Source organism: Salmo salar, chromosome 11 (genome assembly GCF_965601325.2).
Source record: "Salmo salar chromosome 11, fSalSal1, whole genome shotgun sequence".
In the NCBI taxonomy this organism is placed as follows: Eukaryota; Metazoa; Chordata; class Actinopteri; order Salmoniformes; family Salmonidae; genus Salmo; species Salmo salar.
The window spans coordinates 11,397,476-11,529,774 of NC_138301.1; the positions used below are offsets into that span (position 1 = coordinate 11,397,476).

Here is a 132,299-nt window from a genome sequence, read left to right on the forward strand (position 1 = left end):
TTACTTTTGCAAATCCAATCAGTTTTCCACTTGGGTAGCTACGACCCTGTGTGCCATAAACTCTCAGGAACATGGTGTCTGATTCCCGTAGGTTCAACATACTGTTTTTCATGTTAGTTATTGTTCGTAAAGGTGACAGAGGGCCCAAAGGTCACTCTCAATATTACTTTTCCATTTTAAGTTTCCTGACATATGGCATCTTTGTTCTATTTGCCTTCTATCTGTTAATGGGCGCAATATTACGCGTGAGGTTTAATGAAATTCTACAACTTGCTCCTTTTTGTGCGTACAGTTCACCCGAGAGATTACACCGTTTTTCATGTACAGTAGGTCTTGTCTTATCATTTGTATCGTTGAAAGACAGGGAACAGGCAAATATTAATAAGGACATTTTGAAACAGAAAACGGCATAGTATTCCATTTTGTTCTCAAGACAGGAAACATGAAGAGTTTGTCTTATTGCCCAGGAGTGGATTTTGTTTTGATGGACTGAGGGGAATGGTCTTTGCAAGTGTAAATCAAAGAAAAAAGGAATAGGAAAGGAGGAATAGAATGTGTTTGTGTTCTTTCAGCTGCAATTTTATATGGAAATTGTTTAGCAACCACAAGGGAAAGATTAACTTCGGGCACTTTAACTTCAGGCACTTGTAATAGCCTACTAGGCTAGAAAACAGTCTTTGACCAACCACTACTGAACCACATATTACAAGCCAGATATTACATGTGTGGTTTAATAACACATTAAGGACTTTCTGGATCCCACCTTACAAAACAAAAGAGAGTGAGACTTGTTTTTCTGTCTCACCTAAGAGTGGACTGAACCAGTCTTTAACTTGATCACTCTCATTGGACAGGAGCCATCAGCAATCAGAGATTAGCTCACATCACATCAATGAGGAGGGTCTGTCCTCTCATCTCTATGGTGTGGAATGCAGTCAAACAAGTATTAAAGAAATGCAGTCATCAGATTAACATGCTAATGAATAGGGAGAGGTGTGGTAGCAGGGTTAAATATTTTCTTACTGCATAAAGATGTAGAATCTAAATTTGGGCCAGTCTCCTACAGCAGGAAAATAAATCCTGCAGCAACAGGAAATGTGAATTATTATCTGGACTATAATTAAAGGACATTTTTGTAGCGGTTGATACATTTTTCATAAGGGAAAATCAAGTCTGAAATTTGTAAGTGGAAATAACAAACTTTAGAAGCCTTTTAAAACCTCAAATACAGTAGAAGTTTTAAATGTCCTAGGGTGAATTTACAGAGTGATCAAATTAAGATCTTACATCTGCATGATTACCAAGCTTCTTGCCATCCGGGATCTCTGTACCAGGCGGTGTCAGAGGAAGGCCCCAAAAAATTCAGAGGACTCCAGCCACCCTAGTCATAAACTGTTCTCTCTGCCTACCGCACGGCAAGCGGTACCGGAGAGCCAAGTCTAGGTCAAAAAGGCTTCTTAACAGCTTCTACCCCCAAGCCATAAGACTCCTGAACAATTAATCAAATGGCTATCCTGACCCTGACTCTGTTTATTATCAATGCATAATCACTTTACCTCTACCTACATGTAAATATTACCTCGACTGACCGGTGCCCCTGCACATGGACTCTGTACCGGAACCCCATGTATATAGCCTCGCCACTGTTATTTTATTGTTGCTCCTTAATTATTTGTTATATATATAGAGAGATATTTTTTAAACTGCATTGTTGGTTAAGGGCTTGTAAGTAGGCATTTCACTGTAAGGTCTACACCTGTTGTATTCAACACATGTGCAAATAAAATTTGATTTGATTGGCACTTAAAAGAGAATTAACTTAAATTTACGTCATTTAGCAGACGCTCTTATCCAGAGCGACTTACAGTAGCGAATGCATACATTTCCTTTTTGTACTGGCTCCCCGTGGGAATCGAACCCACAACCCTGGCGTTGCACACACCATGCTGGCATTGCAAACACCATGCTCTACCAACTGAGCCACAGGGAAGACTGAATGTTTTCCAAGACCTGAAAACATTCATTTCCATTCAATTATGTAGTCAGTAAACTCAACTGTCACAAGCTCATCCGATTCTGTTAATGTGCCTTGGGGAATAAGCAACCTATTTGGCAACCTTACTATACCAAAGTTCTTTCCCATGCAGGCAGAGTCTTATGAGGCATGACTCATGAGAAAATGTTTAATTTATACCAGTCTATCACGTTTTCATTTCACCCCTATCAGTCGACTGTTCATTTGTAAGATTGACTTTGGCTGAGGGTAAGGTTATAGACTTCCCATACCCTTCAAGTAGAACGTTTTATGGTTTGTGTGCTCAGTTCCACTTACTCGGCTCTTCAAACAAATCATATGCAATCAATCATAAGGGCTTTGCAGAACCAAGTTCTGGAAGGGAATTTTACTAGGAGAACAGTGTCACCTTCTGTCTCTACTATGGAATTACATCAACTGTTTAATATGAGAGTATATTTTATGGACAATAAGCAATATGTATGTTAATGTGAACTCATAGCTTGCTGTTTGGTAGTAAGCATTTATTAGTTTAAAGGACACACTATCCAATCTGTGTTTTTTGTTTGGAATGCTAGGCCTTGTATCAGAGACTGATGCAGGATTTATGAGGGGTGCCCACACCCTCTCAGGAATTGCAGAGAAGGTAGCCTAATTGTGTGTGCTCATGAAAAAAATATAAGCACACTTAGCTTGCTGGAATGACAAGTTCAATGAATAAAATGAATGCAGTATATTGTATTGCAGTGTAGCAAAATCTGTGTCATTGAGCAGAAAAGCAGAACAGGGGCTTGCTTCCCTCAAGCCTTTGACAAAAACAAAACCTGTTTTATTAGATTTTCCTGGCAGCAGGAGTAGGCCTCTCCACACCATGAATGGGAGTAAGAGTAGAAAGGACAAGTATCACATGACTCACAGTTCTGGCATGCACTTCAGCCAATATCCCCAATCTACCCTGGATCTATAGATGGGGAAACCCAAAGCCATATGGGGAGTCCTAAGTGAATTCCCTACAGCAATAATGTAGATGCCTCAGTTCAACTGCCTGCCCTGCCTTCCTGTCTCAAAGGTCTATGGTGGAGCAGGTGGGACTCCTGAGTCCCTTGGTAATCTCAAAATGAATTACCAGCACAGCTCTATTCAAGTCTGGGTAACTTTTTTCACACAGTGATTGATTCAGGTTTACGGGATTGCTCTTTTGGGGCCCAGATTTAATTATTGATTGGCGTCATTCTGGGTTGAACTAGTGTAAAGTAAGTTTCGGTCATTATGTTGTTTACATGGTTTTTCTTGTAAAGGCTGATTATTATCTAACGATTGTGTGTGTTGGCGTTTACATTAACAATTTAATGTGTAACTGAGAGGCACTGACTAAGGACATTGAAACCCTTTACATTTAGTGGAAAATATGTCCAACATTTTTTGAGGAACCCATTAACAATGCAATTGGTAAAATCATATGACTTCCTCCAAATCGTTAACACTTTACAGCTTTTACTTTGAAAACAGTTAGCATACGTATGAAAATGTATGCACTCACTACTGTAAATCGCTCTGGGTAAGAGCGTCTGCTTAAATGTAATCGTATCACACCTCTTGCAGCCCCCCCTCTCTACGCACACACGGTCTCTGTTCATTAATAACATCTCGCGGAAGACCTAAGAAAAATGAATCCAAGCAGTCGAAATGATTACACGTCTTAGTTTAAATTCTGATATTGATTGACACGGATCGGATCGTCTAGACCCACACCTGTTTGCTAACTTTAGTCTTTAGCTCGATGCTTCGTGGCTTTTAATATAAGCTCCCTGTCAGTAAAGCCATTGACACCAAGCATTTAAGGCAGCTAGCAAATTAGCCAGCTAACTAACTAACGCTACATTTCACTACACCCGTAATAACATCTGCTAAATATGTGTATGTGAGCGAGAATTATTATATTTGTTTTTTTAAGTATACCATTGAATACTGTAACAGCGTGTCTTTTCTTATGACAGTTTACATGTTTCCACCAATTTGTAAGTCGCTCTGGATTAGAGCGTCTGCTAAATGACTTAAATGTTAAATGTTAATGATGTTCCTGTACTGCCCGCGTCTGAGTGATGTATTTAGCCTTTCGTTTATAGACTGGCCAGTAGCTTCTATCCCAGACCGTTAGGTTGCTGAATAGCCACCCAATCAGCTACCTGCCAATCACCTACGGTTGGAGCTCGGAGTTGAAGACTTTCACTGGACCCTGCATTTACATCTGCAACCATGTGCATGTGACTAATACACTCTAAATCTAAATATATATGTTGCCTTATGATTCCACTAGGTGGCATCACTTTACTTGTCGGCAATACGGTCTACGCGTCTGCTCTGCTGCTCCAGTTAATTTTCTTTGGTCTTGCAACTGATGTGCAGTCAGCTCTTTCCACCCCAAACTTACCCAAATGTATTATGGCCTAGCTGCACAACTGGTCCTGGACCAGTTGTTAAGTGTACAATGCCCAAAATTAAAAAGAAGTCAGTCAGCCTTGCAGGATGACATCATGCAAGCCAACGCGTACTGAGCGCGCTGTTATTATGCCTGATCACAATAACCCTACACAGCACTTTCATGGTAACTTGTTGTTTTTCTTTGTCTTATTTTGCCCCCCTTTCATGATTACAGTAAATCATTGAGTAAATCATTATGATATAATCAGATGTAGTTTTTGGAAGGAGGCTACTGAGTAGTGTAGGTGCACTGGGTTTAGTATGCGCAAAATATTGTACATTAGCCCACTTCAGATATTTTGATTGGGCCACAGAAAAATAGTGAGGTATTGAGTATTATCACCATAAGTTATCATCAGCTTTGACCCTTTGTCTGTATCTGGTGCTTGGTTGATAGCAAGATATGGTAGGTATCCTATTTCTCTGTGTTGTTTAACTATAGATTTTGAACCATCACTGATGAGCCGCATTCCGGGATTTGTTGCGGTGTAAATCGGGTGCACACAGTTTTAACAAGGTCCTAGGGCGCCCAAGTCGCGCCTCTCTCTTTGTGGCTGTAGAAAGAAGATGGCTCCCGTTCTGGAGAAGAAGTACCTGGGCGCAGCCGGGACAGGCGACACTATGGAAAATAGCAACGAAGACGAGGAAGGACAAAACCTATGGCAAGTTCAAGTACTCGTGATTTACAATGTGCTATTTTTCTGTAACGAAAAAGCTTTTTACTAACTTGTTTAATGTGCTTTGTCACTGCCGGGTGCTCTCATCAAAACGGTCCCGGATGCCTTCAAAACAGTTATTGCTAACGCGTACTGTAGTTACGATAGCAAACGTTCAGCTACAAAACTTAGCTTTAGTTAGTGTGGCTACATAACTAACCAGTTACAATAACAAACGAACCAACCTTATAGCTAACTAGGCAAGCTAACCAATATACACTCCAAATCAATACTAATAACAGGCGCGTTAACTAGCCAAGTTATTGTCGTCTGATTGTGCAGGACCAAAGAATGTAACGTTAACTAGCTTGCTTTCCAGCTAGCCACAATCATTTTTGTTCCTTGATAGTTACAGCTACATAACTAGCTATGCTACAATATTTCCAAGCCAGTCAAACTTATTTTATAAAATATTCCAAATTTAAAAAATATAGTTAGCTAGCTAAAATATAGCTGACACTAGCTGACACTCAAGCTCATTTGACAAGGTAGGCTAATTAGCGTAACAAGTGATGGCTAGCTAACGGACTTGGCCAGACAGACATGCAAACAGACACCTACCAGTAGGCTGTGTGTTAGGCCTAGGCTACTTAATTGCATCATGTGATAGCAAGCTAGCAAACTAATTGCATTGTTATTCCCTTCAGGACTTCAATTCTCAGTGAGGTTTCAACACGTTCAAGTTCTAAGCTGCCATCCGGGAAGAACATATTGGTGTTTGGTAAGTGTAGATCCATAGCCTTCAGTAACTTGTAATCACATCAAAAGGGAGAGGTTGCATATAACATTATACAGATAATAAATGTTGTCTTCAGTCAAATAAACCAAATCATAACAATAACATGACATTAACCCATTTGTGCGGAAATGTTTCAGGTGAGGATGGGTCAGGAAAAACAACGATTATGTCAAAACTCCAAGGAGCAGAGCACAATAAGAAAGGAAGAGGCCTAGAGTATCTGTATCTGAATGTCCACGATGAGGACATAGATGGTAAGTTCCCTGTTCCAGTGGCAAAAAATACAACAGTACATGGGTTAGGCTACATGTTATTTTTTGCGTGACTGTAAATCTCTGAATATTGGCAGACCTTACACGCTGTAACGTGTGGATCCTGGATGGGGACTTGTATCACAAAGGCCTGCTAAAGTTTGCAGTGACAGCAGAGTCACTGAACGACAGCTTGGCAGTATTTGTGGCAGACATGTCAAGACCCTGGACCATCATGGAGTCGCTCCAGAAGTGGGCCAGCGTGCTGCGTGATCATGTGGACAAGCTCAAGATCCCGCCGGAGGAGATGAGAGAGATGGAGCAGAGGAGTAAGTAGTGCTGAATCATCTACTTCACCTTGGCCGCTGCGACAGTGTCTGTGGGGACGATTGTCCAAGCAAAGGCCAGTCCCAACATTTAGCTGTGCTTGTTTGGCAATCAGACAGTAGAGGTGGGGATAATTGCTTCCCTTTATGTTGCGAGATGCACGTGGAGCTGATGATATGGGTTTTGTTTGGCAAGTGTCTGAAGCATAGTGAACATCCCCAGACAGAGCCAACGAAGATGTATGCTTACATGACACATTTAGGCTACAGTTTGGATGCTGGCTGGTTTTTCATTTAAACTAAAGGGAATGGCAGACACAGAAGGATAAAATTACACATGGTCATGGTAGTTTGTAGGTCATCAGAAAGGCCCATGATTATCAGCTGTGTTCAGTCATGACGACCAAAAGCCTAGATCACTGTGTCTTATGTACTGAATGCTCCCTCCTGATAATTTTAGAAATGATCATGAAGTGCTCTTTTGTGCTCTGAAGTTGCATGCTCTTACAAGAGCCGGGGGTTATCTGAGGTTCTCTTGAGCAGGCTGTCTGAAGGTTACTCTGCTTGGAGATGCTTTAGAGATTGGTTAGATTTTTTTGCATTCCAAAATTAAACCAATGCCATGTTTAATGTGCTCAAATAATTCTAGTGGATAGGTTCACTATTGATGACAAAAACAATCAACTGTAGGCCTATGACTACTCTGGACTTAAGTGTCATGTTTATGATTGGAGAACCACTAGGCCTAACTGTTTACAAACTGAAATGTGTGAAAGGGGAAGTGGCAGAAGGATGATGTTTCTGTAGGCAAAAAAGCTTTGAGGTAAGGTAGCACATTACTGCATTCTACACAAATATTGAATATTTTGCGTAATCTGAATGCTTCTACTGGACCAATAAATAAGTGATTTACTGAATCTATACTGTAGGCTAAATTACATAATTTTGACAGATGAAGACTTGGTTTGACTTTTCTTTCTCAGTATAGGGAGGAAAGCCTTTGCGTAGTTGTCAAGCCTTGTTTTTCATTGTGGATTGTGTTGTACTAGTAAATACGTTTTACTTTGTTCAATAGTGGAGGCCTGATTTTTGGCAAATGGTGTTTGCTGATATCTAACACAGGTAGCCAGGCTGGCATATGCTCCCTGCTAAACTCTCTTGTTGAATACACGCCCACCCACAAACAGTTACAGCTTTCCAATCTAGCAGAGTAGCATATCATCCAGGCAGTGTTCATCTTTCAGGATGTCGGTAATGATGTCATCACTGCACATGTCAGACTAGTGCGACATATCTAAAGGGAGGGGTGTCCAGGTCCAGGCGCCCTTGCAGCAGTGTTGCATCATGGTTTCTTCTGACACCAGATTGAGTCTAAGCATGGAAGGGATATCGAGTGGGCAGGATATTCTGGCTCAGTTGAAACTGGAGCAGCTTGATGGTGTTCTGTAGCGGAACCATTCCTTGCTGTATCATGCACTGAAATAACACAGATCAACAGTTTTCTATTAACAACTGTCATTATCAGGATTCAGGAATATGTCTCTGCGTTATAGGCCACAAAGCTGAAGGGTCGTGCAGGGAAAAAATGGAAATTACGCTTGAAATTGGTCATTATCATATCTAGGCTAATGCTTATATTGTGAAGCTATTTGGCCCCACCCATGTTTGTACTGGAACGGTTAAGTGGGCAAAGTCGAACGATGGACGATTCAAGCTCTTTCACTGCACCTTTCTTTCTGTTATTACCTTACGAAAGACGTTTTGCTGCTCAGCCGGGTTATGTAAGAAATGTAGGCCCAAGCTATGTATGTCACTCCCACCAAGGCAGTCTACCAAAAATATCCAAGGAGAAAAAACAAAGCTCAATGGCTGAGAAGTGCCTGCCTAAGAATGTTTTCCTTGAAGAACACAATGTGAGCCAGGCATTTTTTGTTGTTGTACACCCAGTTATTTGAGTTCTTTGGAGACAATTGTTTGTCCAAGAGAGTAAATGCCGTAGTGTTACACTAGGGAAATTGCACATTTGCATCTTTTGGTTTGTTTTTGTTAGTTGAGACTGTTGCGTCTAGGCTCTGCTGGCCCCCTGTAGCTTTAGCTGGCACAGATCAGAGCCTGAACAGGGAGTCTGATCCCATCCCTGTTCCCAATAAGCTGGAGTTTACATCACAGGGCCCAGGCCAGGCAGCCCAGCACCCTAAGGGTTGTTCTCTTCCTGGTGGAGGGAAGTGCTATAGCAACATTGGCTCTCTGGGTTAGCTGTAACCACATTCCTAAGGTTCCTGAGGAAGGGGAAGTGGCTTCCCAGACCACTGCTCACAGCTGCTGTTCTGGGATGCATACAGGGGACAGACTGCCAACACAGATGCCTGCAGCAGTGCCCTATTGGGAGTTATGCTTCTCCTTTATACCGAAATAGACAAATAGACCTAGACTTTGTTTTGTTTTGCTGTAGCAATATATGGATCCATCATGTTACTTAAGCTCTTTGGAGTGTAAATATATTAGCAAGTCGTACTAAAAGCTTAGCGAGTCATTCTGAAAGCTTTTGCACTTGTTTACTTATCTATCAACTGCAGTCTCTAGGGTTGAGTCCTGTAGAAAGTCCAGGAGAAGCTAATTGTCATTGATATTCTGTTTAGTTGGCGTTAACAGCACATAGTGGCATGAATAGCTAGACGATGGATGGGCTGTTGTCTCCTTGACTAAGGCAGACGGTTAGTTATGTGTGTAAAACACAGTGGGAGTTATTCTCCAGTCTGGGTAGTGGAGCAGGCAGGAGAGGAGCTGCTGTCAGATCAGCTAATGTCTCTACAGACATGGTGCGGCGAGTTCTGGAGCTCAGTGAGAATGGCTGGGTCTGGGGGAACAGGGACTACATTTATTCCATGTCAGATCACTTGGTCTTTAAAAACTCAGGGCCCTAGTTATGGAGTACCCATTTGTGATGCTGTCCTGCATGCTTTATTTCAATAAGAACAAAATATATGCTCTCTATACAACCTGTGTTAATAAATCTTGTAAAGATTATTGATCCTCCAAATGAAAAAGGTGCATTGCGACTGGCCTAACCAATTCGGCCGTCCCCTGTCTGCCCCACAGTGGTGAAGGCTTTCCAGGAATACACAGAGCCGGAGGGAGCCGACCCAGCCTCTCCCCAGAGACGGGCTCCCCCAGCAGGGGGGGATGACGAGGGTGTGGTGCTACCGCTCGGGGAAAATGTACTCACACACAACCTGGGCATTCCAGTGCTAATAGTTTGCACAAAGGTAAGTTGAGGCTGTCTGTTTGAAATATACAGTACCAGTTAAAAGTTTGGACACACCTACGCATTCAAGGGTTTTTCTTTATTTGTACTATTTTCTACATTGTAGAATAGTAGTGAAGACATCAAAACTAAGAAATAACACATGGAATCCATGTAGTAACCAAAAAAGTGTTTAACAAATCAAATTATATTTGAGATTCTTCAAATGGCTACCATTTGCTTTGATGACAGCTTTGCACAGTCTTGGCATTCTCTCAACCAGCTTCATGAGGTAGTCACCTGGAATGCATTTTAATTAACAGGTGTGCCTTGTTATAATTTAATTTGTGGAATTTCTTTCCTTAATGCAGTTGAGCCAATCAGTTGTGTTGTGACAATGTAGGGGTGGTATACAGAAGATAGCCCTATTTGGTAGAAGACCAAGTCCATATTATGGCAAGAACAGCTCAAATAAGCAAAGAGAAACGACAGTCCATTACTTTAAGACATGGTCGGTCAGTCTGGAAAATTAAGAACTTTGCAAGTTTCTTCCAAGTGCAGTCGAAAAAACCTCCATGAGGACCGCCACAGGAAAGGAAGACCCAGAGTTGCCTCTGCTGCAGAGGATAAGTTCATTAGAGTTAACTGCACCTCAGATTGCAGCCCAAATAAATGCTTCACAGAGTTCAAGTAACCGACACATCTCAACATCAACTGTTCAGAGGAGACTGCGTGAATCAGGCCTTCATGGTTCTTTGCAGCAATCCTTTGGTCTGATAAATCCAAATTAGATTTTTGGTTCCAACCGCTGTGTCTTTGTGAGACGCAGAGTAGGTGAACGGATGATCTCTGCATGTGTCGTTCCCACCGTGAAGCATCGATGACGAGTTCTGATGGGGTGGCGGTGCTTTGCTGGTGATGCTGTCAGTGATTTATTTAGAATTCAGGGCACACTTAACCAGCATCGCTACCACAGCATTCTGCAGCGATACATCTGGCTTGGTTCGCCATCACATCTGGTTTGCGCTTAGTGGGACTGTCATTTTGTTTTTCAACAGGACAATGACCCAAAACACATCTCCAGGCTGTGTAAGGGCTATTTGACCAAGAAGGAGAGTGATGGAGTGCTGCTTCAGATGACCTGGGCTCCACAATCACCTGATCTCAACCCAATTGAGATGGTTTGGGATGAGTTGGACCACAGAGGTGAAGAAAAAGCAGCCAAGTACTCAGCATATGTGGGAACTCCTTCAACACTGTTGGAAAAGCATTCCAGGTGAAGCTGGTTGAGAGAATGCCAAGAGTGTGCAAAGCTGTCAAGGCAAAGGGTGGCTACTTTGAACAATCTCAATTATATTTAGATTTGTTTAAAACTTTTTGGGGGTTACCAAATGATTCCATATGTGTTATTTAATAGTTAATAATAGTAGATGTCTTCACTATTATTTTACAATGTAGAAAATAGTCAAAATAAAAACCCTTGAATGAGTTTGTGCCCAAACTTTTGACTGGTACTGTAGGTACCTGAAAGAAGTAGCCTGCCATTTTTAGGCACCAGTTTTTGTACTGAAAGATTTTAAATAACACTGATCCTCAGATTCTTCATGGGCCCACAACTAACTAGTACACCATTGACGCCCCACTCTGGCAGTCCATTTCACGGTTGGTGCCTGATCATCCCCCGTCTTGAGTTGCTGGTTTTTAGTGTTGCCCGTGAGGCAGCATCTTCAGCCCATGAAAGCACCACATTATTCCATGTCCATGAGCTTCTGGCAAATGGCTGCTTTAAAAGAACACAATGTTGTCAGTCATCAGTACTTCACATGCTAGTCATGACGAGGACGAGTGAATGTATTCTTTTCACTGCTCACTGTTTTTCTATTTCTCTTCTGCCTTTAGGGAAGAAAGGCTTATTTCACTCCTGGGGAATTCATCTTGGTCTTTAGTAAAGTTTGTTGAATATACTCTCAGAGCATTAGTGAAGTGTCCTCTCTTCAGGCACTATTCATATTCATTTTTGTGGATTTGAAGTGTGGTATGTCTTAGTCTGCTTTCATTAAGCGTTCCATATTTTCAGACTATTTGCTGTATTTTATTTAATTTGTTTTGTTTTTGCAATTTTACCCCCTTTTTCTCGCCAATTTAGTGATATTACTATCTTGTCTCCGCTGCAACTCCTCAACGGGCTCAGGAGAGGTGAAGGTCGAGTCATGCGTCCTCCGGGAACATGACCCGCAAAACCGCCCTTAATAACATCCGCTCGCTTAACCCAAAAGCCAGCCGCACCAGTGTGTTGGAGGAAACACCGTTCAACTGTCGACTGAGGTCAGCCTGCAGGTGCCCGGCCCGTCACAAAGAGTCGCTAGAGCGCGATGAGCCAAGTAAAGCCCCTCTGGCCAAACCCTCTCCTAACCCGGATGACGCTGGGCCAATTGTGCGCCACCCTATGGGACTCCTGTTCACGGCAGGTTGTGACACAGCCGGTCGAACCCCAGGCTGTAGTGACACCACAACACTGCCATGCAGTGCCTTAGACCGCTGCGCCACTCGGAAGGCCATTTGCTGTATTTTCTAAATTCATTATGTCATTGAGTTTGATAATTGAGTGAGAACTACATTGCACCACCTGCTGCCGTTTACAGAGCTATAAGGAATGTGAATGCCAGTTTACTCGCTGACACAGATACACAGGTTAAATTACATTTACATTTTAGTCATTTAGCAGACGCTCTTATCCAGAGCGACTTACAAATTGGTGCATTCACCTTATAATATCCAGTGGAACAACCACTTTACAATAGTGCATCTAAATATTTTAAGGGGGGGGTTAGAAGGATTACTTTATCCTATCCCAGGTATTCCTTGAAGAGGTGGGGTTTCAGGTGTCTCCGGAAGGTGGTGATTGACTCCGCTGTCCTGGCGTCGTGAGGGAGCTTGTTCCACCATTGGGGTGCCAGAGCAGCGAACAGTTTTGACTGGGCTGAGCGGGAACTGTGCTTCCTCAGAGGTAGGGAGGCGAGCAGGCCAGAGGTGGATGAACGGAGTGCCCTCGTTTGGGTGTAGGGCCTGATCAGAGCCTGAAGGTACGGAGGTGCCGTTCCCCTCACAGCTCCGTAGGCAAGCACCATGGTCTTGTAGCGGATGCGAGCTTCGACTGGAAGCCAGTGGAGAGAGCGGAGGAGCGGGGTGACGTGAGAGAACTTGGGAAGGTTGAACACCAGACGGGCTGCGGCGTTCTGGATGAGTTGTAGGGGTTTAATGGCACAGGCAGGGAGCCCAGCCAACAGCGAGTTGCAATAATCCAGACGGGAGATGACAAGTGCCTGGATTAGGACCTTAAATGATTAAGCATGTTAGCAGATACCATATACTTCCAGTCATTGTACAAACGCTAGTTTGCATTGGCTCTCAAAGCTACCTCTAACTTCCTTCATACTGGACACAGAGACATAAAAATGGTATCCACAAATTCATCTGACTCTGGGGAAGTAGATAAAGAACCTCTGCTCAAATTGCAAAATATACCTTTAAGTCCCACTGAGTGTGGCACTTGGGTATGTATATTTAATGATGGGCTCCTGCATATTTAACCAGGCCTGCTGTCTTTGCTACTACCATTTTTTTATTTCAGGAAGTAGCTCGTCTGGCATTCCCTGAGTCATGCTCAGCCAGTCAGCCTTGTTGTCAAGGTTACCATCTTGTGGTCACTGTGGGGAAGTGTATATGTGTGTGAGAGACAGGGTGGGGCCTGCCTGCAGGGTCTTACTGCTCCTTCCCGGAGGGAGTGAGGAGGGGAACTTGCAAGCGAGGGGAGGAGAGCGGAAGTGAGGGAGGGTCAGGGCTGAGACTGAAAGGGAGGCATGGCGAAGTGAGCTAAGCTTGAGCTAATGCGAGCCATTTTTATATCCCTCAGGATGGTATGGTTTACTTGCTCCAGTTGTAGCCTAATTGCCGTCTACTTTGCTGTCTCGCTCTCTCTGTCAGTTAAATTCAAAGGGCTTAATTGGCATGGGTAACATGTTTACATTGCCAAAGCAAGTGAAATAGATAAACAAAAGTGAAATAAACTAACAGTAAACGTTACTCACAAGTTTAAAAGGAATAGAGACACTTCAAATGTCATTATGGCTATGTACAGTGTTATAATGATGTCTTTCTCTCCACAGTGTGATGCAGTCAGTGTTTTAGAGAAGGAACACGACTTCAGAGAGGAGCACTTCGACTTCATCCAGTCCCACATCCGACAATTCTGCTTACAGTGTATCCTTTCCACTCAAACACAACTCTCCTTTCTTAGAATGACAGGCCCCACCATAGATATAATATTATACAGTTGAAGTCGGAAATGTACATACACCTTAGCCAAATACATTTAAACTCGATTTTTCACAATTCCTGACATTTTAATCCTAGTAAACATTCCCTGTCTTAGGTCAGTTAGGATCACCACTTTATTTTAAGAATGTGAAATGTCAGAATAATAGTAGAGAACGATTTATTTCAGCTTTTATTTATTTCATCACATTTCCATTGGGTCAGAAGTTTACATACACTCAATTAGTATTTGGTAGCATTGCCTTTAAATTGTTTAACTTGGGTCAAATGTTTCGGGTAGCCTTCCACAAGCTTCCCACAATAAGTTGGATGAATTTTGGCCCATTCCTCCTGACAGATTTGGTATAACTGAGTAGGCCTCCTTGCTCGCACACGCTTTTTCAAATTGTCCATAGGATTGAGGTCAGGGCTTTGTGATGGCCACTCCAATACCTTGAATTTGTTGTCCTTAAGCCATTTTGGCACAACTTTGGAAGTATGCTTGGGGTCATTGTCCATTTGGAAGACCCATTTGCGACAAAGCTTTAACTTCCTGACTGATGTCTTGAGATGTTTCTTCAATATATCCACATAATCTTCCTTCCTCATGATGCCATCTATTTTGTGAAGTGCACCAGTCCCTCCTGCAGCAGAGCACCCCCACAACATGATGCTGCCACCCCTGTGCTTCACGGTTGGGATGGTGTTCTTCGGCTTGCAAGCCTCCCCCTTTTTCCTCCAAACATAACAATGGTCATTATGGCCAAACAGTTGTATTTTTGTTTCATCAGACCAGAGGACATTTCTCCAAAAAGTGCGATCTTTGTCCCCATGTGCAGTTGCAAACCGTAGTCTGGCTTTTTTATGGCGGTTTTGGAGCAGTGGCTTCTTCTGTGCTGAGCGGCCTTTCAGGTTATTTCGATATAGCACTCGTTTTACTGTGGATATAGATACTTTTGTACCCGTTTCCTCCAGCATCTTCACAAGGTCTTTTGCTGCTCTGCGATTGATTAGCACTTTTCGCACCAAAGTACGTTCATCTCTAGGAGACAGAACGCGTCTCCTTCCTGAGCGATATGACAGCTGCGTGGTCCCATGGTGTTTATACTTGCATATTATTGTTTGTACAGATGAACGTGGTACCTTCAGGCGTTTAGAAATTGCTCCCAAGGATGAACCACAATTGTGGAGGTCTACAATTTTTTTTCTGAGGTCTTGGCTGATTTCTTTTGATTTTCCAATAATGTCAAGCAAAGAGGGACTGAGTTTGAAGGTAGGCCTTGAAATACATCCACAGGTACACCTCCAATTGACTCAAATGATGTCAATTAGCTTATCAGAAGCTTCTAAAGTCATGATCATTTTCTGGAATTTTCCAAGCTGTTTAAAGGCACAGTCAACTTAGTATATGTAAACCTCTGACCCACTGGAATTGTGATACAGGGAATTATAAGTTAAATAATCTGTCTAAACAATTGTTGGGAAAATGACGTGTCTTGCACAAAGTAGATGTCCTAACCGATTTGCCAAAACTATTGTTTGTTAACAAGAAATTTGTGGAGTGGTTGAAAAACGAGTTTTAATGACTCCAACCTAAGTGTATGTAAACTTCTGACTTCAACTGTAAGTGTTTTATTTAATTTTGTGCCCTATCATGTCTGCATGTTCCTTAACCCCACCTGACAGATGGAGCTGCATTGATTTACACCTCTGTCAAAGAGGAGAAGAACTTGGACCTCCTATATAAATACATAGTGCACAAAATATACGACTTCCAGTTCACCACGCCTGCCTTAGTGGTGGAGAAGGATGCTATTTTGATGTAAGTGAATGCTCAGTTATGCTCTGTTAGGTGCCCACGTATTGAGGAAATTATTTTTCATCTTGTGATTTGGCCTTTTGGTTGCCTCAAACAAAAGAAACGGAACATTTCAATGTACAAAGGGGCAACACAATGCCAGAGACTGCAAGAATCCATTCAAATGTAATGTACTAACGCCCCCTTCCTGCATTGGGGAACATCCCACGCTCTCCCTGTGCGCGCCCCACGTCTATTTCTATGGGCACAATTACTGTTCTTGACACAGACTTTTCTACTGTTCTACACATTTTGTTATGTGGTGCAAAGAACATTTTGCTGTTTTAAATTGAAAAAAAAATGCAATTCTATATGTTTTGCCATGTCTAATGTATTTGAGTGACTAAAAAATTACAATATCTATGGGCTAAAAGAAACTAAGTTAAAGAATGTTAGCTGACATGGGCTAGTTGATCTGGACATTTCTGACAAGTTATAAATAGCTCTCTAAGGTATGAAATGACTAACATGACAAGAGGAACTGATAATGCACTTCCCAATTGTGAAATTGCACCTTGTGCATTCTACTATTACAACTTTCAAGAGTAAGCTTTGAGCTGGACTGAGTTTCACATTTTTTTGAACATTTTATAAATGTAAACATTTTTTGGGGGGGGAACCCCTGTGTGTGTCCCCCTGCCGACCTCCTCGCACCCTCCACAGTTTCGGAACCACTGATTTAGCACACATGCTTATCCAGAGTGACTAACAGGAGCAATTGGGATTAAGTGCCTTGCTCAAGGGCACATCGATTTTTCACCTAGTTGGCTCTGGGATTAAAACCAGCTAACTTTCGGTTACTGGCCCAACGCTCTTAAACATTAGGATACTTGCCCTCACAAGATATGACTGGTGGAGAGTTCTGAAGTTATATGAACATGTACTGTATTGTCATTGATGGTTATTGTAACAAACTATTGGTCAGTGCTCGAGTACCAAACAAAACGGTTTTCTTTTCCTAGTCCATCTGGATGGGACAATGAGAAGAAGATTGCAATTCTGCATGAAAATTTCACAACAGTGAGACCTGAAGACCCCTTTGAAGACTTCATCATGAAGCCTCCAGTACGGAAGGTAGGATCATGAGACTTCTACGGATAAGAGACATGACTTGGACATTTGGCATTTGACAAATTTTCCTTATGCATCTCCCTTGTTTGGACATTCATGCCTTCTCTCTCCAGCTGGTTCATGATAAGGAGGTCAACGCGGAGGACGAGCAGGTGTTCCTTATGAAGCAACAGGTATGTTTGTTTACATTCTAGAACACACAGTTCTGGGTTGCCTTTCATGGTTGCAATTCCATGTTATCTCCTCTTCTAAAGATGCACACTAGATGGTAGTGAGCTGAGAAAAAAATGATTGAAGAAAACCAAAGCTATGATTGTGGATAGTGGAGCCAGTTTCATTTTATTAGCCTTTCGCGGACTTCAAAGACTGAGGTTCCTATTCTGTACTTCCTCACGGGCCAATCAGGAGCCTGAGAACTCCCAGGGCTTTAGCCTAATTGGTTGAAAGGGTCTTGTTTCTGAGAGATCACGTGGTTGCCTTAGGGCGAAGAGCGCTTCCTCTTTGTACTGGGCTTCAGTCAGTCCCTGTTAGATCAAGCTAACAGTATCCATCCATGCAATGTCTTTCTACTATGCCCATAATCTGTGGTGGAAGAAAGTGTTTCTGGGAATGTTACAAGGGTTGGAAAATAAAATATAAAAATGCAGAATTTTATGGGCCCAATTATTTCAGTGAAAATAGAACTGTCACACCATTTTTCTTTTTGTCTGTTCTGAAGTCTTTGCTGGCCAAGCAGCCGGCCACACCAACAAGAGGATCGACAGTAAGTGTGATAACATCAACCACACTTTTTTTTTTTTTTTTCATTTTTTTTTTTCATTACCACTTTTTCTTGACAAATGAGTGTTGGATGACAATCATTTCATCAATTGGAGCCATGATTAATTTGAATTGCCTCAACTGTACTCCGCTCTCTGTCTTCTGTCTGTGTTTCAGGAATCTCCTGGACGGACTGCTTCTGGCTCGCCTCGACCCACTGGCCGTACAGGCCCTACCAATGTGGCCAGCGTCTCGCCAATGACCGCGGTCAAGAAACCTGACCCCAACATGAAGGGTAAGTTGGACCACTGGAACTTACTGCCCACCCTTTCTTTGTATTTTTACAGAGCATCATGGAAACTGTTGTATGAGAACTGGCAGTCATTTGGGCAACACTTCTTTTGGGTGTTGGAAGTGTGTGACTGCTGTGTAACCACTGCCCCCCTGAGGTAGCTATTGAAATAATTCCATAAACAATGGATTCCTGCAGTCCTCCCTCCGCTGGCCTTGCTTGGGGAGAAATATTGACATTTTCTCCATTAAGCTCAGTGGTGGAGCTGTGCATACCACTGTGAATAGATCCGCTTAAATTAAACCAAATTTAATTGAGACCTGTAACCCCTACCCTGTAGTTGGTTGCTGTTGGCAAGGACATGAATTGGATACGCTATATGAAAACGGACAGTTAATCCTCTAAGAATGCATCTGCATTGAATTGAATTATGTAAATCGTGTTCCAGTTATAAAGTATGATCCTGTGTGCACTGATGTTTTTTTAATAATGAAATTATGAATACCATGATCATACAGTAATAACTGTTGCGTGCCTGAATTGTATGGAAGAAATGGATCTTTTAAATCTCATGGTTCTGATCCTAAGGGATGCTCGTCTCATGTGTTTGTGTCTCAGGAGCAGCAGCAAACGAGGGAGTGCTGGCCAACTTCTTTAACAGCCTTTTGAGTAAAAAGACTGGGTCCCCTGGGAGTCCAGGCACCGGAGCTGCAGGAGCAGGATCTCCAGGATCTGTCAAGAAAACAGGTACGGTCTCCTCTGGCCTGGCCCTCCAGGGTGTCACTGGCTTCTCTGTGGTTTAACTGCCTCATGTTGTTGCCTTTGGACCATGCTGTTGTCTGGAAGTTTACCCCTAGAACCTGAGAGAAAGAGAGGGTGAAAAGGGAGTTCTTGGCAAGTCCTAGAGGAGGGGAAGTGTTCCACTCGACTCCTCTTCCACTGGAGGAACTGGTGAAAGGCCTGTATGCATGGGACAACAGTTGTTAATGTGTCATTCTCTGGCTGCAAAATGGCACAAAACCACCCTAAATGACACCAAGCACGTACCATGGCTCACTGCTTATCTCTCATTTTTGTTCGTCCATTCCGTATGAAGTTGTAATTAGCCCATTGTCCCAGCATACTTGCGTAGCCTTGTGTCCTACTGGCCTCGTTCAGCCAATGACGTAAAACTGAAAGAATATGCATGGAATGTTTTTTTTTAGTGTCTTATGATTGTTTTTTGCATGTGTGCACCTGTCACGTGATGCAACTGAAGTAATGTAACATGGGGCCACATCTCATCAGTTTCCATCTGCTTGCTGGCCTGGCCATAACAGTCAATGTCGTATTTCTAGTACAGGCACAGAAGCTACAGGATATTACTTTCTCTTCTCTCTTTTATTTTCCAAGGGCAGAAGCCGGTTTTGACTGACGTCCAGGCAGAGTTGGATAGAATGACTCGCAAACCGGACTCCATGGTTACAGCTAACAACACACCGACAGAGAACGAAGCGTGAACGCAACAACAGCATTGTCCACTGCAAATACTCTGGAAAACAAACACACACACAAGCATAAATGAAATATGACCAAATTCCCAATGTGTATATCAGTCAGCAGACAGTAGTTTTGCCAAATGAATTTGAGATGCTACCAGATATATTGGTTATTTTGGTAAGATGGGGGAAAGAACGAAAGGTGGAGGTTTGGAGGAGAAGGAGGAAGTTGAGGACTTGGCTGTATCTATCCTTATTACTTCAATTGTAATGTGTATTTTTTATTTTTTTTTGCAAGGGATGTCCGGTTAAGTAATGTGTGCACACTCCTTGGGGGGCAGCCAAATCCCCTGGTCAGCGAGCCCTCCGTTAGCTAGGGGATACACCCTCCCTCACAAGCTTAAAGAGTGGAAAAGTGCTGCGGCCTCTTGTTCAGCTAATCTTATAGAAGGAAAGCGGTTGTGATAAGAACAATTAAACCCTAAATATATTCATTTAAAAAAATGAAATACTTGCAAGCGTATGTAGTATGTACAAAAAAAAGGAAAAGGTTAGAGATATGATACTGGTGTATTTATATATTTTAAAAAAATCTTTATTTTCTATTTTTTTCTGCACTGTTTGCGATTTAAAAAAGGGTTTAGATAGCTAATCTCATAACATGTTAAACTCCACTGATGTCATGACACTAATGTGACAAATACAGATAGCTGATAGCAAACAGTGGCCTGCCCATAAAATGGCAGGTCCAACTAGTCATCTAAGGATTCTGTAAATATCAACGAAATTGCAATTCAAGCTTTTGGTCTTATTTTGTACAAAAATGCAATTCTTTCACAAGATTATGAAGAAATGTCTGGGATAAAATGAGCAATGTTGGGATTGGCAAGTGTAGAGTTAGCAAGGAACACTCTTTTGGCTAGAGGTGTTTTGGGGGCAGCATCTTTCCTACTATAACTCCCAAGTGCCTGGCACAGTAACTGTTTGTCATAGTGGAGCTGCTTGTCTACTTAAAGAGGAGATGCACTGTACCACCAACGGCAAAAAGTTGTTGTCCATTTGGTCATTTCAAGTAATTTATTTTGTTCAATTTTTTTGTATAACAAGTCTGTGGTCTTTGCATAAGATTTCATAAATGTAGCTTACTTCCGTGGCCTAGATGACATTGTTCGCTTGAGCAATAATGAGAATGCCTTTCATTTTATAAACTGTAAAGGTATCTAGATGCAGATTTTTAGAAGCAACCACAAGTTTCGAGTATTTGTGTCCCCCAGGTGAACACTTGCATGGTTTAAACCACTCACTTGTGTGGCCAAATCATATGGAAATCAAATACTACGGTTTTAATGAAATGGGTTATCCTTAAAAAGGAAGTTTAGCTCTGTTCTTTTTCAGTTTCAAATGTTTTTATACAAGCTGTATGGCAGGTCAGGTTAAACATTCCCGATTTCTACGATGTAGGTGTAAAAAATCGTGGCCCAGTAGGAAATTGCAATGTCCACAGATCTTTTGTGTGATCGTCAGTGCCCATTTGCAATGTTGACTTTTTGCCTTCAGTGTACATAGAGTTCACAATTTGTCCATCTGTGCACCCTGCCTTCACTCAGGGTAGATCTTAGTCAATATTATCAGCCTTTGCGTGTGTCCTTACTAGGTTTTTTAATTGTCCTAGTTCTGCCAATGTTTTTGTTAATTACATCCACTCTACTGTACCATATCAAATAATTTGTAAAAATCGTAAGATTATTTGATTAATCACAAATAACTAGATCACCCTCAAATCTACCTACAGTCTAGCTATGGTTAATTTGCAGATCAGCAATTGTAACATTTGGTTTAATAAACTGTAAGAGAAGCTACTTGGCTTTTGAAACCACCTATAACAACAATGGAAACTACATAGAATTGGAACCTGGTACCAAAGATGCAGCAATCAGTGTGTTCTGTTTGTGTAGAATAGTCTGATTTGATTCCCAGGTGACCATCTCCCCTGGCCCTGCGTGGAACGCCTATCATTCCAAAGTACATTCTAAGGTGGTCCGTATACTTAACCCCTACTTGAGTTGCCAGGCTAACTTTTTTTTTTGCTCTGTAAGGGAAAAAACCGCAAGACCTAGAGGTGTGCAGTCTACTTTATTTTGCGTTAACTAATCTGTTGTAAGAATAAGAACCGGCTGGATTTTGATTCCATTTTTCTTTTTATCTTCATTGGGCAGAAATTTGCATCTAAGATCTGTTGCTGAAATTCAAGCACAATATTGTGACAGCCAGGAGTATTAATCTTATGTTGAAATAATCACTTTCATTGGGAGAGTTGTACTGAACCCCCGGATGTTATTGTTTGAAGTAGAGAATGCATACTCTTCTACCTGCCTGCTTAGAATGTGTATTGATGAATTACAAGTATGATGTACTTAATATTGCATTCATATTTTTGGGATTAGTGGTATAACGAACATGTCCCTGGCAGTCAAATCTGCTCCAGACTTTTAAAGCTAGACCTTTTTGGAGAAAATATCCAAATAAACTAAAATGCATGTCAATGTTGCTTAGTTTTTCATGTGCATTTCTGGTACACCTGTCCATTGCAGCGCATCTCCTTAGAAATTCATGAACTAGTTCACTCCTCTGATGTTTGTCTCCACATAGTTAGTTACTATACATCTGCATTAGCTGAACAGAAATTAATATGTTTGGCTAGTACATCACGCTGCTTGATTTCCAAATTGCAAGTTTTTGATGATTGGATATCATTATTTGTCAAGGTTAAGTTAAAAGCCACTGCTCTATACATCATCTTAGTGCTATGCCTTCAGCCCTTGAAAATATACACCTATAGGAGATTTAAAAGCTTTTGCTTCCAATCCTTTTTATTCAGGATATAAACACCTTTTAACCACATGGAGTACTGTGTTTGTGCCCTGGACATATTCAGTGTGATCGTATGGCTTTAACGTGATGCGGCCATGTGGTATCTCGCTTTTTGTGCCGACAAAGATAAGGAAAAGTGTGTCAGCCCTGGCTTCAATAAAACAAAAAATCCAGACTTTTGTTACCTTTTTGTATCCCTTTGTCTCAAATCATGATAACGTGTGTCTAGAAGGCAAGTCAAATCCATGGTGAATATTGCTCTGTTTCGCTGTTGTAATTTACTGGTATTCAGTGTGAATTCTAGAAGTGACACCATTGGGTACATATTGGTTAGTCATTTTATCAAACCCCTCAACCTACTGGTTGTGAATGGACTGTAAGTGGAAGTGCAATAAGAGTGTAACCCTGCTAAATTGTCCCACAAGTGATTTTCAGGGTCAGTACTCTTTAGTACTTAGGTTTTCAAATTGCCCTTGACCATGAGATGGCAGTGCGGTGTTTTTCCAGACACAAGGACAGTAGGACACTTAAGTGGAATTCATTTGTTCTTGCCCTATATCCAAACCCACACAAAGTAAACGTTGGAGCTGAACAGATGATAGTGATCAGTCTTTATTTGTTTTATTTTTAAATGTCTGTCATCACTTTTGGTAGACATGACTTACTCTGATGGTCAGAGTAACTAATGTAGCCAATGGTTATTTTCGGACTTATTCCTTTTTAAAAAGTCGGAGCATATTTTTTTTGCCTGTTCTGTTTCATGTATGTTGATTGGCCTGTTTGGAGATTTGTAGCCTAGTGGTATATGTTGTCCACTCCAAACGACCACTGCATAGTGGATGAACAGAATACTGTAATATGTTACAGTAATCGGGCTACTATTGCAAACACTATACAGTAGGCCAAGCCATAGAGATGATGGGGCCTACCTGCCAAAGCATCATCAGTGTACACCTGTGTACACGTCACGATCATAGACCACCACTCTCCGCGCCCTGCTGGGCAAACCTACGCAGTATCTATCAACGAACGATGATACACACATCGGGAAAGCTCTTCACTATTTACAATTCGATCAACGGGGATAGTAAAGACTGCCCCCGGGCCCAAAACTACCATAAGTTACTATATCCGATGGGCGTCTTCAAGCATTTAAATACGTTTTAAAGCGTGTGCATACAGGAATGTGCTGTTTTTTGGGGGCGAAGACTTTACATTTACAGCAACCGTAACATAATTTGTATTTCAGCTCAGAACTTTTGGCTACACACGCCATGGTGTAAAAACGACATGTCTCGTTTCTTCTGGCCATGATGGATTTTGATATTTACATAAAAGTATCACAAAGGAGCGGAATGTAGCTCGCCTGTTTCTCCAACTCCATGAATAGGTGTTTTCGGTGCGTGCAGAACAAACCAGAATCGTCCCTTACACTAGTGCGCAACTGTAAGGCAATTTGTATCACATTCTTTATGGAAGCAGCATTTGATCAACGAGGAATATTCGCGGAATAAGCATTGTTACCCGGTAAAAAAAAATGTTCGCCACAACAAAGTAGCTTGTGCGATCGTCGCATCAAAAGTGAGTTTTTATTTTTTCCCTTTCGCGTATTGCATAAAGTGTTTTTTTTTGTTTTCAAAGCCAAACGGTGAGGAATCCACTGGGCTACTGTACTAAAAGTTCCGGTGCGTGTAGGAGCGTACAGTGAAATCATGAGGAACAGTGAGGAGGCGGAGGGGTTTCATGGCGAGGCCTCCAACACTTCCATGATCTCCGGAGCAAGTAGCCCATACCAGCCCACCACCGAGCCCGTACACTCAAGGAATGTTTTGGGTGGCATTAGGTGTGACTTTGAGTACCTGAAGTCACACTTTGGCATATTAAAGGCCGTTGAAGTGGTAAGTTAAATAATTAAGTCAAATCATTCAACAGACTGCATGACTAGGCGACTGACGTGTTAAAGATGTGCATATAAAAACTTAAATGATGTGCGATGTAACCTACACTGTTTGCGTTTGTACGCGTGTAGCCTGTGCTTGTCTGTTTTTGAGAGATGGCCTGGTTCTTTAGCCACAGTGACATAATAGTAACCCAGTTTGCATGTGGCTCACCCACAGTCCACTATGCTACACTTTCAAATGTTTTCAAATCAAATGTTGTCTCACGTGCCGAATACAACTGGTTTAAGACTTTACCGTGAAATGCTTGCTGCCGAGATCTTCCCAACAATGCAGAGTTTAAAAATAAAATACACAAGGGCGCTATATACAGGGAGTAACAGTACCATATCAGTTAACGAGGTATGAGGTTGATATGTACATGAAGGCAGTACATAATATTGCAATGGAAGTAGCCCAAATAATGACAAATTCCTCTACTAGAAAGAATTCCATATCAACACCAGTTATAACAATTGTATGACTATAGTTTCTTTTCAAGAAATCAGCAACATTTCTCTAAGCAGTTTACAGGAAGGGGAAACGGCATAGTTCAATGTGGGGTTTGAGCCAGTACACCTAAAACCAGATGTCTAGGAGGGAGAAAACAACAACAACAACAACAACAAAGGAAGATGATGGCTCCCAAAGCTATGATAATTCAGCTGCAAGAGGAAACGTCTCAGCCAGAGTTTTGTCCCATCTATTGGTGCGAAACTGCTCAGTCAGAGATGGTGCTCTCACATAGCCTACAGATGAAGCACTGTATGCACAGTGGGGTTCGCACTTGGTTCCACTGTCTGCACAAACCAGTGGAACCAAGGAAGTAATTAAGTGCATACAGTGAGAAGGGAAACAACTTAAGCCCCCTACTCAGAAGATGCCATGTTTGAATATTGCTTCATTAGCGCTTATAGAACGTAATTTGGCTTCTGTTGTGCTGTACAGCGGTCAACACACACACACAGACTCTTTAAGTGAACTCATTGTACGAAGAGTTTTGATGTTCAGAGGATTCAAAGCCAGAAAAGGCACAGTACCAGTCTGACAAGGAGAACGGTGGGAGAGGTGTACCTAGAGAATCACACACACCGGGGCGATATGTCTTTGAGAAAGACATCTGTAGCCTGCGTGTAAAAGTCTGTGCTGAGAGCAACTCTCTATGCTCAGGTGGATGTTTACTTCTCAGTCAGATGATACTGACAAAAATAAGCCTGTAATTACAATGTCATAGTTGGAGGAAGCTGACCAACTAGAGGTTACATAAAAACAAACAAAACACTGAGGTCAAACAGGAAGTCATGTCTTTCACCACCATTACCCAGGGCAAATGTAAATGTGCAGTGGAGACGGCACAACTCCCAGTGACATTATGGCAGGTAGCCTAGTGGTTAGAGCATTGTAGTAACCGAAAGGTTGCTAGATTGAATCCCCGAGATGACAAGGTAAAAATCTGTCGTTCTGCCCCTGAACAAGGCAGTTAACCCACTGTTCCTAGGCCGTCATTGTAAATGACAATTTGTTCTTAAAAAATTACATGTGTGAATGCGACAGGTCTTTCCAATCTTTCCTATTCATGCCAGTCTACCTGCACTGGGCAGGACGTCTGAATGTTATTATCTCACCTTATCTCACCTTCATCATGTCTGCCAACCAAGCCCTGTTGGCTTCATGGACCTAGCCACTGTATAACTTTATTAGTCTAGCTTTCACAGCCGAGAGATGCCTTCCAGATGAGCTAAATAACTTCTATGCTCGTTTCGAGGCAAGTAATACTGAAACATGCGTGAGAGTACCAGCTGTTCCGGACGAATGTGTGATCACGCTTTCCACAGCCGATGTGAGTAAGACCTTTAAACAGGTCAACATTCACAAGGCCGCTGGGCCAGACGGATTACCAGGACGTGTACACCGAGCATGCGCTGACCAACTGGCAAGTGTCTTCACTGACATTTTCAACCTCTCCCTGACTGAGTCTCTAATACCAACATGTTTCAAGCAGACCACCATAGTCCCTGTGCCCAAGAACACTAAGGTAACCTGCCTAAATGACTACCGACCCGTAGCACTCACGTCTGTAGCCATGAAATGCTTTGAAAGGCTGGTCATGGCTCACATCAACACCATTATCCCAGAAACCCTAGATCCACTCCAATTTGCATACTGCACCAACAGATCCACAGATGACGCAATCTCAATCGCACTCCACACTGCTCTTTCCCACCTGGACAAAAGGAACACCTATGTGAGAATGCTATTCATTGACTACAACTCAGTATTCAACACCATAGTGCCCTCAAAGCTCATCACTAAGCTAAGGACCCTGGGACTAAACACCTCCCTCTGCAACTGGATCCTGGACTTCCTGATGGGCCGCCCCCAGGTGGTATGAGTAGGTAACAACACATCCGCCCCGCTGATCCTCAACATGGGGGCCCCTCAGGGTTGCGTGCTCAGTCCCTGTTCACTCATGACTGCACGGCCAGGCACGACTCCAACACCATCATTAAGTTTGCTGATGACACAGCAGTGGTAGGGCTGATCACCGACAACGATGAGACAGCCTATAGGGAGGAGGTCAGAGACTGACCGTGTGGTACAAGGACAACAACCTCTCCCTCAACGTGATCAAGACAAAGGAGATGATTGTGGACTACAGGAAAAGGAGGACTGAGCACGCCCCCATTCTCATCGACGGGGCTGTAGTGGAGCAGGTTGAGAGCTTCAAGTAGGGCGGGGCGATATATCAAGTGTTTTTTTTCTCGATATATTCGACTTTATGTTTTAGCGCGATATGGAAAATGTCTATCGCAAAGAAGCAAGGTTCTGTTATAATGTTGTAACGTTATACAAATGCAGCATCTCACTGTCTCTTCTCTGTCAGCCCATTGTCGAATCATGTCCCAATTACGTGACAACACGTGCACAGAGGTTATCCACCAATCACAACCCTAGACAGCCTGTCACAAATTGTAACCACGCCGGAGAAATGTAGCGGCGGTAAGAGTTCCACCAAAATGGAAAGTGAGGAAGCCAGCTCAGCCTCTCATGAGGATGAAATCATACCCAAAAAGGGCAGCAATGTTTTTTCAGTAATATGGAAGTGGTTCGGGTTTAAGAGGTCTTATGTTTCACGGAAGAAGCCCTGCCGCGATTATACACTGCTACCCGCGAAAGAGTAGCAGAGAAGCTGGCTAGTGTTTCATATTTTTCCACCACAGCCAATCTATGGTCAAGCAGAACATCAGCGCTATACCTAAGTTTGACAATCCACTACATAAATGAAGACTGGACATTGCTAAATGTCTGCCTCCAGAAGTCTTACTTCCCCGATGATCATACGGGTGAAGTAATAGCCCAGGGTCTCAAAGACTCTCTGGCATCGTGGAAGATGAGCGAAGACCGACAGGTGTGCGTGACAACTGACAGCAGGAGTAACATGATAAAAGCATTGCTCTTGAACAACTGGACCCGCCTGCAGTGCTTTGGGCACAGGCTTCACCTCGCCATCGGTAAGTGTGACATTGGATAATCCAAGTGCATTCAAAAAGTTATGTTCAGGCCAGCTGTAGGCTGTGTTAGTAGTTGTGTCATTCTGCCAATCCAATAGCAAATATCCACAGGCTGTTTTAATTATAACAAATTAACTAAATTAATACATTTTCAATCAAAATGATGATATAAATTACATATTCAAACAGCTATTGGTCAGACATTCCTAAACAATAGAATAGATGTGTGGGTGTGTGTTGTTCATTTGTGTTGTTCATTTGTTTTGCACAAATAGCCCTTGAGGCCTTGTATATTCTTTTATTTTAATAAAAGGTCTTGGGCTTTTTTTATTTGTTTAGAGAAAAACAAGAAATCAAGATATATATCGTGAATCGTCCAAACCTCTGAAAAAATGTAGATATTACTTTTAGGCCATATCACACAGCCCTAGCTTTAAGTTCCTTGGCGTCCACATCACCAACAAACTAACATGGTCCAAGCACACCAAGACAGTCGTGAAGAGGGCACGACAAATCCTATTCCCCCTCAGGAGACTGAAAAGATTTGGCATGGGTCCTTAGATCCTCAAAAGGTTTTTACAGCTGCACCATCGAGAGCATCCTGATGGGTTGCATCACCGCCTGGTATGGAAACTGCTCGGCCTCCGACCGCAAGGCACTACAGAGGGTAGTGCGTACAGCCCAGAACATCACTGGGGCCAAGCTTCCTGCCATCCAGGACCTCTATACCAGGCGGTGTCAGAGGAAGGCCCTACAAATTGACAAAGACTCCAGCCACCCTAGTCATAGACTGTTCTCTCTGCTACCGCACAGCAAACGGTACCGGAGCGCCAAGTCTAGGTCCAAGAGGCTTCTAAACAGCTTCTACCCTCAAGCCGTAAGACTCCTGAAAAGCTAATCAAATGGCTACCCACAAATGGTTACCCTACGCTGCTGCTACCGACATGTACATAATTACCTCAATTACCTCGACACCGGTGCCCCCCGCACATTGACTCTGTACCAGTACCCACTGTATATAGCCCCGCTATTGTTATTTACTGCTGCTCTTTAATTATTTGTTATTCTTATCTCTTACTTTTTTTAGGGATTTTTTTGAAACTGCATTGTTGGTTAAGGGCTTGTAAGTAAGCATTTCACTGTAAGGTCTACACCTGTTGTATTCGGTGCATGTGACATACGATTTGATTTGCTATGCTATGCTTCCTATGTAAGGGGGTTTCATTTGAACGATAGTACAGAGGAGTTGATAACACATTCCTTACATTTACTCACGGCAGCTCAATGAGGAAATATGCTCAAGGTTGACCATGATAGTTTTACAATAGCAGAGCTCACATGTTTAGGCTCGGTTTGACTGTCAGTTGACCTTGGAGTGTATTTATGCCACAGCCTTTTCCACTGCCGCTGGACAATGATTGACTGACTTGAAGGGCCTCAAAACACCGCTCATTGTAACTCATCTGCAAATGTGCCCAGTTTTTCCCTGAACAAAAGCACTCTCAATGTTAATGGATCATCCCAGTTCAATCCGCATTAGTGCAGAGTTGATGATTGATATTGTTGAATTAAATTAAACTAGTGATAATGGACTTAAGCCTAGTTTAAAGGGAAGTTTGATGATGAAAAGTTATCCTTCCCTAATTGGCTATTCAGTTACATAAAATCACATCCGATTTCAGCTATAAATCAAAAAGCATACTTTGTGGGCTAGTAAAGAGGAATGTTCGGGTGCTAACCTTGCTGGTCAAATCAGGAGGGTTGTGTGTAATAGTATATGTCACATTAGTTAAGTTGAGGTGAAACCCTCCTCCCGTCAGCATGTTTACCTCAACCTGAGGACTTTACTATGGGAACTGTTCCTACAGCCACACCCTCTTGGTCTCTGGTCCCGTAGAGGATGTTGTAACATAAACACTCTGAAGGTTGACTTGGTGTTACTGGGAGAAGCAGTAGTCCCAGGATACTGGTGCTATCACTTTCAGAGAACCTTTCTTTGTGTCAGTCTATGATGAAACTTTACACGGGTGTGAAAAGTCTCGTGACAACAGGCTTTTTGTGGATCTCATCTCCTCTAAGCATTTCCACAGAGCTGAAGTCATCTAACCCAATCAGCTCTTACCCAGTCAGCTCTAACCCAATCAGCTCTTACCAATCAGATTTTGACAGTTCATAATGTAATTTACACTGTGGCCTTTATAATACCAAAATAAAACTCCCTTTTCATCTCTTTTGTAGAGTGTTGCCGTTTGGATTAAGTTGTTACATAGCTATTCACTTGTGTCAATGGACCTTGTAATGTAGATATCTTTTTGTGGTGCTTTAACAAGGGAAAGTTAAATATTATTGAAGGCCCTTTTTTGTAGGCTGTGTATGGAGCTAAATGAATTTACCAGATGCTGCGCCGTGTCAGCTTGAACTTCCCCATTCTGGAGAGACTGTGTGTTCTGTTCTAGTGTTTCTCTCAGACTGGTCTTTAACAAACACACATGACAGGCGGAGTTTCTGGCTCTGCAGACATCTCTGGCGTCAAGAAACAGTAGAAAAACGGTTATTTTTGCACTCCTCTGTTTCTCTCCATTCATTTTCTGGCCACAACAGATGGTGAACAAGACTGGAATCTGACTCCCAAGTGGCCATTGCAAGCAACTCTCAATGTACCTAATCCCCGAGATGAAGAATGGGAGAATTTGGAGAAGGGTGGGGGGAGGTTGACATATAATCATTAGTTACACGCTTACCCAGCATGCATAGTAACCCCATCCCCTCCCCCCTCCCTGTCTGACACCTGCTCCACACTGAGCCCGGGAAGGGCTGCTTTTATCACGACTCAGCGATGACTTCATCCACCCCCAGTCTGGACACGTCCATGTTGTAATGTCACGCTGTGTGTACCCAGACAAACACAGCTCTAATGCGGTTTCAATTGGCTGCCACAGAGAAAGACACAGGCCCGAATGAATTCCTCGCAGAGGTACCTACTGTAAGTGTGACCTTGACAAAGATTTGCCGCTCTGAAATAATAATACGTTTGCATGCACGTGACTGTGTGCATGCTTGTGTGTCCGCGTGAGATTGAGTGCAGTGTTTGGCCTTCGCAAGGCTGTAATTGCAGCAGATGTGTAACGTGTGAAGGGTGGTTAGCCAGAGAACCTGTCAGGAGTGTAGCCGAAGTGCTCTCCTGCCTCAACAACTCTATGTGTCAGAAACAGAGGAGTGTTGTGATGAGAAGCCCTGTTACCGTCCCCTGTTCTGTTCATTCACCGGGCTGGCAGGTTTAAGACACAGCCCGGGGCTGGGGAGGAGAGGTGAGGAAAGGAGGGGAGCTGGTCAGAAGAAACACGACCAGATGGCTCCCTGCTGCTCCCATCAGCATCTGGTCCAATATACTGGTTGGTTTATTTACTCCCTTCACTTCTCATGTCCGTTGTCTCCTATCTCAGGCAACTAAGATGCCAGTTTTGCAGCAAATTCGGACGTGGACAGAATCGGAAACGGTTTCTATTCTGTAGAAAACTGTCATTGTCAGATGGATAACTAACTCATCCTTAAGGTATCACAAACTTGTTCTTCAGGATAATATATGACTTGGATGGAGAGGGAAAAGAGTGGCTTCTGATCAGCAGTGTGTTTGACCCAGAAAAAGACAGGATGGATTGGGCCTTGACACTGCCCCATTAACATTTTTAATATTACAGACGGATTGGTCTTTTGTCCAACTTCATAATTATGGTAATTTTTTACACATAAATCATAGGATTCATATTGTCTCCAACGCCATTACAGATAATTGTACAGAGGTGAGATGTTTTGCTCTGTCTAAAGATAATATCACGGCTAAAAAGGGAGGCGAATCTGCATATTCAAGTCCCACTGTTGCCATGGAAATCGTTGTCTGTCAATCACCCTTTCCATTTAACCAGTACAAAACAGGAGCTGGCTCTTCACAGAGAGGCCTGGCTCAATCTGCATTTCAAAAGAGCATGGAAAACAGACAAGAAATCTGAGCAGGACATTATAGAAACAGCATGAAGTGTACGCGTGTGCAAATCTGTGTGTCTCATGGCTTCTTGATAAGGTTCGTTAGGGATGGATTCTTTAGGTTAAATCCCAGACTTGGTGCTTTCAGAGTTCTGGCCTGTAAGCAGATCCTCAGACGTTTGGCTGTCCCAAGTCCCATGTGGGGAGCCGTAGACTGTCGTGAAGTCATGTGACTTCCCTGTCAAAGCTGTGAAACCAAGCATCTGCATAAGACACCTGAAGGCTCCCCTTAGGAACGGGCCTTTTGAAAAGTGGTGGGAGGAGAGAGAGAAAGAAAGGAAAGAGATTCCGTGTGTATGTGTGTGTGTGTGTGTGATGTCACTTTTGATGATGATACCAAAATAGTTGTATCTCTCTCTCTTCCTCAGGCACTGAGTGATGTGACTAGGGAATGGTCCATTACCCACCTGTTAGCTTTCTCAAGGTGGTGTGAATGTATACATGTCAAGGGTGCTAAGTGTGTGCATTAGCATGCCTGTAATTCTCAGACTTCCTGTCACAGAGCTCATACATTTTTTGATGATACAAGCTGGACTGGGCCCATTATCCCAGAAGGAACAGATTCTTTATTTAGATCTGTCAGGCAACTAGATCCGGTCTGAGCCCGGCCCAGATGGGACAAAGCCTGGAATGTGTATGCGTGGTGATGGCGGTGGTTCTATTTCCCCCCAGGCTCACGCGGACCAACCTGCAATCTGCTGGTCTGAGGTTTGTGGAGAGTCGGGCTGATTGCAACGGAGACCCTAAATAACACATTAACCTCCGAGTTCTCCCCCATCACTGTGGTGGAGTGATGAATGGGAGGGTAAATATATCAGTTAACTGTTCGCAGTGAGGTTGTGGGCTCCTCTCACTCACTTCCCAAGGCAATGCCACTCCATCAGCACCAGTCACCTCAGTCTCATCAAAGTTCTGGAAACGTTGGTGTACGGTGAAGGAAACGTGGTTAGTGTCACTAGTTGATCTATAGTTATCGTGACTAAATGGCTAACCCCTGGCATGCCTCAAATGACGAATTGACAATATAGAAACGCAAGCGGTCCTGTGTCAATTGTGGTTTTCACGAACGTTGGCTATACTCCTTCTGACTGAATGGATTTGTATGGGTTGATGTGGGTAGTATCATAACGACACACACTCTACCCACTCTACAGTAGGACTGTATGTTTATAGTTTTATTTTAAGGCTGTTCTTGACCTGTCCCTCTTCCTCCTCCCTCTCTGCAGGCCTTGGCCCTCATAGCCTTCATCTGCATAGAGACCATCATGCTGTGCCTACCCTGCGGAGGGGTCTACTTCTTTGAGTTTGTGAGCTGCAGTGCCTTTGTAGTCACCGGCGTCCTCCTCCTCGTCTTCAGCCTGAGTCTGCACACCAAAGTGCCCCACGTCAACTGGAGCCTGACGGTGTGTATACCACCAACGCACACCGACCAATCACATCCTCTTACTGGAGGCAAGAGTCTGGTTTAGATGTCGATAAGGGTTGGTCTCTTTGTTTTGAGACTAAAGTTTTGTGACTAGTTTAAATACAGTGCTATTATATAGGTACAAGAGCAACTTGACATGACGTTTGATCAAATAAAAGTTGATCAGTTGAACTGAGGGTAAACTGAATTTGCTTAAAGTGCACTTGCCTATAAAATGTGGGTGACAAATGAGTCCAAAAAAATGCGGTCATAGCAAATGTCAGTGGTGGGTATGCAGGACCCTCGAAAAAGATGGGAACGCTGCACCATGTCAACACAACATCTTTGTATCTCCATAATTCAATATGTCCATATCTCATTCTAACGATGTGCTATTTGACCCTGTCATCTCAAACCTGTGTTCGGTGGTATGTTTGGTAATGCTCTAAATAAAGCTCTCTGAGGTAACCTTTACGAAAGAGTTGGTGAGTGAAGGCTCCTGGAAATGTCACATTTGGTTAGAGGTCATTTGATTATTCCGATACATTGTTGGCTCTAGCTGAGGGGAGTGAGTTCAGTATTATTAGTGTTCTTTTTCTCTCCCTGCCCCCTCGGTGATCTGTGTGACGCCGTGTCTCTGGATTGGGTGGCGTTGGTCTGTCTTGTGCTAGGCAGAGACTGGCTCTCTTTTTGTGGCGTTGCCACAACGGCCATGCATTGTCTCAGCTGGCTTGCTCTGTTGTCTCTCCACACAAAGACTTTCAAATGACCAACTGTCATGCCAGGGAGAGACAGCACAGAGAAGGGTGACCACACACACTGCCAGTTTTCAATGTGGGTGAGTGCTGGCCCAATGAATGCTGGGAAAGTTTTTGCTCAGAAATGAGGAGGCTGGGAACAGAAATCTCAGTACATGCACGAGTGGAATAGCAGCCTGTGGAAGAACCTGAAGTGGCCTCTTGACTGGATCTTTGACCATGTGCCAAGTAGAGTCTCCCTTTGAGTGTGAGAGCATACTGTATGCTGATCTGGTTTGCAGGTTATCCCTTTCTCACTTTACTGCAGATCCTGCTGCGCCAGCTCTTTATGGAAATCAGGCAGTGTGTTGGCTTGTGTGGAGCGAAGGTTTCTGTTTTGATGGATGAACCTGTGGCAAATCACAAACAATGTATTATTTATTTACTTTGCTTGACTACTGATTAAACCGTGCATTCCTCTTGAATATGTAGCTGTATGGTTTATTTTCCTTGAATCTTGGCATCTGTTGAAATAGTGTGCAATGCCGTCCTGTCTGTGTGTGCATTAGTAGTTTCTGCTGTCTGTGCCAAGGCACGTCTCTGTCAGGCCCCGTGCTGTTTTACCTAGCAGGGTCCAGTCATTGCTATTGTGATTAACCTCCTCTCTTACATTCAAATTATTTTCACTCAGTTATCTCAGAGGGTGTTCCATGAAAAGTTTTTCACTGCAGTTGTTTTAGCCCTGTATTTTGCCACCCAAGCAGAAGACGTGCAATAATTATGCTTCTCTTTTTATCGATTTTACACCCCCCCCCCGAAAAGAGTGTTGAACTGAATGTATTCTGCAATGTGTTTTTGGTAACTCTTCTTCCATGAAGTCTACCCCCACTTCAGAGAGTTTGTCTGGATATGCGTGCTTCCTGTTGCCTTAATCCTTGTCTAAATCAGCATAAACACGCAGCTGAAAACATTTGGTAGAGCCATTTGAAGGGGATATAGCTACTAGAGCCTCGACAGCCCTCCTCATCGAAAGACCACTCCTAACACACTCACACTTTCTGGCTTCCAGAGAGTCCCGGCCTGCTCTGCCAAATGCTGAGCTTGCTGACATCTCCCCGTCTCCCAGAGAAGCCAGTAAGTCTAAGCGGCCTGCCTGCCTGCCTCTCTGCCTCGGGGCTGAGGTTGAAGGAGGGGTTGGAGAAGTGTGTCACTCTGCAGAGAGAGAGAGAGAGAGAGAGAGAGAGAGAGAGAGAGAAAGCGAGAGGCAGCGGTTTGACTGGGGTATTTAAAGGCAGGCGCTCCATCTTTTGCTACTGCTTTACAAACCGCTGCTGTGCATGTGGAATGTGGGAATGGTTTCTCCCAGAGAGTATTGTGCTGGGGTGAGCTGGATCTAGGGTGAGCTGGATCTAGGGTGAGCTGGATCTAGGGTGAGCTGGATCTAGGGTGAGCTGGATCTAGGCTGAGCTGGATCTGGGGTGAGCTGGATCTAGGGTGAGCTGGATCTAGGGTGAGCTGGATCTGGGGTGAGCTGGATCTGGGGTGGGCTGGATCTGGGTGAGCTGGATCTAGGGTGAGCTGGATCTAGGGTGAGCTGGATCTGGGGTGAGCTGGATCTGGGGTGAGCTGGATCTAGGGTGAGCTGGATCTAGGGTGAGCTGGATCTAGGGTGAGCTGGATCTGGGGTGAGCTGGATCTGGGGTGAGCTGGATCTGGGGTGAGCTGGATCTAGGGTGAGATGGATCTAGGGTGAGCTGGATCTGGGTGAGATGGATCTAGGGTGAGATGGATCTAGGGTGAGATGGATCTGGGTGAGATGGATCTAGGGTGAGCTGGATCTGGGGTGAGATGGATCTAGGGTGAGCTGGATCTGGTGTGTGTAGTAGAGGGAGCATGGCAGTATTGACGCTGATAAATCAGTCCAGTAACTCCAGTTGGACCAGTGTATGCTGTGCTGTTACTATTGTGTTGGTGATGGCGGTGTGTCCAGTGGGAGATAGCCTAGCGCCGCTGTAGAAACACATCAGACAGATTAAACCCCAGGAAAAACAGCACTTTTCACAGTTTTACATCCCACTGAGCACCGTTTGCTTTCTCTTCACACATCTTGCCGAACAGATCACACTCAGACACACTCTCTATACCTGCCACACATACAGGGAGTGAGGCATTAGAACGGATTTGCCCTACATCTGAAGCCAAGTGTGAGACTCAGGCTTGATTTGTCTCTGATTGATTCCAGTATATGTGTGGTTTGGTGGTCTGAGCTGTACATGTGTGTTGGTGCAAAAAATGGAGACTTGAGTCTGGTTTGGCCAGTGTTCTGGTTTTGAGGGTCTCGCTTGGCTAGTGTTCAGTCTTGAGTCTGGTTCTCCAGTGAGTCTGTGGGAGAGAGTTGGTGTCATGTGAGACGATGTGGGTTATGACTCCCATCACAACAATTCACATGGGAGGCCTTGCCCCAGTCATGCTGAAACATTTATTAAGCATACACTGAAGGACTGGTCAGCCAGCCAGAACAACACATCTTGAAAGCTCACGGAGACACAGTGTCCTATGTTCATGTGAATAATAAGTTCCTTGTACAAGGACCTTCAGTGATTGGCTTCAGCGCCAATTACTATCAACAGAGAACAGCACAAACAATTCCAAAAATGTAGATAGCTGATGGATTGACAAGTATGACAATGATGTGGGTTACAGAGACTCTAAATATGCAACTTTGATATGACAGAAACTCAAAAAATTATATCTTTATATGTTACTTAAATATTACAATTCTGAAATACAGCATGAGCATACCGTACCAGTGAAAAGTGTGAACACACCTACTCATTCCAGGGTTTTTCTTTATTTTTACTATTTTCTACATTGTAGAATAACAGTGAAGACATCAAAACTATGAAATAGCACACATGGAATCATGTAGTAACCAAGAAAGTGTTAAACAAATAAAAATATATTTTATATTTGAGATTCTTCAAAATAGCCACCCTTTGCCTTGATGAGAGCTTTGCACACTCTTGGTATTTTCTCAACCAGCTACATGAGGTAGTCACCTGGAATGCATTTTAATTAATGTGTGCCTTGTTAATTTGTGGAATTTCTTTCCTTCTTAATGCATTTGAGCCAATCAGTTGTGTTGTGACAAGGCAGGGGTGGTATACCGAAGCCATTTTACGCATTGACATTCATTGTAAATAATTGCTGGATGAGTGATCTGAGGTTCCTTTGAGAAATAGTGCTGTTTTTTGTTTTCTTTTAGGGTGGGGATGGTTTTTAAAGTTGTTAAATCATATGACCCTAAAACATTACTCAACGTTGTCTCTGCACAACATGGTGAGATAAACTAGTACTAACTCCTTGCTACATACAATATGTACAGTAACTATCAGTCTAAACATGACCTGTTAATTAATATGCGTGGTCTGTCTGTCTGTCGCCACAGGACCTGGTCAACACAGCAGCCAGCACCTTCTTCTTCTTCCTGGCTTCTGTGGTCCTGGCTGCTCTCAACCACAAGTCCGGAGCCGAGATCGCAGCAGTGGTGGGTTCCCCGTCCCGCCCCACTGCATCCTCATCCTGGTCACTCCCTGTGACCCCTGACCTGGGCCTTCTCAGGAGTGACCACCCTGTTCATTAGTCTGTCTCAGATGTATACCACTGAAACATAGGCTGAGGTCTGGTCTTTCTCCTTTCACCCCCTCATCCTCCCTTCCCTACTCCCGTCTCTGTGAAAGAGTTCTTTGATCCATTATTGTGCTACGCAAAGAACAGTGGCTGGTGTTACATGACCCACTGGATTTCTGTTGTTTGAAGAGTTGCCTATATGTATCTAAAATATACATCAGAGACCTTTACTATAAAATGTAATGTTCAGAGATATGTTCAATAATCAAATCGAATGCAAGACATTTAGCTATTAGCTACAAGCCTCCCTGAAGTTTTTCTGTTGATTTTCTTTTCTTTGTCTGTTCACGTTATACTGCATTTCCTGTTAACTGCTGCCTCCCTGTGGAAGGTAGCCTGAACTGCATTACACCAAGTCCATATGGCATTTCCTCCCCACCTACGGTATAATAAATCCAAAATAGAATTGCTGCTACATCAAGCTGCTTGACAGTGTGAGAGGTTTGAGGATCAGTTGGCCAGGCAGTAATTGGCCAGCCCAGGTGCAAAGTGTTCATGTTTAGGGAAGTGCTGGGAGCTTGATGTGTGAGCAGAGCCACAGTGAATGTTCATGGCTCCATTGGCCACCCTGCTGCTGCCACATCCACACTATTTACTGTCTCAGTCCCTCCCTGGAGGTTATGAGCTGATTTCTGATTCCTGTCTTGTCAGCTCTGAGCTGTGACATGGATGTTTACCCTGGAGTTCAGCCCCAATCCCCTCATTGGAGAGAGGAGAGAGAGAGAGGTCACACCTCATTGGTTTCTCTCTCGTTTCGCTCTCTGTTTAATTCTTTTTTTCGCTCTACCGTTCTCTTTCTCTCGGTCTCTTTCTCTTTTGACTATTAACCCTCTTTGTAACCCTCAACCCATTTTTGACGTCTCTCCCTTTCATTCTCTGCACCGCTCGCTCCATGATCTCTTTCAGATTATGTGAATTGTCTAGCAAGGCTTGCTCGTTTCCTTACACATAAGAAAGCATGCACGCCCTCGCACGTACTGCTGGTCCCTTGATTCCTGTGGTTGTGCATGAGGCTGGATCAGCAGAACTGTGTACTACGGGCGCCCGGCCGGTGGCCTGGGGATTTGTGCTGAGTCGTATATGGTACAGATGTTCTCAGCAGGAAGTTTCTATTTAATATCCTGGGCTTTTTCAGGCCTGGAAGGGGCCAGTTAAATCCCTGGGCTCTCCTGCTGGGGAGGGATGGAGGGAGTCGTGGGAGGTGTGTATTTGTTAAATTCCACTCTTGTCTATTTCTTTAGGCGCGTAGACTGTATAAAGGGCTGCGATTTGGAGAGGGATTAGACACTTTGTGTGTTACTGTTTAATCAGCTAAATATCTTGCTGTAATTATACAGTAGTCCCTATTTGAGATGCATTTACTAGTGAGAGTATTAGGAAGGACTGGAGGGAGGTGTCATTTCCTCCTGTACCACTTGGAAACCTACATTTATTTTAAGGTTATAGTAACAGAAATTCTGTTGTGTTGAATCATGTTTCTGTCACTTCCTGTGCAGGTCTTTGGCTTCCTGGTGACGTGTGTGTACGCTGTGAACACCTTCCTGGCGGTGAAGAGATGGCGTATGGGTGACGGGCGCTCAGTGGCGGTCCAGACCAGTGAGTACATGCGAGCCCGCACTGCCTCCCGGGGAGAGATGGAGGCACGGCCTGACCTGGCCTGATGGAGGTGACATTCTGAGACCAAGACTGACATTTAGGGCTTCTATCTTACCATACCCTCTCTCCGACTACCCCCTAGTGACATAACCAATCACTGTACCCACTCCACGGATGAGCACTGCAGCCTCTTTACTTGTGGGTCTCCCTTGGCGAGAGTCCCTCAAGGCCTGGACCCAGAGCCCTATCCCCCTGAGTGTACCAATACACAGACTGGCTCAGAGATCTACCTCTGTCGACAGTCATCAAGAGCATTGATTTGATATTAATGAAGTGTTTTTCTGGTTTTGAATTCAGCGTGGTTTGAAATCTTGCACCCGTGTTTGGTAAATGCTCTTGACTGTGTGACTTGGTATCTGTGGCCACCAGCACATACTGTACAGGGTTTGGTGGGTGTTTTATTTGCAATACGTACAGGTAGCACTGTCTGTTTAGATATGGATTTTTTTTTTTTTAACACTACAGATCTGACACACAAAGAGAACAACAATTTAATAAATTCAATTGATTGATCTTTTTTTTAACATGAACTTGAAAGAAAAAGGACCAAAAGCTTAGGCTTATTCGTTACTGCAGGTCAACCGGTTATTACGTTTATGAACTCAGATACTCCTGAAACACATTCCCAACACAGTTCAGTTCCACAATGTCATTAAAGTTCAGTTGTCTCTCTCGCCCGTAGAATATGTAAAGTAACCATCCTCAGTGTATCTCACTAATACACAACACCGAACCACATGGACTTTTGAATGAAGATTGAAGGTATTTGTTTTTTACTATTTTTTTTTTTAATCGAAGGACTTTTGATTTACAGTTTCTTCAGAAAATATTCATACCTCTTGACAAATTCCACATTTTGTTGTTACAGTCTGAATTCAAAATGGATTAAATAGATTATGTCTCACCCATCTACACACAATACCCCATAATAACAAAGTGAAAACGTGTTTTTACATTTTTCTTTGCTAATTTATTGAAATTCAGGCTGTAACACAACTAAATGTGGAAAAGGTCAAGAGGTGTGAATACTTTCTGAAGGCAATGTAGTTGGTGTGGGTGCTATTTGTGAACGGTTAAAGAGTATGAATGCGACGTTTATAGGTGTTGTACTTCTAGTATATCTGGCCTTGTGAGTGACAGACAAATTGCACAGTGGTACGTTACTAACATGGTGGTACGTTTTGATAATTGAACGAAATACTGAAAAACGGGTGCTGGTCGAGGTCAGCGTCCATAGCACATCTCAGGTATTGGCTGACTCATCATTTATGTTCTATTGTCTGTTTGAAACTTAAATGTGGCAACACATTTGTCAAAAGATGTTGCCGCCTTAATAATTGGGTCCACTGCACACTCATTCACAGAATGGCGCACCAATGTATCTCAGTTGAATGTGTGATCTTGTTCATCTTATCTAGCATACGCTATCATATATCTTATTTCATAAAACACCCTCGCAGTCAATTTAACTTCCTGTATTTTTTTGTTCTGGTACAGACGAACAGAGCAAGGAACATTGAGATCACATTTATGGAGATGTAGCCTGTTCATATGTGCAAGTTTGTACTGAATGTGTCTAGGATGAAGGACTTTTAGAAATGTTGACATGTGTTCTGGTCTTTGTATTTTTTTGTTCTAAATAGTATTGCGTGTTTTACATCTACACAACATTGTGATTCCGGGTGTTCTGTATCCCACTGACCCTGCTGGTAATACTGTATGTATATGTGGATTAGGGTAAGGATACCCCCAGAGGAACTGCTCACGGTGGATGCTTTATATGTACTGAAGTGCACCCACTCCTGGTTGTGGGACATCTTACAAATGTTTTAAAAGATGCCATCTTTGTCAAAGTGATCATATTTTGTGTTTTTAAGAGTTGATGAACCAATATTCTTTGTGAGGACAGTGGGAACAATCTTAAGGCCTAACTAAATTAATGACTTTGTAGGTGAGGGCAGGGACATTGCAAATCTCAAATTGCAGATTTAATTTGAATGAATTGACCGTAATAACTGTTGATTGTGATTGAAACTGTGTGAAGAATAGACAATCAAATGTGTGTATTTATGTCTCTCTATTCAGGACTGGGTTGATTGTTTTAAGTCGTATATTATGCCTTGACTTCACAGTAGTCGATCCATCTCCTTTATCTAGCAATACATTATGCTCTAACATACAGTAATAGGCCATGTGAGTGCATATGTAATCCTTGCTTTAACTAGTAGTGAAATGATGTGACTATAGTGGAACAATACAAGTTAATGCTTCGTGAAGTCCTTAACAATCTAGAGCACTCTGTAAATATAACCTAATATTTTGAGCTGGGTGTATTTATATTACAGTTTCTTGTAAAGTCCTTAAAACAACTTTACCAACAGTGCTTCGTGCAGAGGTTATGGCTTGTGTCAAGGTTTTGAACCACTCCGCTCTTATCTTTTTAAAGTTTGACCTTGATTTTCTTAAATGCTCTGTAACTGATACAAGTATTTATTGTACTCTAGGAAGCAGTATTAAAATCTGTATTGTTGTATGTAAAGAATTTTCTGTAGATTTAACAAAACTATAGTTTATGGTGACAACCTTGTCTCAAAATAAATGGGTTTGGAAATACTGTTGAACATGTCTTAATTTTTTATTAAACAAATTAAAGCTTACAAATGGCTGAAAATCAACTCATTTCTTTCTTCTTTTCTTTACATGACCTGTAAATTGACAAATGTTTGATGTACAAACCTGGTAAGAAAACCCTTCTAAATAGGAAAACATTTTGGTGTACCATTTTCGGTAATTGAATGCAGTCCTACCACATTTGCAGTTTACATTTCAAACACAATCACAAAAGTCTCCTAGTGCTTTTCCATGATTAAAAGTTTTCGGAATTGGAAGAAAAGAGACAAACATTATGCTGACAAATCAAATTCAAACAGGAAGTGGCCATTTAGGCGGTAGCTAAGTGCCATGCACAGTCAGTCTTCTCAGCTCAGTGAACATGGATCTGTCACAAAATGATTTTAATGCTAGGATATCACATCGGATACAGCAACATTTTCAATAAAGGACACCAGAAAATGAAAAATCAAGCAAAGCAAGTATGATGATTGGACAGATGGTGTAACCAGCCAACCAGCTGCCAATCTTTTCAATAATGTAAAAATGTAGTGCCATCTGCCTTTGTTCCCCATGCTCCTCTTGGTATTATGGAGGCTGAGCAACTGTAAACCAATAGCCATCACTAAAAATACCACAGTCCATTCACAGCTTCAGAAATGTATTTCAGAGTTTGGGCAATTTTAGAACATTTGGAAAATAATACTGTAACCGTAAATGATCATTGTATGTGCCAACATTACAAAACGCTAAAGACTGAGATTGGAAACCTGTTTTCACGTCAGTTAAAAATGAAATGTGAATCCTTCAGGATGCCGTTGACGTCTGCAGAATGGATGTCTTCCTGCCAGGCATGGTGGACGACACACACGTACATGGTCCCTGGGCTAGAACCTCTTCAGTCTGAGTCAGAGTCTGAGTCATTGTACTCTATAACACAGAAAAAAAACTTTTACAGTGAGGGTATAAGCAATGCATGTCTTTGTCTGTCTGTGAATGACACGTCCCCTCTGCCTATCCCTTTCAAAGAGGGAAGTGAAGGCCTGTGGTCTCTGACATCCTCATGCAATGATTAGGAATTAAAGTTAGAGATGAATATAAAGTCTATATAATCGTGGAAGCTAATCACGATCGGTAAAAACACATACAACATTGATGATTGAAGAGTTAATATAAATGTTATTAACATAGTAACAACTAGGTTGTGCTCAGATTCAGTTTCATGGCAAATGAGAAATCAGAATTCAGATGTCACCATGTTTTGTTTATTGAATAGACTAGCTACTCAGCATGGTCAGAACGAAGCCAACGATCTGCACAGGTTTTCACAGACGACGTGCTGACTCCACAAACACACTCCATGAGTATTCACTCCCACTGACCTATGGGACCCTTGGCTGAGTAAACTTGAGCCATGTGGTCCACAACGTGGCTTATGATTTGTATCAGAAAACTGCAAGTTTATTTGTTTTCCTAAACTGTCCAAACAGATGTCCTTAGAACTGACAAAAACAAAAAACCCTGAATGGAGGGTCAGCACTATTTTTTCATTTTTTATATTTCCTGTATCCATTTTCTGGGAAGAACAGGAAAGGACTGAATGTTTCTGAGGGGTACTGTGGCAGCTACAGTGTGTAGCATTGGGGACAAAATGTAGATTCACATCATACTATATACTAGACATTATTTGAAAGAACGCTTTACCTGAGGTTCTTGGTGGCTCGTCACCTGAGTCCCCTCCTTGTTTGAGGAAATTAGCCAGGTCATTAAAGATGAAGTAAAAATCTAGAGCAAAAACAATGGTGGCAATGAACCCAAACACCTAGAGGGGGTGGAAGAAAAGAGAACCTTTGATATCAACGTGAAACAGCTAGTAAATCCAGAAGGGGGTGAATTGTCTGACAGAAGCTAGCTGTAATATGATATCCAGACACAATGAAGTAATGCAGCGAAGTAACCAGACACAACTTCTGAGTTCAATGTGTATACTGTACATCAGGGGTGTCAAAGTCATTCCATGGGAAGCCTAGTGTCTGCAGGTTTTTGTTTTTTTCCTTTCAATTAAGACAACCAGGTGTGGGGAGTTCGTTATTAATTAGTGACCTAAATTCATCAATCAAGGACAAGGGAGGAGCGAAAACCTGCAAACGCTCAGCCCTCGGTGGAATGAGTTTGACACCTGTGCTGTAAATGCTGAGGAGATACAACTCTGATCATGGCATAGGCTTGATGAGAGATGTGTGGATAGTGTCAAAGAGCTTTTCTTACCCCTGCTGCTTTAGAGGCCCCGTCTGTGAACTTTGAAACTGATATTATGGAGATGATAAAAAAGATGATGGACGCACTGACACAGCGCAGAAAATCCTAAAAGAGAGATAATACAAATGAAAAAGTAGTTTCACATTTGTTTTAAATTTGTCAGCAGTGGCTACCATCCCTACTGTACCCAAGTGGACTATAAATATACTGAGTGTACAAAACATTATGAACACCTGCTCTTTCCATGACATAGACTGACCAGGTGAAAGCTATGATCCCTTATTGATGTCACTCATTAAATCCACTTCAATCACTTCAATCAATCCACTCTTGCTCCCGAGTGGCGCAGCGGTCTAAGGCACTGCATCTCAGTGTAAGAGGGGTCACTACAGTCCCTGGTTTGAATCCAGGCTGTATCACATCCGGCCGTGATTGGGAGTCCCATAGGGCGGCACACAATTGGCCCAGGGTCGTCCAGGTTTGGTCGGGGTAGATGTCATTGTAAATAAGAATTTGTTCTTAACTGACTTGCCTAGTTAAATTAAGGTAAAAAAAAATGTTTAAATGAAGGGGAGGAGACAGGTAAAAATATTTTTAAGCCTTATTAAGCCAAAATGTATTGAGACATGGATTGTGTATGTGTGTCATTCAGAGGGTGAATGGGTAAGACAATATTTAAGTGCCTTTGAATGGTGTATGGTGGTAGAAATGTTTTTTTTTTCACGCTCAACAGTTTCCTGCATGTGTCAAGAATGGTCCACCACCCAAAGGATATCCAGCCAACATGACACAACTGTGGGAAGCGGCAGAGTCAACATGGGCCAGCAACCCTGTGGAACGCTTTCGACACCTTGTAGAGTCCATGCCCCAACGAATTGAGGCAGTTCTGAGGGAAAAGGGGGGTGCAAATCAATATTAGTAAGGTGTTCTTCATGTTTTGTACACTCAGTGTATACTCACCATGAGGGGGAAGTGGAATCCCTTAAATCGCTCATTGAATTTGGTGGAATAGGCAAAAAGGAGGAAGAGGGCAGCCAGGAACTCAATGAGGGGTGCTGTGACAAAGGCTGCTGCCGTGGACGCCACAAAACAGATGAACGCGATGAGGGACAGAACCTGACGGAGAAGACAGAGGGAGGGAGAGATAGAGAAAGTGACTAATAGAATGCAAGGCGTACTATAGTTACTTTGGTCCAAAATCTCCCTTTCAAGAAATGTTGCAGTCACCCGAAGCCATTACATTTCCCGTCACAAGCTGTAAGGAGATGCAGCTGTTGAATGACAAATAATATACACAGGCCTACACAGACATTCACAGACACACTTTAAGCCTACACTGTACGTGAGTTCAAACGTTTTTGCTTGTTTATACACAAATATGTTAACGTAATTGTTCACTTTTGCTAATCATGAAACATGTTTGTCTGGTTGAGCACAAACCCTGAAAGATGCAACTGTCTGTGTCATTTCAAAGATCCCCATAAGTCTTTAATATCAGCATGCGGTCTCTCGACGAATCACAAGTTTGTGTTTTCTTTGTAAAGCATTTCTGGTGATCGTGCTTGTTTCCTACATCCCCTTGTCCTGAGTTTCCCCGGCCAACATCATCGGACAAGACAAGCCCAGGCACTGTTATCTACACAGAGCCATCTTGTATTTGTTACACTGGGTCATCAAAACCATAGACAAGGCTCACCTTGGGGTGGGAACTCCCCGAAATGCAACACAGACTGCTACTTTCATAGATACAACCCTGAGCACACTGTTCATCTATCTTACACTGAGAATGTGTTTCGTCGCCGAATAACGTTGAATATCTTCATAACGCGCAGCAGAACTGCTTATCAGACCTTTTGTCTGACCTTGACATGGCTAACGTTTCTCATCTCAGACACCCACTGCTATGTTTCTGCATAGCAGGAACAGTTCTTACCAAATATGTCCTTGGATAGTAAAGCAACAAGGTAAATTCTCTAGGAATCTTGGAATCTAAAACTGGCTTCTGAGAATTCTGACACAACACATTCCTTGTAAATTGGATGCTACGAGCGACAAACTAAATGACTTAAGCAGCATTATTGCCATTCCAGCTATTAACGATCATGAAAAACTCCATGCATATGTTTTCCAGCTGTCTTGAGCCACTACTAAAATCAGGATATTTCATATTTTATTGTGAGTTTTCCCATTGTTTTCCAATGGTTAAAGTCATAGTAGCACCCAATGTGGTTTCTAGCACAAACAAGGGAGAGGACCATATTCCAAGTGTGTGTAAAGAGGCTGCATTGTTCTTGGAGACTGATTCCTTTACCTTATAGGGCCAGTCAGCCAGAGCCCTCTAATAAAGCCCTCTATTCTATACAGTATAGCTTTTGGGCTACATGCCCTCCAGCAGAGTCAGTTAAGTAGAGACTGAGTGGGTTGATCATTGTTTTACGCAGCACATCCAGGAACTGAATCTCACATGACAGACACAGGAGAGTCCATGATAATAACATATGTGTTCAATCTGTTCAAATCCTTGGCGATGACCCCTTTCACAGTGTAGATGTCTAAGCAGACACACTCTCTTGTTTCACTTCCTGGTATCTGATGTTTGAACTAATCAATAATCATTGACGAATGAATGGAGTTCATTTGTTTCTAATTTTAGCAAACTATCTCTTTTAAAATTTTATTTTTACCATGACCATTTTGGTTTAATTGCATGTGTCCTACAATAGGCTACTGCACATCATGTCAAAACCTATTAGTAGTTATCCAGTATTACAGTAATACACAGCAGAGCTGCGACAGTAGACTGACCACATGAAGTATAGAACACATTACTGTTGTATGTAAGGTCTATTGCTTTCTTGTGTAAACATTAATTAGCCTACACTAGGCTATGGTAGTTGAATGATAGTTTACAGGCTACATGTCTCCAAAATTATCCATGTGCATTATGTCTTTCGTTTAACTGGCATAAATCAAAGTTCTCACCTGAATTAAAAGGTAGTCGGTCGTAAACTTAAAACCTTCTTCCAAAGTAAAAAAAAAAATATGTGGCTAACTAATTCATAAATCATTTTTTAGCGCCTTTGACGAAAACAAAATTCTCCCTAGCCTAAATGAGAACCGTGTGATGGACACATTGACTTCAATAGATGTGGGCAGAATTCAATGGATGTGTTTTCCATATAGTTTACCTAAACAGCTGTTTGAAGACTTGGTTAGGATAGGATAAATTAATCCTAACAAAAACCTACTTTTGAGCGTTTAACAAACCCGTTAAATCGAGTGTACCCCGCCCCCGCCAACTAAACTTCTACGCATCTGTTTGTCTTGGCAGCTTCGAAGAAAAGTATTCGGAAGAAACAATGGAAATAAAGACACTCATATCTTCTTTGAAATGCTACGTTACCACTTCTGCAATAAGAAGTTGTCCTTTCCGTGAAGATGCGAATTCTTTTGCGATTGGGAAAATCGTTTGAAGGACGCTTTGGCGCGGTCCAGTCGTACCGGGAGCTTCGATGTCCCCCATTTCAAAGATAACGTTTGACTTCAGTAATGGTTACAAATCCAGCGGCCTGGAAGAGTTGAGAGTGGAAAATGCAAAGCCCCGAAAAAGAGTGTTGCTTCTTGAAGTGGAAACGGAAATAATGACAGTGCGAAAACGTAGTTCACAAAGGCGCAACATCTGCATTCCAGAGATGTTAGTTGAGTGGGCTATGTGCATGCATCAAAACTAAAATACTGTAATGTATTTGTTAAAATTGTTGTGATGTATCCCTCGAGTTTTATAAATAATCTGTTTTAACCTTATAGGCCTATGGTCCAACTTTATGGGAACGTCATAACAGCTCAAAATGCAATAGAAACATTACTTAAGAATAAGGTAGAAATGGACTCGCCCTACATGTAATCTGACATTGTTTCAAAAATTATACAGGCCTAGGTTTCAAAGGTGTATTTATTTTTATACATGATAATTGTGTTGTTGCATTGATTAGGCTATACAAACAAATGGGCAATCTGCAGTTGATACATCAATTTCGGGGATTTAGAAATGAATGATATATGTACTCATATATGAATGCCTCATGAGCTTAGTTCTACTGCCGTACCCCATCAGAACCCAAAATATAAGCTTGTTTTACTCCAATAATTGTAAACAAATTAAGTGTAAACAAACACTATATAGCCTCGAAACATGGTTAAAACTGCAATGTTGATATCATTGATGGTCAGTCCTTGCATACATAGCTCTGTCTATGAATTTCAGAGTGGTTACATTTCTCCAGCCCCATATCCTTCAGGTTTTTACCAAAATGGGCCAGGGCCAAGCTTTGTTATTGTTTCAAATGCTGATTGCCCCTTTAAACCTACACATACACTACAGTTCAGAAGTTTGGGGTCACTTAAAAATGTCCTTGTTTTTGAAAGAAAAGCACATTTTTTGTCCATTAAAATAACATCAAATTGATCAGAAATACAGTGTAGACATTGTTAATGTTGTAAATGACTATTGTAGCTGGAAACAGCTGATTTTTAATGGAATATCTACATAGACATACAGAGGCCCATTATCAGCAACCATCACTCCTGTGTTCCAATGGCACGTTGTGTTAGTTTATCATTTGAAAAGGCTAATTGCTCATTAGAAAACCCTTTTGCAATTATGTTAGCACAGCTGAAAACTGTTGTCCTGATTAAAGAATAATAAAACTGGCCTTCTTTAGACTAGTTGAGTATCTGGAGCATCAGCATTTGTGGGTTCGATTACAGGCTCAAAATGGCCAGAAACAAATAACTTTCTTCTGAAACTCGTCAGTCTATTCTTGTTCTGAGAAATGAAGGCTATTCCATGCGAGAAATTTCCAAGAAACTGAAGATGTGTACTACTTCCTTCACAGAACAGTGCAAACAGGCTCTAACCAGAGTAGAAAGAGGAGTGGGAGGCCCCGGTGCACAAAAAAAGATTAAGATGGGTGAAAGAACACAGACACTGGACAGAGGAACTCTGAGAGTGAGCATGTGAAGAGACAATTGTGGTGTCTTCACTTCACAGTGCCAGTTGCTGCTGTTCTTGGTTGATTGAATGTGACCCTCTTGAAAAGCATGCAACCATCCACACACCACAGGCCTGTTGCTACGAAACCCACTATCTGGATAGGGAAAATATACAAGACTTAGTGTTAATATCAGATATAGGCTACAAGATAGAATTATAGCTGACATTTTTGTAATAGTTCATTCATTCGTTGTACTGGGTGCCAAATGTGAGATTACAGTATATATTCATGTTAGTGGAAATGTTCATAAGGATTGTAATGCCTTCGGGCAGTTCCTTATTGACAGGATGGTGTGTAAGATGAGGCTTCACCCAGAAACCCAGTTCTATAAGGCCCCCAAATTAGAAGGTCAACAAGGAATACATGTGTTTTTATCTCACCCCTCCAGCCAGGGTCCCTGTCACCGTGTAAGTCGACACTGCTATCAGACTCAGGATAAGTATGAAGACTGCTGCGAACAATGAGTTGAACAAATCCTGAAGAAGAAAAGACAATGGAAGTTAGTCAGAAAGCTTGACTGCCTGTCATTTTCACAGCAGTTAATCAATGTAAAAGACCTACAACAATGTACTGTAATTGAATAGGTTCCTTACAACGAGAGGCCAGAAGAACAGAGTCAGCTTCTTGTTCAACTTCAGTGTGTACAGCAGAAGCAGGGAGAATGTGATCACAAACTCCATGCATGTAGCTGCAATGTATTTGGGCCTGGATGCTACAGCAAAACACACAAATGCTACAAACATAGTCCCCTGAAACAGAGAGCATTGGCAATTAGGAAATTATAGGAAATGCTAATTGATTGTTTCCATTCAAAGATATTTAAGAATAGTCTAATCCTACAAATTGAAATGGTTGTTTCACACCAAAAGCTGTGAACATGATGGTCGTTTTCATTGATTAAAATGTAATGTCCACTAGAGGGCATGCAATATCTTGTTTAACGTCACCATCAACTACAAGGTTTAACATTTGTACAGTTCACAGGAACTACAGCTCTGGCATTCACTTCTACTTCTGCTTTCTCATAGACAACATATTTAGGAAATAATGTAAATCAATATAATCTCTCTGTAAGAGTAAGCAATTGTAATATCCTGTAACAATACTGTGCAATACATTGTTGCTGTTTTTTTTTAAAATCAAGTTTACGCCAGATATATGGCTTTATCTGTGGTGATAAGTCTTTCCAAAACCCAGTGGTTTATCAAAGTATGAAAAATGTCTCACCATTTCTGCTAATTTAAGAACACCCCTCAAGGATCTGAGAAAAGCAGTATCAACCTCCATGGGTAATGAAGGGATGTTACTGGTTGTTTTGGAACAGTCGCCTGTCCTGTTAAGTTTCAAAAGAACCAGCTCAGAGTCTGTGTTTCCTGAACAAGCAATTTCCTTTCAGTTGCAGGAAATGACAGTCCGTTGCAGTGTTTTAACACCCATCACTGCTAAACACACTAGGCCTTATCATACTGCTTGCATGCCACTAAACAAACTAACCATTATCTAAAAATGTCAATCAATCTCTATAGAATATTACAATCAGAAAATATTTGATTGACTTTCTCATATAGGCCTACAGACATAGAGGGGTAAAAACGTTATGAGCAGCCCTATATATTTTAATGATCCTCATCTTTGCTGTACTGACAGTCAGGCATAAATAACGGTAACAGTAGTTACCTATACACGAGTCCCTCACTGAAAGAGGATCAGTTTCTATCTTTTTTTGCCCTCAATGGTGATGGCAGTTGGTGGAGGGAATGCAGGTCTCAGAACAAATAAAGCGCTTCAACCAATAGAAAAAAAACTACATCTCCATATCATGAACCAGGAAGAGGTTATTTGACACACGGAACTGGAGTGCCAATTCACGGTCGAGCGCTGTGTGTTTACGATAAGTATGCGAGATTTCCTTTACATCTATTTGTATTAACAATTTGTGGAGATCTGCTACACGGCTATATTCTCACACTGCTGTGATGTCAGCGCGATTTGTGGCTATTCCCTGCAAAGTCTTTGGTGATACGCGCGGTGAGCTCTGCCAGACGAGAGGCCATAGCAACAATACACAGCACGTCTCAAGTAGGTGCCCTTGCACAAGGTTGATTTATTCGCTGGTCTGAAACATTGTTTCGGGCACAGAGTGAAACAATGAAACACCCTGTAGACTAATGTTACAATGTCATGTTACAAATGATGTGAGTTACAATGTTGCATCAGAACAACAGAATATATCAACAACATAGGCCTGCTCATACTGTTACAATTTGAATGGCCAATTTTCTAATATAATGTGACAGACAATGTTTAGAAACAATACACTTTTATATTTTGAGCTCACTATAGCTACCACCAATAAATTCTGTAAAGAATTTAAATTTGATGCAAATGTAAAATAAATGCTAATTAGACATGGCCATTCCTGTCAGACTCATCCATGAGCACTGCTATTATCTACCACTACTCTCAGTGAGGCTACTTGCTCATCAATTTTCTCTAACCAAACCAGGGCAGAAATCTATCGCCCTGCTTACATCACCCATATTAACATCCTTATCTGTTTGGCTTAACCATAGGTACTGACTTAAGCTGAAACCAAGAAGTCAGGATATCTCACAATGCAGTCTTACTCCTCCCAAGGAAAGCTGGTGCGGAATGGGGAGAAGAATAAGTTAGTGGTATGTACTTGGTACACTGTCATTTTTAAATCCTTGAAACTAAGACATTTGAAGCCTATATACCTGAGGGTGAAGTCAACACGTATCTTTTTATTTTTCTTTAGATCTGTATAGAGGGGAATATTGCTAGTGGGAAGACAACATGCCTAGAGTATTTCAGCAAAACCAGTAACATTGAGGTAAAAAAACAAACATTCAACAAGCCTGTTCAACATTTTGCATTCCTTCATTTTCCTTTCATCCTTGTGCTGCACTGTGTGTAAAATGAAATCACAATTTTAGTTATGAATTCTCAGGTGCTGACTGAGCCAGTTTCCAAATGGAGGAATGTTCGAGGTCACAACCCCCTGGTACGTGACCATTCTATACAAGATGGTTCATTTTGATAATGACATATTGTATGCTGATGTTAGATCTACTCCCATCCTGCAGGGGTTAATGTACCAGGACCCTACTCGATGGGGCATCACTCTACAGACCTATATTCAGCTAACCATGCTGGACCAACACCTCTCAACAACAGTAGGTACTCTAAAACATTGCACAGAACAGTTTGCACTGATATCCTACTGGTTCACTACAGTTGCATGTGTTCTATCAATAGTACAGATTTCTCTTTCACCAAGTACAACGACTTGTATTTTACATTGCATAATTAACATGGTCTGTTTTGTGTTTTGTTGATTCCAGTCAGCCCCAATTAGAATGATGGAAAGGTCCATCTACGGTGCCAAGTACATCTTTGTGGAAAATCTTTACAGAAGGTAATACACATGGTATATTTCACACCACTTTATAGCTGGTTTTCATTTGTGCCCAATCTAGTTCATTTTATGTACTTCACAATATTTTGCTCTCTGCAGTGGGAAGATGCCCGAGGTGGACTTTGCTGTTCTTAGTGAGTGGTTTGAGTGGATCACACAGAACATTGCCATTCCTGTGGATCTTATCGGTAAGCTGTGCAGAAACACAAGCTTTCAACTTCATTCTGATGATGTTGGGTCCTTGGTAGAACCTTGTTCACTTAGTTCCTCCTCTGTTTCAGTTTACCTCCAGTCCTCTCCACAGATCTGCCATGAGAGGCTGAAAGAGAGGTGCAGGGAGGAGGAGAAGATCATTCCTTTGGTGAGGGGTAGAAGAATGACAAACTCTCAATGCTGTTCTTGGTCTCACTTCAGAGGAGTTGTAAGACTCGTCTCTTGCCCTACTCTCTCGTCCCACTAGCTTTCTCACTTTTTTTTTTAAAGGAATATTTAGAGGCAATCCATCAGCTGTATGAAGACTGGCTGATAAAGAAGACGTCCTTCAATATTCCTGCTCCAGTCCTTGTGAGTGATCAATCATTTTCAGGCATGCGTTTGGAGGACAGTGGTCAATTAAATGAGGAACATTGTTTATATGTTCTAGTGTCTCCTGTGATAAGCACCAGAGTATTGGTCATCTATGTCAAGGATTCCTTGTTTTTCATTGTTGGGAAATAGTCAATTGTTCAATAGAAAGGCAGGCATGCAGGTAAGTGATTGTTAAACACAGCTCTGTTTTTGTATCACATTACTATAATCTGTAAAGGCAGTTTCACAACATTTAATGATATATACACGGAGTATACAAAACCAGATGAAAGTTCTGATCTCTTATTGATGTCACCTGTTAAATCTACTTCAATCAGTGTAGATGAAGGGGAGGAGACAGGTTAAAGAAGGATTTTTAAGCCTTGAGAATTGAGAGATGGATTGTGTATGTGTGCCATTGAGGGTGAATGGGCAGGACAAAATATTTAAGTGCCTTTGAATGGGGTATGGTAGTAGGTGCAAGGTGCACCTGTTTGTGTCAAGAACTGCAACGCTGCCGGGTTTTTCACGCTCAACAGTTTCCCGTGTGTATCAAGAATGGTCCACCACCCAAAGGACATCCAGCCAACTTGACACAATTGTGGGAAGCATTGGAGTCAACATGGGCCAGCATCCATGTGGAATGCCTTCGACACTTTGAAGACTCCATGCTCCGACGAATTGAGTCTGTTCTGAGGGCAAAGGGGGAGGGGTGCAACTCAATATTAGGAAAGTGTTCATAATGTTTGGTATATTCAGTGTATTTGTATTTCTATATTTTCAGGTCATTTCGGCAGACGATGACCTGCAGAAGATGATCCACCAGTTTGAGGAGAACAGAGAGAAGATTTTATCAGGGAGAAATGTGTGACTGAAGTACAGTGCCTTTGAAAAGTATTCAGACACCTAGACTTTTTCCACATTTTGTTAGGTTACAGCCTTATTCTAAAATTGATTTAAAAAAAATTCCCCTCATCAATCGACTCACAATACCCCATAATGACAAAGCAAAAACGGGTTTTTAGAAATGTTTGCTAATTGAACTTTGTTGAAGCACCGTTGGCTGCGATTACAGCCTTGAGTTTTCTTGGGTATGACGCTACAAGCTTGGCACACCTGTATTTGGGGAGTTCCTCCCATTCTTCTCTGCAGATCCTCTCAAGCTCTGTCATATTGGATGGGAAGTGTTGCTGCACAGCTATTTTCAGGTCTCCAGAGATGTTTGATCGGGTTCAAATCCGGGCTCTGGCTGGGCCACTAAAGGACATTCAAAGACTTGTCCCTGAAGCCACTCCTGTGTTGTCTTGGCTGTGTGCTTAGGGCCGTTGTCCTGTTGGAAGGCGAACCTTCACTCCGGTCTGAGGTCCTGAGCGCTCTGAAGCAGGTTTTCATGAAGGATCTCTCTGTACATTGCTTCGTTCATCTTTCCCTCGATCCTGACTAGTCTCCCAATCCCTGCCTCTAAAAAACATCCCCACAGCATAATTCTGCCACCACCATGCTTCACCGTAGGAATGGTGCCAGGTTTCCTCCAGACGTGACGTTTGGCATTCAGGCCAAAGAGTTCAACCTTGGTTTCATCAGACCAGAAACTCTTGTTTATCATGGTCTGAGAGTCTTTAGGTGCTTTTTGGCAAACTCCAAGTGGGCTGTCATGTGCTTTTTACTGAAGAGTGGCTTCCGTCTCGTCACTCTACCATAAAGGACTGATTGGTGGAGTGCTGCAGAGATGGCAGAACCTTCCAGAAGGACAACCATCTCCACAGAAGGAATCTAGAGCTCTGTCAGAGCAACGACCGGATTCTTGATCACCTCTCAGACCAAGACCCTTCTCCCCCGATTGCTCAGTTTGGCTGGGCGGCCAGCTCTAGGAAGAGTCTTTGTGGTTCCAAACTTCTTCCATTTAAGAATGATGTAGGCCACTGTGTTCTTGGGGACCTTCAATGCTGCAGAAATGTTTTGGTACCCTTCCCCAGTTCTGTGCCTCGACACAATCCTGTCTCGGAGCTCTACGGACAATTCCTTCGACCTCATGGCTTGGTTTTTGCTCAGATATGCACTGTCAACTGTGGGACCTTACAGTGCCTTGCAAAAGTATTCATCCCCCTTGGCATTCTTTGAATTTTGTTGCATTACAACATGTAATTTAAATTCATTTTATTTGGATTTCATGTAATTGAATTACATAAAATAGTCCAAATTGGTGAAGTGAAATGAAAAAAATTACTTGCTTCAAAACATTATTCACCCTTTTTGCTATGAAGTCCCTAAATAAGATCTGATGCAATCAATTACCTTCAGAAGTCACATAATTAGTTAAAGTCCACCTGTGTACAATCTAAGTGTCACATGGTCTCAGTATATATACACCTGTTCTGAAAGAGTCCCAGAGTCTGCAACACCACTAAGCAAGTGGCACCATGAGAATAAGAGCACCTCCTCCCAGCTGCCCACTGCACTGAGGATAGGAAACACTGTCACCACCGATAAATCTATGATAATCGATCATTTCAATAAGCATTTTTCTACGGCTGGCCATGCTTTCCACCTGGCTACCACTACCCCGGCCAACACCTCAGCACCCCATGCAGCATCTTGTCCAAACCCCCCCACACTTCTCCTTCACCCAAATCCAAGCAGTTGATGTTCTAAAAGAGCTGCAAAAGCTGGATCCCTACAAATCAGCTGGGCTAGACAATCTGGACCCTCTCTTTCTAAAATTATCCGCCAAAATTGTTGCAACCCCTATTACTAGCCTGTTCAACCTCTCTTTCGTATCGTCTGAGATCTCCAAAGATTGGAACGCTGCCGCGGTCAATCCCCCTCTTCAAAGGGGGAGACCCCTTAGACCCAAACTGTTATAGACCTATATCCATCCTGCCCTGCCTTTTTTTAAATCTTCGAAAGCCAAGTTAACAAACAGATCACCGACCATTTTGAATTCCATCGTACTTTCTCCTCTATGCAATCTGGTTTCCGAGCTGGTCATGGGTGCACCTCAGCCACGCTCAAGGTCCTAAACGATATCATAACCGCCATCGATAAAAGACAGTACTGTGCAGCCGTCTTCATTGACCTGGCCAAGGCTTTCGACTCTGTCAATCATCGCATTCTTATCTGCAGACTCAATAGCCTTGGCTTCTCAAATGACTGCCTCGCCTGGTTCACCAACTACTTCTCAGACAGAGTTCAGTGTGTCAAATTGGAGGGCCTGTTGTCCGGACCTCTGGCAGCTCTATCGGGGTGCCACAGGGTTCAGTTCTCTGGATGACTCTTTTCTCTGTATATATCAATGATGTTGCTCTTGCTGCTGGTGATTCTCTGATCCACCTCTACGCAGACGACACCATTCTGTATACATCTGGACCTTTGGACACTGCTAACAAACCTCCAAACGAGCTTCAACGCCATACAACACTCCTTCTGTGGCCTCCAACTGCTTTTAAATGCTAGTAAAACTAAGTGCTCTTCAACCGATTGCTGCCCGCACCCTCCCACCCGACTAGCATCACTACTCTGGACGGTTCTGACTTAGAATATGTGGACAACTACAAATACCTAGGTGTCTGGTTAGACTGTAAACTCTCCTTCCAGACTCACTTTAAGCATCTCCAATCCAAAAGTAAATCTAGATCGGCTTCCTATTTCGCAACAAAGCCTCTTTCACTCATGCCGCCAAACATACCCTCGTAAAACTGACTATCCTGCCGATCCTTGACTTCACTGACCATGACGGATTATCTCTATACGGGAACATGATGCATTGTTGGTTTCTTAATGTTGGTCACGTGGTGTCAGCCCTAAAATAATACCTCCATTTTACAACTGCTGGGTCATAGCGGTATCACCTCTGTAATGCAAAGCATATATTTTAGAGGGCTGCTGACTAACATAGCTATGTGTTTTGTTCTTATTTTATTTACTGCTAATATATAGAGGAACATGTCAGGATGGAATTGCACTTAGTTGTGAACAGGACCAACAGTTATTGTGCTAAATCTTGTACTCTTTCGCTGAGATTGTTTTAATAAATGCTTAAAAGGGATTTTGTATAATAACATATGTTAATGTATGCTATATTGCCGATTAAAGTTAGTGTAACAGTCTATTTTGTATGATCCATTTGAACTTCTGAAGACCACGAAAGTTTTCACATTTTTTATTTTTGTTAAAAAAGTCATAACATTCTGAATACAATTGGATGTACATTTTCATAAACATTACAAAGCATTCAGTAGTCCCAATGACAATGAGCAAGGAAAGTAAGTGCAGGATTGGCATAGAATTAATTTCAGTAAGGCACTGTCACTGTAAAAAGGACACAGTGGAAATATTACCTCCACCTCATAAATTAGGTCAAGCATAATTAACATTGTATTAAAAGTCTATCTCCTGAGAAAGAGTACAAAGCAAAGACCAGAAAATACTGAAGAGGAATTCAATTCAAGGAAGTAATTATTTCTGTCACCTTCATACATTGAATCCACAGGAGGTTGGTTGCAACTTAATTGGGGAGGACGGGCTCGTGGTAATGGCTGGAGCAGAAAGAGTGGAATGGTATCAAATACATCAAACATGGTTTGATGCCATTCCATTTGCTCCGTTACAGCCATTATTATGAGCCGTTCTCCCATCAGCAGCGTCCACTGATTGAATCGCCCCAGACCAAAACAACAGTGGCAAGTAATGTTTTAGACCTGAACAGGCATGTCAATCAATTTCTCTCTGTGTGTTCTGATGGTCCAGGAGCACCAGCATTCAATCATGACCTTACTTCCTCTAAGGCTCGTCCACCATGACATATGTCTGAAGCAGCTCGTCCTCTGAGGGCTGAGGGATGGGGCCCTCCATGTCCTGGTGCTGAGGGCCTGCGGAGGGCTGGTGGTCAGCAGCAGTAGGGTCCAGCACTGGGGGGTCCAGGTGGTTGGTTGGGACATAGATGGAGTGAGGTGGCTCTTTGATGGTGTCCCTACCAGGAATGTGTTTGTGGGGACTGTCTGCTAGTTCACAGCTGCTACAGCCTGGGATGTTACAGACCGGCACCAGAGAGGGATGGCACATTAGAGGCTGGCTCTGGTACCCTGCAGAATCCTGGTGAGGGGACCCATCATGGCAACTGGCATGCGGCAGTGCTGTCTCTTCTACAGGGTATTTCAGGTTCTCCTCCACCTTATGCTCATGGACATGCAGTTGGCCAATCCTCTCAGCCAGCTTGCTCAGCTCGTCTGCATCATCTGCCTCCTGACCCTCTCTGGTCACTTCTACCTGTGGAGGAGTTGGTCCATGGATCGTGGCAGTAGTCTTGTAGGCCTTATCTTCTGGAGGCTGGAGTTTTGGGACTGCTTCTGTAAGATGGGGTTTTGGTGCTGCTGTGGTGTGAAAGGAGATGAACTGGAGACCACTTACATCACTGCCAGCTAAATTGGCTGGACTGCTACCTTCCTCAGGTGTGTTCTCTTTGATAAGTCGCCTCCGCACTACAGGAGGTCCACCCAGTGGCTTACTGAATATTGGCTTCTGCCTTATGGCAAGGTCTGGGTAATTCTGCTGCATCTCCAGGATAGACCTGTCATCGTTCAAGAATGCCCTGGGTGGTCTGATTCCTGGAGAGTGTGTCGTCTCAATGGACTGAACCTCCAGGTTGAGGGTTATCTGTCCATCATCCTGTTGCCGGCCTGGTGTGCTAGCAGTGACCCGGTTCTCCTCAGTTAAGTCTGGCTCATCTGTCTCCACCGGTCCTGGGTCTACCAGGGAACAACCATTAGATAGACCCTTATCTTCATTCGCCTCTTGTTTTTGCATTTGTAAGGGCTCTGTTTCAGTGTCCTTTGCTGTCTCCTCGGCAGCCCTCTGGGTGTTATGTAGTGGTGCAGCTCTCCTCTGTAGAATCTCCAGACACTCAGGCTGTGACTGCTGACCCATGAGCTCCAACAGGTACTCACACTCTGTTCGGGCCAGGAAAAGCTCAAAACCCATCTTCATGGATGTTTCAGGGTCTGCGTTGTCTGTGAGTCGGTACTCTGTGTCAGTCTCCAGATGATACCCTATTGTTTCAAGGATACTTTTCGTGGCACTCTTTGTCAGGACCGGCTGGATGCAGTAGACAAAGGGGCCAGTGAAAGTCTGAGTGGGGGAGAAGTTTTAATTATCACAACAACAACTTAATGAAACTTAAGAAAATGATCACTACAGTATAGAGAACATCTGTACTTTTAATCCTCTCCCGTTTCAAATCATGCTTCACTTTTTGACATTTCACAAGCCTGGCAAATAATTTAGCCTATACAGTTTACTTTCACTTCCTGATATGACAGCTTCACATTTGAATATGTGGCATCTGATTAGAGATGGCGATTCAATGTAAAACCATAGTCATATATTATCCCTCTATTTCTTACTCTGATAATAATGTGTACATGTGCATTAGGCTATCCTAGCCTGAGTCTAGACAACTCCTCCGCACCCCATTTGCTTGGGTGCATTGCGCAAGATAAAAGCAGCCTAGGACTAATTGTCGAAATCGAACTATGAATACCATGCCAATTATATTTTTTACCTTGAGCATCTTGATTTCCTTCTTCCATGGGTAAAGAAACAGATTTACACAGAACATCTCCAACACCTCTGTGGCTTTGATGAGCGTACTGAAGAATGTCTGACAATCTTTAAAGCCGGATTTTACGCATTCGGATGCAGTAAGGTAAAAGTCAAAATTAGAAAATCTTTCTCCGGGGTCTGTCTCTAACAGCAAAAATCGTCTAGCTCCCACGGTAACCTGTTTCTCTTGGCATAGTTGCAGGCCACCCTTACTCCATATCTGATCATAGTAATTTAGGTAATTGTCGAAAGCCTCTTTACGCGCTACAGGCGTTTGGTCACCGACACCATCCTTCATGTTTTTTTGTTGTTGAAAAATACTGTTCAGTTAGGCTACACGCTTCTTATCGGATTTAGAAATGACATAGGAACAAGGAAGTATGACAAGAGTGGAAGTGAAAGAGACGGCACACCATTGCTATTGATCTGACAGGTTAGTCAAGTAGGGAAAAAATGCGGAAGCATGGCTGTTTCGCTACATCTAGGCTACGGTGACATTAGACTTGCCCATGTGTCAATGAAGTTTCTCCTTCAGTATCGGCTTTGTGTTGCATAGCACGACTGACATCTAGAGGACAAAATATAACATAGCCGTTCTAGACTGAAGACATGCTTCTTCCAACAGATGGCGCTACAGGAAAGACAAAAAAAATATTTTGTTCTAGTCATGCCACAAACCTGAGATGACGCTGAAAAGGCTGGAGCGGCTCTTCTCTGCAATGTTAATTAATCAACTTCCAGTGTATCGCTCTCCTCCAGGTTGTTTTTCTGTGCTGCTACAGGTGATAGATGTTACAGTACATGTCCCACCAAAAACAATGAGATAGAGAATGATGATAAACCCTTGAATTATGAATGCATAGCTGCAGTAGCCTGATTTAGAGAATGTTTCAGTTGAATAGTGATCATGTTAAAACAATTTCTCAATGGCATGGTGATTGTTCAGGCATTTAGGTGATTGGACACCTTGGAGACATCGCTGTAAGACACATCTATGAGGTTGTGTCTGACCTATGGTCACCTCTAACTCGCTACAGAGGCCAGAGCAGCTCCAGAGAGCTCTCTTCTGCTTTGTCAGTCACATCAGGAAGGAAAACACAGTTTAAATGATTCCCCTCCTAAGTCAATAAGATCTGGGTGAGTGCAGTATTCACAAAGCCTCATAATGGACGCTGTGGACTTATTATCTCGAGTGCAGTGGCACTAGATGAAATTAGCTTTCTGCTGGCACACCCTAATAGGAGCCTTGCACTGGGCAACGAGGGTAATTAGGAGCAGAGCAACGGCACAGACCATCTGCTCAGTCTGATTTACATTAGCTAGCTAGCCCACCACCCAAACACAACATTCAGAGCAGATCAGAGGGGAATGAATGGCTGTCAACGGACAGGATGTCACAACATATTCCCATGCATTATACATAGCAGGATTCGATTGGTTAAACGTTTAGGGAAACATTTAGCCAATGTAGATAATTGCACTACACTGTTTCTGCACTTTTTGGATGCTATACAAACACTCCTCATCCCCAGCTCCCTCCTCTATTATGCCTATGTTTATTAATAGTAATGGTCCTCCTCCTATTTATGTTACAGCTACTACTCCTAGGTGTAGCCTACATGTAAAACAGAAAGGCGTTTTCAATGCCCATAGTCGCAAAACCAGAACGAACAGTCACACCGACTCAAATCATAGAGGTCAAATGTATTTAATTTCCCCAATATAAGAAATTAATAAAAGCTTTAATACAAAACATGGATATACGTTGATGACTGTGATTATAGGAAACAAGAATCTTTGTCACACAGGACAGTTGTGTACAACAGTGGGACTTACAGGGAAACTATACATTGGAAGTGTACACGTACAGTATTACACATTATTTCACATTTATGTTGGACATGTACCTATTGTGCTACCAAAATGAAGTAAACGACAAAGACAAAAACAGCATGTAAGACCAGAGTGAACCGCATTGCAGTTTTACCTCAACAGGTATTGGACTAGGTCTTCCAACACAGTTACAGTGCATTTCTACTGACTTGTAAAGTTGCATTTCTAGATGACTGAGTGTGTCACGATGCACACAATCTAACACGTTGTCCTATTCACTGCATTGCACTTTTAGATTTCAGTTGATGAAACACAAGACCATCATTATTATTGTATAGCATCGCTAGATTTGCAGCAGCTACATAATAATAAGCATAAATATGCTCGTTGTCAAATTATTAACACATCATTTTCAGCCCAAACATTGCTTTAGTTATAGGGCGTGACATGACAATTCTGACCACAAATAGAATATGTATTAACAAGTGATGAGAACAGCATTTGGTTTTTTAAAAGCCATTTAACAAACGCTCTTCAAAGTCAAATCCATTTGATGATGATTGGCACAAGAATGTAACGCGAGAAAAATAACCCGTTGATCTTGAATCTTTCGACGTTTCTGTCTAGTGCGAAGCATCTGTGCTGTAGTACATCTACATTCTGGTGAATCTCACAACAACTATTTAATAGTAGTCTTTCCACAGTTATACACATTATTGATAAAGCTACTCTAAATAAATACTCATCTCTTTATAACTTTTATCCACAATTCCAGCAATGCAATCATGCGACTAATTCATTTATAAAGTATTCTTTAAGGGTTCATCAGTGAGGATATATATCACTTCACAAGAAGGGATTTGGTAAGATAAATGAGGGAGACAATGAGAAAGAGAGGGGGGCTGGAACACAGATACCCAAGTTCTGGGGCCAAATGCAAAGGTGACAGGGGGTCAATGACTCCACAAATACGGTTTTATACACAAAATATGGACATTATGTCACATTTTCTGCTGAGAGTACTTTTTCTGGGGTTTCAATGATGAACATAGACTTATCTGAATAACTTAACAAAGTAACACAAGCCTTGAAAAATAACAAGCTATTTGGAAAAGGAAAGCTCTTGATTTGTTAATCAGTGTTTCAAGTTACTATGGCTACAATGTTAAGCAGTCTAACAGTCTTAGACTTAGTGCTTGGCAGGCACAGTCATTTTTATACCATTTATACATGGATAACAGACATGTAAAAACAGTTCAACTGAAGACAGTTTATCTGTACAATGAATACTCACAACCAAAAACAAAATACTGAATAATAATTTGGAACCATTAAAAAGATTCCAGCATATTGAAAAATACAATGTGTCTAGACTGAATAATATTTTGTAAAAATGAATTGTTTATTTATCATATCAAAGATGACAGTACTAAAGTATAGTAAATCCCTCATCACAGTAAACTGCGTGCTAATATTATTTGTCCTTCTCACCAATTGTCAAATACCATTGTATCTCTGCTACAAGGTATATTGTACTTTGATGTTAGCTGGCGAATGGGTCGAGCTCATAGTAATTTCGCTCGTGAACACCTAAAAAAGCTCTTCACAAAAAGAGAAGTAGTGAGAGAGAGAGAGAAGAGGAATGTGTGGCGGTGCACGTTTAGAGACTGAAACAGAACAGTTAGGATCTAAATAGGCCTCAGCCCCCAGAGGGGAAACCTAATTATAGAGAATAGACAGTATTTCCAGCTCATATGAACGTGTTTATATCCAGAAACCATATAAAACCATATACCACAAAAATAATTTATTTCAAATAATAGTGCAAAAAAATACCTACACTCTTAGAAAAAAGTGTTCTAAAAGGATTCATCGGCTGTATCCATAGGAGAACCCTGTTTGGTTCTAGGTAGAACCCTTTCGGGTTCCATGTAGAACCTTCTGTGGAAAAGGTTCTACGGGAACAGCCGAAGAACCCTTTTAAGTTCGAGATAGAACCTTTTTTAATAAGAGTGTATAACACTGGGGTATATTTATCAGTTGAAATTACTGGACATTTTACAGACAGTCGGAGTCCTAAAGTCAACTAAATATAAATCAAATATTATTTGCATGTAGAAAATATTAATAAAACCATATGGATATGTGATGGAATGTGAAATTAGGCATTCTTTCTATAGTGTTTTTTTTTTATCAAGAGCGATTCCATTTCAACACAACAAGAACCAACAGTACATACAGAATATCTATCTGAAACCACTTCAGGTTACCGCTAGTGTATTTTGTGTGTGCTAAAAACAGACTTTGATAATGCTTCCTAAATGCGTGAATGCCTCCTAAACTGAGACCATTGTACAGTATGAAGTGAATTCCCTCTGGACAGAAAGACCATACTCCCAGCCCCGGGTAACTAGTAGTAGCCCTGTGCTTTCATGGCAGTGCCCCAGTAGTAAAGGGAGAGAGAGTGAGGAGTGGTGCGGGTAACATCTTGAGAGTCGGGGGACACAGCTTATCCAAGAGGTAGGGGAAGGAAAGGAAGGTGCAGACTGAGTTCAGGTTCAACCCAAAGCTTCCACTTCAGTCCAGAAAGTCCACCTCTTTTGATACTGCCTGTCATGCACAACGGGACACTGGAAGAAGCAGAAGAGAGATTCAGGCTGTCCTACTAAGACTGGGAGGGGGGGTGGCTGTCCGCACGAAGAGCATTGGAGTGGACTAGCCCAGTCGGCTCTACAGGATTCTGTGTGCGACAGCCCGGGCTCTCTGGGGACTATGGCTGTCCTCCGAGGGGTGTTTGAGCAGGTCCATGGGCATCAGAGGGATGGGCTGGTTCTGCCTGCTCACCACCACCTCGTATGGGGGCGCCTCCTCCAGGGGGAACGCTGACTGGGAGATGGAGGATATAGGCTGCTGCCGGAGCTCATGCAGTCCGATTGGGTAGTGGGAGGCGGCGGCGCTGCTGGCGGACACCCAAGAGGCTCCAGCTCCAGCGGACGGCTCCTCCATCTCCAGGCTGGTGTAGGTGGCCTGCTGGTGGCCCCGCTGACAGGGGTCCGTGAGGGAGTACGGAGGGGGGTCATCTGTGGGGACGTATATCTGTGTCGCACCTGGTCCCACACATTCATCATAGCTGAAATAAAGAAGAGTATATCAGGTAAAATAAGTTTGACATTTTAAAATAGGTTTTAAAAGGCCTAAGGATATCTCCAACCTTCAAACAGTGGTAGGTCAAACAATTTAGCCTATGCCGATGGACCTGGATTCTATGTTTGTAGTTAGCAACATGAACACAAATGAAATGTTTAGCATAAGAGAAAATGAATATGACATGACTGCTGTCCTGGCTGTCTGGTGACTAAACATAATAGACATTTGAACGGTGAAACAGGCCTGTTAGAAGTCTGTCTAGCACTTACAGCTACGCTACTAGAGCTGCTGGGCTTTATAGAGGCCCTGTAACACAAAGAGAATAAGCGGAGAGAGAAAGAGAGGCGAAAATGGTGTCAGTCAGGCCGACTGGCTTGAGATACATTTGCCACGGACCATCGTCATATGTGTAAACCACCCGCTAAATCGCTCTCTACCACCCCGGCCGCAGGGGATATCTGGGAATAGAGAAAATACAGCGGGATAATTGAATCGGTGGAATTGTAAACAGTATCACTCTCTCAGAGAGCGGGTGTGGGGAAGCAAGGCAAATGGCACTGTGGCTGTGGATTACTTAAGCCTGTCACCTCCGGGCTGGGCCGGGCGATACACTGAGAGATTTAATGAGGAGAGAAGGCATTGGGAGCCGGAGTAAATGAGATCTTTATTAATGATAGACTGGATGAGAGTTCCACTTCCTCTGCACAGGGCTGGGAAAACAATATTTTCAGTAACAAGTTTAGCTAAACTGAACAGTAGGAACATTCACAATTGCTCTCATATATCAGATGAGTCCAGCTATAAACTGTATTATGTATACACTGAGTGTACAAAACATTAGGAACAACAGCTCTTGCCATGATATAGACTGACCAGGTGAATCTAGGTGAAAACTATGATCCCTTATTGATGTCACCTGTTAAATCTACTTCAATCAGTGTAGATGAAGGGGAGGACAGGTTAAAGAAGGATTTTTAAGCTGTGAGACAATTGAGACATGGATTGTGTATGTGTGCCATTCAGAGAGTGAATGGGCAAGACAAAAGATTTAAGTGCCTTTGAACGGGGTATGGTAGTAGGTGCCAGGTGCACCGGTTTGAGTGTGTCAAGAACTGCAATGCTGCTGGGTTTTTAATAGTCAACAGTTTCCCGTGTGTATCAAGAATGGTCCACCACCCAAAGGACATACAGCCAACTTGACACAACTGTCAGAAGCATTGGACTCAACATGGGCCAGCATCCCTGTGGAACACTTTCGACACCTTATAGAGTCCATGCCCAGACAAATTGAGGCTGTTCTGAGGGCAAAAGGGGGTGCAACTCAATATTAGGAAGCTGTTCCTAATGTTTTGTACACTCAGTGTATATTTTCTGCCATCACATTACCCCATTCTGTTCTAAACATTATTCTGGAGGGTTTCAAATGGGTTTGAGGTAAATGAAAGTATGTGAGCTACTCTCATACAGTCAGGTATCTGCTCCTCATAGAGACTCATACAGTCAGGTATCTGCTCCTCAGAGAGACTCATACAGTCAGGTATCTGCTCCTCAGAGAGACTCATACAGAGTCATGTATCTGCTCCTCATAGAGACTCATACAGTCAGGTATCTGCTCCTCAGAGAGACTCATACAGTCAGGTATCTGCTCCTCTTAGAGACTCATACAGTCAGGTATCTGCTCCTCAGAGAGACTCATACAGTCAGGTATCTGCTCCTCTTAGAGACTCATACAGTCAGGTATCTGCTCCTCATAGAGACTCATACAGTCAGGTATCTGCTCCTCAGAGAGACTCATACAGTCAGGTATTTGCTCCTCAGAGAGACTCATACAGTCAGGTATCTGCTCCTCAGAGAGACTCATACAGTCAGGTATCTGCTCCTCAGAGAGACTCATACAGTCAGGTATCTGCTCCTCTTAGAGACTCATACAGTCAGGTATCTGCTCCTCAGAGAGACTCATACAGTCAGGTATCTGCTCCTCATAGAGACTCATATAGTCAGGTATCTGCTCCTCAGAGAGACTCATACAGTCAGGTATCTGCTCCTCTTAGAGACTCATACAGTCAGGTATCTGCTCCTCAGAGAGACTCATACAGTCAGGTATCTGCTCCTCATAGAGACTCATATAGTCAGGTATCTGCTCCTCAGAGAGACTCATACAGAGTCAGGTATCTGCTCCTCATAGAGGCTCATACAGAGTCAGGTAGCGGGTCCTCTCCTCGGGTGGTGCTCTGTGCTCAGTGGGACAGTAAAGGATGCTGTTCAGGAGCCTCAGTAATGACTGCTTGATTTCAAATGAGCCGTGCAGCTGACTTACTCCCCGGCCTCTGCTCCCTCCACCCTCCATCACTGTGCTGTAGAGTGCTGCCTGTATGCCTGCGTGCAGAGCTATTTTAGACTCCAGCCGCACTCCGGCTCATTCAGACAGACTTAATGTCCCCAGAACACAGCAGGACAGAGACATTTCACATGATCCGGGGTTACAGACAAAAACAGGACTTGCCATTAGCCGGTGCTATAGTGCAAAAATGGTTCATAAGGGCATTTTCTATGCAAGACTACAGTGGGCCATTAATTTGTCATATAGCAGTACAAATCCAGAGCGAAACCTGACAGACAACATTGACTTTATTCTAAACCTTTTTTTTCCTTTTCTACTTGGATCGACACATCGAAAAAGATTTGCTTTACGATTCTGAGTCAAAAGGTGAGCGTGATCTTAGGTACTTTGTATAAAAAGGTGAGAGATACTTTGTAACTGTGTAACCAAAGAAACAAAACAGAAAATGCACTCGTTTCCTCCCTCTGGCTCTGTACGTGTAACGCTCAATACTGTAGCATGCTCTGTTATGTAATGACTGCATAACACAGCAACGTTAAAGCAGTGGGCACATAAACGCCGACTTACTATTAAGAGGTGATGACACAACTGGTAGTCAGTGGTGATGCATACAGTATCTCTCAACTACTTTATTTTCTTATCTCAAATACTTTCTTCTAAGTGTTGAAGAGGAAGATGATGCCCCACTTCTTATTAGTAAACATCGCACGATCTAATTAGTTCAAATTCTCTCTGGTTACTTGCTGTTATTGAGTAGGTTGTGTTCCATACTCTTATGCATCATTGGTTATAGCTGTGCAGACAGCTGGGCAGTATCAGAACAAACTGACCAGGGGTCATCTGACTACTTGAAGTATCCTGATGTTGTGGGTAGAGAAGGATTTGTTTAGCTAGTAATCACTGTCGGGCACTGGGGCCTTTCAAAAGCACTAAATCAGGAGTTCCCAAACATTTTGGGGTTTTGACCCTATTTTGACATGAAAAATGTTTTGCGACCCCACCATGTAAAAAAAGTGATGGAATCAACGGCAAATGTTAACTTTTTTTTAATTAGGGCTATGACAGTCTATTATAAATCAGTCTGCCAGTATTTATGACAGTATTTCAATCTGATGAAAGTATAGTTCGAAGTGACTAAAATGCATCAAAAATGTATTGAGAAGTTCAGAAGATCATCAGGCAATCATTTTGTATGACCTTCTGTGTAGAAAAGAACATAACCATTAATTCTGTTTTTTTTCCACCCTAGTCTGATTTAGTGCCTGGTCTTGTCCACTCTGTTCTAATGAGACCTGCGTAGCTTGTGGGCATCGTAGAGGGAAACAGAAGACCTGTATGTGTTCCTGATAATCTTATCGTTCGGTGATGGGGTCATAATATTTTGTCGTTTAAACCGTTCAAAAGATAGAGCGACATTGGTCGGAAGAAAACAGAAACCGATCTGTTTATTACAACCGCATTTAACGACTACCAGCTTTTCAAATCAGGCAACCCCACATGAGTTCGCGACCCCTAGTTTGGGAAACGCTGCACTAAATACTGTACATAACACCCACATGTCTCTTAACCTTTCTAACCCATACTGTTAGTCAGCTCCAGTCAGAAGGAATATCAAGTTATCAGCTGTTGCCCCGGTTACTTTCAGCAGTTTTTTCCCCCTACTCGTTTTCATAAATAAATTATGACCATGCTGATCCAGGAAAGAGGGTGAGAGTCTCAGTTTACAGAAGTGTGTGTGTGTGTGTGTGTGTGTGTCTGATATTCATCACACAGCTCAGCAATGTTATTAATCCCTTCAAGGGTGCAATAAACTACCAGCTCCACATAAACATTGAAAATAGGACTTTTCTCTCTAAATAAACACGCTGATGCAGACATTTGTCGAGAGTTTGCCGGTATGGTAGCGCTGTGGACACCTGCGGGCCTAGCTGTTTTCATGCCAGGGTTTCATGAGTGTTTCACCAAGCTGAGAATCCCCCCTCTGATTCCGGTGAGAATATTTTTCACGTTGCAGTCGCCCCCCCCCTTATCGGAAGTATAAGTCCCCTAGGATGCTAACACAAGGTGTTGCATCCTAAAAAGGATGAATTATTAGCTAGCAAAGGCAAATATAACACCGCTACAGCCTAGCCCTGTTTAGATTGTCTAATCAATCCTGCCTGCAGTCTACTGCTGTTTTTATTCATCTACATGCGTTATGGGGTGGTAGGTAGCCTAGCCTAGCGGTTAAGAGCATTGGCCCAGTAATCGAAAGGTCACTGGTTTGAATCCCTGAGCTGACTAAGTGAAAATCTGCCGTTGTGCCCTTGAGCCAGGCACTTAACCATAATTGCTCCTGTAAGTTGCTCTGCTAAATGAGGTAAATGTATGTTTGCATACACATTCATTTCCCTGAGCACAGTTGTATAATTTGTCATCTTGGCTTAATTAGTCATAGGATGAAACTACAGTATGGAGAACCATGGGACTTCTCCAGAAACACCTGTGGTGCATATGACACAGAATGTTGCAAGTAAAGCGCTAAAGTTGCAAGTAAAGCGCAATACTATATACTGTAAATCTTTAAAGGTATACAATGTACTCCAAAGCCCAAGGAGAGGTGTGGGTCACTCGAGGGAGGACCTCTGGCTTCTGGCCTGTAGCTCTGGAGAGATGACAGCACTGACTGGAGCATATGGCTCGGTCTGTCCACTGCACTGCGGGGCTGGCACAGGGAGCTCATCCTTTCAGCTCCCTGGCACTGTCAGAGGCCCATGCCTGTAGAGCTACGTACAAGAGCAACAGTGTATGGTTATGAATGTGCTGTGCATACATTATTGTGCATATACTTGTAGATATTAGTGTGAGTTTGTGCGTGTGTGTGAATGCAAGCGTGTTTGTTTAGATTAGTATACACTCAGTGTACAAAACATTCAGAACACCTGCTCTTTCCATGACATAGACTGACCAGGTGAATCCAGGTGAAAGCTATGATCCCTTATTGAAGCCACTTGTTAAATACACTTCAATCAGTATAGATGAAGGGGAGGAGACTGGTTAAAGAAGGATTTTTAAGCCTTGAGACAATTGAGACATAGATAGTGTATGTGTGCCACTCAGAGGGTGAATGGGCCAGACAAAGGATTTAAGTACCTTTCACCGGGGTATGGTAGTATGTGCCAGGCACACCGGTTTGTGTCGAGAACTGCAATGCTGCTGGGTTTTTCACGCAAAACAGTTTCCTGTGTGTATCATGAATGGTCCACCATCCAAAGGACATCTAGCCAACTTGACACAACTGTGGGAAGCACAGGAGTCAACATGAGCCAGCAACCCTGTGGAACGCTTTTGACACCTTGTAGAGTCCATGCCCCAACGAATTGAGGCTGTTCTGAGGGCAAAAGGGGGTGTGAGGTGCAACTCAATATTAGGAAGGTGTTCTTAATGTTTTGTACACTCAGTGTATACAGTACCAGTCAAAAGTTTGGACACACCTACTCATTCAAGGGTCTTTCTTTATCTTTACTATTTTCTACATTGTAGAATAATAGTGAAGACATCAAAACTATGAAATAACACATATGGAATCATGTAGTAAACAAAAAAATGTTAAACAAATATTTTGGATTCTTCAAAGTAGCCACCATTGGCCTTGATGACAGCTTTGCACACTCTTGGCATTCTCTCAACCAGCTTCATGAGGTAGTCACCTGGAATGCTTTTCCAACAGTCATGAAGGAGTTCCCACATATGCTGAACACTTGTTGGCTGCTTTTCCTTCACTCTGCGGTCCAACTCATCCCAAACCATCACAATTGGTTTGAGGTCGGGTGATTGTGGAGGCCAGGTCATCTGATGCAGCAGTCCTTTTTGGTCCAATAGCCCTTACATAGCCCAGAGGTTTGTTTTGGGTCATTGTTCTGTTGAAAAACAAATGATAGTCCCACTAAAAGCAAACCAGATAGAATGGCGTATCGCTGCAGAATGCTGTGGAAGCCATGCTGGTTAAGTGTGCCTTTAATTCTAAATAAATCACTGACAGTGTCACCAGCAAAGCACCCCCAAACCATCACACCTCCTCCTCCATGCTTCACGGTGGGAACCACACACAGAGATCATCTGTTCACCAACTCACAAAGACACGGTCGTTGGAACCAAAAATCTCACATTTGGACTCATCAGACCAAAGGACAGTTTTCCACCTGTCTAATGTCCATTGCTCGTGTTTCTTGGCCCAAGCAAGTCTCTTCTTCTTATTGGTGTCCTTTAGTAGTGGTTTCTTTACAGCAATTCGACCATGAAGGCCTGATTCACGCAGTCTCCTCTGAACAGTTGATGTTGAGATGTGTCTATTACTTGAACTCTGTGAAGTATTTATTTGGGCTGCAATCTGAGGTGCAGTTAATTGATGATTTCTGAGGCTGGTAACTCTAAACAGCGTATCCTCTGCAGCAGAGGTAATTCTGGGTCTTCCTTTCCTGTGGCGGTCCTCATGAGAGCCAGTTTCATCATAGCGCTTGATGGTTTGTGCGACTGCACTTGAAGACATTTTCAAAGTTCTTGAAATGTTTCTCATTGACTGACCTTCATGTCTTAATTAAAGTAATGATAGACTGCCATTTCTCTTTGCTTATTTGAGCTGTTCTTCCCTTAGTATGGACTTGGTCTTTTACCAAATAGGGCTATCTTCTGTATACCACCCCTATCTTGTCATAATACAACTGATTGTCTCAAACGCAATAAGAAGGAAAGACATTCCGCATATTAACTTTGAACAAGGCACACCTGTTAATTGAAATGCATTCCAGGTGACTACCTCATGAAGGTGGTTGAGAGAATGCCAAGTGTGCAAAGCTGTCATCAAGGCAAGGGGTGGCTACCTTGAAGAATCTGAAATCTAACATTTTTTTTTATTTGTTTAACAGTTTTTTGCTTACTACATCATTCCATATGTGTTATTTCCTAGTTTTGATGTCTTCACGATTATTCTACAATGTAGAAAATAGGAAAAATAAGGAAAAATCCTGGAATGAGTAGGTGTGTCCAAACTTTTGACTGGTACTGTATGTAAATAACATAATAGTGTGGTGTATGTGTGTGTGCGTGTGTATTTGTGCTGGGATGTGCCCAGTTCTCCCTCTGCGGAAGCAAGGCCCTTCACAGGCTCCACAGGTGAGCTGCTGATCTAGGTGGTGTAAGCTCTGTAGTTTCCCTGAGCCATCTGTGGCAATGGCAGCACTGCCCAGCATCACATGCCTTTCCCTCCATCCATCCACTCCACCCTGCTGCCTCCTATCCCTGACTATGCACACAATGTACACTACAAAACACACTCTCTCTTTTATCCTCGCCAATGCACTAGTCCTCGGCCAACAGATTTAGATATTTCTTTTTTGCACTGGGTATTCTTCCTGATCTAAATCTACCTCAATCTATGACACATCTTAGCCTGAATTCAGGCATAAGGAAACATCCCTGTGGTGTGGTTGATTCTTCCCATGTTAATTGGAACAGCAAGGAAGAATACGTAGCTTGAGAAGCCGTAGTTTGGGAGTGATAAAAGCACATTAGGTCTCAGACACGAATCGTGCCTCTGTTAATATGAGGAGTGATTTCCCTCCCTCCACAGCGTAGCAGAGATGGATGGAGGCTATGAGAGGCAGAGGCATTGACAGAGTGGCTTGTTCAGCACCAACAACCAAGCCCACCACCACCACCACTAACCCCATCTAACAGTGGAGCCTAACATCCAAACCGATAATAACACCAGCTCTCTAAAGGCTTGAAAACACAAGCACTACTTGACAATTTGCCAATTAGAAGCTAGTAATCCTGTCCGGTCTTATCATCATAATGCGTTGTGTTGGCATAAGACTTTCTTAGCTGTAGCCGTGACACTACAAAGATCAACACCGTTTTTGACAATCTGTTGATCATTAGCATGTCTGTCTCGTTAAAGGACAAGCTCTGACTATCAACAATCAGGTGTTGGTATTTTGCGCAGAACAAAGACTGTTAAGAAACACGACTGGACACGTTAAGAGACACGATTGGCTAAGCCTCCTCTTTCTCTCACTCGTGCCCACTCAGGCGCTCTCTTGTAAGCCTTGTTTATACCTGGCGCTAACATGCATCCTGTGTCCTGACCTTGTCCACATTCTGATTGGGCCCACATCTTTAGATATGCATCTACACATGGTATTTAAATGTCTCTTATCCATCCACTGCGTCCACATTCTGACCAGATTTCTTGGTCCCTCCCTGTATGCAAATTGTTTGACAGATACATAATATTGATTTATTTATTGATTTTAAGGCACATATTGACATCATAAGTCAATGTGTCCCGTGTGGCTCAGTTGGTAGAGCATGGTGTTTGCAACGCCAGGGTTGTGGGTTTGATTCCCACGGGGGACCAGTACGGGAATTTTTTTTATGAAATGTATGCACTCACTACTGTAAGTTGCTCTGGATAAGAGTGTCTGCGAAATTACAAAAATGTAAATGTAATGTTGCCGCATGACTGATGATTTTAGAAGGCAGGATAGTGATGATTTAAATGGTTTCACTGTCCGGATCCGTCTACACCTAAGATATCCAGACACAACGCGGGCCTGGCTACCTCCGGAGGTGGTCAGGAAGGCCTGATCACAATCCGTCTTTTAATCTTCTACACCTGTCAAAGAAATGTGGGCACAATAAGAATGTGGACAAGATCAGGACAAAAGGCGCATGTTAGAACCAGTTATGAATGGGGCTTTAGCCTACGTTTGCATACTGTATGTAACCTACAGGTTTATCTGATGGAAAAGGCCCAGTGAATAAATGAGGTAGGACATTACTATCTATACAGAAATTGAGCAGATTGATATATCGGCAAACTGAATTACACACTATTCAGTGACATTAATAGCCCTGTCTATGGCAGTAATATTCCATATTTTTCATAATTTGTTGTTGAACAGGAATGGGCCCGATGTTTCAGATGGCTCCTCTGGAGGGAGAGGTAATTTCACCCTCTTTAGAGGCCCCTCACAGGGCCTTACACAGGGGCCACTGCACTAATGGACTGTCATATAAATGTAAATAACATTGTGACTCTGTGAAACAAACCTTGAAGGGCAAGCAGGCAGAATTGAGCCGGATAAACAAACAAGCACGCTCGAGCATGCACTCACGCAGGCGTGTGCGCATGCACGTTACGCACACACACACACGCGCACGCGCACGCACACACACACAACCCTGGAATCCTGGGCGGCAGGTAGCCTAGCAGTTAAGAGCATTGGGCCAGTAACCGAAAGGTCGCTGGGTAAAATCCCTGAGCCGACTAGGTGAAAAATCTGTCGACGTGTCCTTGAGCAAGGCACTTAACCCTAATTGTTCCAGGGTCACCGTCAATAATGACTAACCTGTGCTCTGACCCTACTCTCCGAGGGTGTCTCAGTGTGATATGCAAAACAAATTGTGAAATAGGACAAATGGAAGCACCCAGCTAATTATCTTATCTCATCTTTATACCCGAGGGAGGGGAGGGAAAAGTGAGTGGCTTCAAACCAAACCCACAGAGTAGTCAGTCATCTAGTCACAGAAAGGTTGCATTTCCTCTCAGGTTAGTTTTCTAGCTTCATTATGAAATATATGGGGTAATTCCTATATAGTGAAATCATCAGGAGCTGTCTAGGATGTAATCACAGACAAGTAGTCAGTAAGCAGGTGTAGTGTCAGCCAGGGATCAGAGTGGAGATGATATGGTGGAGGCTGGCAGGATGTCTAGACCTGCAGATTGAGCCTGTGGAGGTTTAGAGGACTGTCAGGATTAAGTCTCATCCTCCTCCTATGTAATCCAATCACAGTGAGGAAAGAGTGCATTAACTAGACTCTAGCACACTGAACCTAAACAGGGAATAAAGAACTGCTCTGTGAGGAAACAACTTTTTATTTATTTTAATTTTATCTTTATATTATCAGGGAGACCAAGGTCTCTTTTACAGATGAGCCCTGAATTACAGAAATGACAGAAAATACACACATCAAAATATAAATATAAAATGCAAGCAGAAAGAAAGAAAAGTAATCAGTAATAAGGTCCTCAATCAGCTTTCTGAATTGCCCTAGAGGCACCAAAACATCACATTTAAGAACATTTTGAAGATTGTTCCACAAATAAGGTGCAAGTAAAACTAAAAACTGATTTATCTAACTCAGTAGAGACCGAAGGAATTTCCAGAGTTAACCATCTCTGGAAATCATGTTAGGCAGCTGCGTTCTTATAGATGATGTCACCATAGTCTAGGACCGATCGGAATGTCGACTGAATAATCGGCTTTCTACTATTTAGCGAGAGGAATTACCTATTTTTTTTTTTTTATAGAAGAAGCTAATTTTTATTCTCAGTTTCTTAACTAACTCATCAATATGGTTTTTAAAAGACAGCTTTTCATCTATCCAAATGCCCAGATATTTGTAAGTCGGGACACGATCAATATGGACACCATCCAAATTATACTGCTCAAAAAAATAAAGGGAACACTTAAACAACACATCCTAGATCTGAATGAAAGAAATAATCTTATTAAATACTTTTTTCTTTACATAGTTGAATGTGCTGACAACAAAATCACACAAAAATAATCAATGGAAATCCAATTTATCAACCCATGGAGGTCTGGATTTGGAGTCACACTCAAAATTAAAGTGGAAAACCACACTACAGGCTGATCCAACTTTGATGTAATGTCCTTAAAACAAGTCAAAATGAGGCTCAGTAGTGTGTGTGGCCTCCACGTGCCTGTATGACCTCCCTACAACGCCTGGGCATGCTCCTGGACAGTCTGTGGTGCAACGTGGCGTTGGTGGATGGAGCGAGACATGATGTCCCAGATGTGCTCAATTGGATTCAGGTCTGGGGAATGGGCGGGCCAGTCCATAGCATCAATGCCTTCCTCTTGCAGGAACTGCTGACACACTCCAGCCACATGAGGTCTAGAATTGTCTTGCATTAGGAGGAACCCAGGGCCAACCGCACCAGCATATGGTCTCACAAGGGGTCTGAGGATCTCATCTCGGTACCTAATGGCAGTCAGGCTACCTCTGGCGAGCACATGCGGCCCCCAAAAGAAATGCCACCCCACACCATGACTGACCCACCGCCAAACCGGTCATGCTGGAGGATGTTGCAGGCAGCAGAACGTTCTCCACGGCGTCTCCAGACTCTGTCACGTCTGTCACATGTGCTCAGTGTGAACCTGCTTTCATCTGTGAAGAGCACAGGGCGCCAGTGGCGAATTTGCCAATCTTGGTGTTCTCTGGCAAATGCCAAACGTCCTGCACGGTGTTGGGCTGTAAGCACAACCCCCACCTGTGGACGTCGGGCCCTCATACCACCCTCATGGAGTCTGTTTCTGACCGTTTGAGCAGACACATGTACATTTGTGGCCTGCTGGAGGTCATTTTGCAGGGCTCTGGCAGTGCTTCTCCTGCTCCTCCTTGCACAAAGGCGGAGGTAGAGGTCCTGCTGCTGGGTTGTTGCCCTCCTACGGCCTCCTCCACGTCTCCTGATGTACTGGCCTGTCTCCTGGTAGCGCCTCCATGCTCTGGACACTACGCTGACAGACACAGCAAACCTTCTTGCCACAGCTCGCATTGATGTGCCATCCTGGATGAGCTGCACTACCTGAGCCACTTGTGTGGGTTGTAGACTCCGTCTCATGCTACCACTAGAGTGAAAGCACTGCCAGCATTCAAAAGTGACCAAAACATCAGCCAGGAAGCATAGGAACTGAGAAGTGCAGGTCCTAATCCAGGCACTTGTCATCTCCCGTCTGGATTACTGCAACTCGCTGTTGGCTGGGCTCCCTGCCTGTGCCATTAAACCCCTACAACTCATCCAGAACGCCACAGCCCGTCTGGTGTTCAACCTTCCCAAGTTCTCTCACGTCACCCCGCTCCTCCGCTCTCTCCACTGGCTTCCTGTTGAAGCTCGCATCCGCTACAAGACCATGGTGCTTGCCTACGGAGCTGTGAGGGGAACGGCACCTCCGTACCTTCAGGCTCTGATCAGGCCCTACACCCAAACAAGGGCACTGCGTTCATCCACCTCTGGCCTGCTCGCCTCCCTACCTCTGAGGAAGCACAGTTCCCGCTCAGCCCAGTCAAAACTGTTCGCTGCTCTGGCACCCCAATGGTGGAACAAGCTCCCTCACGACGCCAGGACAGCGGAGTCAATCACCACCTTCCGGAGACACCTGAAACCCCACCTTTTTAAGGAATAACTAGGATAGGATGAAGTAATCCTTCTAACCCCCCCCTTAACAGATTTAGATGCACTATTGTAAAGTGGTTGTTCCACTGGAGATCATAAGGTGAATCCACCAATTTGTAAGTTGCTCTGGATAAGAGCGTCTGCTAAATGACTTAAATGTAATGTAAATGTAAGTGGTCTGTGGTCCCCACCTGCAGAACCACTCCTTTATTGGGGGTGTCTTGCTAATTGCCTATAATTTCCACCTGTTGTCTATTCCATTTGCACAACAGCATGTGAAATTTATTGTCAATCAGTGTTGCTTTCTAAGTGGACAGTTTGATTTCACAGAAGTGTGATTGACTTGGAGTTACATTGTGTTGTTTTATTTGTTCGCTTTATTTTTTCGAGCAGTGTACATATGTTTAAATCATCAGAGTTATTTTTATGCAGTCTATATAACAACATTTACTTAGTTTTACCTGCATTCAATACTAATTTCAGGTCAATAAAGTGTTTATGTAATACAATGAATGCAGACTGTAGTTCAGATAGAGCCTGGTCAATCGTGGGGGCAATAGCATACAAGTGCAGGTTACAATTTTAGGATTGTAAATAGTAAAGAGTACAGGACCTGATTTAACACCATCAGTAGATACACATTGAGTTCTATCTGTCAAGTCATTTTTAAACCAACTGTCAAGACTGGTGCTCAGGTAGAGGTTGTTTCCATTTTGTTACACAAACCTAAGGCGATCCTCTCCTCTCATTTAGAGAGGTAGTGAGAAACAGTGTTTATTGTACCATGTGTTACAATCAATGTATTGTAGACTTTTATCAGCTGGCTTATCAACTTTCTTTTATCAGCTTATCAACTTTCCTTCATCAGCTGGCTTATCAACTTTCTTTTATCAGCTTATCAACTTTCTGTTGTCAGCTGGCATCATCACTTCATAAGAGTCTTTAGAAAAGATGGCAGACCAAACTGCAAGAGAGAGGAATACGGCTGAATTATTAAAACGCCAATTAGCTGGGCTGCCATTTAGATCAAACACTCCAGGCGTCTTTCACTGCAAAGCAATGGCATTTACCAGCAGCACCAGAGGCTTGTTCAGGGAGCGAAGCAGGCTGGGCGCTGGGCGGAGAGTTTAGAGTGTGAGGCGGAGCACCCAGCCATGAAAGAGTTGAGCTGTGCAACAGTACTCTAATGAACGACTTGACACAACAGCGTGGTTCAACTCAACCTCAGAGAGGTTACCGAGGCCTGACCTAACTCAGCAAGCGTGCAGGAGAACTGAATTGTAAGGCTGGTGTGTAAATGGAGTCTTCTTTTCCCTCTCTTTCTCTTCCTCTCTTTCTCTTAGCTCTCCTACTCTTTCTGTCTCCTTACTGTATGTCTTCAAAGACTACACTAGGAGGGTAGAGGACAGCCATCTTGGCAAGTTGAAACTAAAAAAGGCTTTCAAAAGGATCTTCGAGCACAATCCCCAGTCCCCACAACGGTTTGCTGCTAATAAGGTGAGCATGGCTTACAGCAAAGTTAAGAGTATCAGTATCAGTATATACAGTATCATTCAGCACAGTGGGTCTCCACTGGTTTTGACTGGGGACCCAAATTTGACAACGACAATTGAGTCGCGACCCAATATGATGGACTGTTGATGATTCCATTTTGTAATGTTGTATTGCAGCTGCCTTCTTGAGCAGGCTTCACTTGCTAAATAGACTCTGTCTCACGGGTCTTCTATTATGGTATTAAAGAAAGCCAATACACAGCCATATTAACTGAGAAAACGTGTAAATACATTCAAGAGAATAAGCCATTTTAATTAGGAGACCAGTTCAGGAGTGGGGTGTAATACATTATCAGGCACCATGTCCTTCGCTGCCAATGCCTCCCTGTGTCGGAAGCAGTGGTTCCACGTCCCACTCGGTGCTCTCTCCAGTATCCGCTTTACTAACCCGAAGTGCTTTCCCGTCATGGCAGGTGCCCCATCAGTTGTCACACTGACGCACCCATCCCAGACCAGTCCCACACAGGTGCATATCAATTGTGTTAAAGACAGCCTCTGCAGTGGTGGTGATGGGAAAATCAGCACTAAAAAAGGAACTGCTCCTCAAAGTTACTATCCCACACGTGTCTAACATAGACCATTAGAATTGTATGGTTAGACACATCTGCTGATTCATCAAGCTGCATGTCCTCATGTCCTCAGACATGTCCTGGATTCTCCTCCTAATGGTGTCATTGGATAGGGTTATAGTTTTAAGTTTGTTGGCGGGTGACTCTCCCAATATTTCAGTGCACATATCAATCGCAGCAGGAAGTATGAGATCCTCTGCGCTGGTGTGGGTTTTTTTGCACTTAGCAATGCGCTGGGCCACAAGGCATGATGCGCAAAGTGTCTTTTCTTGTTTGGTGAATACGTTCTTAATGAATCTTGTGAGGACACCAGATATTGACATTTTCTTTTAAAAAAGTCAGCTGTCTTATCTTCGTGGCTTGGATGCTTGGTGTCCAGATCCCTTTTCATTTTGGAGGGTTTCATGCTCTCATTAGCTAACAGCTCGTTGCATAGGACGTCTACACTCACCATGCTTGTCTTCAATATATGTAAAACAATAATTGATGAAGTCCGGGTGGTATTTTCTCTTCTTGACAGGGACCGGGTTGTCCGCCTTGCTGTTGACATTGGAAGCAGCAGTAGACGAAGAGGGAGCTGCACGTTTTAAAAACCTGTCCGTGATTTTACTCTGACAGCTAGCCTACATGAGTTAAATGACAGTTAACTATCCACATGTGCAATGCCTGCAGAACACATCTGCATACTTAGCTATCAATCAAGATTGCTGTCATAAGAAGATCTGTATTATCTGATTGGTCGTGTCACATTTAAAAAAAAACAATGTTGCAGAGTGATATTTTCATTGGATCAGTGTGTGTGTGTGTGTGTGTGTGTGTGTGTGTGTGTGTGTGTGGGGTCAGTGAGTGTGTGCAGCGCGAATACCCTCCAAGTTCAAACGTAGCTAGCCATTTCAACACTGCTGATGTGCTGCACATGTAAAGTCAGCAACAATAAGCGGTGAGACCGTATCCTTTCAAAATAAAAGTTTCAGTGTGGCGGTTACCTTTCAAAATATTTTTGTATTACATTTTTTATATTCTTGCAAAAGTCCCACGACCCCTTAAAATCGCGACCCCCCCACCAAAGTGACTGAGTCATGCGTTAGACCGCTGTGCCACTCGGAAGCTCAACGGCACTGCATCTCAGCGCAAGAGGGGACACTACAGTCCCTGGTTCGAATCCAGGCTGAATCACATCCGGCTGTGATTGGGAGTCCCATAGGGCGGTGCACAATTGGCCCAGCATCGTCCGGGTTTGGACGGGGTAGAACTTAATTGTAAATAAGAATTTGTTCTTAAACTGACTTGCCTAGTTAAATAAAAAAATGCATGCATACATTTGACATACAGGTGGTCCCAGGAATTGAACACACTATCCTGGCATTGTAAGTGCTGTGCTCTACTAACTGAGCTAGAGAACTACAGTTATTGCATGGAAACTGGAATGCACATGAAATACATATTTCATATATTCCAAAACCCTTTACATTTCAATCATATAACCGTAAGAGTGCACTAAGTACAGAAAGCCTATGGCTCTCCACTATGGTGGATGATACTGTGATCTTCAGATTGATTAGAGAGCTCTTAACCACTTCTCACATCTACTCATTACTACAGCTCTCCATTCCCCTGCACATCCCTCCATTCCATTCCATTACCTTGACCCTTCACAATGGTCCTGCTTCATTATCATAGCCAGATCCTATCACTCACACACACACACACACACACACACACACACACACACACACACACACCCACACACACACACACACACACACACACACACACACACACACAAAACCTGGGGATCACCCAGAGGTAACCAACCAGAAGAATAGTGGTGATCATGTTCATTACTCATCTGTCATTTATCATAATGCATGAAGATAACAGCAAATGGACCATCAGAGAACTCCCTTTATCTAGCCATAACGGTGACCAAAGGAATGAAGATGATCGTAATGCCATTTTGGGTGGTAATACAGTAGAGTTAAATGACTTACTGAGGCGGGGAGTCTGGATACATCACATTGACTTGTGATAGAGTCTCCACGTAGGAGTCAAAGTCAAACGCTGGAGGGAACTCCTCGATACACGTCGACCTCAGCTCCCCGATGGATCCGCCGTACGAAAAGCCATCCGGCGCTGTGGAGAGGCAGGGCAGTTTAATACAATACTAACAAACAAAGTAGATTTTTTTCTCAGTGAACTACAGCACACAGTCAGGATTGTAAATATGCTCTGTGTTCAGTTCAACTGAATTATATATCTCATGGTTTAGGGATCCTACTTTGAACTGAATAAGCAGATTTACAGGTAATATTTCTTTTTGCAGTCTATCTCTCTCATCTGCACTGTTTTTACATTGGAGCAGTCAGAATCTTTTATGAAACATAATGCTAAGGGCATGTGGCTACTTAAAGATAGAGGGGCTGTGATTGAAGCCAGTGCGATACTATCTGGGTATATCAGCCTTTGGCCAGGCAGAGGGAGAATGGGGCCGGGTCCTCAAACAAAGGATGCTCTTTGAGCTTTTTGTGCTGTCTCTGTGTGAACTGACAATGGGACCCGGTCCATGGGGCCAAGTGGCCTTCCACAGACGTGGCTTTGGCTGTGTGTGTGTGTGTGATTCAGTTTGGCGCAATATTTCGTTATTTTCCCATTCCGTTATCAACCCCACAGGCAGAGTGTGGTTCCTTTATATGACGTTTCAGGAAAAGAGCACTGGTTGGTTTAAATGCCAGCTCTGGAGAATGCCAAATGTGGCATATTAATGCCATGTGGGTGAAATGTGTTCATTGGAAGACTGAACTGAATATCTTCTATTGGTTCAGCTCTGGGAAAAGTAACATAGACAATTCATGGCCATACATTTTGTCCCAGGGATTTGTAAACAAGACCTATGAAACAGCTTGTAACTGAAAACCGATAAACTAAAGCGTATGAATGAACAGACCTCTTACACACCTACTGGCCTCATCGATGGACAACTCTCTGTAACTCACCATAGCTGGCCCGCAGGTGGGGGTTGCGCAGACGGCTGTCTTTGCGCAGGCTGCCCACGATGATGGTAACGCAGGACAGGAAGAGCACCAGGCCGATGACGATGCCAGCCACCACCAGCGGAGATACCAGCAGGCTGGCCTCGCTGCCCCCATCACGGCAGTCTGGGTACTCATGGGCACTGCTCTGGTTCGAGCTCACTGCACAGATCACAGACCACAGGTGGGGCACAGCCACAGAAAAGAGAAGGCAGGGAAGAATGGAATAAAAGAGGGACAGTGTGGAGAGAAGGAAGAGGGAGGGGAGGGAGAGAAGGAGGTGATAGAGAGTGGTGAGAGGATTAGAGAAAGTGGAGAGAGAGGAAAAGAACACAGGTTAATTCTTTTTTGTTGGTTGTAAAAGCAGAAATTCAAATCCTTTGTGGCAATGCCAATGTTAGACGTTGCCTCCATGACCCTACGGAGAGAAACATGTAAGCTGATATTTCTCATCATACACATACCTCTCTGTGGACCGCAGGTCAGGAACACTCCCAAGATTTTCATTCCTCAGCGGAGGAATAGATTCTCAAGTCTGCAGTGTTTAATATTTAATCCTCAACCCGTTAGAATTTTTAAATACACGGGGTGGAACTCTTTCATGTCAGCTCAGGAGGCAGAAACCCAACTTCAGCCATTAGTGGCACTTCTCAAATCCCCTTCACCCTTTTCATCAGAACTAGAGGGAAACCAAAATAAGCGCACACAACATAAATAAAATGTACTCAAATAACACCACACAGATAGTGACACAGACAGATTCAATATGTGCAGCCCGAGATGATACGAGCTGTCGTGTTAACTTTGCCACATTTGGCCTCTGAAAATATTTTGGGGGGGCATCAACAGGAGACAAGAAATCAAATCAATTTATTTATGAGGAGGCCGTTGTCTAAATGCTAATGGTATTAGTCTCTATTCATCTCTTCCCTGCTGAGGAATTCCTGCCATAATTGAGGTTATAAAATATTTGTGTAGATCATAATCAATGTTAATATTTTAATCCACAGTGAGCATTGTGTGTTGATTTGAAGATCTAGCACAGTAGTCTACATCTTCATGCTGTTTATGAAAGTATTCAGATCCCTTGACTTTTTCAACATTTTGTTAGGTTCCAGCTTTATTCTAAAATTGATTAAATTGTGTTTTTTTCTCCCTCATCAATCTACACACAATGCCAAATAATGACACAGAAAAAACAGGTTTTTAGCAATGTTTGCTAATTTATTAAAAATAAAAACTGAAATGTCACATATACATAACTATTCAAACCCTTTACTCAGTACTTTGTTGAAGCACCTTTGGTAGCGATTACAGCCTCGAGTCTTCTTGGGTATGATGCTATAGGTTTCTCCCATTCTTCTCTGCAGATCCTCTCAAGCTCTGTCAGGTTGGATGGGGAGAGTTGCTGCACAGCTATTTTCAGGTCTCTTCAGAGTTGTTCAATCTGGTTCAAGTCTGGGCTCTGGCTGGGCCACTCATGGACATTTAGACACTTGTCCCAAAGCCACTCCTGCGTTGTCTTGACTGTGTGCTTAGGGTTGTTGTCCTATTGGAAGGTGAACCTTCGCCCCAGTCTGAGGTCCCGAGCGCTCTGGAGCAGGTTTTCATCAAGGATCTCTCTGTACTTTACTTTGTTAATCTTTCCCTCGATCCTGACTAGTCTCCCAGTCCCTGCCTCTGAAAAATATCCCCACAGGATGATGCTGCCACCACCATGCTTCACTCTAAGGATGGTGCCAGGTTTCCTCCAGATGGGACGCTTGGCATTCAGGCCAAATAATCTTGTTTCTCATGGTCTGAGAGTCTTTAGGTGCCTTTTGGCAAACTCCAAGCAGGCTTTCATGTGCCTTTTACTGAGGAGTGGCTTCCGTCTGGCCACTCTACCATAAAGACCTGATTGGTGGAGTGCTGCTGGTTGTCCTTCTGGAAGGTTCTCCCATCTCCACAGAGGAACTCTATAGTTCTGTCAGAGTGACCATCGGGTTCTTGGTCACCTCCCTTCTCCCCCGACTACACAGTTTGGCCGGGCGGCCAGCTCTAGGAAGAGTCTTGGTGGTTCCAGCTGTTGGGTTCTGAAAATATGAAATATACTTATTCATGTCACCGAGGGAGAGAGGGGAATGTATAACGTTTACATTCTGTCCGGATATGCTATTGTTAGCCATCAGGGATCCTATGGGAGGAAAAAAGACACAGTCTGGTACGAGTCAACATGACAGCCGTGAGTTGGGGAGGAGTGAGCACTTTGAGGCAGAAGTCAGGTCAGATGAAGTGAACAAGAACAGATATCACTAAGGTTCTGTCTTGCCACAAAGATGCATTGGCTGTTCAGATATGTAGGAGACTCAGCAAAGGAGAAAGGGTTAAATATCAGTGCTTGTGTGAATATGTATTTTATCTTATGCAGCTGTATGACCCAATGGGGGAATAAACTTGGTTTGAGATTTATTAAGCGCCCGTGAAATTTTATACGGTTAATTTCGAACCTAACCGTTAGCGCTGTGAGCAGGGTTCACCACGATTTATAGTCAAACTAGAGATTCCGAATCAGTGAACAGGAGCCGGCACCAGAAACAAGGTATGCACAGTTCCTACACCTGTTATCACTCATTCTGAAATCTTGGGGAGATGAGAGTCGTAGGTTGAACCAATTATAGGATATGGACCTAGAAAGCCTGAGCTTTTTCAGTAGTCCCATTGTATTACGACCGGTCGTAGCTTTGTGGTATATGGTAAGTCCTGGAAGGTAAGCCCGAACAGGTTGGTACCTGTAGAGGGTAAGTCCTTGGGGATAAATCCTGAGTGGGTTGGTTCCTGCTAGTACCATAAAGTATAGGGTAAGTCCAGGAAGGTAAGCCCGAGCAGGTTAATACCTGTCACAGTGGGTAAGTCCTACGGGGTAAATCCCGAGCGGGTTGGTACTATAAGAATAGGGTGAGTCCCGGAAGGTAAGCCCGAGCAGGTTAGTACCTGCAGAGGGTAAGTCCTAGGGGGTAAGACCCGGGTGGGTTGGGTTCCCTGCTAAACCTGTAACGAGAGGGTGAAGGTCTCAGCCACAGTGGCTGTGAGGCAGTATAGTGCCAGGGGATGGATAAAGTGTCTGGAGGAGAGCCTCATCCATGGTTCAAAAAGGAAAAAGATATCCAAACATTGTTTGAACATGATTTGAGTATATTAGCAGTAGCAATAAGGAGAGAGGTTGGTTTATGCCCTATTGGGGCGGGGAACCATGACAGATTATGTGGAAATAGGAAGACAATTTTGGTAATGTGTGTTATCAACAACAGTGATATTTGAGGCGTAACACTGAAATAAGATATTAGGTCATCCGTATTCTCCAGTAATACATTTGCAGACGCTATAGTATTGGTTCTAATACAAGGTACTAAGTGCTGTGACAAATTAATAGGCACACATACCCTAACTATTCTCCTGGGGATGTGGGTAGCTCTACCTTGGAAAATAGTTAATAGAAGGTGTGTATTAGAGATGGGAGTGAAGAAATCGAAACACCTTGGACGCCGTCCAGGGAAGCGTCAGAATAATAACTATTGAAATGGTGACCAGTGGACCCGATGCTCCCAGTAAAGCGGAACTAGAGGAAGAGAAGTTTAATAAAGCCATAGAGGCCTGTAAAGTGGAACTAGAGGAAGAGAAGTTTAATAAAGCCATAGAGGCACTGACAAAAGCGCATGAGCATTCTACCAATTCGGCTCGAATATGGGAAAATTTTTGCAAACTGGATACAATTGGTCAGCATTTCCCGACTAATGGAAAATTCCAATCTAATAGAGAATTCAGGGAGGCAATTCTGACTTGGCACATTGACATAAAACCAGAATCAAAAGCTCAATATACCAGCGTTTTGATATCAGCATTCTATCAACAAAAAATACAAACCGATTAACCCGGAATTAGTAGATGTACTCAGCTGCAGAAAGATTGGGTACGTGAGTACATTGATAGAAGTTGTATGTCAGCTTTGATGGCAGGTTTGAAACCTGTAATCAAAACGGTAATTGTGGGGGTGGTGGACCAGCATTCTCACTGGGATGAAATAGTACAAGCGGCGTGGAGAGAGGAAGCTAATTCCGTTTACTCCGCAGATGTACAAGTGGTTAATGCTGCCCCAGTGGAAGTCATTAACTGTGGTCTCAATGGCCAAGGTAGGACAAAGAAACAGAGAGGAAAGGTTAGCGAGCCTGCGCTAAGGCACAGGGGGTTAGCTCGCTGTTTTAGATGTGGGGCTATTGGTCATTGGAAGAATGAGTTTAGCGTGGTAATGGAGACTACTGCACCCGCTGCATTCGGGGGGGATGGTGCAACTCAAGCATTTGCATCTTTGTCAAAACAACAGCAGCAAACACTCCTGAAAGCAGTGGGGTTAGATCAATAATGGTTCATAGAAATGACGTTTTCTATGTGAAGGAAGACTGATGAGATCACGTCTTACACAACTTTTTAATAGATGCCAGGGATCAAATATTGCGGATTCCTTATGATGAGAAATTGGCTAAATTGCTGCAGGAAGAAGTATTCCGGGTTGAAGAATCTAGGAGAAATGGATTCTAAAGAAGTAACAAATAAAAATGATCTGGCCAAACACTCTTTGTAAACTAAGAAATCTCGGGAAATATATGTACATTTTATGTCGTCTTATTCTGAAATATATTTATAGAATGGATGAAAGGGAGGAGGGGTCACGGGAAATTAGCATTCGGGTTACCAAACCTAAAATGTACTTTTTTAGTTCATGCCATGTAGGTTCATGAACATGAAGTGCATTGTGGTGTTGTGGTTATGGAGAATCATGGGGAAAAGAGAGCAGTGACTCGTTAGACTCAGTGGCGAGATAATGTCGCAGTGTCTAAGGGTAGTACATGCCAAGTAAGGGATACATAAACAATGGGGTGGATTAAAACAAACGTTTAATGATTGGAGTGAGTACAGTGGATTTACCATTATCATGTTTCGCTTGTAATTAATACTTTTGGATTGCTGATTAAGATGTAGCATAGTGAATGCAAACGAAATGTACACTCTTTTCCAGGAGAGGAGGGGGTTTCAATATCTCTCTTTGGAATGTTTCCAGAGACTGTGGTCTTGGGGAGAGCAGTTAGTGAAATTCTCCAGTTTTTTAAGTATAAATGTATCCAAAGGGGCTCCCTCTGGTAAGGCCTGATCAATCTTATTAGAGATGATCGAGACAGGTGGGATTTAATTAGAATATGAAGGAGGGACATCAGTCTCTAGTCTATTTTACCATTACCTTATTCCTTATGGGATACCATTATTTCCTTATGGAGTTATTAAGAGTGGTAATTATAAGTTGATTGATTATTCTAATTTGTTTTTTATTGAGTTAACATGCAGTGTTTTTGAATCACAATGTGAATTAAGTGTTCAAAGGGGAAATTACCAGTTCCCTGGGGCCCGGTCCTTTGGTAAATACACTAAAGTATTTTGTTCAGTCTGCATATAGAAGGAAAAAAAAATATGTTAATAAGGGTGACGGTTACTCCAAATGGATTGTGATATGTATTGCTGATTTCATTTTTGTCTTTGTTTCGATACAAATTTCACCAGATTGGGTCTGCCGGATTGTTGGTATTTCCCCCATGGTTTAGAGTTCTAACTCCCTGATCTGGTAACTCTTCGGAGAGGTCGCCAGTAAAATAAGGGAGTATGAACCAATTTTGAAAATGGTTTCAACAGTAACAGTATGTTGTTTAGCTCTTTGACATGTGTCTTAGAGATAATGGTATTAACAAAATTGGGAATGTAATAATTAATCATACGGTGAATGGATGGTCTGGATATCCAGATTCAGAAGTGTCTTAAACTGTTGTTTTGCTCCGTCCTCTCTCAAGTAATAGCAAGGGTGGCGTCAGATGGTGTCTTAATACATGGAAGGGATCATTTGACCACGAACAGTGTGTGAACCTCAAAAACCTCCCTAGCCAGCTGAATAACGAGCGACAAAGACGTTCAATACGACCGTGACTTTTAACACTCATATCTGTGACCTGAGTCCGAGCCTGGGTACGGGCGGCAGGAGTGCGTCATGAGTCCTGAGACCGCGCATGTGGCGTCAGAATGGAGAGAGATCACGTTCAAACTTCTCTCATGCTCGTGGAGTACTGGTGGGAAAAATGGACCAGACAGAATGGTGGTGGCGGCACAGGTGAGAGACTTGTGTATTTGGATTTTTTTAAATGTATGTGGATAATGATATCGGGACATTATCAAGGGCCATCAACTGTGACAGGCATGAGTTACATGCTAGCTACTTTTTCTAGTCCTCCCGGTTTTGACCTTTGCCTTTTTCTGGACTTTGTACCCGCCTGCCTGATCATTCTGCCTGCCTTGACCACGGAGCCTGTCTGCCACTCTGTACCTCCTGGACTCTGATCTGGTTTTGACCTTTTTGCCTGTCCACGACCATTCTCTTGCCTACCCCTTTGGATGATCAAACATTGTAAGACTCCAACCATCTGCCTCCTGTGTCTGCATCTGGGTCTTGCCTTGTGTCATGATTGGATGATAACTTGAGTCAACCATGAAGGGGATTTTGTTTTACAATGTCTTTATAATCCTAATGTTAAAGCATATCAATACATATGGATTGCTGGATGATACGGTACAATAAACTACATACAAGGCTCATAGTCTGTGTCTTGTGTTGACACCCAAGGATGAAAATGAAGGAGACAGGCATGGAGACTAGCATCCCATGGGCATAGAACATAACGGATGGATGGTTCTTTCCACCGTCTTAGCCGCATCAAGAGTGGTGAGAAATTATTAAACATGTATTTTCTCTCTTCCTTGTTCAAGTCAATCTGTTTTTAGGTGTCGTGGAACACGAGTGATCATTGTTCCAGATGAGGGATTGGTGGAAATTGACTAATTGATTTGAGAATGTACAGTCGGAAGTTTACATACACCTTAGCCAAATACATTTAAACTCAGTTTTTCACAATTCCTGCCATTTAATCCTAGTAAAAATTCCCTGTCTTAGGTCAGTTAGGATCACCACTTTATTTTAAGAATGTGAAATGTCAGAATAATAGTAGAGAATGACTTATTTCAGCTTTTTTTTTCTTTCTTCACATTCCCAGTGGGTCAGAAGTTTACATACTAATTGAGTGTATTTGGTAGCATTGTCTTTAAATTGTTTAACTTGGGTTAAACATTTCAGGTAGCCTTCCACAAGCTTCCCACAACAAGTTGGGTGAATTTTGGCCCATTCCTCCTGACAGAGCAGGTGTAACTGAGTCAGGTTTGTAGGTCTCCTTGCTCGCACACACTTTTTCAGTTCTGCCCACACATTTTCTATAGGATTGAGGTCAGGGCTTTGTGATGGCCACTCCAATACCTTGACTTTGTTGTCCTTAAGCCATTTTGAAGTATGCTTGGGGTCATTGTCCATTTGGAAGACCCATTTGCGGCCAAGCTTTAACTTCCTGACTGATGTCTTGAGATGTTGCTTCAATATATCCACATACTTTTCCTACCTCATGATGCTATCTATTTTGTGAAGTGCACCAGTCCATCCTGCAGCAAAGCACCCGCAGAACATGATGGTGTTCTTTGACTTGCAAGCCTCTCCCTTTTTCCTCCGAACATAACGATGGTCATTATAGCCGAACAGTTCTATTTTTGTTTCATCAGACCAGAGGACATTTCTCCAAAAAGTACGATCTTTGTCCCCACGTGCAGTTGCAAACCATAGTCTGGCTGTTTTCTTGGCGGTTTTGGAGCAGTGGCTTCTTCCTTGCTGAGCGGCCTTTCAGGTTATGTCGATATAGGATTCGTTTTAATGTGGATATAGATACTTTTGTACATGTTTCCTCCAGGTATCTTCACAAGATCCTTTGCTGTTCTGGGATTGATTTGCACTTTTCGCACCAAAGTACGTTCATCTCTAGGAGACAAAGTGTCTCCTTCCTGAGCGGTATGACGGCTGTGTGGTCCCATGGTGTTTATACTTGCGTACTATTGTTTGTACAGATGAATGTGGTACCTTCAGTGTTTGGAAATTACTCGCAAGGATGAACCAGACTTGTGGAGGTCTCCAATTTATTTTCTGAGGTCTTGGCTGATTTATTTTGATTTTCCAATGATGTCAAGCAAAGAGGCACTGAGTTTGAAGGTAGGCCTTGAAATACATCCACAGGTACACCTCCAATTGACTCAAATTATGTAAATTAGCCTATCAGAAGCTTCTAAAGCCATGACATCATTTTCTGGAATTTTCCAAGCTGTTTAAAGGCACAGTCAACTTAGTGTATGTAAACTTCTGACCCACTGGAATTGTGATACAGTGAATTATAAGTGAAATAATCCGTCTGTAAACAAGTGTTGGAAATATTACTTGTGTCATGCACAAAATACATGTCCTAACTGACTTGTCAAAACTATAGTTTGTTAACAAGAAATTTGTTAAGTGGTTGAAAAACGAGTTTTAATGACTCCAACCTAAGTGTATGTAAACTTCCGACTTCAACTGTATGTTTATAACTGTAGAAGTGAATTAGGAGTAGCCAGCAGCATACCACCCTGCATCCCACTGCTGGCTTGCTTCTGAAGCTAAGCAGGGTTGGTCCTGGTCAGTCCCTGGATGGGAGACCACATGCTGCTCTAAGTGGTGTCAGAGGGCCAGCAGGAAGCACTCTTTCCTCTGGTCTAAAAAATATCCCAATGCCGCAGTGTAGTGATTGGGGACATTACCCTGTGTAGGGTGCTGTCTTTTGGATGGGATGTTAAATGGTTGTCCTGACTCTCTGAGGTCATTAAAGATCCCATGGCACTTATTGTTAGAGTAGGGGGTGTTAACCCTGGTGTCCTGGCTAAATTCCCAAGCTGTCCCTTGTACTATCATGGTCACCTAATCATCCCTAGCTTCCAATTGGCTCATTCATCCTGCTCCCCTGTAACTATTCCCCAGGTTGTTGCTGTAAATGAGAATGTGTTCTCAGTCAACTTACCTGGTAAAATTTTTAAAAAGCAGTAGTGACTATTGTGTTATGGGTTAGACGGAATGAGATATGGGCAAATGCATTTGTTGCAGGAGGTGAGGGTCATACAAGGCCTGTGTTTGAGACAGAATGTTTACATCGGGTTGTTAAATGGGATGGAATGTGACGGGGTGGAGATCTGTGGGGGCTCATAGATTAAGGTTGGGGTGATAGTCTCTGGGGATGACGCCACTCAATGTATATTGTTACAGGAGATAGCTCGTAGGAGAGGGAGACAATTAACTGTGCACAATAAAGAGACTATTATGAAATTGAACATTTCACATACCCAGATCATGGTGAGAGTAGCAGAGATAGTGTCGGCACATCAGACATTACTGTCAACTTTCAAGAAACCTGTGACTCAAAGTTTTGTTAGGTTGCATACTATTCCAACATCATTAATCTCTTCCCCAGAACAAGATAGTATTATCCAGAGGTATAGACTGTAGAAGAACACATAAGGTCAATGGAGATAGGTGGCAAGGGGCCCGGGTATGAGTATATGAAAGGGTCAGTCCTAGATCTATCTGTGAACCACACACAGTAGAAGAGCAGGGGACAGATTCCATGCCATAACTATTCTCACCGCAGTCGGTGAAGGGACAATAACTGAAGGAGAGGTAGTAGTAGCGAAGGATGCTATAGTAACAGCATGGAACTGGACTACGGCGCAAATGAGAGGTATTGTGAAGTATGCATCATGGGCAGTGTTAGGAGTAGCAGGAGTTACTTTAATAGCATTGTTGGGATATCATCTTCTCAGGGTATTGATGTTGAAACGTATATACAGTGCCGAGTTACCTCAAGATGAGGTAAAGTTGATTAAGGCCACTGCATGTATATATCGGGTGGCCATGGAGGAGGAAGAGACGGGGAGCAAAGTGAGAATGGCTTGGGAACACCTCTCGGAGCCTGTGGTCTGACGGGGAAGACTGGGTGAAAGCACAAGTTTTTTAATTTATTTTTAGGATCTTCATTTTTGCCAAATCCAGTAGAAGAGTACCCTGAAGGCATAGGCGGGTGAAGAGAGAATAGGACTTGTCATGTTATCAAACTTTTGGTTTTTCTTTGCATACAATACCGTGCATAGTTTAACACATTATTAAAACTGCTATGTATTGTGTTTCCTTTTGTTTTTCAAGTGTTGTGCTATCACTCTCTTAGGAACCAGAAGGAGAACGTTTGAATGGGAGAAGTCAACAGCTCCAGCGGACATGTTATTATCAGTGCTCGATGAGAAATGGAAATAGGAGTGTGCATGGTGTGACTATAGAACAGAGGCCATAAGTCTCTGCGTTTGTTAACCTCACTGTGAATATTAATCATGTTTCATTTTTTGTTCATGTTTTATTATCATTGTTTGTTCATTTTTAAGTCAGTAGGAAGCTAATGTTCAAGAGGAGGGATTGTTGGGTTCTAAAAATATGAAATATACTTATTCATGTCACTGAGGGAGAGAGGGGAATGTATAATGTTTACATCCTGTCCAGATATGTTATTGTTAGCCATCAGGGATCCTATGGGAGGAAAAAAGACACAGTCTGGTACGAGTCAACATGACAGCCGTGAGTTGGGGAGGAGCGAGCAATTTGGGGCAAAGGTCAGGTCAGATGAAGTGAAGAAGAACAGATATCACTAAGGTTCTGTCTAGTAACAGAGATGCATTGGCTGTTCAGATGTGTATGAGGAGACTCAGCATAGGAGAAAGGGTTAAATATCAGTGCTTGTGTGACTATGTCTTATGCAGCTGTATGACCCAATGGGGGAATAAACTTGGTTTGAGCTTTATTAAGCGTCTGTGATATTTTATATGGCTCATTTAGAACCTAACACAATCTTCTTCCATTTAAGAATGATGGAGGCCACTGTGTTCTTTGGGACCTTCAATGCTTCATACATTTTTTGGTACCCTTCCCCAGATCTGTGCCTTGACACAATCCTGTTTCGGAGCTCTACGGACAATTACTTCGACCTCATGGCTTGGTTTTTGCTCTGACATGCACTGTCAACTGTGTGTGGTATGTGTCTTTACAAATCATGTCCAATCAATTTAATTTACCACAGGTGGTCTCCAATCAACTTGTAGAAACATCTCAAGGATGATCAATGGAAACAGGATGCACCTGAGCTCAATTTCGACAGCAAAGGGTCAGAATACTTATATAAATAAGGTATTTCTGTTTATTTTTAATACATTTTCAAAAATGTCTAAACCTGTTTTTCCGTTGTCATTATGGGGTATTATGTGTAGACTGAGGGTTTTTATTTATTTAATCCATTTTAAAATAAGGCTGTAACGTAACAAAATGTGGAAAAAGTTAAGGGGTCTGAATACTTTCTGAAGGCATTGTACTGTAGCTGCCTGCATCTCTGCAGTGCCCAACCAGCAAACACGGAACATTCCCACGACATTATATCCCATTACGTTCTAGTTTGGGTTTTATCTAACATTAGGATGATAACATCCCAAAAACATTCAAATAATGTTTTTTTTTTTTTTAAATGAAATATCCTTGGAATGTTCTAACACTCACTAAAATGTTGTGCACAACATCTGTAACAGCCACCACAGAACATTACCCCAAGGTTCTTATTAGGTTTCCAGGTAATGTAATAACATTTGTTCTGGGAACGTTCTACCAACATCAGGTGAATGTTTTATACACACACTGTATAAACATCAACACAACTGCATAGTCTTTGTGTTATAATTTTTGGGGAAACCTATTGAATGTTCTGGGAACACTCACAGAACCAATTTTGGTTTGCTGGGCATCCTGACTGGCTAGCGGGCACGTTGACATCACTGCAACGATGGCATCATAACAAGGGACTACTTGCTGCACCTCTCCTGTAACTTTGGGAGTGAACTAGCTATGCAAATATAATGATTCTGCAGGCTGTCTTACACTACAGCACCATAAATGAACAGATATATTAAATTGATTGATTGGGGGGAAATTCCAGCCTAGGGTTTCTCCTCCTAATTGAGAGGAGAAGTGAAGTTATCCTACCGGTAATACATATACAGTGTATGTGGCGTGTCAAAACAAAGTCCAGTCTTCCATTAATACTGATCTGTAACACGTCTGAGGTCAGTATTAATGCAGAGAAAGGTCTGAAGGCAATAAAGGGCCATATATCACAGTGTAGGTTAATGGGATTATTCTACAGGGCAACTCATTATGGTTATATATGATTCACGGGACTGCTTACACAATGCTTTCCCGGGACTCTTTCCCCCGAGCTGGTGCTTTATAAAGATTGATTTCATCTAAAAGAAGGCAGCAGGGAAAATAAATGAGCAGAGAGTAGAGACATCAAAATCAATCACTAGATCAGTGATGAATTGAAACAGCACACCCTTGAATAATAACTGTATCATTTGATATGATATCTGATTGAGAGAGAGAGGGTAAGAGAGAGAGAGATACATACAGTTGAAGTCGGAGATTTACATACACCTTAGCCAAATACATTTAAACTCTTGTTTTTCATAATTCCTGACATAAAATTCCCTGTTTTAGGTAAAGGATCACCACTTTATTTTAAGAATGTGAAATGTCAGAATAATAGTAGAGATAATGATTTATTTCAGCTTTTATTTCTTTCATCACATTCCCAGCGGGACAGAACTTTACATACACTCAATTAGTATTTGGTAGCATTGCCTTTAAATTGTTTAACTTTGGTCAAACATTTCGGGTAGCCTTCCACAAGCTTCCCACAATAAGTTGGGTGAATTTTGGCCCATTCCTCCTGACAGAGCAGGTGTAAATGAGTCAAGTTTGTAGGTCTCCTTGCTCGCACACGCTTCTTCAGTTCTGCCCACACATTTTCTATAGGATTGAGGTCAGGGCTTTGTGATGGCCAGTCCAATACCTTGACTTTGTTGTCCTTCAGCTATTTTTCCACAACTTTGGAAGTATGCTGGGGTCATTGTCCATTTGGAATACCCATTTGCAGCCAAGCTTTAACTTCCTGACTGATGTCGTGAGATGTTGCTTCAATATATCCACATAATTTTACTTCCTCATAATGCCATCTATTTTGTGAAATGCACCAGTCCCTCCTGTAGCAATGCACTCCCACAACATGATGCTGCCACCCCCGTGCTTCACGGTTGGGATGGTGTTCTTCGGCTTGCAAGCCTCTCCCTTTTTCCTCCAAACATAACGATAGTTATTATGGCCGAACAGTTCTATTTTTGTTTCATCAGAACAGAGGACATTTCTCCAAAAAGTACGATCTTTGTCCCCATGTGCAGTTGCAAACCGTAGTCTGGCTGTTTTCATGGCGGTTTTGGAGCAGTGGCTTCTTCCTTGCTGAGCGGCCTTTCAGATTATGTCGATATAGGACTCGTTTTACTGTGGATATAGATACTTTTGTGCCTGTTTCCTCCAGCATCTTCACATGGTCCTTTACTGTTGTTCTGGGATTGATTTGCACTTTTCGCACCAAAGTACGTTCATCTCTAGGAGACAGAACGTGTCTCCTTCCTGAACGGTATGACGGCTGCGTGGTCCCATGGTGTTAATACTTGCGTACTATTGTTTGTACAGATGAACGTAGTACCTTCAGGCGTTTGGAAATTGCTCCCAAGGATGAACCAGACTTGTGGAGGTCTACAATTCATTTTCTGAGGTCTTGGCTGATTTCTTTTGATTTTCCCATGATGTCAAGCAAAGAGGCACTGAGTTTGAAGGTAGGCCTTGAAATACATTCACAGGTACACCTCCAATTGACTCAAATGATGTCAATTAACATATCAGAAGCTTCTAAAGCCATGACATCATTTTCTGCTGTTTAAAGGCACAGTCAATTTAGTCTATGTAAACTTCTCACCCACTGGAATTGTGATACAGTGAATTATAAGTGAAATAATCTGTCTGTAAACAATTGTTGGAAAAATGACTTGTGTCATGCACGAAGTAGATGTCCTAACTGACTTGCCAAAACTATACAGTTGAAGTTGGAAGTTTACATACACTTAGTTTGGAGTCATTTCAACCACTCCACAAATTTCTTGTTAACAAACTATAGTTTTGGCAAGTCGGTTAGGACATCTACTTTGTGCATAACACAAGTAATTTTTCCAACAATTGTTTACAGACATATTATTTCACTTATAATTTCACAATGATTATTTCACAATGTTGTTGATCTCCCTACCACAGCCACTAGCCTCTAACGGTTTTAAAGACACCATTAGCTTCATGGTGAAATCCCTGAGCGGTTTCCTTCCTCTCTGGCAACTGAGTTAGGAAGTATCTTTGAAGTGACAGGGTGTATCGATATACCATCCAAAGTGGAATGAATAATAACTTCAACATCCTCAAAGGGATATTCAGTGTCTGCTTTTTACATTTTTACCCATCTACCAATAGGTGCCCTTCTTTGCGAGGCATTAGAAAACCTCTGGTCTTTGTGGTTGAATCTGTTTGAAATTCACTGCTCGGCTGAAGGATCTTACAGATAATTGTATGTGTGGGGTACAGAGACAAGGTAGTCATTAAAAAGTCATGTTAAGCACCATGCAACTTATTATGTGACTTGTTAAGCAATTTCTTTACTCCTGAACTTGTTTTGGCTTGCCATAACAAACGGGTTGAATATTTATTGACAAGACATATCAGCATTTCATTTTCAATTCATCTTTAAGAATTTTAAAAAACATTCCACTTTGACATTATGGGGTATTGTGTGTACGCCAGTGACACAAAATCTAAATTGAATCAGTTTTAAATTCAGGCTGTAACACAATAAAATGTGAAAAAAGTCAAAGGGTGTGAATACCTCATGCACAAAGTAGATGTCCTAACCGACTTGCCAAAACTCTAGTTTGTTAACAAGAAATTTGTGGAGTGGTTGAAATGACTCCAAACTAAGTGTATGTAAACTTCCGACTTCAACTGTATATATAGCCTGATATTTCTGAAGGCGTCAAGTCAAAGCCTCACTCAGAAAAGAAGACAACTCTTGTTGTGTATCAAGCATCTGGGCATGGTTAGCATCATTCTTAATTTAGCGTGATTCTTCACTGCCCAAAACAGAGATGCTCATTAGCCTTTGCTCTGTCATTAAGAGGGCTTTTAGAAACATCATTAGAGCAAATTTCCGCTGTTGCGCTCACAATCTCACATACTGGAGAGGGCCATGACTGTGCCAAATAGTTAAGTGTCGGATTATATTTTGTTGTTTAATTAATACACCTGCTAAACTCCTAGTCGACACTATGCACCTACCAATTGGTAGTAGTGATTAGTAGTCCTGATACAGTATGTGCTGAATTCAGCAGTATGGGCTCAGTCCTACTATCCAGGAAGTTATGAATTTTGTAGTGCTGTGCCTGTAAAGACATCTCTGAGAGCACCAGCAGCAGCAGAGTGCCACATGGCCAGGCCTCCAGGGCCCAGTGCTGTAGCCAATGCACCATGGATGCCTTGGGTCATCCAGCTGGCTGTGCTTCACATTGGGAGACACGTGTCTGGGACGTCATATTGCCCATGTGCATGATACAGGATGTGTTGTGGAGGCTTCTCCAGAGAATGCCTTAGGTGAAGCTGGGTTTGTGTGTATGTGTGTGTGAGAGTGGGCGAGATTGAGCAAGAGTGAGCGAGAGCAATAAAGAAAGAAAGAAAGAAAGAAAGAAAGAAAGAAAGAAAGAAAGAAAGAAAGAAAGAAAGAAAGAAAGAAAGAAAGAAAGTGAGCAAGTGTATACGTACGTGTGCGTCTGCTGTTTAGCTGAGTGAATGGCATATCGTCAGGGCTTGGGTCTTTGGAGCACTTTGATTGTGTTTGATTGCTGCTCCTCCATGCAGCAGTAAATCGTGCTGACCTTCTCCAAACCTGCCCTTGGGCCCGTGACACAGGACCTCACAGAGAGCGCACAGCCTGCCCACTCGATGCAGAGGGTCACACCAGTCCAGAACACCAGGGCTGTGTACTGTATATAATCGATGTACCCTCGCTCCCTCACTCTCTTAATCTCAATTTGGCATAACTACGTCTCTAACACATTTTTATGACTTTCTCGATCATTACCGTTTCATCTTCATTTCTTTGACTTTGCATTGGTGTTGAACACACCATTCCCTTTCCATTCTCTTTCTCATCCACCCTCCCTTTCTCACACAGGACTCATTCCAGTTTTGTACCACAGATTACAATAATTATAGCCCACATTTAGTCCAAATGTTCTCTCCTCGTGCTCAGATAATAGTGCTAACGGTGGTAGTCTGTTCCCTTGGTGCCTTTTGTGTTTATATGACAGTTGTGTACTCCCTGGTCAAGATTCGTAAGAGTAGAACGCATTTCTCACTGTCTTTATGTTCGCTCCCATAAGACTCCACTCCTATCCTGCCACCCCCTGCCCCGTCTTTCCGTTGAACATTAAACAGGACCATCGATAAAGCTCCCTGTGATTTAAATTCACAATATCATTCCGTTCCTCCTCAAGTGCTTTGCAATCCAGACGAAGCCAAGTAGTACGCCCACACACTATATATTTCTCAGAGGACTTTGGTGTTCTCAAACAGTGGAACTGTCCACTGTACGATGGTATCAACCTCAATATGATATAACTCCGGAAATATGAACGGTGGTGCGTGAGTGTGATTGTGTGAGAGAGAGGAACAGACGGAGAGAAAAAGAGAGAAAGAGAAGAGAGTGTGTGTGTGTGAGGAGGAGGGGGGGGGGGGGGGCACAGGGAGCGAGAGAGAGCGGGAGAGGTGATTGTTATAAATTGTGTATGTGTGATGTTTGTGCGCCCTGTGGGGTTAGCAGGCCCCAGCTGGAGAGAGAGTGGGAGAAGAAAACCGAGCGAGGGCATCTTTCCTGGCACATTATTCCGGTTAGACAGAGGAACTCAAGAGGCTTTACTCTCAGGAGATGCTAGAAAAAAAGAGGAGTTGAACAGCATCGCCGCTAGGAGCGTAATACAAAACAGCGGGGTACGAACCGAACAATATTAAAATGACACACAACCAGCATCTCTATCTCTCTCAGAGGAGAGATCGGGATAACACAAACAAACAAGTCTCTGAAAATCTTATGAAGTTCATTATTTTCTCAAATGACAGATTTAAGATATAATAACCACAGCGTAAATTCCGTGGGGATTTAAAAAAAATGTTTTAACACAGAAGACGAACCACAGCTAATTAACACATCTTCAGCACCAACCCAAGCAGGTGCTGATCATGTTTAACACACGGCACGTGGAAGTGTTTTGCAGATTCTTTTGTCAATTCTTCACAGGCCAATTCACACTTCACCGAGTAGCTCTTTCAACATATCTATCACATATCGCGTTGGAATGTACAACCTTGTGAGAAAAAGTCCAATGCGGTTCCTCGTCTTCAATACGTCGACGCTGAGCTGATTCGGTGGGACATGACGAACATACAGTACAGTAACAACAGCGGAAGTTATTCAGTACACACGGCACGTTCCCGTATGACCTCAATACAAGATAATCACGCTTAGGCCCATGTTGTCCTGACATGTACGGTACACACCAAGGCCACATCCTGTGCATCAATTGGCCGTGTGCTTGCCTACCCATGTGAAACCTTACTGGATCTAAGGTGACTATTATGATACTGATAGATGATGACAGGGTCTGCTTTAAATAAGTCTATAGACTCTATATAAGCTAGAGGGAGCACAACATTGAGACATCAGCCTGACGCAAAGAGAATGTCTGGATGTCTTATGGTAACTGTACTGAAGATGACTGCGCTATGAATATATATAAGGGGCATCCACCACTGAGTACATTGTGCAGGTGAGGAGATGATGAAGGCTGTTGCGTTTGCATGTGTATTACCCAGTATGAGAGGTACACGGTTATGTGGATAGCCCTATAAGGACTCCTCCCTGCATTCAATGATAACAGGCCTCCCTGACGTTGTGGGCATTCTCTCAACGTGACGAGGAAAACAAATGTCCACCTTGCATGCGTCTAAAAGATTAACCCATTGTATGCCAGAGAAGAGCAGAGATATTTTGCAGATGGCTGATTTCTGCTCTGACCTCAAGGATATCTATATTAATTTATTTAAATTCTGAAATATTACAATATTAAAAAGAAGAAAAGATCTAGCTCTACATCCACCTCTAACAATATGTATTGGTTTTACGAATGAAAAGGACTATGAGAGTGTTCTTGATTTACTTGGATTCAATATTAGATTTCCTTATTATAAATCAGCAATCCATCAAAGACTTCAATAACAACAAAATCCCAACTTCATCTCCAAAGATGAAGGTATCCCCTGAGCAGGACATAAACAAGTCTGCTACTGGAAGACAGGCTGATATCCCAGGCCAGAACACTGACTACCACTAGATGGCAGTTCCATGTCTTACGTCATGCAAGCCTTCATACCTCCTACAAGCAACACAGGATCCACCATGGGACTCCCATTCACACAGAATTATCACTTGCATTAATAGGTGACACAACTCTTTGCTTATTTTCCTGAGTGTGTCCCGTGTGGCACAGGTAGGTTTGCAAAGATAGTGGTAGTTTACCAAAGCTACCAGAATCGTCAATAATTTCGGTAATTAACAGAAAATCTATGACAATCTATCGTGACTTTGGCAATTTATACTTCAATAACTTAAAAAAATGTATTCATATATAGTAAAAAAAAATATTAAATGCATATCGTCCATGAGTTTCTAGCAGCTTGAACGAATGGTTCCGTGTGGCTCAGTGGGTAGAGCATGGTGTTTGCAATGCCAGGATTGTGGGTTCAATTCCCACGGGGGACCAGTACGGAGAAAAAAAATGCATGAAATGTATGCATTCACTACTGTAAGTCGCTCTGGATAAGAGCGTCTGCTAAAATGTAAATGTTCAAGAGAAAATAGCTTAACCAATGAAAAAAGAATCTGATCAACAATAGAGTTATTTCAATTAACTATGAAACTCTTCCAACAATTGACACAACTGCCACCAGTTTGAAGGCAAAATAGTGACAACAAACTGACATTGTAGTGTAAAAAAATATAAAGGATATTTCATGCTGAAAACCTCATATTAAACACCAGTGATATTCACTAACTTGACGGTATATATTTAGGAAAATGTTTTACAGCTCTGTCAGTCAATAAAAAAAATCTACTTAATTATTTCATACATTTTACATGTGATAAGGTCACACAGAGGGCCAGAGATCATTACAGACACCTGTACAAATCGGAAGTACCCAAAAGGGCCACTGAAGTCTTGCGATAGATTACACAAAATCCTTGAAAGATACCACAATTCTGGTAGTTTACTGGTAAACTTTGAAAGTTTGCAGTAATATACCTTCCCTTTGTAACCCTAAGTACGGGGATAACAGAAGCGACAGGCAGGGACACATCCACAATTCCCTCTTCTATTAACAAGAAAACATGTCAGATGTCCACAGCGCTTACCAAAAGACTGCAACATATGAGAAGAAGGGGAGAAAAAAAGAGGCAAATAAAGAAGAGTGAGAGAAGAGGAGAGGACTGTGGAGGGGACGAGTGAAAGGATTGCCCTGTCTCTGCCGGGTGACAGCTTTTCTCCTCTGAGCACAAACGTGTTCCTTCAATGCCATGAGGGGGTGAGGGGAAGTCTTATGAAGACAGACACTGGGAAGAAATGGCCCTGTATGACGAATCTGGGGGATGGACAGCACTGTGTGGAAAAGCACCATAGGCTTTTAGAAATGCTTTTCCCCGCAATCCATTCTTCTAACGTAAGGTAGAGCCTGCTTCATTGAGCAGAAATCGATCATAGTCACACTACACAGAACACACATTGTAGTGAGTAGCTCGCGCTTCAAAAAGCCAACATGTAGTCTACTTACAAAACAACCAATAGTAAAGGGAGTGCCACTGGTACACCTTGGAAGTGTTGCTAAGTGGCACCAGGGATAATTGGAAACACAATACAGGTGTACTGGTAACATTCCATGCCCTTTTTGAAAAGTACAAACTAGACCAAAGACATAGCAGTTCACTCATGGTGCATTTCCATAAAGGATTTTACTCCAGTGTTTTACCCAAAAGGCTCAGACTTTTCTGTTTCCATCTATGTGGGCCGGCACTTGTGTCTCACTGGGCCATGGCTCCGGCGGACTTGCTCTCACTTGGGGCCAAAGCCAGGCCACTGGTACTTTTCAGCTGGCGTTTACTTAACAATGACAAACTGTGAACTTTAACATCTTCTCAGAAAGCAACTGTTTAGATGATGCAGAGGTTGTTGATTCTGCTCTTCACAAGTCCTACTGTCAGCCGTAGCTATGGAAACACATTATCCCTAGTTTAACATAATATGGCTGGTATTTCCAGGGACCTCATGATACGATATTATCGCGATACTTAAGTGATGATACGATGTATATTGCGATTCGATACTATGATTTTATTGCGATTCGATGTTCCAAACATATTGCTCACCATATGTCTGCTGCAGATGGACGAGGGAGAGACTTGGGAAAAGAAGTTTTGATCAGTCATGGAGTGTTGATAACAAATTGGCTCCCTATTCAAAAAGAAGATGAAGAACAAGCTTTGAAGGACAAATACTAGAGTTTTGGTGCAGCCAACTAGCGCAAAAATAATATTGCAATATTGTCAAAGCGATACATCTTCAAAAAGAATATCTCCAAACATGTAACTGTACCAATTCTTTTCCCCCCCATCACTATAACATAAGGGTGTATGACTAGTGTAACTCTGGTGTTACAGTCGAAAGCGGCATCATGGATGCTTCTCCCCACAAAGTGTTTTTCTTCAGGATGTGGTTCTGCTGATGACAAAGGAAGGGCTGTACATGTAGTACTGCCTCTGTCTCTCTGGTCTGTTTGTGAGTTATCTGCAGCAGATCAGTTTAGTCGGCAGGCGCTAAGTAGAGCGGCTTCCGGTTGTATTGAGCAAACGTCAGGTCTCATTCCGGGCCCTTGGCTGAGGTAGTCATTAAGCAGTCATGTCAAATCACCGGTGGAGTGAGGGAGGATGTCCGGAGCCTCTCGCTCCTCTACCACTCACCTACTGCCAAACCAGGTAGCCAGGAGGTGGGTATGATACTCACACAGGGGCTCATGGGTAATTTATGAGCAGGGCACTGCCGGCTTTGACATATGAAAGCAGGAATTCAGGAGCCTGTTAGAGCTGAGGCTCACACTGGAGGTGTTTGCTGATACCTGAACTGACACAGCAGTTTGGGGTGTGTCTGATATGATCACTCTTTTCTACTAGGTGGAATCACACACATGTTCCCAAACTCCTGGACATATAACACCCTCCATACTGTGCTCTTCTCAATTTACATCAACAACATAGCTCCGGAAGTAGGAAACTCTCTCATCCATTTATATGCAGATGATACAGTCTTATAGTCAGCTGGCCCCTCCCTGGATTTTGTGTTAAAACGCTCTACAACAAAGCTTTCTTAGTGTCCAACAAGCTTTCTCTACCCTTAACCTTGTTCTTAACACCTCCAAAACAAAGGTAATGTGGTTTGGTAAGAAGAATGACCCTCTCCCCACTGGTGTGATTACTACCTCTGAGGGTTTAGAGCTTGTGGTAGTCACCTCATACAAGTACTTGGGAGTATGGCAAGACGGTACACTGTCCTTCTCTCAGCAAATATCAAAGCTGCAGGCTAAGGATACATGTAGACTTGGTTTCCTCTATTGTAATCGGCCCTCCTTCACCCCAGCTGCCAAACTAACCCTGATTCAGATGACCATCCTACCCATGCTAGATTACGGAGACATAATTTATAGATCAGCAGGTAAGGGTGCTCTCGAGCGGCTAGATGTTCTTTACCATTTGGCCAACAGATTTGCCACCAATGCACCTTATAGGACACATCACTGCACTCTATACTCCTCTGTAAACCGGTCATCTCTGTATACCCGTCGCAAGACCCATTGGTTATGCTTATTTCTAAAACCCTCTTAGGCCTCACTCCCCCTATCTGAGATTCCTAATACAGCCCTCATCCTCCACATACAACACCCGTTCTGCCAGTCACATTCTGTTAAAGGTCCCCAAAGCACACACATCCCTGCGTCGCTGCTCTTTTCAGTTCGCTGCAGCTAGCGACTGGAACGAGCTGCAAAAACACTCAAACTGGACAGTTTATCTCTTATCTCTTCATTCAAAGACTCAATCATGAACACTCTTACTGACAGTCGTGGCTGCTTTGCGTGATGTATTGTTGTCTCTACCTTCTTGCCCTTGTACTGTTGTCTGTGTCCAATAATGTTTGTACCATGTTTTGTGCTGCTTCCATGTTGTCCTGCTGCCATGTTGTGTTGCTACAATGCTGTGTTGTCATGTTATTGTATTAGGTCTCTCTTTATGTAGTGTTGTGGTGTCTCTCTTGTTGTGATGTGTGTTTTGTCCTATATTTTTATTTTTAATCCCAGCCCCTGTCCCCGCAGGAGGCCGTTTGCCTTTTGGTAGCCCGTCATTGTAAATAATAATTTGTTCTTAACTGACTTGCCTAGTTAAATAAAGGTTAAATTCTTATTACCAGACACTGTATCTACAGCGGAAAGCACACTCACAGTTCAGTTCACAAAAGCACACTAACTCTCATATTCACATACAGATGTTGGATCTTAATTTGACCAGTTTCGTCACAGGAGTAAAATAATCCTGCAGGAGGATTTGATTATTCTCAAAAAAGTAAAACATTCTAACATTCTATTTTCATAGGCTACAATTGGGTATAGTTTAGGTGCAGCCTACACCTGCATTTCAGGTACACTTCTATGTCGTAGACCAATATCTATCTTGTGTTATTAGTAAGCTACACTGAACAAAAATATAAACGCAACATGTAAAGTGTTGGTCGCATGTTTCATGAGCTGAAATAAAAGACACCAGAAATGTTCCATATGCACAAAAAGCTTATTTCGCTCAAATTCTGTGCACACATTTGTTTGCGTCCCTGTTAGTGAGCATTTCTCTTTTGTCAAGATAATCCATCCATCTGTCAGGTGTAGCATATCAAGAACCTGATTAAACAGCATAATCATTACACAGGTGCACCTTGTGCTGGGGACAATAAAAGGCCACTCTAAAATGTGCAGTTTTGTCATACAACATAATGCCATAGATGTCTGAAGTTTTGAGGGAGCATACAATTGGCATACTGACTGCAAGAATGTCCACCAGAGATGTTGTCAGAGAATTTAATGTTAATTTCTCTACAATAAGCCGCCTCCAAACTTCGTTTTAGAGAATTTGACAGTACGTTCAACCGGCCTCGCAACCGCAGACCACGTGTATGGTGTCATTTGGGCGAGCAGTTTGCTTATGTCAACGTTGTGAACAGAGTGCCCTATGGTGGCGGTGGGGTTATGGTATGGGAAGGCATAAGTTACGGACAGCGAATACAATTAAATTTTATCAATGGCAATATGAATGCACAGAGATACCTTGACGAGGCCCATTGTTGTGCCATTCATCCGCCAACATCACCTCATGTTTCAGCATGATAATGCACGGCCCCATGTCACAAGGATCTGTACACAATTCCTGGAAGCTGAAAATGTCCCAGTTCTTCCATGGCCTGCATACTCATCAGACATGGCACCCATTGAGCATGTTTGGGATGCTCTGGATCGACATGTACGAGAGCGCATTCCAGATCCCGCCAATATCCAGCAACTTCACAGAGCTATTGAAGAGGAATGGGACAACATTCTGGTTACACCAGATACTGACTGGTTTTCTGATCCACGACCCTAACTTATTTTTAAGGCATCTGTGAACAACAGATGCATATCTGTATTCCCAGCCATGTGAAATCCATAGATTAGGGCCTAATGAATATATTTCAGTTGACTGATTTCCATATATGAGCAGTGAAATCTTTGAAATTGTTGCGTTTATACTTTTGTTCAGAATATATAAAACTACGGTTGTTGATGCATATGGCTGAATTTCAGATACATTTTAGTACATTTGAATGTCGTAGTAGCAGGACCTACAGTAGTAGGGCATTTATTCTGTCTGGTGCGTTTGAGTGAGTGAGAAAGAAAGGGAACTGCTGGTTTTCTGTGAATATATTTATCATGAGGCTTATTTGAATTTGAAGGAAAATACTCAGCCACAACAGAGTGATCAAATGAAGATACTATATCTGTACTACACCTGTTTATACATACTACAGTAAGAACATACCACACATATTAGCCAAGCCATGCCAGGCCCATATAACAGCTTCTGTGTGTGATAATATCTTAGAATTTCACTAGTTGCCTGCATGTTACTAGTGGGTGGTAAGAAGTCATTCTCACACCCTGTGGTAGACAGACTCTGTTGGTTGGCTGGTTGATGGATGGGTTATAATGGATCTGATAGTCGCAGTGATGTTCCCTCCTTTCACATTCAGTGTTGAAAGGAGCCTCCAGGGCTGAGATGCCACTGTTGCTCCCTGACTGTGACTTGGGATGGGACTGCTGTTTTCTGGGCAGTCTGTCAGCCATGCAGCCATCTCCACAGCAACCCTCCCAAATCAATTTCGCATGAGACTGATTCAGCGGCTCAAGGTCATCCTGCAGCACAGCCATCAGAATCAGGCTGGAGTCTGGATGACACGACAGCTGCTGACCAGGCCGGGGCACACTGTGACTGTACCGAGCAACAGCTCCACGGGGACAAATACTAAGAACACACACTCCCCCACGCTCTCTCTCTCTTTCTCCCTCTCCCTATCCCCCTCCTTCACACTCTCTTCCTCATCTCTCTCCCTCCCCATCTCTCTCTCTCTCTTTCTCCCCCCTCTTTTATCTCTCTCTCTCTCTCTATTTCTAATATTTCTCTTGCTCACACACAAATTCAACCAAATAGGACCCACAGACAAATGAACAGTACACAAAAACAGAGCTATGAAGAAAGAGGAACAAACCCACGTGTACCCAGCTCTCTTATCGTCAACCCCTTGATTCAATGTGACAAGGACAGCCAACCACAGTGTGCTTTATGTTTTACACAATACATGGTGTGACCCATTTCCTGCCTACTGCATGGTCTTGGCTGTTTGTCTGGCTGTAAGACAAATAATCAGAGATCTGATTCTAAAACCCAGAGGCTGGTGTAAAAAAGAGAGCAAGCCGTCCACAGAACAGCAAAAAACCCAATAGACATCAGTCTCTTCCACAACGGACCTGTCACACCTTCAATCACGATGAGATCCCAAGCACAGGAGCCCGGTGGCACCTTAATTGAGTAGGATGGGTGGAAAGGAATTGCTGGAAGAGATGGCTGGAAGGGATGGCTGGAAGGGATGGCTGGAAAGGAATCAATGGCATGGTATTGAACACATCAAACACATGGTTTCCATTACATTCACTTCATTCCAGTCATTATTATGAGCCGTCCTCCCCTCAGCAGCCTCCTGTGATCCCAACTGATATGCATGAATGAGATAGATAGCAGTGGCCCCTATTTTGCAAAGACACATGAACTATTCAGTTTATTCTATTGAAAGAGTTCATTGAGATTACAAGTGATACAAAACAATAACATCTGGATGTTACAATACATGAACTGTATCTGTCTCAGAGTTGCTACCTAATACTGCATCTGGGCACAATGCCTTTTATCAGACAGTGTTACTATCGCAGCCTCCTTCACAGCATAACACCGCCACAATATTATACATGAAGGGAAGTTGGATATGATTGGATGTGGGTCACAGAGCCGTGGAGGGGGAATGAATATCTGGGTCAAACTGGATCATAGAGGCTTAAGTCTCTGTGCATTCTGGTTCACCTATTAATAAACCACAGAAGGGACGGCACAGATAATCATTATTATACCGGAGTTCTTCCACATCCAACCGTACTCATTTACCAGGAGGTTTGTTGTTGCTGTTGTTGTGTATTTTGCGCGTGCGTGCATGTGTATGATGTCGTGGCATCACCATAGTTCACTATTCTAGATCCATTAACCCAATCCCATCCTTCATCATCACTGCAACAGAATTAGAGTCAGAGGAATTAGGTTTTGCATATTTCACATTAAATACATGATGAATCCTAAAATAGATATTTTTGCTCATCTGCCTGGCAGCAGTTTGAAATTACTCAAAATCCCTACCCCATTTCTGCTGGACTGGACACTTTTCAGAAAAGTGGTGTTTGATAAGGGGAAAATCCCCCTTAACAGACAATACGTTTTTGAGCACTGAGACATGGAAACAGTAGAGCCCAGTAGATCTGCCAATGATTCACCAATCTAGACTCTAACGGTGTGGAAAATAAAGCGTCTGACCATTCCCTTGAGGCTGCCATGGTGAAAACAAGAAAATTAAATGTGATTAGTTTATCTCCCGTTGAGGTGGAAGTGTGACAGTGCTCCTATCCCAGAAGTCCAGACACCATCAGCCTAAAGAGGATTAATGGGGTTAGGTACGAATGAGTCATTTCCTGTACTAATCGAGGGCCAAACCTGTCTGGGACTGTCTGTCCCTCTTGCCACAGTAACAGCACAGGACAGGCAGCATGAAACAACAGCTACAGGAAATGATTCTAACTCAAAGTAGAGGAAGACCTAGGTCATATCATAAAATAGAAGACTTCAATTCAGAACAAATTGTTATCATTATAAGTGGGTTATCTAACAGTGGCAGGTACTGGCTCACCAAAACACTGCCACCAGGGAAGAACTTGCAGAATGAAAGTTGATACCTTTTGATTCTATTAATTCAATAGAAGATTACGAGATCAAATCATTGACTTGCTGTGCCTCCCTCCAGCGTGCCTGGCTTTACAAGAACAAGGAGATATTGAAGAAGAAGAAAATGCACTGTCCTCTTGAGTTTGGTTAGCCTCTGACTTTATTTCCATTCATATTGTGGATTATTCAGCCTCTGTGGATTCAGGCAAAGGAAGTTGCTTCACTCAAAGCTGTTGTGGAAACTGTCAGGAAGATATGAAATGGTGAAAAGTGCATAAGTCTGTCAAAAGTGATGTCAGCTACGCCATAATTGGCCTAGACTTTGAGGTGTCTGAGAGCACAGGCATCCTGTCCTTATCCAGGCTCTGCCAGAGGCTCCAGCCGGTGGGAAACTTCATACGGAGATCCTTCTGAGGGGGATCCGTGGAAAGACAAATTAGACAACCGAACCCCGAAAGGGAGTGAGTGAATAATTGAGCTACACTCATTCTGGATCAAACCAGTTTGGATTGCCCGTGGCGGCCAGCCAGCTACACTTCTACAGAGTTCCTCAGGGGACCAGGTTTACTGTGATGCCATGCTAGAGACAGAGCGGGCAGGGCGGGGGACAGGTTTTGGTTATCATGATTATCCATGTGATTCAAGTGAGCTCTGAAGAACAGTTGATTACTCCAGGTACACAAAGGCCCCTTTGAAAGGCTTTCACAGAGTGAAGGACCTCCAATGCTAGTGCTCAAGGTCATACGACGTTCAACATTGCATTAGTCCATTAGATACAACATGGCTTCTTGATTAGGACTACAGCATCTTTTAAATTCACTGTTATTAAAGTCTGTGTGTATAGTCAGCTTTTACCCAGCGTCCTAAAACACCGTCAAGGTCAGTAAGCAGCCCATGACTTCACTGCACTTTATCCCTCTAAGATAATTAGACACTTTGGGAGGAGGGGGGGCCATTTAAAGAGAGCTCTCCCCATATCATTTAACCCAGATTAGAGGAGTACCGGGGATAAACCTGCATGTATGGGCCATGGCTGCTACACCTCCCAAACAAACAGAGGGTACGAGGCCCGGCCCTGCATTATCCAGACCTCTGAGGTTTAGTGGGTGAGGAGGGCCAATAGCAGGGCCCATTTCAGCGGGATTTGGCTGCTTTGATCCCACTCTCACTGTCACGGCTGGCACACTGAGCCCACGGGATGAGGCCACAGTGCAGCCTCTTAATCTGGTTATAGCGGCTCCAATAACCCCTGCTTCTAGTTGATGTAATAACCCCCGATCCCTCCTACTGTATCTGTCCTGACTTCTCAACTGGCGGGGAGACAGATGTCCATACCTAACATACTGTACACTACAGGCCTTCATCTGAAACCCTGGGGAACTTAAAACATACAGGGGTGACACAATACAAGGGTAACTTATAAGCTGGGCCCTAAGGTACAGCTGGGTATAGGGAGAAGCATGCTTGCCACAGAGCACTACTGACCTTTGCGTATTGTATCCACAGCTGTGAATTGGGTATGGCATGTGTAAGCACATTTCCTGCTTTGAGAAATCCCATTGCTTTTGCAATGTGTGGAGGAACGTATGCTTGGGGTGTTAAGTCCAGAACACAATAAACCTTCCTCATGTATCTTCTGCCGACAGTGTTCTGGAGCCATTTTCCAGGCATCGTGCACACAGACACATTCATTCTCATCATGTCTCATCATGCTTCGACCGAAATTTCCGACATATTGGATTGGAGTTGTGAAGCTAAGTTAATGGAACCATTTGCTGTAAATGGTGAACAGAGGGATCAATAGACTAAGGAATAGACAAAGTGATAGATTAAAGGAATATGTCTAAAGCAATTCATGTGGATAAAGGCACTCATGAAGCACCAATTATCTCCATCCTCCTCATGTCTCACTCACTCCACCCCACAGCAGTTTGCCATTGCAATTATTAGATGCTATTAAGAAAGCTTGGCCACTAATTACAAAGCTTTTCTTCCAAAAGGCACAGGGAGAATTCACCTGACATCTGCCACCACTATCTGGCCACCTGCAACGCTTTTAATAGTTTTTTTTTTCTACTGTGACAAGGGAACTGAAGCGGAACCATCTTGGTATTTTATCCCCAGCCTCCATATTCTAAAATCTCACACATCCTAATATGCATTTAGATGGTCATACTTGGACCAAGTGAAAATGCAAAAAAAAAATTGCAAATGCGCTAATTTCTGATGGATAAGGAAAGGATCATGGGTACCACTGTACTCGTAGATCATGTGCACTGAACTGGAACAGACCGTTTAAATTCCGGTCCCATTTTTTTACTGACAGGTGCTTTTTTCTGACGACATGATTCGCTAGGAGTAAACAATCATACTCATTAAGATGCAATAGGATTGGCTCTTTGATGAAAAGACAAAAAGGAAATACACTGAGTATACCAAATATTAGGAACCCCCCATTCTTGATACACATGTGAAACTGTTGAGCATGAAAAACCCAGCAGCGTTGCAGTTCTTGACACAAACCGGAGCACCTGGCACCTACTACAGTACCCCGTTCAAAGGCACTTAAATTTTTTGTTTTTCCAATTCACCCTCTGAATGGCACACCACAATCCATGTCTCAACTGTGTTAATTCTTAAAAATCCTTCTTTAACCTGTCTCCTCCCCTTCATCTACACTGATTGAAGTGGATATAACAAGTGACATCAATAAGGGATCTTAGATTTCACCTGGATTCACCTGGTCAGTCTATGTCAAGGAAAGAGCAGGTGTTCTTAATATTTTGTATACTCAGTGTACTGTATATCATTGAATACATTCTGACGTTCAGATGTTTAAGTGTTTAAGGAGAGAACAACTAAAGTGGCCATAGATCTCCCTGTCAAATATTAAGTCACCAAAATAAGGTTTGGAAAGACGACATGCCTCAACTTTTGTCTGTGAAAAGGCTTCATTTTACATTTACATTTTACATTTTAGTCATTTAGCAGACGCTCTTATCCAGAGCGACTTACAGTAGTGAATGCATACATTTCATACATGTTTTTTTTTCTGTGCTTTTTCTGTGCTTTTTCTGTGCTTCATAATAGCTGTTGCTAAAATGTATATTTACATAGCATTACATACTGTGGGCAAACCCATTGTAGGTATGATATGATTGGTGTGATTGCACGTTGAAGTTTGGGTGATGTACATTGACATTTACATGCATTGGATTTCCAAACAAACTCAAACTGATTGTGTTAAAACCTTCCCTCGCCATAGAATCATCATCCCAGTTTGCACATCTCTGAAATTGTACAAGTTGCAAACAGGTATTCACACACAAACAAATGACAGTACACACAGACCAGATAACACAGATTACACGATCTGGTGTTTTCGTGGCGTAGAGGAGCGCCGGTTGTTGTGGATGTTGAGGAACGGTACATTACACAGTGGTGATGGATGTGGTCTGGGGAGTGCATCCTGTCTGGGGATTACAGCCTGTCTGTTCCTGTATTACCCTACTCTGACAGACAGCCAGCAGGGCATGAGTAGGGCCACAGCAGGACCACTCCAGGGGATCCAGAGCCACCGTCACAGTCCCTAGGTCTGCGTTGGCAGCGGTGAGGAGAAGGTCAAATCGGGAGAGGGGCATGATGACAAAGTGGCAGCATTAGTCAGCCACTTGCTGCTCTTTACATTATTTATTTACCCACTCAGCAGATGCCCTGATCCACCGGGAGATGGACAGATTTACATATCATCCACTCCTACAGCTGGATATTTAGACAAACAATTTGGGCTAAGTGTCCTTTTCAAGGATAGAGCGCCGATGTCCCATCTGTAGCCTTTATCCTTCGGCGAGCTGTCCTTCAGTGAAGCCCCGTTCTCAATCAGAACGATGAAACAAAACACCACCTTAATACAGTGTCGCTGCCACACTAGTATGGGGTGACGATATTTCTTGGAAGTGAATTACTATGACAAAGATTAATACAAGACCAAAGTGAAGAGGATAGCGCTGTATCCATGAAAACCACTCTACTATTTAATTTGACATGGGAGCACAGAGCCAGTGCCTCCATTTGAGAGCTGAAGCCGATATCTGCACTGTGACCAATGGAAGGTTAACAGGAGATTCAGGATGTTGGAGGTTATCTATTCACTGCAAACAGTGCAAATAGTATGCTTGGGCATACAGTATGAAGCAGGTAATATCTGAATTAATACATTATTCAATTAATACACACATATTTTATCAAGATGAGAGGATCCATCAATTGAATGTATTTAAATGTAAAAGTATATCAAATTGTAATATTAACACGTGTATTATATTATAGGTCCTCAAAAGGAAAGGCATTAGGAAATAAAGATCGCTTAGATAACATCTGCTATCACGACATTCAGATTACAAAGACATTTTTAACATGGCAAATTCATTTCTCGAAGACATTCTCAGTGATCTGTTTGTGGACAGTGAGGTTCTACACCTAACACTGAGGTACTGAAATAGTAGCAACTCACTTGGCCAGCCACATGTTGATGGGTGATCCCCCAACAAAATATCAAAGAAAGTCTTCAGCTACAGAGTCAACATAAAGGACTGTGCTGGGCATAGTGGCACGTCCATAGAGGTACCTAAAAAGATCCTGCCTTTCCATTCTCTTTATCTATTTATTTTCTCTTATTCATTTTTTACAGCTTGGCCGAGAGCGGAGAGTCCGTCCACCGAAAGTCATTCCACAGCCTAGGGGGCTGGTGACATTTCAGGTGTGAGGGGGGTATGAGCTGTGAATTATAGATTAGAGGGAGAGAAGGGATTGGTGAGTTTTACTTTGAGAGGAGCTATGATTGGCAGAGCAGCCACCAAGCCTGTATAGGTTTAGCCACCCTTCATCACTGGGAAAACTCCCATTACAGCTTAGTTTATGAATACCAACACAAAAGTCTGTGTGCAGTCTAAACATGTGAAATACTTTGAAAAGAGTTTAAACATTTCCTCTCATCTTGATATTACTTCATTCAGATTTCAATGGTTATGTATGTAGAATACGGATGCCATAAAATCACACAAGGGACAGCTTTAACGGGGTACAAATTTCCTCCCTGATCCCAGCCCTCTCCCAATAGTCAGTCAGGAGATAGATATTGTGGCTGGTGGAGGAGCCCTCTGTGGCTCGTTAGAGCTCTTCTGAAGAGTGCCAGGGACCACATGACGTACCGAGGTTCCACTGACTGACTGCAGCCGTTTGTGGGCACAATTTTCTCTCTCTGCAAACAGTTTAGCGAAAGGTCAGGCTGCATTAGCGGCGGGTGTAAACACACCGTGGCCGAGGGGACAAGCTGTTCACTGGAAAGGTACTTATAAAGGACCGAGGCTACCTAGCAGCCGATAGATCATATATCAGAGATGGAGGTGTTATATAAAAGGCAAAACGGCACAGTCTTTCCCTGAGGCACATTTTTAACACAATAAGGCGACACGTGGTCACTACTGACGTACAAACCATGTTTGTGTCAATGAAAAAAAAGACCCTGATTAAAAATCAACCAGGCAGAGAGGTAACTGGTTTTTTCACCGGCAGTTTGTGCCTCCAAGCCATGTTTTAGGACTGGAACATCACATTTTGAGGATGGATGACAACCCGTGTTCGCAATATCAATTTCTTTATCCGTTTATTTTTTAGCAGGAAATTTTTTTTGGGTGTCATTTTGACAGCATGGCATGTCTATTCCCATAACGCTGAACGTTCAGTGATATAATGAAGTCATGTCAATCAACACTACTAATGCTAACGGCTACCACTTTGGAAAGTCACCATAGATTTAAGACACCTTAGGTCGTTATTTAAGTGGTTCAGTTCTCTGCATATTGGCTCTGGGGGTCTGCATTTCTGTCAGGTAAACTGATCATCTGAAGAGTGCCAGAGGGAGCTTACAACTACACTATTTAATCAACTAAAGACAGAAACAGATGTTCTCAATCACATCCCAGACATATATTGCCATGGTTATTATTGTTTCTCTAAAAAGAAGAGTTACATGTTCTTAGTCATTATACATATATTACAAACTGGGTGGTTCGAGCCCTGAATGCTGATTGTCTGAAAGCTGTGGTATATCAGACCGTATACCACGGGTACGACAAAACATTTATTTTGACTGTTCTAATTATGTTGGTAACCAGTTTATAATAGCAATAAGGCACCTCAGGGGTTTGTGGTATATCCCAATATGCGACGGCTAAGGGATGTTCTTCGGCACGACGCGATGTGGAGTGCCTGGATTCAGCCCTTAGCCGTGGTATACTGGCCGTATACCATACCCCCTCAGGCCGTATTGCTTAAATATTGTGTGGATAATCAGTCTAGTATACACCATGACAAGAACAACTAAGACAATTAATATGAAAATGTGCAGTAAACATGCAAGGATGTGTCCCTTACCTGAGCAGATTAATTTCATCAACATGTACTCCCTTCCGCAGTCCTTCTTATAGTAACATTTCAGCCGGTTAATGAGGCAGGTGCCGAACTTGAGCTTCTCTCTTCTGCACAGAAGGGCGATGTCCTCATCTGCAAGGGCAGGCAGAAGGGAGGGAGATTGTGAGGGGGGAGAAGGAGACAGAGAGAGAGAGAGAGAGAGAGAGGGAGGAGAGTGATGTGAGTGACAGGCTCCCTGTTGTTTATAAAGCCTGAGGCACATGCATGTGTGTACGTGTGCAGATTTGTGTGTGGTGTGCAGCCAAGGGGCCACCCACGCTGCCCTGTGTTCATTAGTCAATCCGGTACATGACCACAGGGTCTGAGTGTTCCGATCAATCCCAGGACCCCTCTGCAAACAATATTAAAGGGATACTTTGGGATTTTGGCAATGAATCTATCTACTTCCCCAGAGTCAGATGATACTCGTGGATACCATTTCTATTGCTCTGCGTGCAGTTAACGCAATTGCTAACTAGAATTAGTGCAATGACTGGAAGTCTATGGGCATCTAGCAGATACCCATAGACTTCCAGTCATTGCGCTAATGCTAGTTAGCATTGCCTCACGAAATGACTTTAACTTTCTTCATTCTAGAAACAGAGGCATAAAAACGGTATCCACAAGTTAATCTGACTCTGGGGAAGTAGATAAATTGCCTCATTGTCAAAATCCCGAAGTATCCCGTTAAGGCGTCCGGAGACTGGATTTGTAACTAGGTGGAAATGATTACTTTTCTAGTTTAGAAAAAAATCCATATGTAAATGAATTAAGCACTATATTATACGTGTGTTATTACTTTGAGTATTGTGCACGTGTGTTTTTATATTCAAATTAGGCGAGTCATATATGAAGACGTTTACTCTGTGCACACTGGATGAAGGACGACTGCACTGCCTGCCATCACAAAGCCCTGTCATTGTGAATTAGGCTTCAAGTCCTGTTTAAAGCAGAGTATGTAATGTCATACTAACCAAAGGTGCATAGTGCTCTTACATAACGCTGCATCTTCCAGGCAGCAGCTAAAATCTCTTAGGATCTAGTACACTCCGTTCACGGACCATGAGTCCTGTATTATACATTAGGCACACCATACATTCATATACCCGCATCCATGTATGATATAACCTGTGCATTCCTTGTATAAGAAGCCAGAGTTAAGTACAGTACTGAGCATTGGAACATCATGTAAAACACAGAGAAAACTCACAGGCTTTGGAGTAGTTCCTGACAACTTCAATTGCGTTTGAGGTGCCACGGACAAGGGGAACGTGCAGTGCTAGAGCTGGAGAGGTACAGGGCAGGAGCGAAACAGAGAGAGAGGAAGCATTAATCTCATTTTGTAGTCCTGTCAACTTTGTTTTATGGTGACTGGGGTGTTATTCCCTCTTGGCTAGCTCTGACATCACATCATGCCTCTTTGGCATTTCTGCCCAGGCCCGATGAGGCTAATGCAGAGATTGGACAAGCCATGGCTTGGCTTGGTATTTCAGGTCCAAGGCAGAATGTGGGACTAGGCCAGACAGTAATAACATATGCATATTGGCTTTGGTCAACAGGCTGCCATGACCATTACCATCTGAGGCAAAACTACTGCAAGAGCTGACTGCAGATCAGATATTCGGACAGTCACGCCAGTTATCTCACAACATCAAAGCCCAAATTTTATGGTGATGTGACCGTATTATTGACAAGCTAAAATGTGAAGATCAAGATAAGACTTTAATATCCCCCACAGAAAAATCGATAGTTCTTTTTGCTCTGTGAGCTCCGTCTTTTTTGTATTTATCAAAGGCAGAAATGAAGTTGATTAGTTGTGTAACCAACCCGGTATCGGACAGTTTCTGGATACCCAGATCAATATGTAGAAAAAGAGCCTAAAAAGGAGGATGGGAATGAGGACAATCAATGGAATTGTAATAACTTATCATGAACATTATGTAACATAGTCAGTGGGTTGGCATCCTCTACAGCTACTAATAGAGCACTAGGATAGATACTTAGATTTGATATGAAACCAGATGGGCCTCTAAACTGGCTGTCCTACTGTACAGTAACATGGACATTTCAAATGCATATAGTCCCTTTAAATGGGACAAGTATAGTTCCACACAGAGCTCTGTCTCCATGTACTATGCCATATAGATTCTGGGGATGTTTGGAAGATAAATGCAATGCTCTCTAGCTAAATTCTACATACTCCTCAGGGGCAGGTGCATAGCACTTGGTGCCTGTATACACTATGCTCATCAATCTTGGGCTAGCCCTATTTGACAGCCCAATTTAGCCTATTTTGGGTCAGTCATCAATTCATGGCCTTCCTTGGACAAGAACCAACTCATAACGTAATAATGAGAAAGTATTAATGACTTCAATTATTTTTTGGGAAACATTCTATGAAAGCCCAAGCATGGTACATGGATGCCATGATCTCAATGGTGAAAACATTTTTAAAGGTGTACCCACAACACAACATAACTAAAAAAGCTAAACTGCTCAACCTGGAATAGTCTACGCAGATCACAGGTCAATAAACCAAAATTCAACAGTTTATCGGACAAGAGGACAGAGTGATAGAGTACGTACCCACCAACCGGTATAAAAATATCCCCATGTGATGCAGGTGTTTTCTTGTCCTTCGATTTCGGATAGCCTACCTACCCAATGCCCGCAGAAATATTACTCGTTTAATTCGAAGAAAACATCGTGGTTAAAAGGGTTACGATATCTTACGGTGCCACATTATATCTGGTGCGAAAACCCCCATAACACATTCCCTGGTCCAAATTCCAACTCAAACACGCGCGCTGCCGACCCGAGACATGGCCCACCTGGCCAAAATAGCAAGTATATCACTCATTAAACTTCCGTTAGCACAGTAGATACTAGATAATACTAGAGTTTTTCTAATATCCCTGGTGTAACCATCGAGCATGTAAACCAAATGCCTTCAAAAGCCGAAATCAAACATTCTGCAGCAAGGAGCGTCTTCTATGTCCCACCGTGGCTGCGAACGAGGTAGGTCGTTTGCAGCGCTCAGTTATCCAACATACAGTATTATAATGCCATATTTAATTTAGATGACAAGCGGCCAGCGGCAGTCATGTGCCAACACTGTCGTTTGTTTACAAATGACATAAGGGCAGTTGGACGGTTACCATATCGCAGACAAACGGGGAAATACAATATCAATGTCCCAGGATGCAAGAGCACCAAAATTGTCTTTTTTAATGTTAAGTTTACAGTATTTTTATTTATTTAATTTTTTCCGTTTTCTCAAGCAGACGAAGGCTATTATGATGTGAACTGTCTTCAGACATCCACACATTTCGACTGTTATCCACTTTATTCACTGTTTATTCATGTATTACTAAATAGGAGGATACTGAAAAAGAGGAGATTGGAGTCAACACCATTTCAGTTGAATCAAATTGGGAAATTCCAATTCAAGAATTTTCATTGACTATAATGGACATTTTTCATTTTTACGTGAAATAATAACTTGCGAAAAGACAATAGGCATACACTGAGTATACAAAACATCAAGAGCACTTGCTCTTTCCATGACATAGACTGACAAAGTGAACCCAAGTGAATGCTATGATCCCTTATTGATGTCACTTATTAAATCCACTTCAATCAGTGTCGATGAAGAGGAGGAGGCAGGATAAAGAAGGATTTTTGAGCCTTGAGACAATTGAGACATGGATTGTGTATGTGTGCCATTCAGAGGGTGAATGGGAAAGACACAAAATATTAGGAATGTGTTCCATTTTTGAATGAATTACAATTAATGAAGTTGATGTGGGGTATTACAAATATGCCATGCTAAGTGTGTTGGCTACCCCTACTGGTGATATAATGCATTGCCAAAAAGGCTTGCTGGTGGTATATATTATGAAACATTCTTCCCATTTATGTCTGTTTGCTGAAGGAAATGTTAGTTCTGTGTACATCATAAGGACAATGTATCCATAACCATAAACTTGATAGCATTTGGATTTGTAAATGAATGCACTGTAAATCCAAAGGCATTTTTAACCAAATATTTATTGTAAGCGAAACTGTCAATGAAAATGTGGTATTGACTCAAAGGTAAATGAGAAGTCAAATATATATATATTTTTAAGATATGAAAACAAATTATCTTTTTTCCCCCCAGCATGCTCTACTGCAGGTAGATTCTTTAGAATTGTTTTGAATATCTGTGTTTTTGCAAGTACATTGATTCATCCAATCATTTAGTTCGATTTTTTTGCAAACGTTACGAAATGGTTTTTCCAGATGAAATGGCTTTGGTAGTCTCTGATGTTTCTGATCCTGGCAGTCATTATGAATGCAGGTTGCGGGTGAATTAAAATGTCAACTGTTGAATATACAGTGGCTTGCGAAAGTATTCACCCCCTTGGCATTTTTCCTATTTTGTTGCTTTACAACCTGGAATTAAAATTGATTTTTGGGGGGTTTGTATCATTTGATTTACACAACATGCCTACCACTTTGAAGATGCAAAATATTTATTATTGCGAAACAAACAAGTAAGACAAAAAAATTGAAAACTTGAGCGTGTATAACTATTCACCCCCCCAAAGTCAATACTTTGTAGAGCCACCTTTTGCAGCAATTACAGCTGCAAGTCTCTTAGGGTATGTCTCTATAAGCTTGGCACATCTAGCCACTGGGATTTCTGCCCATTCTTCAAGGCAAAACTACTTCAGCTCCTTCAAGTTGGATGGGTTACGCTGGTGTACAGCAATCTTTAAGTCATACCACAGATTCTCAATTGGATTGAGGTCTGGGCTTTGACAAGGCCATTCCAAGACATTTAAATGTTTCCCCTTAAACCACTCATACTGCTTTAGCAGTATGCTTAGGGTCATTGCCCTGCTGGAAGGTGAACCTCTGTCCCAGTCTCAAATCTATGGAAGACTGAAACAGGTTTCCCTCACGAATTTCCCTGTATTCAGTGCCATCCATTATTCCTTCAATTCTGACCAGTTTCCCAGTCCCTGCCGAAGAAAAACATCCCCACAGCATGATGCTGCCACCACCATGCTTCACTGTGGGGATGGGATTCTTGGGGTGATGTGAGGTGTTAGGGTTGCGCCAGACATAGCGTTTTCCTTGATGGCCCAAAAGCTACATTTTAGTCTCATCTGACCAGAGTACCTTCTTCCCTATGTTTGGGGAATCTCCCACATGCCTTTTGGTGAACACCAAATGTGCTTGCTTATTTTTTTCTTTAAGCAATGGCTTTTTTTCTGTCCACTCTTCTGTAAATTCCAGCTCTGTGGAGTGTACAGCTTAAAAAGGTCCTACGGACAGATACTCCAATCTCTGCTGTGGAGCTTTGCAGCTCCTTCAGGGTTATCTTTGGTCTCTTTGTTGCCTCTCTGATTGATGCCCTCCTTGCCTGGTCTGTGAGTTTTGGTGGGCGGCCCTCTCGGCAGGTTTGTTGTGGTGCCATATTCTTTACATTTTTTGATAATGTATTTAATTGTGCTCTGTGGGATGTTCAAAGTTTCTGATATTTTTTTATAACCCAACCCTGATCTGTACTTCTCCGCAACTTTGTCCCTGACCTGTTTGGAGAGCTCCTTGGTTTTCATTGTGGCACTTGCTTGGTGGTGCCCCTTGCTTACTGGTGTCGCAGACTTTGGGGCCTTTCAGAACAGGTGTATATATACTGAGATCATGTGACAGATCATGTGACACTTAGATTGCACACAGGTGGACTTTATTTAACAAATTATGTGACTTCTGAAGGTAATTGGTTGCACCAAATCTTATTTAGGGGCTTCATAGCAAAGGGGGTGAAAACATATGTACGCACCACTTTTCCGGGGTTTTTTTGTTTAAGTTTTTGAAGCAAGTCATTTTTTTCATTTCACTTTACCAATTTTGACTATTTTGTGTATGTCCATTACATGAAATCCAAATAAAAATCTATTTAAATTACAGGTTGTAATGCAACAAAATAGGAAAAACACCAAGGGGTGAATACTTTTGCAAGGCACTGTAACTGTGCCTGGATTCCAATAGGAATTACGCAACTCTTTGCCAAACAGAATAATGTGACTTGCAAGTAGGGTTGTAAAATTCTAGTAAATTACCCAGGTTTTTCCAGAAATCCCATTTGGAAGATTCCTGGAAATCCTTCAACCAGGATATTAAAAAAAATCTGTTAATTTTGGGAAAGTTACCAGAATTTTGCAAAACTACTTTCAGGCAGGCCACTGTAAAGCTAGGTCTCAAAATAAGGCCTTATGAAATATGTAATGTATTGTTAAAGAGTTGAATTATAATGATAACATTTGCCTAGGAACTCACTTGGTGAAGGCCTCAGGATGAATTCACTAACAAAAACAGTCATGTTTGGAAATTATACAATAATTCAAGCCCTATCAGAAACATGTTTAATCAATAACTACAGGAGCCTGTCAACGTTTCAGCAAATCCTATCTGTTAGGATCAATAACCTCTGTGACAAAGTGATGCTTGGATGTGATCTTGAAGATGAAGCAAATTCAAAGTAGCAGGTTCAGCACCGTCAAATACATAGTCTCCATTTGGCTAGTTTGGCAGAGGCAGTGGTGTAAAGTACTTATGTAAAAATATTTTTAAGTACTACTTAAGTCGTTTTTTGGGGTATCTGTAGTTAACATTACTATTTATATATTTGACAACTTTTACTTTTACTCCACTACATTCTTAAAGAAATTAATGTACTTTTTACTCCATACATTTCCCCTGACCCCCAAAACACCGTTACATTTTGAATGCTTAGCAGGACAGGAAAATGGTCCAATTCATAATGATTGTGAAATGATTTATACTTCTACTTTTGATACTTACGTATATTTTAGCTATTACATTTACTTTTGATACTTAAGTATATTTAAAACCAAATACTTTTCGACTTTTACTCAAGTAGTATTTTACTGGGTGACTTTCACTTTTACTTGAGTAATTTTCTGTACTTTTACTCAAGTATTACAATTGGGTAGTTTTTCCAACACTGGGCAGAGTTAGTCTGATAGAGGACAACATATCCGTTGTTTTACCATATAACGGGATCTGCCAGTCCAGTTAGTATGGTTCGCGAACACAGGGAAGCCAGAGAACACAAATATGGTGCAAATATAGCCGGTTTCATTTAGAGTGCAGCCCGGTGATGAAAGGCCTAGTGCAAAAAGTGATTGTCCAAAATGTTCAATGATATTTACAAGAAGCTAAATACAATTCAAACCAATCTACTGAACTCAAAAAGGCAATGAGTATTACACCTGAGCAATGAGTATAACAAGCGCTATAGTAGTTAAGAGTGTTGGACCAGTAACCAAAAGGTCTCTGGTTTGAATCCCCAAGCCAACTAGGGTGAACAATCTGTTGATGTGCCCTTAAGCAAGGCACTTAACCCCGTTTGCTCCTTTAAGTCACTCTGGATAAGAGCGTCTGCTAAATGACTAAAATGTAAATAATGACGAGAGGATGGTATATAGCCTGAACAGACATTCCTAACACGGGCTAAACAATAAACACAGAAACAGTTAGGTTTTTCAAAGACTGGTCAAAATGGGCACAATAAAGAAGCCTAAATAAACCAGGCTTCCATACAACTTTTTTATGCAAGTAAAGTACATGCCGAATGAAAAATGGCATGACAGGTTGGTAAACTTTCCAAATGTCGACAGAACAAAATATGCTAGACAAGGTGGGATCTTTTTGTGTCTGTAAAATTAATAATGCGAGAAACGGTGGTGGAAACGCCTTTATCCGCAAATATTAATATAATAACCATCATATTAAAGTAAACTTGGAGTCACGCGATGATATGTTGTGTGGTCCTCCCACTATGACTCAGGAAAGCATGCAGTTTATTAGAGATGGGTGCAACTGCAGCCCACAATTCGGGGCGTTTCTGCATGTGGGAATTCCTGCATCTACAGGAACCCTCTTTATACTTCTATTGGTGCATTTTTAAGCTATGACTCCGGTACATAGGCTGGGGGCAGGGGCGCTTCAGTACAGTAGATGGTGGTAATGGAACATAACGTTGGATGCCAACCGCCGATAAACCCCACAGAAGAAGAAGAGGCGGGGCGAAAAACGGTAGCTAGCTATAGCTATTACACACCGGTAGCAAAGATTGTCGTGCACAGTTTTCTCGAGTACACAGGAGGTGGGAGCAACACCCATGCTAGCTAGCTAACTAGCAAGCAAGCACACGGTGCGACTAACTAGCAAGTTAGCTAGCACAATATGTTGCCCGAGCCTCCCGCCTGCTGTACTAGCAGGACACTGTCTACCATACTGGCTAGCAAGGAGGACTCCTGGACACTGGAGGAGAGGGCTAAAAAACTCAGATAATACATTTATTTCCCTTTTGACTGACATTCAAAAGTGTCACACAAGCATGAAGATGATGTGCTCAAGGGGGGAGGGGGGGTGTTCATAAAGGAACCAATGGGATGCTTGATGGGGGGGTGTTGATGAAAGAACCAATGGGATGTTCGAGGGGATGCAGTCATGCCCACATGCAGGAATGCTCCAAATTGTGGTTTGCAGTTGCACACTGTTGGTTTATTAATCTATAATTAAACCAATTATGAGTAACTTCACAGGGTGGTGAAAGTGCACCTGATGAGCTTGATCCTCCTTTCCAATTCCTATCGAAGGTCTTATTCTGGTGACATGATGATCGATGTCCATAATAATCTCATCATGTAGGTGGCATACCCACTGCAGTGTATCTGCGAGTTGTTGGCCAGAGTGCACGTGCCAAGACCAGAATGGGCATATTCTCTAAATAACCCCCCCCCCCCCAAAAAAAAAAATATTGTATAAAACATAAGTAGTGTTGAAAATGCGATGGAAACATGGGAATTTGACTGCAAAAAGTTATTTTTATATCATCTATGTCATCCCTCACAGCCTTGTATCCGCAACAAGTCCACTTGATGGAAACACATCTCTGGTGGAAAAATGTGTATATTATTTTTATACAGATTTTAGAATATTTGCATGCAAATCTGCCACCAATTGGATAGAAACCTAGCTACTGACAAACAAACATTTACAAATCAGACATGAATAATAATTACTGCAGTCACTGACTTATGCAGAAAGGAATTCATTGCAATGTAACAACATTTATCCATAATGGAATAATTACCGCTGTCACTGACGTGATAGCCTATAGGCCTAATGATGAAGTAGTAAGTAATGATGCGCGCACCCCCTAAAAAACGTGCCAACACAGGAGATGGCAAACATCAAACACAGGTTGGCAATGTAATGTAACAATTATATTATACAATAAATGGTTTCAATCTTCCAATACGTTTTTTTTTGTGTAGATGTTGTGATGTCACTAGTAGCATAAACAATAATATGCGTGCACTCTGTGAGCGTTACAAATTTGTTGTGGAGTTTCACGTTTGGGTGGTGGAGTCTAGGGCTAGGCCAGTGGTTCCAAACTTTTTTTGGTTACTGTCGCCTACCACCAACTGAATTTTGCTCTACCCAGAGTATCCCTGAAGTACCCCCTCATGTACATTTTACTAGTAGGCCTAAGCCTATGGTATCATGAGTCTCCTCAAGTGCCCCCTGTGGATAGGCCAAGTACCCCCAGGGGTCCTTACCCCAGGTTGGGAACCACTGGTCAATTCTAGGACTTCGACGTGACAATAGGCTACTGCAGCGGAACATTGTCAAACATAGCCATTATAGGAACATATAATATTGTTTCTACTGCTGATTGCCACCTTAAAGGAAAATTCCACCCATAACATCATATGATGCAAAATGTATTTCTGTATTTTGAAAGTTATATATCTTGAAAACCTGATTGCTGACATGCAAAACATTTTAGGATTATATCAACAATGGACTACTGAAACAAATACCAAAATAAAGTTTTTGGGTGGAGTTTTCCTTTAAAGTGATAGATATCCTATGCCTCTTTCCATCTTTTCCTGAGCAGTGGAGGCTGGTGAGGGGAGGACAGCTCATAGTAATGTCTGGAACAGAGTTAATGGAATGGCATCAAACAAATAGAAACCATGTGTTTAATGTATTTGATACCATTCCACTGATTCCGCTCCAGCCATTGCCACGAGCCCGTCCTCCCCAATTAAGGTGTCACCAACCTCCTGTGGTGTTCAGGTAACGGTCCGGCGTCTTTGTGTTGGATGCCACAGTGTCACAGCCTGCACTAGCTTTAATTAACGCTGACACATTCTGAGCAGGGAGATAGGATCAATGGCGGAGGTCAAGGTAATGATCTCGCATTTAGCTGGGGACTACTGTCACCTTGTTCAATGTTTTGGCTGCGACAGACAGGCAGTAGCCTAAACAGCGGGCTGTGATAAGGGAATTGTAAGGTGGTGACTGGGGGCTTGATGGCCATGCCGGTCAGTCATTGCCAGTCCTTTTTCATCTGCACTGCAGCATCAGCAAGCACACACAGCTATAAATATTTCAGCCTGTAAAACTACTGCTAGAGGCCGGCAAAGTCTCCCTACTTAGTACTGAAAGGATACTTTCACCAAAGCATGCCAATGTAAAGGCAAAAAAGGTGCGCTATGTGCACTTGGCATTGAATATGTCATCAGAGATTATGCCATGTCGTTGTAGATTTGAAAAGTAAGGAGAACGGAGGTATACTGAAGTGAAAGAAGGAGTGAGGGTACTTTAAGAAAGGAATGGGACTACTATATTGACATAGAAATGTGCTATTGTGTAGTTAGTTGTTGACGTCAACTGGTCATAGTCATCAACCCATCTGTGTTTTTAAAGTGTATTTTCTCTCCTTTGTTCTTCGTCAGCAGAAAAAGAGGAGCGTGTGAATCTTTGCTTCACGTCAACAATGAACGTTCACACCGATGGGGATATAGAACAAAGCAGATACCCAGATGGTGTGTTGCTGTACACTGTAGATGTGTGCAGGCAGAATTTATTCACTGAGGTGTCAGGCAGGGATATATACGTAAACAAAAGCTATTGCTTTAACAAGAATTCACCAGGTCCCTTTAAATCAGACAAAGTGGAGGATTAGTCAGATTTCAGCACAATAAACTCAGCTGCCTGTGCTCATATCAGGACATTGTTATTCCCTAAACCAGGACAGCGAATAACCTATAACATACAGTCTTCATATTTATTAATCCCACTATGAAGACTGTGTTCTACAGGGGTCCGTACCATGGGACCTTTCCACAACTACAGTTGACATAATACCGAAAAATGCGAATTTAGCTTTAGGACTTAGACACACTCTCTCTTTCCTCCCCAGAGACTCAGAGCTGGCGCCATATGTTCGGAGGAGTACAGCCATCGATGACATGCCCTGCCCTCCCTGGAGCTGGACTGCTGCTGCTGCTGTGGACAGACGCCTTGTGGAGTGACACGTGAGAGAGACAGGTAGGTCACAGACCGCTCAGGGCACACACAGGCCATCTGATCTGTAATCTATGTTTAGTCATAACATCACATTGTTGACTTTGTATGGATTAAGAATGTTTGGAAAATGACACAAAGTACAGGAGGGCTTTTACTGTGTGTGTGAGAGAGATAAAAAATGCGATTTTTGAGGCAGAGGATTTATTTCTTAGTAGTAACATGGGAGATTTGGTACATTTGGATGAGTTAGTGACTGAGTGTGTGTGTCTTAGCACTGTGCGTGTACACTATATGAGAGTCTCTGTGAGTAAGGAGAAGGTGAAAGACTAGAAAACAGGAGTCTATCTGATTGCACTCTGGGAAGGCATTGAGGTGGAAGACACATTCCGGTTGGCGAGAGGGGGGAAGGTTTATGTTACACTCCTTCCCATGTAGGACTGCCATCCACTATGGAAAAGCTCTATCATCATTTGAAAGATAAATAGCATCTTCCAAGTAATACCGTTGTGTTGTGGATTAAAGGTGAGCATGACATGTTTCGAGTGAGAGGATGTGTGATAAGGAGGTAGATGTACTGAGGAGATCAAATCTGAAACAAAGAGAGGATGTAACAAGGGGACAAAATTCCTTGGCTTGCATGACCTTCACTTTTCATTTTGCTTCAGTCCTCCTCCTTGGAGAGATGAAATCAAATCAATTCTCATCAGGAGCCATTTGCAAGCATGTCATATTCTGTAAGGAAGCGCTAGCCCTTAAATAAATCGAGACAGATGACACATGCATGCACATGGGATGGCTTCAGCATGTACAGTGCATTCGGAAAGTATTCAGACCCCTTGACCTTTTCCACATTTTGTTGTGTTTACAACCTTATTCTAAAATTGATTAAATACAGTCTTTTCCTCATCAGTCTACACACAATACCCCATAATGACAAAGAGAAAACAGTATTTTTTTTTTTTTACATTTTTGCAAAAATCTGAAATAGCTTATTTACACAAGTATTCAGACCCTTTGCTATGTGACTCGAAATTGAGCTCAGGTGCATCCTGTTTCCATTGATCATCCTTAAGATGTTTCTACAACTTGATTGGAGTCAGCCTGTGGTAAATTCAATTGATTGGACATGATTTAGAAAGGCATACATCTGTCTATTTAAAGTTCCACAGTTGACAGTGCATGTCAGAGAAGAAACCAAGCCATGAGGTTGTAGGAATTGTCCGTAGAGCTCTGAGACAGGATTGTGTAGAAACACAGATCAGTGTAACGGTACCCAAAAAATTCTGCTGCATTGAAGGTCCACAAGAACACAGTGGCCTCCATCATTCTTAAATGGGAGAAGTTTGGAACCACCAAGACTCTTCCTAGAGCTGGCCGCCCGGCCAAACTGAGAAATTGGGGGAGAAGGGCCTTGGTCATTGATGGTCACTCTGACAGAGCTCCAGAGTTCCTCTGTGGATACGGGAGAACCTTCCAGAAGGAAAACCATCTCTGCAGCACTCCACCAATCAGGCCTTTATGGTAGAGTGACCAGACGGAAGCCACTCCTCAGTAAAAGCCACATGACAGCCCGCTTGAAGTTTGCCAAAAGTCACCTAAAGGACTCTTAGACCATGAGAAACAAGATTCTCTGGTCTGATGTAACCAAGATTGAACTCTTTGGCCTGAATCCCAAGTGTCACGTCTCGAATAAACCTGGCACCATCCCTATGGTGAAGCATGGTGGTGGCAGCATCATGCTGTGGGGATGTTTTTCAGCAGCAGGGACTGGGAGACTAGTCAGGGTTGAGGGAAAGAGGAACAGAGCAAAGTACAGAGATATCCTTGATGAAAAGCTGCTCCAGAGCACTCAGGACCTCAGACTGGGGCATAGGTTCACCTTCCAACAGGACAACGACCCTAAGTACACAGCCAAGACAACGCAGGAGTGGCTTCAGGACAAGTCTCTGAATGTCCTTGAGTGGCCCAGCTAGAGCCCAAACTTGAACACGATCAAACATCTATGGAGAGACCTGAAAATAGCTGTGCAGTGATGCTCCCCATCCAACCTGACAGCTTGAGAGGATCTGGAGAGAAGAACAGAAGAAACTCCCCAAATACAGGTGTGCCGAGCTTGTAGCGTCATACCCAAGAAGACTCGAGGCTGTAATTGCTGCCAAAGGTGCTTCAACAAAGTACTGAGTAAAGGGTCTGAATACTTAGGTAAATGTGATATTTTTATACATTTGCAAAAATGTTGCTTTGTCATTATGGGGCATTGTACGTAGATTGATGAGGGAATAAAAAAAAAAACATTTTAGAATAAGGCTGTAATGTAACAAAATGTGGAAAAAGCCAAGGGAACCCTTAATACTTTCCAAATGCACTGTATGTATGCACAGTCATTTCAGATCCCATTCAGTCCAGCTTCATTATGTTACACCCAGCAGGAAATGTAACATGCTGCACATGGACTGGAGATCTGCATTGATTATCTATCTTATTGAGCTAATTTGTTCAGCAATCATGGTGCATGGTATTAATATTTGATCTCATGACATGTATATGTTAATGATGCATTTATGCTCACATTTGAAAGAACCCACAGATTCTAGTTGTCTAAAAACAGAGGGAGAACAATTGTAACTTTGTCAAGGTATCTCCACCAACCTCAATCCCAATAGGTGATGAAATTTGCACATTGACCGTGGGTCAATGCACTCTACAAATTAATTATTATTATTACATTGGGGCACCATTGGAGCACATTAGTATTGTGGAACTAGTTGCAACTAGACAATGCCTTCATCAAACAACACTGTTTCACAACGCATCAGTGACATGGCAGGAGATGTTTTGAAACAATTACTGCTTCGCATACAAGCCAGTGAATTCTCTGCATTACAGTTGGATGAGTCAACAGACGTGGCGGGCCTGGCACAGCTCCTGGTATATGTCCATTACATTCATGGGGGGGTCAACATCCTCTTCTGCAAACCACTGGAAACCAGGACAACAGGTGAGGGTATTTTTAAACACTGGACAGCTTTGTGACATCAAATGGACTTTGGTGGTCAAGATGTGTTGGTATCTGTACTGATGGCGCAAAAGCCATGACAGGGAGACGTAGTGGAGTGATAACGCGCATGCAAGCAGTTGCTCCCGACGCCACTTGGGTACACTGCAGTATCCATCGAGAGGCTCTTGCTGCCAAGGGAATGCCTGACAGCTTGCAAGACGTTTTGGACACTATAGTGAAAATGGTTAAGTTTGTTAAAGCAAGGCCCCTGAACTCTTGTACATGTTCTTCATTATGCAATGATATGGGCAGCGACCATGTAACGCTTTTACAACATACAGAAGTGCGCTGGTTATCAAGGGGCAAAGTATTGACACGTTTTTTTTTTAATTGAGAGACGGACTTAAAGTTTTCTTTACTGACCATCATTTTCACTTGTCTGACTGCATGTATGAGGATGAGTTTCTCACAAGACTGGCCTATCTGGGTGATGTTTTTTCTCGCCTGAATGATCTAAATCTAGGATTACAGGGACTTTCCGCAACTATATTCAATGTGCGGGACAAAATTGAGGCTATGATTAAGAAGTTGGAGCTCTTCTCTGTCTGCATTAACAAGGACAACACAGGTCTTTCCATCATTGTATGATTTTTTGTATGCAAATGAACTCAAGCTTATGGACAATGTCAAATGTGATAAAACGAAGCACCTGAGTGAGCTGGGTGCGCAATTACGCAGGTACTTTCCCGAAACGGACGACACAAACAACTGGATTGGGTTATCCCTTTCATGCCCTGCCTCTATTCCACTTACCAATATCTGAACACGTGAGCCTCACCGAAATTGCAACAAGCAGTTCTGTGAAAATGGAATTTAATCAGAAGCCACTTCCAGATTTCTGGATAGGGCTGCGCTCAGAGTATCCTGCCTTGGCAAATTGCGCTGTTAAGACACTGATGCCCTTTGCGACCACGTACCTATGTGAGAGTGGATTCTCGGCCCTCACTAGCATGAAAACTAAATACAGGCACAGACTGTGTGTGGAAAGTGATTTAAGACTGAGATTCTCCAATAACACCTAACATTGCAGAGTTATATGCATCCTTTCAAGCACACCCTTCTCATTTACCTGTGGTGAGTTATTCACAATTTTTGATGAACAAATAAGGTTTTATATGTAAGATGGCTAAATAAAGAGCAAAATGATTGATTATTATTATTATGTTATTATTTGTGCCCTGGTCCTATGAGAGCTCTTTGTCACTTCCCACGAGCCAGGTTGTGACACAAACTCACACTCATTCTTATGTTTAATAAATGTATCGTATAGTGTGTGTGGCTGGCTTACAATGATGGCAAAAAATGACATTTGAGAGTGCGCTGACCCTGGTGCTAGAGGGGGTACTCAGCTGGAGGTTGAATGTTTTAAGGGGTACGGGACTATAAAAAGTATGGGAACCACTGGTCTAGACAGTACAATATGAGGGAATGGGTTATGGTCGCGTGGTCTAGCTAGTCCATTGCCCCCTGCTGGTGTTTAATGGGTGATGGGACTTCTCCAAGACTCCTAGTTCCTCATCTCAGACATTAGAACTCCTTTAGTCCACTGAGGCTGAAACAACCAAGTATGGCAGCACTAGGGCTTCTTCCCTCAGGTATTTGTCTCCACATCTTCAGATCAGATGCTGGTGTCATCTGAGTTCACACTGCGTCTGTTTGATCTGTCAATCCAAAGGGCTGGGGTGCAGGTCGGGCGTATGGGCATTGCCCCCGGGGTGTTGCTGACATGACAACAAATTTAGAGGCGCTGATGTTGTCAGGGCCTGATATTTAATAATTGATACCCCTGTCTCGTTAATCTGACGGGAACCACAGCAGTGTCACTGTGTTTATGTTGCACGCGCTTCTAAGTGAGGAATTTAACTTGCAGGGGTAATTAGAAGAAGGATAATTTAAGCAACCCAGCTGTCTCTTTAAAACAATGCAGACATGTACAAATGGGACTGCCATATTGGATATATCTTCAACCATGTTTATCTATGTAGTTGTAGTGACAACGAGAAGAGGACCTGGGTTCCTTTATCCT

The 132,299-nt window shown here is 42.6% G+C and overlaps 6 protein-coding genes across 9 annotated transcripts; 3 read left to right on the top strand and 3 right to left on the bottom strand.

The window, feature by feature from the left end:
* The first annotated feature begins 5,000 nt into the window (after nt 1-5,000).
* On the top strand, nt 5,001-22,589 carry LOC106561980 (cytoplasmic dynein 1 light intermediate chain 2-like). Of its 2 annotated transcripts, none has more exons than XM_014126480.3 (13): nt 5,001-5,157; nt 5,859-5,932; nt 6,088-6,204; nt 6,300-6,530; nt 9,627-9,793; nt 13,938-14,031; nt 15,772-15,907; nt 16,906-17,017; nt 17,128-17,187; nt 17,733-17,777; nt 17,951-18,068; nt 18,684-18,812; nt 19,458-22,589. In XM_014126480.3, the coding sequence occupies exons 1-13, from the start codon at nt 5,063-5,065 to the stop codon at nt 19,562-19,564; spliced, it is 1,485 nt and encodes a 494-aa protein (XP_013981955.1). In that variant the 5' UTR covers nt 5,001-5,062; the 3' UTR covers nt 19,565-22,589. The 2 variants fall into 2 exon arrangements, with proteins under 2 accessions (XP_013981955.1, XP_013981957.1); XM_014126482.3 differs by having other exon boundaries at nt 19,463-22,589.
* A 1,258-nt stretch (nt 22,590-23,847) lies between these two features.
* On the top strand, nt 23,848-39,686 carry LOC106561981 (CKLF-like MARVEL transmembrane domain-containing protein 4). Its single transcript, XM_014126483.3, has 4 exons — nt 23,848-24,312; nt 33,131-33,307; nt 37,495-37,593; nt 39,233-39,686. The coding sequence occupies exons 1-4, from the start codon at nt 24,127-24,129 to the stop codon at nt 39,395-39,397; spliced, it is 627 nt and encodes a 208-aa protein (XP_013981958.1). The 5' UTR covers nt 23,848-24,126; the 3' UTR covers nt 39,398-39,686.
* Nucleotides 39,687-42,008: 2,322 nt separating this feature from the next.
* LOC106561983 (CKLF-like MARVEL transmembrane domain-containing protein 3) lies at nt 42,009-47,907 on the bottom strand. Its single transcript, XM_014126485.3, has 5 exons — nt 47,665-47,907; nt 45,222-45,377; nt 44,271-44,366; nt 43,707-43,824; nt 42,009-42,932 (listed from the first exon to the last, which is right to left on the bottom strand). Exons 1-5 carry the CDS (start codon nt 47,782-47,784, stop codon nt 42,901-42,903), a joined length of 522 nt encoding a protein of 173 aa, XP_013981960.1. The 5' UTR covers nt 47,785-47,907; the 3' UTR covers nt 42,009-42,900.
* Nucleotides 47,908-51,131: 3,224 nt separating this feature from the next.
* On the top strand, nt 51,132-54,597 carry tk2 (thymidine kinase 2). Of its 2 annotated transcripts, none has more exons than XM_014126488.3 (10): nt 51,132-51,210; nt 51,889-51,990; nt 52,095-52,169; nt 52,287-52,340; nt 52,423-52,512; nt 52,681-52,754; nt 52,854-52,942; nt 53,036-53,115; nt 53,238-53,318; nt 54,106-54,597. In XM_014126488.3, exons 2-10 carry the CDS (start codon nt 51,931-51,933, stop codon nt 54,190-54,192), a joined length of 690 nt encoding a protein of 229 aa, XP_013981963.1. In that variant the 5' UTR covers nt 51,132-51,210; nt 51,889-51,930; the 3' UTR covers nt 54,193-54,597. The 2 variants fall into 2 exon arrangements, with proteins under 2 accessions (XP_013981963.1, XP_013981961.1); XM_014126486.3 differs by having other exon boundaries at nt 51,140-51,394.
* Nucleotides 54,598-57,464: 2,867 nt separating this feature from the next.
* On the bottom strand, nt 57,465-60,297 carry spat2 (Spermatogenesis-associated protein 2). Its single transcript, NM_001140371.1, is given in 2 exon segments — nt 57,465-59,444; nt 59,878-60,297. Coding segments are annotated over 2 exon segments (1,683 nt in total). The 5' UTR covers nt 60,217-60,297; the 3' UTR covers nt 57,465-58,100.
* A 1,313-nt stretch (nt 60,298-61,610) lies between these two features.
* On the bottom strand, nt 61,611-118,904 carry LOC106561986 (protein BEAN1). Of its 2 annotated transcripts, none has more exons than XM_014126492.3 (6): nt 118,399-118,904; nt 117,023-117,097; nt 115,777-115,905; nt 82,598-82,795; nt 81,596-81,737; nt 61,611-64,881 (listed from the first exon to the last, which is right to left on the bottom strand). In XM_014126492.3, the coding sequence occupies exons 1-6, from the start codon at nt 118,424-118,426 to the stop codon at nt 64,482-64,484; spliced, it is 972 nt and encodes a 323-aa protein (XP_013981967.1). In that variant the 5' UTR covers nt 118,427-118,904; the 3' UTR covers nt 61,611-64,481. The 2 variants fall into 2 exon arrangements, with proteins under 2 accessions (XP_013981967.1, XP_013981969.1); XM_014126494.3 differs by lacking the exon at nt 118,399-118,904 and adding an exon at nt 83,098-83,312 and having other exon boundaries at nt 117,023-117,098.
* Between the last annotated feature and the right edge of the window lie 13,395 nt (nt 118,905-132,299).

Excerpts from the sequence above, each read along its gene's own strand:
- tk2 (XM_014126488.3), top strand. The coding sequence starts at position 51,931 with ATGCAGTCTTACTCCTCCCAAGGAAAGCTGGTGCGGAATGGGGAGAAG. Across the intron at positions 51,991-52,094 it reads GGGAGAAGAATAAGTTAGTG|ATCTGTATAGAGGGGAATAT; the intron begins GTATGTACTTGG and ends ATTTTTCTTTAG. Across the intron at positions 53,319-54,105 it reads ATATTCCTGCTCCAGTCCTT|GTCATTTCGGCAGACGATGA; the intron begins GTGAGTGATCAA and ends CTATATTTTCAG.
- LOC106561986 (XM_014126492.3), bottom strand. The coding sequence starts at position 118,426 with ATGGGGATATTTTTATACCGGTTGGTGG. Across the intron at positions 82,796-115,776 it reads GATGAAATTAATCTGCTCAG|TGAGCTCGAACCAGAGCAGT; the intron begins GTAAGGGACACA and ends TGATCTGTGCAG. Across the intron at positions 64,882-81,595 it reads TATCCAGACTCCCCGCCTCA|CTATGATGAATGTGTGGGAC; the intron begins GTAAGTCATTTA and ends TCTTTATTTCAG.
- LOC106561980 (XM_014126480.3), top strand. The coding sequence starts at position 5,063 with ATGGCTCCCGTTCTGGAGAAGAAGTACCTGGGCGCAGCCGGGACAGGC. Across the intron at positions 6,205-6,299 it reads CCACGATGAGGACATAGATG|ACCTTACACGCTGTAACGTG; the intron begins GTAAGTTCCCTG and ends GAATATTGGCAG. Across the intron at positions 17,188-17,732 it reads TGTTCCTTATGAAGCAACAG|TCTTTGCTGGCCAAGCAGCC; the intron begins GTATGTTTGTTT and ends TCTGTTCTGAAG.
- LOC106561983 (XM_014126485.3), bottom strand. The coding sequence starts at position 47,784 with ATGGGGGACATCGAAGCTCCCGGTACGACTGGACCGCGCCAAAGCGTC. Across the intron at positions 45,378-47,664 it reads AACTTCTTATTGCAGAAGTG|GTTCTGTCCCTCATCGCGTT; the intron begins GTAACGTAGCAT and ends CTTCTCCGTCAG. Across the intron at positions 44,367-45,221 it reads GATTCCACTTCCCCCTCATG|GATTTTCTGCGCTGTGTCAG; the intron begins GTGAGTATACAC and ends TCTCTCTTTTAG.
- LOC106561981 (XM_014126483.3), top strand. The coding sequence starts at position 24,127 with ATGAGGAACAGTGAGGAGGCGGAGGGGTTTCATGGCGAGGCCTCCAAC. Across the intron at positions 33,308-37,494 it reads ACGTCAACTGGAGCCTGACG|GACCTGGTCAACACAGCAGC; the intron begins GTGTGTATACCA and ends CTGTCGCCACAG. Across the intron at positions 37,594-39,232 it reads GAGCCGAGATCGCAGCAGTG|GTCTTTGGCTTCCTGGTGAC; the intron begins GTGGGTTCCCCG and ends CTTCCTGTGCAG.